Source organism: Arachis stenosperma, chromosome 9 (genome assembly GCF_014773155.1).
Source record: "Arachis stenosperma cultivar V10309 chromosome 9, arast.V10309.gnm1.PFL2, whole genome shotgun sequence".
NCBI classification, from domain to species: Eukaryota; Viridiplantae; Streptophyta; class Magnoliopsida; order Fabales; family Fabaceae; genus Arachis; species Arachis stenosperma.
Genome location: NC_080385.1, coordinates 90812399 through 90956577, shown reverse-complemented (window position 1 = coordinate 90956577; position 144179 = coordinate 90812399). Strand labels below are relative to the sequence as shown.

At 34.3% G+C, this 144179-nt stretch overlaps 2 protein-coding genes, 1 long non-coding RNA gene, 2 other non-coding genes and 1 pseudogene across 5 annotated transcripts; 3 read left to right on the top strand and 3 right to left on the bottom strand.

Annotated features, from left to right (window-relative positions):
• Nucleotides 1-46054: 46054 nt before the first annotated feature.
• LOC130949715 (ABC transporter B family member 15-like) lies at nucleotides 46055-58787 on the bottom strand. The gene is made up of 12 exons (XM_057878362.1): nucleotides 58736-58787; nucleotides 57101-57333; nucleotides 56437-56491; nucleotides 55978-56156; nucleotides 54438-54898; nucleotides 53050-53421; nucleotides 51746-51914; nucleotides 50357-50783; nucleotides 50172-50186; nucleotides 48933-49384; nucleotides 47997-48179; nucleotides 46055-47254 (listed from the first exon to the last, which is right to left on the bottom strand). The coding sequence occupies exons 1-12, from the start codon at nucleotides 58785-58787 to the stop codon at nucleotides 46055-46057; spliced, it is 3798 nt and encodes a 1265-aa protein (XP_057734345.1).
• Nucleotides 58788-61384: 2597 nt separating this feature from the next.
• On the top strand, nucleotides 61385-90336 carry LOC130949714 (ATP-dependent DNA helicase PIF1-like). Its single transcript, XM_057878361.1, has 3 exons — nucleotides 61385-61542; nucleotides 61889-61985; nucleotides 89518-90336. Exons 1-3 carry the CDS (start codon nucleotides 61385-61387, stop codon nucleotides 90334-90336), a joined length of 1074 nt encoding a protein of 357 aa, XP_057734344.1.
• Nucleotides 90337-97934: 7598 nt separating this feature from the next.
• On the top strand, nucleotides 97935-98995 carry LOC130951292 (ran-binding protein 1 homolog a-like; annotated as a pseudogene).
• A 3164-nt stretch (nucleotides 98996-102159) lies between these two features.
• LOC130948305 (uncharacterized) lies at nucleotides 102160-104355 on the top strand. The gene is made up of 3 exons (XR_009073004.1): nucleotides 102160-102313; nucleotides 102597-102773; nucleotides 103988-104355. It is a non-coding gene; the product is annotated as an uncharacterized LOC130948305 (long non-coding RNA).
• An 11858-nt stretch (nucleotides 104356-116213) lies between these two features.
• On the bottom strand, nucleotides 116214-116317 carry LOC130952218 (small nucleolar RNA R71). The gene has a single exon (XR_009074399.1). It is a non-coding gene; the product is annotated as a small nucleolar RNA R71 (small nucleolar RNA).
• Nucleotides 116318-133496: 17179 nt separating this feature from the next.
• Nucleotides 133497-133604, bottom strand: LOC130952886 (small nucleolar RNA R71). Its single transcript, XR_009075061.1, has one exon. It is a non-coding gene; the product is annotated as a small nucleolar RNA R71 (small nucleolar RNA).
• Nucleotides 133605-144179: the final 10575 nt, after the last annotated feature.

Genomic DNA, 144179 nt, shown 5'->3' with positions numbered 1-144179 from the left:
AATGTCTTGTGTGTGCACTGTCTGGCTGATTACAAGGTAAGGGTCTTCTTGAAAATGCTTACATTTTAATGGACATTGCTGTTTATCAATTTCTATAATCTGCCAGTGTGTTGTTGGGAGGTTATGCTTATGTTATCTGCTAATACAGTAGCTAGCAATGTAACCTGTTTTGTTATGAACGATTATCCTTCCTTAACATGTGGACTATGTTTTGATTGTGTTTCTACTTTTGTGTGTGGAAAAATCTGAATTTAATCCGGTAAATTGAGATAATTAGAATACATGCTTGTTCATACCTGTAACGTATAAGTTAAAAATGATTTATAAAAAAATGTTTAGACAACAAAAATATTGTTGACCTTTTTTCTTTCTTTCAAAAAACGCATATTGATACTTTTTTCTTACTTTTACTTTTTAGTATCGACATAAAAATATATCATTAATTTTTTGTTGACAAAATGTTAAATGCAGGTGAATATGTAATTTCCATTAACTTAGAAAATATTTTTTTTTAAATATGGCTGTTACTGAGATAAATTAGTAGCTGATTAATATGAATCATGCATTAGTCGTTGGAAAAGCACCAACTATTTTAGTTAATTTAGTGAACTTTTGACGTTAAACTTGTTTTTGTTTTTTTAGTTTAATCATACAGAAAATATTGCAAAAAAAACATACAATGGTTCATTTTGTGTTTTGAATAGTTCATAAAAAAAAGTTAACGTTAGATTTTTTATGGTTAATTGAAATAAATCTTTTATAATTTAGTTTTAATTAGTAACCACCCATAAACTTACTATTGAACTAATTAATATAATTTACATATACTAACTTAGTAACTTATAATTTGAAATTCTACACTATTTAATTTAGACTAATTAATAGAGTTATAAATATTTATGCCATAATTTAAAATTTCTTTATTCAAAGTATATCAAATTTTGATAATAGCATAGTGCAAGCAATAAATTCCTATCCTAAGCCTAATTATACCTTCATGTGGGATGCGTGCCTGTAGGGTGGGATTTGATATTCATTTTTTCATTACCGATGTGATTATGATTGTTGGTTGAATAGACCATAGAGTATTGATTTAATGTTAACAGGTCTTTTTATGCTTCATATTGTGGGAATTGTGTAATAATTTAGGATGTTACAATAATAGTAGATAGAACTGGTAACTTGGTAAGGTAATGGGCAGTGACGAAAAAGGATAATTTAACCAGTTGGAACAAAAATTTATTTTATAAAAAAAGATTTAATAAGAAATAAAAAAACACATGAATTATGATAAAAAAAATATGTTAATATTAACAACTATCATCTGTATGCTTACTATTGATATATTAACATTTTTATTACACGATGCACAAAATGTTTTTCAAACGAAAATTATGTTCTACTCAAAATATGTGTTTTATGTATGTTTAGAAATATATAATATTTTATGCAAATAAAAATACTGTACCATAATTTATGTTTATCTAGTAGTGTTCAAATGAAAAAAGTAGCAAACATTGTATGCATGGCTTACATAATGTTTGGACGAAGAAAAATAGCAAACATTGCATGCATGACTTTCGTCAACCTTTTAAATTCAGTCGTTGGTCAACTTTTTTAGAAATTTATTATTATTTAATGAATTTGAATAGCCACTTCGGTTGATATTAAATATACTGAAACTTAATAATTCATTTCATTTGACTATTAAACAACATAACAATCATTTAATAAAAACTAAAAAGAGAAAAATAGTCAATTGGCATAAAACTTGTCTGATGATATATAAAATTATAGAATATATATATTGAAAATATATAAGTTATCTTGCTTAACTGAAATGAAAGGTGGACCTAACCTTAAAGGAGATTGACAAATAGTATCAACTCAAAGTTGGCACGACAATGGATGCATGGAACGTGACTAGCACCTCCAGCACCGTCATCTTTGCGCCACCCTCTTACACGGCATGTAGATAGCACCCATATTGCCAAGGCTTGTGCATGTATTCGAAACACAAACTTGATTCTCTCCATTTAGTATAGGCACATTATGTTCAATTAGCCACGAACATGTGATAACTTGTCTGAATTCCACTTTGCAGATTGTTAGTGCACTAGATGCCTAAAGCGCACGAAATGTTTCGATTCCCAAGTTTTTTGCCTTGTCGTCGTCGTTACGAAGCATCAGCATCATTGACAGTGGGTACTAGGTGGCCACATGATGGTCATGGATTGTGGTAGTGTGCAGCATTTCCATCCCCACATCATGGTGTTGTCAAATGAAGAGCTCTCACATATCGACCCAAAATAGAAGGTTTCGGTGTTCCTTCTTCATGCATCGTTCAAAGAATCTTTCTGCCTCCCGGTCCCGACGATCCTAAGCCAACCAAATTTGCTGTATATATGGAATCGAGGCATGTTGATACACAATATCCTCCTCCCCTACATTGCGCGGAGCAGTACACAATATTCTGAGACTACATAAGTCCTAGATGGAGTTTGCTACGGCTTTCACGACAATTAGCACCTAAACATCATAGGGAAGGTAGATGGTGTCTGTTGAACGCTCCATTATCACTTTCCAGATGATGAATGCCTGGAAGGGAAAAATGGGTATAATGAGATGAATACATAAGGGACCAATTAGTACCGCCAAGTGTTGTTGTTTATGGTATCTTTATAAGCACTCGGTGCCGTATCGAAAGGTGTCCCATCGGTTCTGCACCATCATGCCCTTACTCCCCCTCATACGTGGCTTCTTTAGCAACCATGCTTCGCTGTAGTCTTTTTGTTTTTTTAATGTGAATTCTTATTAATATTATATATATATATATATATATATATATATATATATATATATATATTACTGTAGTTAGTATCGCTAAAAACAAAAATATGTGTGTGTGTATGTGTACAAAATATATGCCTCATTTATGTTTCTGTAATAGGACCCAGCTAAAAGCATTTTTTATACCTACAGGATCAAGAGCCCCAAGATCAAATCATATGCGACCAAAAATAATAAATTAGAGAACATAGTATTAATTTACTATAAATAACATAACATTCAAGTTTTTTTTGTTACCCACGGTATCCCTCAACCCGACAGGCCAAGGACTAATTCCTTGCGGATTTGAGCTCCATTTAAGGGTCTGTCGCTGGCCAATGAGTTGCTGCATGCACAAAGTGGGATTCGAACCCCTGACACTTGCTTAAGTGAACAAGTGAGTTGACCACTCGACCAACCCAAGTTGGTTACATAACATTCATGTTACTAAATTTAAAAAAGGTAAAAAAATTCTAGCAGCAAAAAACTTGTCTGTTCATATATCAGTTCAAAATATACATTAAAAATATAGCCTGACTCATATCAACTCAAGGGAAGTTGGCAAATAGTATCAACTCGTAGTCAGTGCGACTGTGAATGCAGGGGATATGACTAGCACCTCTGTAATCATAGTTGCAGTCCCACTCAGCCCGTCGGTAATGGTTATAGAGAAGGTCCATGTGGCCCCGAGTCAGGCAGGTCGTCGAATCACACACCAAATGCTCTCCTATTTCAGGCAGTTGGATTTGAAAGTGCGATAAAATTGAGATAACTTGATAGCACATCACTTTACACATGGTGAGTATACCAGACTAATGAGGGAATTTATGCCGGTCTAGAATTTTTCTTAGTAAAAAGTATCACTTAGTTGCAAGTATAGTCTAGACCAACAATGAAATTTCCATCAAAGTTTAGTCTGGTTGTCACAAATGCAAACCCAATAAAAAGAGCCGAGAGTATTACTTCCGAATAGTTCTCCCTAGGAATTACAATCGAATACTCAAGTATTGGTTATGAGGCTCAATGGGGTTTGCCGATAAAGAAGTAATAAATTAAATGACAAGAAATTTAAATCAAACAACTAAGGATAACAATTACTAAAGAGGCATTCATGGCAAGGATTGAGAATCAAGGTTTTCTATCCTAGTCATTAATCATAACACAATAATTACCAAGGGCTAATTCTATTTTATTATCTCCAACATCGAGAGAAAGTTAAATAGGCCTAATTATCTCAATCCATAAGTCCTAATCAACTTACTAATTGAATTACCAAGAGATTAGCGTCAATGGAAACAATATTAATTAACAACTCTAGATCACCAACATAAGTTGGATATTAATGACTCAAAATTACCTAGTTTCTCTTCCAGGCCAAAAATGCTCAAAACTACTCTAAAACTAAGCTAAGCATTTTATCAAACACTTAGTGTGCATAAAAAGAAATCATAATAAAATAGCAAGAAATAATAAAATCTAAAGCTACCAACTGCAAGAAAATAATAATAATAATCTAAACAAATATCAAGAAACATGAAAACATCAAATTGCATTAAATGATATTGAAATTAATAAGAATTCATCAACATAAAAAGTGGCACAAATGAGAAATTAACAAGAGAAACTAAGAGAATTAAGGCAATTAAACAAGGAAATATAAATGGATCTACACTAAAACAAGAATTAAAGAGTAAAATTAAACTAAAAACCTAATTCTAGAGAGAATAGGGAGTTTCTCTCTCTAGAAAATTACGTAAAACATGGTTCCTAAGCTACCCTAATTGCTCCCCCCTTCATCCTTCTTGAATTTGGCTTCAAATAGCTTTAGAAATGAGTTGGATTGGGTTTCGACAGGTCCAGAAATTGCCCCTAGCGTCTTCTCATTAATGAGTCAAGTACGTGCATTCATGCGTACGGAACATGACCATGCGTACACATGGTCGTAAGAAAGTGCAATCGTATGTACGCATGCATTCTTGTACGTACGCATGCATTCTTGTGCGTATGCATGGCTGTGAAAATATTCCAAACTTCATTTCTTCATTAATTCTTCACTTTTACATGCTTTTTTCTCACTCCTTCAATCCATACTCACCTTGTAAACCTGAAATCACTTTATCAAACATATCAAGGCATCGAATGGAATTAAAGTGAATTAAAATGAGCAAATTATTGGCCTAAAAAGCATGTTTTCACTCTTAAGCACAATTTAGGAAGAATTCACAAAACTATACTATTTTAGTGAATAAGTGTAGAAAAAGTTGATAAAACCTACTCATTTAAACACAAGATAAACCCTAAAATTGGGATTTATCAACCTCCCCACACTTAAATATTAACATGTCCTCATGCTAAACTCAAGAAAGATAAAAAGGGATATCAATTATTCAAAACAAAATATCTAAAAGCAAACTATCTACCTAAATACAACTATTCTAGTTAACACTAACTATCCATCTATATATAAGCTTAGTCAAAGTAAATCCAATTCCGAGAAAGCATGTATGCACATTCAAGGGCCAAAATAATTATAACAAAACTAAGTTCACAATTGAATTGAGTTATCCAAGAGAGTTTATAAACTTGCAAGAGAATAATAATAATCATAGATGGAAATATGAAATTGAGCAATTGAACCCTCACCGGATATGTATATACACTCTAGTCGCTCAAGTGTTTAGGGTCAATTCACTCAATTCTCCTCTAACCATGCTTTCTAAAGTTTGCTCTTCATCTAATCAATCAATAATTATTTAATGTATAAATACAATTATCATAAGGACTTTTCATACGATTGTAATGGGGTTAGGGTCAAGGTAAGGATATATATATATATATATATAAGTGAGCTAGAATTTGAACCTTTGATCAACTTAAGCTCTCACCTAACATATAACAACCTATGCAATGCTAATACACCACCTAACTACTCATAATCTCACTTTTATATAAACACTCACTCATGTATCAAATTTATTTCAACCACATATGCATTGATTCTTATTGAATTTCACATTGGGATAATTTTGTCTCCTTTTTTTCTCTCTTTTTTTTTAACAATAACATAATACATACAAAAGGTGAATGTATATCGTTTACATAATCAATACATGAGTGTGTAACCAAATTTCTAAAATTTTTCATTAAAGATACAACACACACTTTTATCCACCAATATTTTTCAACTATTTCCACACTTAGATAATACACACACTCACTATCATAAGCTAACCAAAGATTCAAATAGGACAATTAATTATTTTTGCTTAAGGCTAGTGATGTGGTAATATAAAGAACAAGAGGGAACTAAAAATGCTCAAAGTGGCAAACAAAGGTGACTAAAATGGTAAGCTATTTGGGTTAAGTGAGCTATAATGAAGTGACGGCCTCAATCATATAAATGCATAAATATACACTAAATAATGGACATATAGAATTAAACAAACCAAAGATTGCAATCATAGAGAAGAAAACACACAAGAATCAAAATCATGGTTAAATGATGTAACCATACAATTAGGCTCAGTAACTCACAGGTTGTGTGTTCTTAGCTCAAAAATCATATTCCATAATGTATAATTCATGCAAGTTTCAATGAAAAACTTTTCAACTCAATTCAATTTGAATTTCAATGCCCTATATAAAAACTAGGTTTCATATATATATGATATGACCGTTATACATCGGTTACAAAGTTATAACTCGGCCATTATGATCATAAACTCGTCCACAAACGTTACCCCTTTTTTATTGAATGCCGACCAATAACGACAGGTACGACGCTACTCCTTAATCCGAATATAATTGCTTGGAATTGTAACTCCCGATCCGAACCTCTTAATAAAAGGGGAATGGTAAGAAATTCAGACCCAGATTACATTCTGAAAAAGAACTTATTATACAATATACTTACTTGAGCGTCGGAGTGCCTTTTGTAGGTATCAACCTCTTCGTTTCCTCGGGCAGCCGACGTGTTTCCCTTTTTGTTGGAAAGGCTCTCTTATACTCGGCAAAAGATAAGCTATACCTCGGCTAAAAGTCAAGCAAGAACAATTGGTGCCCACCATGGGGCCGAAAATATAAAACGCTTCTCATCTTTCTTCTCGGCCTCAGAAAACCCCTTTTCTTTAATCCATGGCTGATCATGCTCCACCCACACCTTCCGAGCTCCTGCGGATGGTAACTGAGCTGCAACAGGCAAACGAAAGAATGGCGGAGGAAAATCAGAGGATGGCAAACCAAATAGCCGAGTTGACCAATGCTCGGATTGAAAATAATGGCGATCGCAATGAACAGGTGGAAGATGAAGAGCATGAATCTGGACCGACGCACATCTCTGAAACTCCTCGGCAAGAAGGGGCTCAGCCTGAAAATGAAAATCTAGAGACCGATAATGCTGTGGGACCCTTCACTGCTGATATTATGAATTTTCAAATGCCCTGAAGATTTGCTTTACCTGCAACTTTAACTCCTTATGATGGGTTGGGAGATCCAAAGAGGCACGTCAAGAAATTCCGATCAATAATGATAGTAAACGGTGCTTCTGACCCTGTTTTATGTCGTTGTTTTGCTACTTATTTAGACGGTCCTGCACTTGATTGGTTTTGTTCTTTGCCTGCAGATTCTATCTCGCGTTTCCAGGAACTCACCAAACAATTTGAAGAACACTTTGCTGCTTCCTCAATCTACCTTCACAATTCCGACTATTTGAACACCATCAAACAAGGACAGAATGAAAGTCTGAAGGACTACATTACTCGTTTCACTAAGGTGGTGATGACCATTCCCGATCTTCACCCGGAAGTGCACTTACATGCCATCAAAAGTGGTCTACGCCCCGGAAAATTCCAGGAGACGATCACAGAAGCTAAGCCAAAAACTTTAGCCGAATTTCGAGAAAAAGCTAAAGGCCAAATGGAAATCGAAGAATTAAGACAAGCTAGGAAGTCAGAAAAAAGCTCGGCAAGCAAAGAAGATGACATGGGACGCGATAACAAGCGACCTCAACGATTAACACCACGATATGACTCATATACACAGTTCAACACCAAGCGGGAGAACATCATCAAAGAAATATTAAACTCGAAATTAATCAAACCTCCCAGGAAGGCCGGAACCTATCCGGAATCAAAGAATGTAGACAAGACTAAGTACTGCACTTTCCATCAAAAACACGGACATACAACAGATGAATGTGTTATTGCTAAGGATCTACTAGAGCGCCTAGCTCGGCAGGGACATCTCGATAAATATATCGGGGGGCATATCCAGAAACAAGGCACACAGAATTCTGATTTAGCAGGTTCTTCATCTCAAGGCAAAGACAAAGCCACATTAGCTCCATCAACTCAACCTCGGGGGGTGATCAACTATATATCTGGAGGATTCGCTAGAGGAGGAGAAACAAGTTTTGCTCGAAAACGAACTTACAGAGCTATGTTGGCAGTGGAAAATACGACCAACACTCGTCAACCAGTATTGAATATACCAAACATGACTTTTCATCCATCCGACCTTATCTCAACCGACCTTAATTTAGACGATCATGTCGTCATTACATTACAGTTAGGAGATCTACTAGTACGGAAGGTCCTGTTAGATCCCGGGAGCAGTGCCGACGTTCTATTTTATTTAACATTCAAAAAGATGAAATTAAGTGACAACTTGCTCCAGTCATCAACCGGCGACCTTATAGGGTTCTCAGGTGAACGAGTTCCTATCCTTGGTACAGTGTGGTTACAAACCACACTCGGTGAGCACCCTCTATCTAAAACCCAAGATATTCAGTATCTTGTGGTCGACTGCTTTAGTCCTTATAATCTCATTCTTGGCAGACCTTTTTTAAATAAATTTGGTGCAATTGTATCTACCGTTCACCTTTGTGTGACGTTCCATGTGCAGGATAACATTGTTGCCACCGTCCATAGTGATCACCGTGAGGCGCGCCACTGTTACAATACTAGTTTAAAACTCCCAAATAGACAGAACAGGGCGCAAGTTAATGCTATCCTTAAGCAACCAGACTCACCTCCTTCGGCCGAGCTTGACCCACGTGCCGAGCTCCAGGACCGACCTATGCCAAATGAGGACCTAATAAAAGTAAGCTTAACTGATGATGAAACAAAATTTACTTTTGTAGGTTCAACAGTTCAAGGTGCCGACAAAGAAAAGCTCATCCAATTCCTCCAACAAAACGCCGATCTCTTTGCTTGGACACCAGAAGATATGCTAGGGATTGATCTAACAGTCATATCTCATAAACTGGCTATAAACCCGGCTGTCCGACCTGTTGCTCAGAAAAAGCGAAACATTGGCGCTGAAAAAAGACGAGCATCAATGGAGGAAACCCAAAAGCTCATCAAAGCAAGCTTCATCCGAGAAATCCGATTTACAACATGGTTAGCTAATGTTGTCATGGTAAAAAAACATAACGATAAATGGCGCATGTGCGTCGACTTTACTGATTTAAATAAAGCATGCCCTAAAGACGCATACCCTTTACCTTCTATTGATGCTTTAGTTGATAACTCTTCTGGCTTTGGCATATTAAGTTTTATGGATGCATACTCTGGTTATAACTAGATTCTTATGCATCCATCAGACCAAGAAAAAACAGCCTTCATAACAGAATTTGGAAATTATTGCTACAAAGTAATGCCTTTTGGCCTTAAGAATGCAGGGGCTACGTACCAAAGACTGATGGACAAGATCTTTGCAAAACAAATCGGCAGAAATGTTGAAGTGTATGTTGACGACATGGTCGCCAAAACAACAACAGGAAAGTCCCATGTAGATGACCTGACCGAAATTTTTAACCAGATCCGGAAGTATAATATGCAACTAAATCCTGACAAATGCGCCTTTGGTGTCCAAGGAGGGAAGTTCCTCGGGTTTCTGCTGACTAGCCGAGGAATTGAGGCAAACCCCGAGAAATGCCGAGCTGTTTTAGACATGCAAATATCGCAAACAGTCAAAGAAGTTCAAAGACTCACAGGAAGGCTCGCAGCTTTATCCTGATTTTTACCTTGTTTAGCTTCTAAATCTATTTACTTCTTTCGATTGCTTAAAAAACAAAACAAATTCAGCTGGGACGACGATTGTGAAAAAAGCTTTTTCAGAGTTGAAAAATACACTTTCAAAACCACCTATTTTACAAAAACCTGATTTGGGAGAACAACTTTTTCTTTATTTATCTGTAACTAACTGGGCTGTAAGTTCCGTCCTTGTCACAGAAAGAAACAGGATTCAACAACCTGTGTACTTTACTAGCAAATCTTTGCAGGATGCCGAGCTTCGCTACCCAACCATTGAAAAGCTCGCACTCGCACTCGTATTCTCGGCTAGACGCCTCCGACCTTATTTCCAAAGCCACACTATCACTGTCTGAACCGATCAACCACTGAGACAAGTGCTTACCAAGCCAGAGCTCGCAGGTCAGCTAATTAAGTGGTCCATCGAACTTTCCGAATTCGACATCAAGTATCAGTCGAGAGGACCAATTAAGTCACAGTACCTGGCAAACTTTATAACGGAATTTACTGGCCCTCAGCCTGTTGAAAACCGAACAGAATGGACTCTGTATGTTGATGGCTCTTCTAACACTCAAGGGTCTGGGGCCGGTATCTTATTGGAAGACCAGAATGGTATCGTCCTAGAGCATTTTTTACGCTTCTCCTTCAAGGCCAGTAACAATCAGGTCGAGTACGAGGCACTTATCGCAGGACTAAGGTTATGCATTGAACTAAATATCACAGTAATCAAGGTACATTGCGACTCTCAACTTGTAGTCCAACAAGTCAATGAAACTTTTCAAGTAAAAGATCCTCTTCTGTCAAAATACCTATGTATTGTCAAAGAATTAGTAGCTCATTTTTCAAAGTTTGAAATACATCACATTCCGAGAGAACAAAATCACCGAGCAGACATCTTGTCCAAGCTCGCTAGCACACAGTCACACAACACCACCTTACTTCAGTCAACTTTATCTACACCAAGCATCAATACTATTTGCTTAAATCTTGATAAGGATGATTGGCGGCAGCCTTACATTCATTATCTGGAAACCAGAAATATTCCCCCGGAGATCACCAATCCGAGGAAATTCCGGAGGCAATCATCCTTCTTTACTTTACTAAACAATAATCTGTATAGGCGAGGGTACACTCGACCTCTTTTGAAATGTCTTAGCACACAGGAAGCCGACCTTGCTCTGGCCGAGGTTCACTAGGGAATTTGTGGAACACACATTGGAGCAAGAATCTTGTCTACCAAAATCCTTCGAGCTGGATTCTTTTGGCCGACTTTAAATACGGACTGCCAACAGAAAGTAAAGACCTGCAAGAATTGCCAGCAGCACGCTCCGATCATATATACACCAGCCGAACTATTACATAATTCAGAGGTATGCTGGCCATTTTATCAATGGGGGATTGATATCCTGGGACCTTTCCCAATGGCACCCGGGCAAGTAAAATTCTTAGTCATAGCAATTGACTACTTTTCAAAATGGATTGAGGCACAACCATTAGCAAAAATCACTTCAAAACACATGATTACATTTATATGGAAGCACATCATATGCCGATTTGGAATTCCTGCACATATTATTACTGACAATGGTCGCCAATTTGCCGACCAAAATTTTAGAACGTTTTTACAGAACCTCAAAATCAAACAACACTTTTCCTCGGTAGAACATCCACAGACGAACGGACTAGCCGAGGCTGCCAATAAAGTCGTTCTACATGCCTTAAGGAAAAAACTGGATGACGCCAAAGGACTCTGGGCCGAGCTAATACCAGAGATACTATGGGGATACAACACTACCGTCCATTCTACAACAAAAGAAACTCCTTTCCACCTAATTTATGGTTCCGAAGCCATGATTCCGTTGGAGGTGTCTCAAAGCTCACTCAGAACACAGGCAACCCAGCCAGACGCAATGCGGCGAGTAGAGCTTGACCTAATTGAAGAAATCAGGGATATTACATCTATCCAGCAACGGGCAATGCAACAGAAAATTGCTCGGCAGTATAACCAGAAAGTTCACCCACGCTCCTTACAGATCGGGGACCTAGTGCTCAGAAAAACCGAACAAGCAAGACAACCTCCATCACACGGAAAGCTTGCAGCCAAGTGGGAAGGACCATTCAAAATTGCAGAAGTCATCGGCCAGGGGGCTTATAAGCTCAAAACTATAAATGGTACTACATTACCCAACTCTTGGAATATTACATCCTTAAAGCGTTATTACAGTTAAAAGACAGGGACAGGCTTGTACTCTTTTTCCTACTCACAAGATTTTTCCCATTTTGGGTTTTGCTTGGAGAGGTTTTAACGAGGCTAGCCTACTTGCACCTTTATAAATGAAAGTTTGACTAAGTCATATTTTTACCGACTTTTTTTTACATTCATTAATTTATTATTATTATTGGAATCATTTCTAATAATGGGCATAACATAGTACTGAAAAACCCGACTATATCAATCATCTTCCACAATTAACTATAAGTCGTATTATCATCAAATACGCAACAAAACTAATAATCAAAACGCCTACAATGGTGACCTACCGAGTTAAACTCGATACTACTGACCCCAAGACTCGACAATGGGGACTTATTGCAAGCAAGTCGATACAATTGCCCACCACAAACCTTAAAAAAAATAAGGCAAATACATCTCGTTATGCATTTTAAGTGCAAAATAACTTCGTCCGAAATACAAATCGGCAAACCATCTTTATACAAAAACTACAAACCAGTTTTTTATCAAAAAAGGCATAGAAATAAAGTAAGACTATGCGACAATATTGTCTAATACACAAATTAAAACTTTCAAGCTACCATCATTTCAGATTATCACCCTCCTCTTCCGCGACTTCATCGTCATCCACTAATGCCCCATCTCGAACCACCTTACCATGCTCCATTGGCGAAAAATCAACCTCTGGAGCAATAAACTTGGCCTGTGTCACAGCCCACTCGAAACCTTCAGCAAAGGCGTCAAGGATCTCACTTTCTTTGTTGTTTTCCAGCTCCTTGATTTTGACAGTCACCTCTATAACTTGTTTTTTCACCAACAAAATTTCCTCATCCTTCTTCTGAAGAGACTCCAGCACTTTACTATGCTCATCCTTCTCCGCTTTCAAAATCTTTTCCTTAGCAGCCAAATTAGTTTTCAAATTCTCTATTGCAATTTCCTTTAAGTTAACCTGCTCTTCCAGTTTTAGCAACTCCTCACTTTGATTCAATGCCATTTTGTGAGAAATTTCCCGGCTACGCCCTATGCTAGCAAGCCGTAAGCCCAGAACCTGATAAAGTATAATATGTTAATAAAACATCCAAACTTTCTAAATAAAACAAATATGACATTATACCTGTAAATATTGATCAACAGCCACATCCCCAACCTCCTCCACAAGAGCTCGGTCAGAAGCAGACTGAAGCACCTCATCGGCCACTACAATAAATGGAAACTTCTTATCCCAAAGAGAAGAACTGTTATCATCCATAAGAAATCCATGCAATTTTTCTTGATTCTTCACAAAATTCGAGAGTTCATCCAGAGGAATTCCCTCATTCTTTTCCACAACATCACTATCAAGATTAACAACATCAGTTTTTCTTTTCTTGAAAACAAAATTCTTCTTCACTGGCACAGGTTGATCAACTACTCCATCACCGTCAACCTTTGTTGGATTTGAAGACGATCCCTCCTTATCTAAATTTTTTGTTTTCAGTCGAGCCCTTAGGTTTGAGGCCGAAACTCCATGATATTTACCGCCTGCAAACAAACAACACACATCAATAAAAAAATAACAATTAGCTGATAACATAGTAAAACAAACCCTCACCAAGATAATTAGTCACAGATGTCCTATCCTGCTCCCATGGAAGCAATTTGTATACAGATATCAATTCTCCTCTGTTAACCAATTCAACCAGAAACGCAATTATACACTCATCCCGAGGAGATATGTATTCGGGACCTAAAATTTGTTGTGGCTGACAACACCAATACATGAGAAATTTCTCACCAAAATTCTCATCAATATAGAAGGGAAAATCTTCCTCAAAAGCCTTTACCTTGAGAAACAACTCTTTAAAATCCTTAAAGGAAGATTTATAAAGTTTAAAAATACCAAATCTAGGAGAACTATTTAGATTTACCCACACTCCCTTCCAAACTGCCTTCGCTTGAAACAGAGAAAAGAACAACTCAAATGTTGGTTCAATCTCCAAATATTCCATTAATATTTTAAAACTCCTTAAGAATGCCCACCCATTCGGATGAAGCTGAGAAGGAGCACAGTTAAGCTGTTTCAGAACATTACATTCAAAGCCTGTAAAAGGCAACTTCACATGCAACTCTTCAAGGAGACAGCTATATACAAAAAATACTCAAAATCTTTCTTTCTGTGAAACACCCGTTCAGACTTCGTGCATGGCAGCTACTCCACACGACAACCAACCCTCACTATATTAGATAAACTAATCTCACCAACACTGGCCTGGTCAATGAACAAGGAGCCACGAAGCTTGACATCCTCATTAACCCATTCATATGAATCATCATCTGGGACCTTTGAAATACCCTTTCCTTTCTTGTCTCCCATTGTTACAAAGAGACAATTCAAAACCGAAACAGAAAGTTACACAGAGATAAAATGAAGACTAACCTTTTTTATTCATCCCTGTCTCTTTGGTTCTACAACTCCAATTGACCACTAGAAGTTTAATTCAAGACTCCCAAATTTCTAAAATATTTAATAGTTCTATTATTTCACAATTTCAAACCAATGCTTCTGGACCGTTACCTTAAAATATTAATCCACGGTCACTAACTCACTTAGGAAATAACACTTGACCGTAGCATTAATGAAGTGCCACTTCATTTATTTCATTTTTTAAAAAAAAATAATATCACATTTATTTCCTTTTCAATTTTATTTTTTGATAAAACAAGTTGACTTGGGGGCTCCTGGTCTTCGACAAAAGCCCGAGTTATAACTCAGTAAAAAAAAAAACTCAACCTGTTTCATCAAAAAGCCACCAGGTCAAATTTGGGGGCTGTGATATGACCGTTATACATCGATTACAAGGTTATAACTCGGCCATTATGATCATAAACTCGTCACAAATGTTACCCCTTTTTTATTGAATGCCGACCAATAACGACAGGTACGACGCTACTCCTTAATCCGAATATAATTGCTCGGAATTGTAACTCCCGATTCGAACCTCTTAATAAAAGGGGAATGGTAAGAAATTCAGACCCAGATTACATTCTGAAAAAGAACTTATTATACAATATACTTACTTGAGCGTCGGAGTGCCTTTTGCAGGTATCGACCTCTTCGTTTCCTCGGGCAGCCGACATTTTTCCCTTTTTGCTGGAAAGGCTCTCTTATACTCGGCAAAAGATAAGCTATACCTCGGCTAAAAGTCAAGCAAGAACAATATATATATATATGTATGTAATGTGATTGGAGGGAAATAATCAAAATTCCTAAATTCAATTCCCAATTTCAATTAAACCAGATAATCAAGTAAATAGAAAATCGAACTAGGTGCAATCATCGCATCATCCAAATCACAATCAAGACTAAAAGCTAAAAAGTATATGTACACACCAAAATTGAAAGAAAATGTAAAGACATGCCTCACTATGATATAATACTGGGTTATGTACAAGCAAGGTCAAAAGATGCAGTAAACAAAGAAAATGCAATAAGCTAAGTAAAAAGTTTTTCAAAATGATACAATATGTACAAAGTGACTAAGAAGCATAATAATAAAAACTAAACTACAAGTGTTCGGAGATGAAAATTTCACCTAAAACATGTTGCTGAAGTCGAAAGACCTCCCCACACTTAAAATCAGCACCCTCCTTGGTGCTCCAAAACATGCAGAGTGAAAGGAGTCATCACTAGCATTACCTCCACCGTCAGCTGGTGGGTCTCAAGCCTCCTCCGACTCATCACACTGGGCCTCCTCCTCTTCAGAATGCTCGGATGGAGTGTCTAGCTCAGGTGGAATATCAGTACCGCTAGAGAGAATCATGTTCCTCAAGTGCTCATAGCGCCGCTTGGAGCAGCGCTCTGAACGGGCTATGTCGGCCGTCAACTGGCGAATCAAGTAGTAGAGCGGCTGTAAAAATGTTGGTGGTGCTGCTAGGTCTGAAGGTGCTGAAATTGTGGGTGCTCTGTAGAGGGTGCTCACTGCTGCCTGCCTCGTCGGCTAGGCATCGACTCAAGCCCATCCCAGTCACCATACATAATCATTTTTTGGCGGCCGGTGATAGTCGGTCCCTCATCTGCGGTCATTCAAATAACCCCAGCCTCTGTGGCTAGCTGAGTGATCAAGCACGGGAAGGCGAGGTTGCCAATAAAGTGAGCCTGCCCCATATATCGCCTGATATGCCTCAGAAGGTACAACTCTCTGCCATCCAAGAAATGCCAGACCATGAGCGCCATATCAGCAGTAATCTTGGTCTCATGGGTGCTCGACATCACGTAGTTGGATAGAAGTTGCTGCCAAATATGGGCCTCGTAGGTCAGAGATCAAACAGGAATCCCCTGAGGAGTTGTCTTGTTATAACCATATAACCACTGACTCTTAGGTTTGGCAATCAGTGCCAGTACTATGTCCCAGTCAAATGTCTTCATCTTCTTCTCACCTTCCACCTCTTCAAATGCATCTTTACTACTCGGGCCAGGCGGATAGTGAAGGGTATGCTCAACAGCCTCCTTAGTCACTAAAATCTGCTTGCCTCTCAAGTGAACTATGTCGAGGACCCCAGTGTAGTAGTTTGCATAGAATTCACAAACCCAAGACGTATTCACTTTTGGGAGTTCCCTTCCTAGGAATCTCCAAGGCTGCTGAGTGATCCTGTCATCTGTGTAAATACTGAGATCATATGGAATCTCAAGTTTTCGCTCAACGTGCAAGTTTTTTTTTCATAAGTTTTCAAATTTCTGCTCTGAATACCGGTTGCAAAACTTGTACGTATCAGTGGAAGGAGTACTTTGAGCAACTCTATCACTCTCACTGATCCGTCTCACATAAAATGCAGCATTTGAGGTATCTACAGACTGTGAAGTCCGTTTCTTCTTTCCAGAACTAGTGGCCTTACCCTTTCCTTTTCTGTCAGCCATCTGAAAAATAAAAAGGAAATGGGGATACGAACATAATTTAAAGGCACATAAAACATGCAGACATAGCAACAAGCAAGAGGCATAAACTGAGGGGTGAAAAGCATATACACATGAAGTAAGTTAATAAAATTGCAATTACTTGGAATAAAACAAAAAATAGGAGTCAAAATCAATTAGAATATACATTCCAAGTAATTGGATTCAAAGGAAACCACATTGCTTGTCCATTAAGAAACATAAATTGCTATGCATCAAAAGAATAGTTAAGAGTTAGTTTAAAAAGAAAGTCAGAAAGAAAAGTTAGAAAGTTAGTTAAAAATCCAAAGTTAGAAAAAGAAAGAAAGTCAAATGTTAAGTGCATAGGAAATATGAATCTCAAATAAAGAAAATGTTCAAAAAGTACAATGACAAGCAAACTCACGTTCATGTTACAATAATCCAATATGTTTGCATAGGACATATAAGAACTCATAGAAATAAAACACATCAATCAAGTATATGCATAAAGTATTGATGATGAAATAAATGAAACAGGATGAACACAAGAAGAAAGAATCCATCATCAATGTGTTTGATTATTAATTTTGTAAAAATTGATGTGAAAAGATTAAAAATTGGCACTTAATGTAACCCGAAATTTATTGAAACAAAAATGTATTTAGATGGTTACAAAAGTGCAAAATCCACCAATTGTTACAAATTACAAGAACCTGATTAATCAAATAACAAAATTAGGCCAATTAGAAGATTAAAAGTGTGCACTTCAATGGTCTCATGGAAATTAGTTAAATTCAAACCATGAAGTGTAAGAATTGACCTAAAGTGAAATTCAAATCATAAGAGAGGCTCAAAGACAATTGGCCAACAAAGGTCTATTTGACACAGAAATCTGTCAAATAGCACTTTGTTGCCATCAATTATACAATGCAATATAAAGGAACCAAAAGAAAACAGAAATGCTGGCCGACCAATTCATGACTTGAGTTTGATAATAAAATAAAACCGAAGTAACAATTTACCAATATAATTCATAAATCGGAATTCAATCAACACAAAAATTTTGAAAAAATTTTGGCAGCATTCCGGTGGTAAATTAGACGTTCCCAAATTCAAATAAACAGGAAAAGTAATCCATATGAACTTAACAACCAGTTTCACAAACCTAAATCATGACAGTTGATATGAATCAGGCCAAGCAACAAGTAGAGCAACACTCAGCAGCAACAAACCAAGAAAAATTAATGAAATAGCAACATTTTCACAACATCATCAATCCAAACAAGCCTAAATTCACTATCCAGCTTAGATTATCTAACCACCTAATCAACTAACATGCATTTCTAACTAACCGAATTTAACAGAAATTAAACTAATTAATCAATCTAAACTAACAGAAAAGTTAACTAAAGAAACCAAAAGAAAAATGGAAATAGGGGTTGAACCTGGAAGAGACAAAGACAGTACTAGAACTGGAAAGGGAAGGGGAGTGGAGTAAAGAAATGCTGGTGCAGAAGAGGCGGCTCCGACAGTGGTGTGGCGGTGGTAGGCAGAAGAAGCAATAACAGGGCAGAGACAAGGTTGTGCTCCTGGGTTTTGGCAATGGTGAATGAAAGGGAAATGATGGTTGAAAAAGAAAAAAGAGGGGAAAGAAGATGGATGGCGTAATCACTAGCGGCAACAGAGGTGGCCGCGGTGGTTGGTTGGCAAGGGTGGCAGAAATTGGATAGTGAAGAGAGGGTGGAGAAAAAGGGAAGAAAGAAAGAAGAGACGAAGGAGAGGACGGTGATCGGCGGCGAATGGTGGTCGACGATGATTGTGAATGGAAAATTTTGAAATAGGATGGGAAAGAAAGAAGACAAAGAGAGACGTTGGAGTGAGAGTGAAGGGACGCGAGTGAGGGAAGACTCGCACCAAATGAGGGTTGGTCTTTACATTCGTGCTTACGCACCTTAGATCGTGCGTACGCATTGGTGCAAAGAATGAACTTGTGCGTACGCATGATGAAGAGAGGTTGGGGGTTGTTTGCGTATGCAAATGGCTCGCACGAGAAGGATACTCTCTGTTCGAAGGGGTTGCATACGCAACCAGTGTCTGCATACGCGTCTTGGGAAATTTCAGTATCATGTGTATGCATTATGAAGCATGCGTACGCATGGTTGTGCTCTTTTCTTTTTTTTTTTCTTAAAACATAATATAGACAGAAAACTATCCTACCCCCTATGTACATTGCTAAACTAACCAAATATTCAAAACTAATGAAATCTTTAACTTTTTGAAAAATTTGTTTAAAAAACTACACTAAGTAATTCAAACAAGCAATTCAAACAAGGATAAAATTCAAGATAACTAACCTATCTCAAAGCACAAATCTAACGAACTAATTAGCAACCAAATCAATATATACAAGGGTGCTATCAAAGCAAAATTTTAAAGAGTTTATCATGGTGGGATGTCTCCCACCTAGCACTTTTATTTATTATCCTTAAGTTGGACAATTGATGGGGTTCTTGTCAAGGTAGCTTGTGCTTGAATTCTTCTTTGAATCCTCACCAATGCTTGTATATCCAATGTCCACCGGGATCCCAAACCAGGCACACAAAGGCTTCAAGCAAATTTAAACAAGTGACAAGGCCCCAAAGTTGTTGATTGTTGAAGTGAATTTCGGGGTCCCAAACCTTATTTTTGCACCCGTCTTTAAGTTGATTCTTATGATTCCATCCGGTGGTATGCTCACTTCAGAATTCTCATACAAGCATCCAAACATCTTTTTAGATCCTATCAATTGAATAGCACACCAATCCTTGCAACTAACCTTTGAACATTCAACCTTAATGAACCGAGAGTTATGCTTCAAACCACTAATCAACTCCATTTTACTCTTCAAACCATAAAGCATCATAAGTTGACCATCTGTTTCTAACAAGTCATATTCAAGCGGAATAAGAAAGTTAAGGGACATGAATTTTATCCACTTGAATGATACAACAGTTGATGGTAACTTAGGAGGAGATGTCTTTAATGGCCTTGTCAAAGTAATTTCCATTCCCGTCCGTCCTCTTTGAGGGGTTTCCACCACTTGACTAGATTCTTCAATCTTCACCTCTTGCCAAGCTTCCTCAAATTCAAATGCTTCCTCACCAACGTATTCTAGCTCTTTCCCATCACTTAAGTCATATCTTGGAGGTCGCATAAGGTTTATGTCAACATCTATTTCAAATTCAACGGGGGAAGGCTCAACAAGATCATCAAGGGGATTGATCAGTGTGGAAAAAAAAATCACTAATGATGGAATCCACTTTCTCAGTACCAATGATCTCGGCTTCCTCCTCTTGTTGCAATTCTTGCCTCAACTCCTTTTCTTCTCCTTGAAGTTCCAAGTTCTCCTTCTCATTATGCTCTTCAGTTAATTTTCCACATTCAACAATGGGGGTGTCTTGGATACTTGCACACAATGATTCCAAATGGCTTACCACTTCGGTTAAGCTAGCCATGAATTCTCCTTGCTTTTGGCAACGAGCTAAAAGTTCTTATTGTTCTTGCATTAGGGGTTGGAGAACTTTGTCCAATGAAAGGGGTGGTAGAAAAGAGAGCTCATTATTTGGGAAAAAGTTTTATAACTGGAAGATGGTTCACATTGATGAATATTTTGAGGTGGTGTATATGGTATTGGTGGTTCTTGGGAGTATTGATATTGGAATGGTGGTGGTTCTAAGTATGGTTCATATGGTTGTTGGTATGGTGGGTATGGGTTAGAATCATATGGAGGTGAATGGTAGTATGGGTCTTGTGAGTGAGGTTGACAACAATGTTGAGGGGTTGGCTCATAATTGTGTACATTATGGGGTGGATTGTAACCATAGGAGATCGGAGGAGGTTCTTGCCATGAAGATTGACTATAAACATGTGGCTCCTCCCTAACTTGATTTCCATTCCCAAATTCTGCGATTCCTCATTGAAGCTTCCATTTCCTACAACATAATTTTAACTAAACTCATAGCCAAAGGGATGAGAATTCATAGTGAAAAAGGAGAAAAAAAACAAAAAAATAAAGAAACAAAATCCTAACTACCGACTCAAACAAGCAAACCAACAAAAAGCAAACTATTCACAATATTCACATATATACAATAACCAATAACAAGTACACATTGCAGTTCCCCGGCAATGGCGGCAAAAACTTGCTGAGAGAATTTATGCCGGTCTAGAATTTTTGTTAGTAGAAAGAATCACTTCGTTGCAAGCATAGTCTAGACCAACAATGAATTCTCCATCAAAGTTTAGTTTGGTTGTCACGAATGCAAACCCAATAAAAATAACCGAGAGTATTACTCCCGAGTCATTCTCCCTAGAAATTGCAATTGAATGCTCAAGTATTGGTTATGAGGTTCAAGGGGGTTTACGGATAAAGAAGCAAGAAATTAAATGACAAGAAATTTAAATCAAACAACTAAGGATAACAATTACTAAAGAGGCATTCATGGCAAGGATTGAGAATCAATATTTTCTATCCTATAGTCATTAATCATAACACAATAATTACCAAGAGCTAATCCTATTTTGTTATCTCCAACATCGGGAGAAAGTTAAATAGGCTTAATTAATCTCAATCCATAAGTCCTAATCAACTTACTAATTGAATTAGTAAGAGATTAGCGTTAATGGAAATAATATTAATTAACAACTCTAGATTACAACATAAGTAGGATATTAACGACTCAAAATTACCTAGTTTCTCTTTCCAAGCCAAGAATGCTCAAAACTACTCTAAAACTAAGCTAAGCATTTTATCAAACACTTGGTGTGCATAAAAAGAAAGCATATTAAAATAGCAAGAAATAATAAAATCTAAAGCTACCAATTGCAAGAAAATAATAATAACAATATAAACAAATATCAAAAAACATGAAAACATCAAATTGTATTAAATGAAATGGAAATTAACAAGAGTTCATCAACATAAAAAGTAGCACAAATAAGAAATTAACAAGAGAAACTAAGAGAATTAAGGCAATTAAACAAGGAAATATAAATGGATCTACACTAAAACAAGAATTAAAGAGTATAATTAAACTAAAAACCCTAATTCTAGAGAGAATAGGGAGATTCTCTCTCTAGAAAACTACCTCAAACATGGTTTCTAAGATACCCTAATTGCTTCTCCCTTGATCCTTCTTGAATTTGGCTTCAAATAGCTTCAGAAATGAGTTGGATTGGGTTTGGCAGGTCCAAAAATTGCCCCCAGCGTCTTTTCATTAATGAGTCACGTGCGTGCATTCGTGCGTACACATGACTGTGAAGATTGTAATTGTGCGTACGCATATTTTTTGGTGCGTATGCATGGCTGTGAAAATATTCCAAACTTCATTTCTTCTAATATTCTTCACTTTTGCATGCTTTCTCCTCACTCCTTCAATCCATACTTGCCTTGTAAACTTGAAATCACTTCATCAAACACATCAAGGCATCGAATAGATTTAAAGTGAATTGAAATTAGTAAATTAATGGCCTAAAAACCATATTTTCACTCTTAAGCACAATTTAGGAAGAATTCATAAAACTATAATATTTTAGTGAATAAGTGTAGGAGAAGTTTATAAAACCTACTCATTTAAACACAAGATAAATCCTAAAATTAGAGTTTATCATAGACACCTCAAGCGCATGAAATATTTCGATCGCATTCTTTTTTGCCTTATTGTCATCCTTACGAAGGAGCAGCATCATTGACAGTGCGTACTTGGCAGCGTCATGACCCTTAATTGCGGCATTGTGCAGCATTTGCATCCCAATGTCATGGTGACATCGAATGAAGAGCTCATGTATCCCATCCCAAAATAGAAGCTCCAGGTGGACACTCTCCCTACACCTGTGAAAGAATCTCGTTGCGCCCAGGTCGCGGTACCAACTCCACCCAATGGCATGCGGCTCTGGTATAGAAGCACCGGTATGCACAGTATCCTCACCTCCTACCTCACGTGTAGTGATAAACCACAACCTTATGGTTTATCTTTTATTGAATTCGGTGGATTTTATCAACTTTTTCCATATTTATTCACTAAAATAGCATAGTTTTATAAATTCTCCCTAAATTGTGCTTAAGAGTAAAAACATGCTTTTTAGCCCCTTAAATTGCTAAATCTAATCTACTTTAATTTCATTCGATGCCTTGATATGTTTGTTGAGTGATTTCACATTTAGAAGGTAAAGATTGTATTGAAAGAATGAAGAAAAAGCATGCAAAAGTGGAGAAAGCATGAAGAAATGAAATTTTGGAAATCTGTCATGCGAGGCATACGCGTGACCCACGCGTACGCGTGACAAGCAGCACGTGACCTCATTAATGAAACACACTGGTGGCGATTTCTGAGGCTGCAGAAGCCCAATCTAACTCATTTCTGAAGCTATTTGATGCAGAATTCAAGAGGAAACAAGGGAGAGCAATTGGGATAGATTAGTATCATGCTTTAGGTCATATTCTAGAGAGAGAAGCTCTCTCTTCTCTCTAGAATTGGGGTAGAATTAGGTTAAATTACTGTTAGGTTTAGTTTAATTCTTGCTTTGATTTAGTTTCCTTACAATTTATTGTTCTTACATCTTTGCTCTTTTAGTTTTTCTTACTATTTTTTTTATTTTGTTGCTTTTGTGCTTATGAACTTTTTGTAGTTTTGATTTCTATTAATGCAATTTTGATGTTTCTTTGTTTATTAATGTTTGATTGAGTTATTTGTTATTAATTTCTTGCAATTGATAGTTATTAGATTTTATATTTCTTGTTATTTTACCAGTTTCGTTTACTATAGGTTTACTTATTCGTTTTCAAAGTTACTGCATTAACTCGTAACGAAATTTAGATTCAAGGAATTGGTTTAATAATCATACTTCAATATTAACTTACCAAGTTTAATTACATGATCCAAATCAAAGGAACCAATATAACCAGAAATTTCCAGCAACCAGTCATTTTTAAACAATTAAATAATTATCAACAGTCACAGTCACAAGCACAATTAAACTATATGAGTTATTCACATAAGATAACAATAAATCATTTGCAATTATTCTTTAACCTTTATTAGAAATTATAGTCTAAGACTTTTAATTTTAAAAACATATCTCATACCTCAATGTGTCAAAATTAGAAGAAATTCAAGATGAAATTTTGGCGGCAGTGGCTGGCTGTATGATGCGTGAGTATTATTAGTGTCTTTTCTATATGATTTATATAGTGATTCGTTGAATTCTTGAGAGATTTAGGTGATTTATTCCCTATTAGATGCTACTTTGAGTTGTTGTATTTTGTTAATTATAGGTAGTATTCGGGTGAAATTTGGTAGAGTTCAAAAGGAAGAAAACAAGAGAAGTTTGTTGCTGCCTCTTGGTGCTAAACACCACCTCACCGGCATTTGATGCCAGCACCTTAAAGTTCATTATGGCATTTGGGCATGGCGGCGTTAAACACCACCTCACCGGCGTTTAGCGTTGGAGACGTTGAATTGCGTGCAAGGCATTCTGTAAGGGTCGCACTAACCGTCCAGTCACTGGCGTTTAGTGCTGAGGACGTGAATCAAGGTGGTCCCCATGCGTGCAACAAGATTTAACGGAAGGCTTTGGAGATTTAATTTTAAATCAAAACACAATTAGAAAAGATATATTTAGGTTTTTATTTAAGTTTTAAATCAATTACAATTAGGACTAAAAATAGGCTAGAGATTCGCATCTGTGGGACCTCTCTTCTTCGAATTTCTCATTCCGCAATTTTACACTTTTCTCTCCTAGGGTTTTCTCTACACCATGAGACACTAAACCTCCATTGTTAAGGTTAGGAGATCTGTTTACTTTTATGGATTATTTGTTCTTCTACTATTGATTAATGCATTGATTTATGTTTAAGAAGTGGTTTCGTCTTCATCCTACGGATTAGTGTGTATTGGAAAATAACTCTAATCTAAATTTAATTCTTTTAAATCTTGAAAAAGCTACATCACTAGAATTACATCTTGAAACCATCTTCTCACAAATCCTTAATTATTTGGATTTAATGTGGTATGTGATATTGATAAATTCCAATTTTGTGGTTTATCTTGTGCTTATTTTGGGAGATTTTATCACCTTTTCTCACATCTATTCAATGAAATAGCATGGTTTTGTAATTCTCCCTTAATTTGTGCTTAAGTGCAAAAATATGCTTTTTAGGCCTTTAATTTGCTAATTTTAATTCACCTTTGATTCCACTAGATGCATTGATGTGTTTGTTAGTGAATTCAGGTTGAAAATGCTAGGAATGGATCAAAGGAGTGAAGAGAAAAGCATGCAAAGTGAAGAACTCATGGAAAAATAAGGATTTGGAGTGCATACATCGACGCACACGTGTGGAAAGTAAAATGCCAATCGACGCGTACACATGACCCATGCGTACGCGTCGCAGCTCGCACGTGACCCATTAAAGTGAAAATGCTGGGGGCAATTTCTAAGCTTCCCAGGCCCAAATCCAACTGATTCCAAGGACTATTTCATGAAGAATTGAAGATTGGACAAGGGGGGAGCACTTAGTTGTAGGATAGCATCATTGGGGTTTGTACTTGTGACAACCAAACAATTTAAATTTGATGTGTGAGTTATTTGTTGGTTTGGAGCTATGCTTACAACGAAGTTCTTATTTCTATAAGAGAAATTCTAGACCAACAATAATTTTTGCTATCACATGTATGGCGCCGTTGCCGAGGAATTATAATGGTGTTATATTATTGGCTATTGTGAATATGTGAATATGTTTTACCTTTTGCTTGTTTGTTAGTTTTTGTTAGGTTGAGAACTTGGTTGCTTATTTTTTTGTTAATTTTGTTTTTTTTTTATTTGCTACTATGAATTCTCACCCCTTTGGCTATGAGTTTGGTTCAAACTATGTTGAAGAAAATAGAAACTACAATGACAACATGCATCAAGGGTGGAATAATCAAAGATGGAAGAAGCCTCAAAGGATTAATCAACCTTCTTGGCAACAACCCCCTCCGGTTCCTTATAGATATAATTCCATTTCAAATGCATATCAATCTAATGGATGTGGTGACCCTCATTGTGGTTGTCAACAATCCCCACTATATGCCTATGAACCACCCCCTTAACCTAATTTTCAACCACCGTACTCACAAGCCCCTTACCTCCAAACACCTCCATATGAACCTAATTCTTATCCACCATACCAACCACCTTATGAGCCATATGAACCATACATAGAATCACAACAATTCCAAAATAACTACTCCCAAGAACCACCTCCATATAAACCTTCTCCATACCCTTACCACGAAGAACCACCTTCCAATTATGAGCCTTTTTCCCCAAACAATGGACCCTCTCTTACACCACCTCCAATGGATGATTCTCTCCAACCCCTAATGCGAGAGCAACAAGAACTTCTAGCTAGGTGTCTGAAGCACGATGAAGAGTTCAATAAGATAGAAGTCGTACTTGCCACCGTAGCAGAAGCCGTTCGCAACATGGTCTCCTCCCGCCTAAGCCTATGTGATCAAGGCACTCTCATTGTCGAATGTGGAGAAGCAATCAAGGAGCATAGTGAGGGGGTGAGTTTGGAGCTTCAAGGTGGAGAAGAGGAGTTGAAGCAAGAATTGTCACAAGGGGAGGAAGTTGAGACAATTGAGCCAGAAGAAGTGGTTGAAGACCTAGGAGATGTTGGAAGTCTATGGGAATGTAGAATTAGAAAGCCCTCTTCCAAGAAGCTTGATATTGATGTTGAGGAGGGTATACAACCTTCAATACATATCATGGTTGAAGACTTTGAAGAGGTTGATCAAGAGATGGATTTAATCACTGATGAGTTCCTATCTACAACTGAATCCTCTTCCATTAGGCTTGACATAGAGATTAAAGAAGAAGATATCTCACCTTCCATACCCACGGTAAGCAATGAAGAAGAGATTGAATTAGAAGGAAGCTACTAAGAGGAAGAGGTTAAGCGAGAAGCAAGCTCCATTATTGAAGATGATTCCATACCAACCAATGTGCCTTTTGGAATTGATGAACCTCCCTCATTGTGTTATGAGATTGATGACAAGGAGGACCGTGCACAACTTCCGACACATGGTTTGAGCAATGAGGGGGTGTATAGAAGAAGTTGGTGAGTAAGAAATTGAAATTGAAGAAGCTTGCAAAGAGGTGGAGATAGTCAAGGAAGAGCACAAGGGAGTGGAACTTGCAAAATCATTGGAGATATCCCTTCCTAAGTCACCATCATACATAACATTTAAGTGGGTAAAACTCTTATCCCTAAGCTTCACTTTCTCACTTGAATATGGTTTGATTGAAAATGATGGTCAACTTAGAACTCTTTGTGGAGTTAAGAGTAGGAGAGAGTTGTGTAGTGGTTGGAAGAACAATGTTAGCCTCATAAAGGTTGAACCCTCAAGACATAGGTCCCATGGTTAGAAGAGTGCTAAATTGTTTGGGTCTAGGAGAATGTTTGAGTGCTCAATTGAAAATTCAGCTTGCCTACCACCCAATTAGAATCATGATGATCAATTAGAAGATGGGTGTGAAAATAAGATATGGGATCCCGGATCACAACATGAAGACCAATTTTGGGAGCTCATATCTTGGAAAGAACCTCACCCAAGCTTGGTGAAGTCGGTTGGAGATTCTGACAACCGTTTAAAAAGCAAGCATTCTTGGAGGTTCAAGGATGAATACAAGCATAAACCACCTTGACAAGGAGCCTCCCAAATGTCCAACTTAAGGACTTAAATAAAAAGTGCTAGGTGGGAGACACCCCACCATGGTAACCTCTTTCAATTCTCTTGTATATATAATCAATAAATGAATTGAGTTGCCATTATAGGTAGTTTTCTTATTTCCTATACTCTTATATATTGCTTTGATTGATAAGTTGTTTGTTAAATTCATGTTTTGATTAGAATAGTTGTTGTATTTTGCTTGAAGTGTAAGTTTTGTGTGTTTTGTATTTGAAAATTTTTCAAAAAACCAAAAGATTTGTTGTTAAATTTGAATTTTGATTGTTTTAGAATGCCTATAGATTAGGAGAATGCCTGGTGCACGAAATTGTGATCAATACTTTTCAAAACATAAACAATCCCTAGTAATGGCTCCAAAGACTTGGTGCTCAATACCATGGCATAAACACAACTTCGCACAACTAACCAGCAAGTGCACTGGGTCGTCCAAGTAATAAACCTTACGCAAGTAAGGGTCGATCCCACGGAGATTGGTGGTATGAAGCAAGCTATGGTCACCTTGTAAATCTCAGTCAGGCAGACTCAAATGGGTATAGTGGTAAACGAATAAAGTAATAAGATAAAGATAGAGATACTTATGTATATCATTGGTGAGAGCTTCAGATAAGCGTATGAAGATGCCTTCCCTTCCGTCTCTCTGCTTTCCTGCTGTCTTCATCCAATCCTTCTTACTCCTTTCCATGGCAAGCTCATGTAGGGTTTCACCGTTGTCAGTGGCTACCTCCCATCCTCTCATTGAAAATACGTCCCTGATGCTCTGTCACAGCATAGGCTAATCATCTGTCGGTTCTCAATCAGGCCAGAATAGAATCCAGTGATTCTTTTGCGTCTGTCACTAACGCCCCGCCCTTAGGAGTTTGAAGCACGTCACAGTCATTCAATCATTGAATCCTACTCAGAATACCACAGACAAGGTTAGACCTTCCGGATTCTCTTGAATGCCGCCATCAGTTCTTGCCTATACCACGAAGACTCTGATCTCACGGAATGGCTGGCTCGTTTGTCAGGCGAGCACGCGGTTGTCAGGCGATCAACCATGCATCATGCAATCAGAAATCCAAGAGATATTCACTAAGCCTCAAAGCTTGTAGAACAAGAGTGGTTGTCAGTCACTTTGTTCATGAGTGAGAATGGTGATGATCCGTGACAATCATCACCTTCATCAAGTTGAAGAACAGGTGATATCTTGGACAAAGAATAAGCGGAATTGAATGGAAGAACAATAGTAATTGCATTAATACTCGAGGTACAGCAGAGCTCCACACCTTAATCTATGGTGTGTAGAAACTCCACCGTTGAGAATACATAAGAACAAGGTCTAGGCATGGCCGTGAGGCCAGCCTCCCAAATGATCTAAGATAGCATAAAATTAGAAGATAGCTACCAAGATGTCAAATACAATAGTAAAAGGTCCTACTTATAGAAAACTAGTAGCCTAAGGTGTACAAAGATGAGTAAATGACATAAAAATCCACTTCCGGGCCCACTTGGTGTGTGCTTGGGCTGAGCATGAATTTTCGTGTAGAGACTCTTCTTGGAGTTAAACGCCAGCTTTTATGCCAGTTGGGCGTTTAACTCCCATTTAGGTGCCGTTCCGGCGTTTAACACTGGAATTTCTTGAGGTGACTTTGAACGCCGGTTTGGGCCATCAATCTTGGGCAAAGTATGGACTATCATATATTGCTGGAAAGCCCAGGATGTCTACTTTCCTAAAGCCGTTGAGAGCGCGCCAATTGGGCTTCTGTAGCTCCAGAAAATCCTTCGAGTGCAGGGAGGTCAGAATCAACAGCATCTGCAGTCCTTTTCAGTCTCTGAATCAGATTTTTGCTCAGATCCCTCAATTTCAGCCAGAAAATACCTGAAATCACAGAAAAACACACAAACTCATAGTAAAGTCCAGAAAAGTGAATTTTAATTAAAAACTAATAAAAATATAATAAAAACTAACTAGATCATACTAAAAACATACTAAAAACAATGCCAAAAAGCGTACAAATTATCCGCTCATCAATGCCCTGTTTCTGTTTTTATATGTAAAATAAAAAAGTGGCGAGCCACGCGTAAGCGTCGTATGCCATATTGGGACTCCGGTACACAAACCCGAGAGTTGTGCTGGAGTGGTGCATGATTTGTGCGAATAGCACAATCTAGACCCACGCGTACACGTGGGTAACGCTTACGCGTCACCTGGACTTTCTGTGTTCCACGCGTACGCATGGGCGACGCTTACGCATCGTTTGTCTGTCCTGCCTTCCACACGCACGCGTGGGCAACGCTTGCGCGTCGCCCTCGCACCCTGTTTTCCCTATTTTTCTTCTCCCTTATTCTCTTCTTTTCTTTCTTCTTTCTTTTTTCTCCTTTCTTCTTCTTTCCTCTTTCTTCTTCTCTCCTTCTTCTTTCTTACTTTTCTCTTTTTAAAATTCCACTTCTCATTTTTCTTAATTTTTCATTTCCTTTTATATGTTGCATTTGCATATTATCATTCATTGCATTTTAATTTTGTTTTTATTTTCCTTTCTAAGTTTCTTGCTTTAACATTGGTGTTAGATTACTCTTACTCAATTGTTGAGAATTCCTTGGATTATTTTGGTGCTTCGTTACTTGTTTAGCATTAATTGTAATATTTTTTCTACACACAAGATGAGTACTTTAGTCCTTTCTAACTCGTTATTCTTTGCTTTTGTGCCTCATTATTATTGAGTTAGGATGGAATCGAATGCTCTCATGCTTATCACTAATCTTGTTTGTGTCAATTCTTGTTTGAACTTGATACTTCTGAGTGTTTTTCATGCGTTAACTTTGTTCTTGCATCAAGTAGTGGTTGATATGCCTTAGCTTATATTGTTTTTCCACTTATATGTTGTAGCTACCATGTAGTTGAGAACCTTACCCTTATTTGACATTAGCCCCCGCCTATGTTCTATTTGCTCTGATATTTTTGTTGTAGGCTTAATTCTCTTTCTTTTTCTCTCCTTTTAGGTTAGCCACCAAAAAGGGAAAGGAAAAGCTTCAAATGGGGCAACAAACAAGTTCACTCGCATAATCTTTTGAAGGAGCTCATCAGTTGCAGCAACCTATCCACCTTGCTCTTCTTTGCATACATCGAGGACAGTGCAAATTTCTAAATGTGGGGAGATCGTCCGACCGACCTCCGTGGGTAACCATTTTCTTTTTCAACACCAATTTTTCATTTTTTGCCTTTGTTAGCTAGTTGTTACATTGCATGATAGGTTGCATGATAGTTAGAATTTGTACATATTTTACCATTTCTTTTTATTTTAGGACTACTTGGTTAGGGTGATGATTTCTTTTCCAAGAAACTATTTTTAGGGCACCCTGCCAATTTAAAAAATTTTTTGTTGAACTTGCTTGAAGAATTTATTTTGGAACATGGTTTTTGAGCTAAGAACACAAGGATGTGAGTTTTGAGCCTAATTATGTGGTTACATCTTATAACTACTATTTTCATTCTTGTGTGCATTGTTCTCTTTCTATGATTGAAATCTTTGATTTGTTTGATTCTATATGTCCATTATTTTGTGTATACATATATGATTGAGGTCATTGTTTCATTAGCTCACTTACCACAAATAGTCTATGGTGCCTTCATCCAATCCTTCATACTCCTTTTTATGGCAAGCTGTATGTTGGGTGTCACCGTTGTCAATGGCTACTTCCCGTCCTCTCAGTGAAAAAGGTCCTCTACGGTTTCCCGCATGGCTAATCAGTTGTTGGTTCTCGATCGTGTAGGAATAGAATTTACTATCCTTTTGCATCTGTCAACACGCCCTACAGTCGCGAGTTTGAAACTCGTCACAGTTATCCCATCCCAGATCCTACTAGGAATACCACAGACAAGGTTTAGACTTTCCGGATCTCAAGAATGTTGCCAATTAATTCTAGTTTATACCACGAAGACTCTGATCTCACGGAATGAAAGGCTCTGTTGTCAGGAGAGGCAACCATGCGTCGTGGACCAAGAATCCAAGAGATACACACTCTAGCTTTCACAGGTAGAACGGACGTGTTTGTCAGGCACGCTTTTATAAGTGAGAATGGTGATGAGTGTCACGGATCATCACATTCATCAGGTTGAAGTACGAATGAATATCTTAGAATAAGAATAAGCATGAATTGAATAGAAAACAGTAGTAATTGCATTAATACTCGAGGAACAGCAGAGCTCCACACCCTTAATCTATGGTGTGTAGAAACTCCACCGTTGAAAATACATAAGAGCAAGGTCTAGGCATGGCCGAATGGCCAGCCTCCCCAAATGGCATATGAATTCGAAAATAGGGAAAAAGACCCCTAGTAAAATAGTAAAAAGTTCTATTTATACTAAACTAGTTACTAGTGTTACAGAATTAAGTAAATGATGCAGAAATCCACTTCCGGGCCCACTTGGTGTGTGCTTGGACTGAGCATTGAAGCTTTCACGTATAGAGGTCTTCCTTGGAGTTAAACGCCAGTTTGTAACTTGTTTCTGGCGTTTAACTCTGCTTTGCAACTTGTTTTTGGCGTTTAACGCCAGAATAGGGCAGAAAGCTGGCGTTAAACGCCAGTTTGCGTCATATAAACTCGGGCAAAGTATGGACTATTATATATTTCTGGAAAGCCCTGGATGTCTACCTACTTTCCAACGCAATTAAGAGCGTGCCATTTAGACTTTTTTAGCTCCAAAAATTCTATTTCGAGTGCAAGGAGGTCAGAATCCAACAGCATCAGCAGTCCTTTGTCAGCCTCTAAATTAGATTTTTGCTCAGGTCCCTCAATTTCAGCCAGAAAATACCTGAAATAATAGAAAAACACACAAATTCATAGTAAAGTCCAGAAATGTAAATTTTGCTTAAAAACTAATAGAAATATAATAAAAAAGTAACTAAATCATACTAAAAACTATGTAAAAACAATGCCAAAAAGCGTATAAATTATCCGCTCATCACAACACCAAACTTAAATTGTTGCTTGTCCCCAAGCAACTGAAAACAAAATAGGATAAAAAGAAGATAATATACAATGAATCCCACAGTATCAATGAAACTTAGTTCTAATTAGATGAGTGGGGCTTGTAACTTTTTGCTTCTGAACAGTTTTGGCATCTCACTTTATCCTTTGAAATTCAGAATGATTGGCATCTATAGGAACTCAGAATTTTAGATAGTGTTATTGATTCTCCTAGTTAAGTATGTTGATTCTTGAACACAGCTACTTTATGAGTCTAGGCCGTGACCCTAAGCACTTTGTTCTCCAGTATTACCACCGGATATATAAATGCCACAGACACATAACTGGGTGAACCTTTTCAGATTGTGACTCAGCTTTGCTAAAGTCCCCAGTTAGAGATGTCCAGAGCTCTTAAGCACACTCTTTTTGCTTTGAATCACGACTTTAACCACTCAGTCTCAAGCTTTTCACTTGGGCCTTCATGCCACAAGCACATGGTTAGGGACAGCTTGATTTAGCCGCTTAGGCCTGGATTTTATTTCCTTGGGCCCTCCTATCCATTAATGCTCAAAGCCTTGGATCCTTTTTTTACCCTTGCCTTTTGGTTTTAAGAGCTATTGGCTTTTTCTACTTGCTTTTTCTTTTTCTTTCTTTTTCTCTTTTTTTTCGCTACTTTTTTTTTGCTATTTTTTATTTCTTCTTCACTGCTTTTTCTTGCTTCAAGAATCAATTTCATGATTTTTCAGATTATCAATAACATTTTTCTTTGTTCGTTATTCTTTCAAGAGCCAACAATTTTAACATTCATAAATAACAAGATAAAAAATATGCACTGTTCAAGCATTCGTTCAGAAAACAAAAATATTACCACCACATCAAAATAATTAAACTAATTTCAAGATAAACTTTGAAATCCAAGTACTTCTTGTTCTTTTGTATTTAAGCACATTTTTCATTTAAGAGAGGTGAAGGGTTCATGGAATTATTCATAGCTTTAAGACATAGACACTAGACACTAATGATCATGTAATGAAGACACAAACATAGATGGCACAATAAGCATAAAAACCGAAAACAGAAAAATAAATAGACAAGGAGATTAAGGAATGAGTCCACCGTAGTGAGGGTGGCGTCTTCCTCTTGAAGATCCAATGGTGCTCTTGAGCTTCTCTATGTCTCTTCCTTGCCTTTGTTGCTCCATCCCTAGTGCTTTTGGTGCTCCTATCCTTAGTTGCTCCCAATAGTTGTGTGGAGGAAAATATATCCCTTGAGGTATCTCAGGGATTTCTTGATGAGGGAATTCCTCATGCTCTTGTTGAGGTCCATGAGTGGGCTCTCTTGTTGTGTAGTCAAATGCTCTACCACTAAGCTATGGACCCTTGAGATGAATCTCTCCATCTCCCGTGACTCGGAGGTGGAAGCTTTTGTCTTCCCTTTCCTCTTTCTAGAGATTTTTCTGGTCTTAGGTGCCATAAATGGTTATGGAAAAACAAAAAGCAATGCTTTTACCACACCAAACTTAAAAGGTTTTCTCGTCCTCGAGCAAAAGAAGAAAGAAAGAAGGGGAAGAAGAAGAAAATATAGGAGATAGAGGGAGATAGAGAGAGGTGGGGTAGGTGGGGATCCTGTGGGGTCCACAGATCCTGAGGGGTCAAGGATTTCATCCCTGCTCCTTTTAGGCGTGTAAACGCCCTTAGTGTGCAATCCTGGCATTTAACGCCAGACTGCTGGTTGTTTCTGGCGTTAAACGCCAGCTTTTATTTCTTTCCTTGCGTTAAACGCCAGACTGCAGCCTATTTCTGGCATTTAACGCCAGATTGTAGCCTGTTTCTAGCATTTAATGTCAGTCTGGTGTTTATTTCTGGCGTTTAACGCCTAGAATGGTGTCAGACTGGGCGTTAAACGCCCATTCTGCTACCTTTATTGGTGTTTAAACGCCAGTAAGTTGCTCCTCCAGGGTGTGCTATTTTTAATGCTGTTTTTTATTTTTCTTTGATTTTTTTGCAGTTATTTTTGTGACTCCACATGATCATCAACCTAAAAATTGAAATAACATAGATAAATAAAATTGGGTTGCCTCCCAATAAGCGCTTCTTTAATGTCAATAGCTTGACAGTGAGCTCTCATGGAACTTCTGATGAGCGGATAATTTATACGCTTTTTGCCAATTAAAATTTTTTTAAGAATTTGAAAATTACACTTTATTGTATTTTCTTGAATTGGCATTCATCTTGTAAACCAAATGTTGGAGTTTTATATTACCTTCGGTGCTGTTAGTGTTTTTAATTTTAAATTGTGTAATACAGGTACTTAAGAACGTCTTGGAAAGGATAGTGGCAGTGAAGGAAAGTTAGACTTTTTAGGTCAATGGATTGATGGATGGAGTAGTGATTCCGATGAGGAAGAGTTCTCTACAGGGTTAGAGTCACCGTCAGGAGTGGGCAGGGAGAGTGAGGCGGCAAAGAGAGTGGATATATCTAGTGCAAGGGAAGAAGGGTGGCATGGTGCTTTCATCAAAGCCACCGGTTGGTTCAAGAATCCAATAAGTGATGATGTGGACGGTTCCATGTTGTCAACCACGACTGCAGTGACTGATGCTGAATTTGATGGGGTTGAAGAGACTTATGCAAGATACGTGGAGTATGTAAAGGCGACTGGATTTGTTGTTCAAAAAGGAGGTTCCATTAAAGATTATGAAGGCAATGTTATGAAACAATTTTTCTACTGCAATTTACAAGGTTTATGAGAGAAGAAGCATTATGAGAAAGCGAATAGAAAGAGGGAACATAAGACAAAAACTAAGACTAACTGCAATGCAAAGTTTGTGGTGTTCTTAGACAAACAAAATGGCAAGTGAAGGATAAAGATATTTATTCAATATCACAATCATGATTTGGCTTTGCTTGCTTTCACTAATCTCATGGTAGCCTACCGCAACATCAACGAAAAAATATATGTAAGATATAGTCCTTTATATTTGATATAGGAGACAGGAGCTCAAACTTAAGAAATTTTAGAGTTTTTGTTAACAAATAATCATTTCAAAATATTGCTATATCATATTTATTTTAAAAGTTATATAATAATAATTTACTAATGTTATGGCCTAATATTTCTAAAATTATACCGTATAAATTTGGTTAGTCTTTTCAAGCTCTTTTATTATAATTATTTGTTATTTCAAAATCTAGATGTATAAAATTTACGTTGCTCATGTGCTATTTTGGAAGGTTATATTTAGGTCTTTTTTCAAAAACAGAATTCATGATTTAAATTTATAGATTTGTAGAAACACAATTTTCTTGAGTTTGAATTAAATACAAAACTTGGATTTCAGTTTTTATTAAATTTTAAATTTTTTATCTTTTATTGTAATATAAATACAAATATCATGATTATGATAAAAATATTTTTTAACATAATTTTGTATGAATATCCTGAAAAAACAAGAGCGATTCTTTTTGTTTTATATTTTTGCATTTTATGTTTATGAATATTCATTTCTTCTTTAATTTTAAAACTTTTGTTATAGAATTAACAAATAATATATATACACATGGATATACAAATTAAAAAACAAAGAATTTTTAATTAAATAAAAAAAATTAATATCTTAAAAAAGCATAAAAATTAATAAAAATAAACGATTATTCATGTATGTATATCTACTTTATGAGTCCGTAGCGGTTTTGCAAATTTTATATTTGTTTTTTCAAAAACTTGTACAAAGACCACGATTTATATAATTTTTATGACCACAAAAAAAAATTGTTAATATCACCAAACTGATTACATCAGCCATGTTGGTAACAACAGCCTCTAGTGAGTCTTCATCAGCACCTTTTAATATGGTGAATATTTCTAAATGCTCCCTCACTTATATAAAGTCAATGACCCACGAATTTAGTATAATATGAGTGTAAAAATATAAATAAATTAAAAAAAAAGTAAGCAATGCAACAATAATAAAAAATCAACTTTGGATATATAACTATGTTTAGATGAGAACAAGTACAAGAGGAGAATTTTACTACGTACCTTTGAGTGTTTTCATCTTCACTAAGACCTCTTAATCTTTCTTGCTTCTCATTACAATAAAGATGAAGGATTATTTAAAAAATAGCAGACAAGTATAACAACTATTTAGGGTTTAGAGACAGAAACCTTATTTGTTCATCTAACTGGTGCTCCTCATTGGTAAGATTTTCTACTTCAGCCTACAGATTTAAAAGAAAAAAAATAAAAATAAAAAAAGCAAGCCAATGATAATAAAAAGTTCTTGGAGGAGAAGAATTTATGGGTGGCAGCTGGCCGGGTGATCGCAAGACACAACGCCAAACAACGACGCAATGGGGAGTCTGTCGGTAAGCAAACGCAACAACGAAGTGACTGCAAGATGCGGCGCCGAATAGTAACGTGATGTGGAAACCGCTGACAAGGAATTCGTAGGACGCGGTGACGCTACTGCTGGAGGAGAAGATTCTGCTGGTGGCAGCAACGTGCAAAATGCGACGATGAACAAGAACGCGATGGGGAGACCAGCGACAACAGAAACGACGACGAAGGGGAACAGGAGCGCATGTAGAACGGCGGTGAGAGTGAGTGAAGGAGGCAGTGACCGTTGGTGAGGCTTAAGAGAGAAAGTGTTTAAATGTATGTTGAGAGTGATAGGGAGAGCTTTGGTGAGGAAGGGAGGCACAGAGGAGAGTGAGAAAAATTAGGGTTTTCTTTTATGTATGAGGGGTAATAAAGTTCTTTTGGCCATGTTTAATTTTTGAAGCGTGGCCAAATCTTTAATCAACCGCCACCCTTGTAAAAGCATGGCCATTGACCTATTTTGGTCACGCTTGTGAAGCATGGCAAGAAAAAGCATAGCCAAATTTCTAATTAACTACCATCCTCATAAAAGTGTGGCAATTGACCCATTTGGGCTACGCTTTTAATGCGTGGCAAGAAAAATCATGGCCAAATCTCTAATCAATTGTCACCCTCATAAAAGTGTGGCCATTGACTCCTTTGGGCCACGCTTTTAAAGCATACTAAGAAAAAGCATGACCAAAACTCTAATCAATCGCCACCCTCATAAAAACGTGGCCATTGACCCCTTTTGGTCGTGCTTTAAGAAAAAGAATGGCAAAATCTCTAATCAATCGCTACTAGGGGTGACAAACGGGTCCTAACCCGCTAGGCCGGCTCGCGTAACCCGTCAAAAAAGGCGGGCCGGACTAGAAAATTGAGACTCTCACACATCAAAAGTCCACCTAATCCACACCGCTTAAACCATGGACTTTGGCGGGGCGGGGCGGGACGGGCTTCCCCGCTGGGCTTAGAATTTTTTTGAAGATGTTCTAATTTAGTATTTTGGATTATGTTTTACATCTGATTTATTATGTTCTAAACTTGTAGATGTTTAATTATATATTTTGGACAATATTTATTTTACTTTAGACAATGTTAGTTTTATTATTTTGTTTCAAAAATTTTGATTTATGATTATGTTTATTACGTATTTATAATTATAAAGACTTTAATATTTGTGAATTTAGATATTATAATCTTTTATATCTTTAGAAATTATAAATTTATTAAAATAATTGTGAAATTATATGTTATTTAATAATTTTTTTGGTAATTTATATTATTTAATATTTAATAGTAAAAAAATTAAAAAAAAGATATTTGGCGAGCTTGACAAGCCCGCCCACCAGCCCATTGTTAGGCGGGGCAGGGTGAGATTTCAGGACCGCCTCATTAGGTGGGGTGGGACGGGGCGGGCTTCTCCGCTTGAAACAGTCTTTTTCTCTTGTAGTGTAAATATTGAGAGGATAAAATTATAGTGCATTCAATTTTAAGACCATTTAGTATTATTGATTTTCAACTAGTTTATTTAAGTAAATTATCCTATGTATAACTATGAATTTAAGATTTACGGATACCAACTTTAATGTATATCCAAAGTGAAAAAATAAATATTATTAATAAAACATATTATGAAGAATTTTAATAAGAGCAATGCTACATGGCCGGCAATTATTATTATTATTGGCTAACACTTTGTCAGTAATAATTTGCACCCATATTATATAGATTTTGCACACAATAAGCATATAATTTGCACTTATGTTTATCAGAATGTTACACATATGAATTATTATCGTTTACATCCAAATTTTTCAGAATTTTTACACATGAATGAATAAAATTTATCTGTTAAAGATAATTTAATATTTATGCTGGTCAAAAATGGCTAAAAATACTAAAAATTGTTAATTTTCCAAAAAAAATTTAATAATAATAATAATAATATCAATAATAACAAAAAATAATAACAATGATAATATCAACAATAATGTTTAATAGCTATTTTTATTAGAAATAATAATATTTTGTTATAAAATTTAAACACTTTATAAATTTATACTCTCATATAATTCATGACAAAAATACATTAATAGTAGGAATTTACATAAATGTCACATGATAAATTTTGTTCTTTTTTTTCTCGAATTACTGTCATTCATTAACAATTCTGGAGCTCTTATTGATGCAACATTATAATGGATTTTCACACACGTGCTTAATTATTGGAGTTTTGGGTGTTATCCATTCAAAAAAGACGACTAATAAAATTTTTTTTCTTCACATAGAAAGCCCACACAATATACACATAGTTTTGATTAATTCATTTCCTTCTTTGTCATGTGGTAATCACTAATATTTACCGAACATTAATATCACTAAAAACATGTAACCGGCTCTCCACATATTATGTACTTATAGGTCAATCAAATCTTAACCACTCTTAGCCACTATAAGCTTGGTCACTGGAAATCTTTTCTTATAATTCAATTCAATTATGATTTGATTACGATTGAACTACTAAACTTTTAAATCAGTCGTTTGACCAAATTCATTTACTGATTTAATTTTCAAAACCTTGATAATAATTGGTTCATATAGAGCTCTTGATAGGAATAAAACACACAATTCCCTACTTGCAAGAATTAGAGGAGCAACAATACCCACTCATAACAAGTATTAACAGTAGCACAATAATACCCAATAGCAGTAGAAAAATCACATAAACCAAAAATTAGAGACAAGCTAACACACCAAGATTTTTAATGTGAAAAACCTCCTCAATGAGAGAAGAAAAAACCACGAGTCACAAAGATTAGGAAATAGCTTCACTATGATGAAAAATAGGATACAAGAGAGTGCATATTACTGCACAAAATGTGCATACAATAGGCCAAACAACCCAAGCTTCAAAGCTTACAAAATAAGAACAAGAAGATGAAAATACCACAAAAACAAAGCTTCTATGCGTGGCCAATATCTCCAGCTATAGATATCGAATCAAATATCCGAACAGTGAAAACAAAGAACCAGGTGTGTGAAATACACTATTCAAATTTGAGCTCAATCCAACGGTTAATAAATCTATAGCAACTAATTTACAGAGACGGCTTTGTATATGTGCGAAAATGACTTTCTCTCTTCTCTTCTCTCTAGTGTTCTCTTGCAAACGAGACATCTCTCACTCAACCCTAACTAACCTAAGCCACTTCAACTATTCATGGGTTTGGATACTAACATTTGGGCTTTTTCTCTACATAGGAAGGGAGCCCAAAAAACCTAACAAATCTCTCCCTCATGACTATGTGGAGGTAATCGCCAATCCGGCGATTAAGTAACAAACTTCAAACTTCCATCTTGGTAATGCCTTGTTCATCATATTAGAACCATTCTCATCAGTATGAACCTTTTCAAGTTCCAATAACTCGGTATCCAAAATATCACGTATCCAATAATACCTCACATCAATATGTTTGGATCGAGAATGAAAAGTAAAGTTTTTACCAAGATGTATAGCACTTTGACTATCATAAAACAACACAGTACTTCTCTTGAGTAAACCCGAGTTCCTTTAAGAATTTCTTCATCCAAAGTATCTCCTTGCATGCTTTGGTAATGGCAATAAACTCAGCCTCGATAGTAGACAAAGCAACATATTTTTACAATCTAAATTGCCAAGACACAGCTCCACCTGCAAAGTTGATCAAGAAGCCTGAAATGGACATTTTAGAGTCAATATCTCCTGCCATGTCTAAGTCAGAGTAACCAACTAAAATAGGCTTATCACTTTCATAACACAACTTTTTGCTAGAAGTACCATGAAGATATCTCATTATTCATTTTACAGTATTCCAATGCTCTCTTCCTGGGTTTGAAACAAAACAGCTAACACAACCAACAATATGAGCTATATCTGGTCTTGTGCACACCATATCATACATTAAACTACCCACAACTGATGCATATGGAACTTTTTCCATGTCTTTCTTCTCTTCATCACTTGATGGGCTTTGCTTGCAACTTAATTTGAAGTGTGTAGCAAGAGGAGTACTAACGGCCTTTGCTTTCTTCATTTGAAACCTGTGCAACATTGTCTCTATGTATTTCTCCCGTGACAACCAAAGTTTCTTCTCTTTTCTATCATGATCAATTCTTATACCAAGAATCTCCTTTACCAGCCCAAAGTCCTTCATTGTAAATGACATTGCAAGTTGCTTCTTCAGCATATCAATCCTAGAAGCATTCTGATCAACAATAAGCATGTCATCAACATATATCAAAAGGATAATAAAATCATTACTAGCAAACTGTTTAACAAATACACAATGATCAGAAGTAGTCTTCTTGTAGCCTTGTTCTGCCATAATAGACTCGAATTTCTTGTACCGTTGTCATGGAGCTTGCTTCAAGCCATACAAGCTCTTCTTCAGTTTGCAAACATGATCCTTTTTGCCTTTTACCATGAAACCTTTAAGTTGTTCCATGTAAATTTTATTCTTAAGATCAACATGAAGGAAAGCAGTTTTTACATCTATCTGCTCTATCTCTAAATCAAGAGTTGCAGCCAAACTCAAAACATTCCTAATAGAAGATCTTCTCACAACTGGTGAAAAGATTTCATTATAGTCAACTCCCTTTTTCTGCCTGTAGCCCTTGACCACTGATTTAGCCTTGTACATTAGACACTGAGAATTTTCTTCATGCTTCAACCTATAAACCCACCTGTTCTGTAAAGCTTTCTTCCCTTTTGGCAACTTCACAAGCTCAAATGTTTTATTATCATGCAAGAATTTCATTTCATCTTACATTGCATCAAATAATTTCTTATTGTCATCACCTTCCATAGCTTCCGCATAACATTCAGATTCTCCCCCATTAGTCAAGGTCACATATCCATCAGTAAATATCACATACTCATTAGACGAATACCTCGTTGAAGGTCGTCGCTCTCTACTAGACCTCCTATGATGAAAACCTGGTGGATCTTTAGGTAGCTCAGGTTGATTATCAGCATCATCATTAACTAGAGCATCAATCAAATCTCCCATCTCCTGGTCATCAGGAACCAAAGGCTCATTTTGTTTCATATGCTCCTGATCTTGATTCTCTACTAGTTCTGACGAAGGAGGCGACTAAACTGGATCTACATCAGTAAAGTCACTGCTCTCTTGTGATTGAATCTTCTCTGTCTTATCAATATCTTCAATGGTCTAGTCTTCAATAAACTCTACATCACGGCTTCTTACAAGCTTCTTTTCAACTGGATCATAAAGCCTATAACCAAACTCATCTTGACCATACCCAATAAAAATGCATTGTCTTGTCTTCACATTCAACTTTGACCTCTCATGCTTTGGAACATGAATAAATGATTTACATCCAAAGACTCTCAAGTGACCATACGAGACATCTTTGGCCAACCAAACATGATCCGGAACATTATTGTCCAAAATAATTCTAGGACTCAAATTAATCACATGAGTCGCTGTAAGTAACACTTCACCCCAAAAGATTTTAGATAGCTTAGCTTCTGTAAGCATACACCTAACTCTTTCAATCAATGTTCTATTCATCCTTTCTGCCAAACCATTCAACTGAGATGTTTTAGAAGGTGTCTTTTCATGCCTAATGCCTTGCTGCTTGCAATACTCATCAAATGGTCTACAATACTCACCACCATTATAAGTGCGAATACATTTAAGGTTTTTATCTGTTTGCCTCCTAACTAAAGCTTGGAATTGTTTGAACTTTTTCAAAGCTTGGTTCTTTGTTATCAAAGAATAAGTCCAAAGCTTTCTTGAATGATCATCAATAAAAGTAATGAAGTAAATAGCTCCACTAAAAGACCGTACCTTCAAAGGACCACAAATATCGGAGTGCACTAATTCTAAGAAGTCAGATTTTCTTGAAGGTTAATGCTTTTTGAAGGATAATCTTCTTTGTTTGTCAGCCATGTAATGAGAATATTTCTTCAACTCTGCATTTTTCAAACCTAAAAGAGCATCCTTTCAAGCCAAACAATTAAGTCCTTTTTCACTAATATGACTAAGTCGTTTGTGCCACAAGCTACAAACTTCATTACTTTCAATCATATTTACACTACCTTTTGCAATCATGGCATGCATCACATATACTTGAAGTACCTTTTTCTCGAGCCACCACTAACTTCCTTTAGTGAACTTCCATTGTCCAAAGCTGAAAGTGTGTACAAAGCCTTCGTTATCAAGCCTTTTAACTGAAATCAAATTCAAGCGAAAATATGGAGCGTGTCTAACATCTTTGAATAGCAGCTTCATTCCCACATTAGTCTCAAGACAAATATCTCCTACACCAATAACCTTGGCCAAGCCATCATTACCCATCTTAAGCACTCCAAAATTACCTGGAGTATAAGAAGTGAAGAACTCCTTCTTCGGTGTAACATGTATTGAAGCGTCACTATCAATTACCCAGCTGAACTGATCATCAGAAACAAGATTGACCTTGTACTCATAATCAACAGTAAGAAGATCATCTGAAATAGAAGATACACGATCATTACCACCATCATCCTTCTTTTCTTTCTTACCTTTGTTTTCCTTTTTTCAAAGAAAGCAATATTTTTTAACGTGACTCATTTTGTGACAGTAGTGACACTCAATATTCTTGTATCTTGACTTGGATTTGCTCCTGCTTTTATCTCTACCCTTTTGACCTCTATTCTGATTTCTCCCCTGATTTTAGAGACTAATATTTTAGAGTGTGGCAAAGAATTCTGCGTTTTCCTTCTCATATTTTCATTTAAAATGCCACATTTAACAAGTTGCATGCTCACTTTACCATTCAGAGCAGAATTAGTAAGAGAGATACAAAATGTCTCCCAAGAATCTAGTAGAGTATTTAGCAACCACAATCCTTGAACCTCATCTTCAAACTTGATTTCCATGCTTGACAACTGATCTAGAACCCCTTAAAATTTATTCAATTGATTTAATACTTGTGACCCCTCCTTGTATCTTAAATTCATCAACATATTCAACAAGTACAATTTATTATTGTCAGATTTAAAACCATACAAGGATTCAATTTGATTCCATAAAGTCCTGAATGAGTCTCATTAGCAATGTGATTGTAAACATTATCATCCACTCATTGCCTAATAAAATCATTTACAAGAATCTGCAGCGACAAATTTACAGAAACAGTTTTATATATATGCAAAAATGACTTTCTCTCTTCTCTTCTCTCTAGTATTTGGTGTTCTTCTTGTAAATGAGATTCCTCTCACTCAATTCTAACTCACCTCAACCACTTCAACTATTTATGGATTTAGATACTAATATTTAAGCTTTTTCTGCACGTAAGAAAGGAGATCAAAAAACCCAACAGCTCTTATGTTTGTCATAGACACATGTTAATTAGTTCCCTGAACTAATCCTTAGCGTTGCTTTAAGCCTTTAGATACTAATCTTGTTGACTTTGCATTGGATATTGTTATTGCATTTTTGGTAAGTTAACCTTATTAAAGATTCTCACATAATCATTGAAGTTATGTGGTTTTTTTGCCATTCATAATTTCTAAAATAGACAAATAAATAATGCAAAAATAAGAACGTGCTGCGTTGTTGTTTTGGGCTACTGTAGTGAGCTTATTCTATTTTAATCATTCTTGTCTGACCAAAGTAAAACATAAATAAATATCAAAGGGTATGTGCTCTCTTGTTTTTAGTTTAAGTCAAACATACATTACTAATGACTTGGGAAGGGAGAATTTGATAATGAGAACGAATGAGGGATTGAGACAAAGAGAGGGGAAGGAAGAGGGAGAGGGATCTGAGAGAGGAAGAATGAAAGCTCCATGAAGACTTGCCACCACCGTGGTTCATTCATATAGAACTTTTGGTGACACACCAAGGACACGGAAGACAGCAACATCATGTGCAGTGACTTCTCCCATGAAATAGACAAAATCAGAGATAATTTTTTATGCATACCCAATAGCCAATATATGCTGTGACTATGTGAATAATAATCAAGTGTTTGTGTGTGATAATGGTAATGTTGGAGTAAATGAAAAATATGTGATACAGACAAAATAGATAATACGAAAGAAGAGATGAATTGGGCTAGTTCTTTTGCTAAAAAAAATGTTGGTACCTTTCTGTTGAAAAATTACTTCTTTTTATAGGTAAAATTTACATCAACAATGCATGTAGCGGAATAAATTTTCAATAACAGATTGGTCAAATTCTAAACACATTTGTTTGGTACTTTGAATTTATATTTATTATCTTTTGAACTAAAAAGTATTTTAACTTTTGAAGTTTTCATATTTGACCAACACTTGGTAGAATTTTTGAGATTTGTAGGTTTCATCCCATCTGATGATTTTTCAATGTTAATATATAGAAGAAAACCAATAAAATGATCAGAAAGAATATTATAACACCTGGAATTATACGTCCAAATTTTAAAATATTAAGTAAGGATATTATTTTAAGATAACTTAAAAGTTACTAGACGTTTTTAAATACAAGTAACGAAGTTGAAAGTTGTGGAAAGTGGCGAAACTTAATTAAGACAATAAAACTATAGTTTTCCTAATTTTTTTATAAAAAAATTAATAATAATTTTTAAAAAAATAAATAATAATTCAGTTGAGTCAAATATTTTATTATAATTTAAAAGTATTTTTTTAAAAAGTATGTTACTTTGCTTTTCTATTTGCAGCTCTTTATTCAACAAACAATACTCTTTATTTAAATCACTAAAGATTCAAAGAATATTATTATAAATTATTTTATTTTTTATTTATAAAATTATTTATTTATTATCTTATTAGTAACAAATTTAAAAAATAATTATATTTATAAATTTTATTTTGATATAAATATCATTATTAAATTTTTATGTTAAATATATCTCTCCAAAATTTTCTTTCAAGTGTGGATCTCACATAATGTAAACTAAACTTGTCCAACAACTTATAACATTTCTGATTGATTAATTTGACGCACTAATTAGTTCCAGTCTGAAGCCTAACAAAGTTGCAATAAGCTACAGCAGTTCCTTTTGCCAACAAAGAAGAGTGGGTCCCACTTTCCACAACCATGCCCTTCTCCAACACAGCAATAAGATCACATTTCTTTATGGTACACATCCTATGTGCGACGATCACGCTAGTCCTCTCCACCATAGCCCTCTCTAGTGCTTCCTGAACAACTTTCTCCGATTGAATATCAAGGGCACTAGTTGCCTCATCCAATAACAACACTCTTGGATTTTTCAATATAGCCCTTGCAATCGCTATCCTTTGCTTTTGACCCCCTGAAAGCTGTAACCCCTTCTCGCCACACCACGTGTCATAACCGTCCTTCAATCCGGTAATAAAATCATGTGCCATGGTTAATTTTGACGCCTCTATGATCTCTGACTCATCAACTTCATTATCATCATCACCGTTATTAGATCCATAAGCAATGTTCTCTCTTATGCTCCCATTGAACAACGTAGGTTCTTGGCTCACAAGTGCAATGTGCCTCCTTAATTGTTTCAAATTATAGGACTTTACATCTCTATTATCAATTGTCACGTACCCTCTTAGCGGATCATAGAACCTTGCAATTAGCCCTATAATCGTTGACTTTCCGGATCCACTTTGACCTATCAATGCCGTTGACTTTCCAGCTTCTATTTTCATTGAAAAGGATTTGAAGATAGTCACGTTTGGCCTAGTGGGGTAAGCAAAATGCACATCATGGAGTTGTATTTGTCCTGTTACATGTTCCGGGTTGTGACCATTTTCGTCGTCGGCCGCTATCTTCGTGGTCCGGTCTAAGACGGCGAAAATGGAGCACACGGCGTCAGCGCCTTTTGCGAGGTCCGAGGTCATGCTTCCGGCGTCGGCAATGACTCTTGCTGTACTCACAATAATCATGAAGCTTTGAAACAATGCCTTTGTGGTGATGTAACCGTCGGCGACGAGCTTGCCACCGTACCAATAGTTTAGAGCCCAAACACATGATGTTATGCCTTGGGAACATGCAAGGCCGATTCCGGCGTAAAATGATTGCCGGATATTCTCGCGTCTTGGTCCTTCTTGTGCATTTTCGAGCATTTTGAGGATTCGGTTTTGAGAAGAGAAGGCTGTGATAGTTCTTAGGTTTGAAACGGCTTCAGCGGCAACCTTGCTACTTTCTTCTTGCGCCTTTGCAACCTAAATGTTGCTCACGGAACAAATACTAATTAATACAATATCATAAGAGAAATTTTAGCAACCTTAATATATTTTTTTTGTCATAAATTTAAAAAGAATCAATATTACATGATTTTCATAAACTGAAAATTAAATATACAAATTTTTTTATTTATATAAATTATTTTAAGATATTTTGTTCTAGATTAGAGCATAAATCGTCCCAGTATGCGATGATTTATGAATTAAAATTCTCATTTATGCACATAAACTATCCTAGTATAATGTGTTTTAGAAATACATGTAAATCTTCTTAGACGGTAAAGATTTATGAACAAATTCTGGGTGATGATTTATTTTGGATAAACTTAAGAAAGTATTAAATATAAAGAATAAAGTATGCTTTTTATTTTTAAGATTTATAATTTTTTTAAAAATATTTTTAACATTTAATTTTATTCTTAATATTTTTAATTTATTCAATTTTATACTTAACATTTTCGATTTATTTTAAAATTATCTCCAAATATTTTTAAATGTGTTCCCAATATTTCAGATGAAATTAATATAATAAGGGTAATTTTGATGTACAAACTAAAAATATTAAAAATAAAATAAAATATAATTAAATATTAAGACATTTTAAAAAAAATCATAAATATTAAAGATAAAAAATATATTTTATTTTAAATATAAATAATCTTAAATTTACATTTTCGTCCAAAGAAAAACATACTTTAATTTTGATATAATATTAATTTACCTTTTTTGACATAGTCTTGATAAGGACACGTTTCGTATAGAAGCATGCAATCATAAGGGGTTGAACACATATCATAACAATAGCCAGTCTCCATGCAATGACCAAACCCAAAGTCCAAGCTGTTACTACCGCTGACGCTGTCTGCACCACTAAACCAATCCTATCTCCCACTAAAGACCTCACCTAAATAAATGCCACAATAATAACCAACGATAAATACGGATTTAACCACAAAACGAACATTAAAAGGAGAAGTTCAATTATTATAACCACAAATGCTGAAAGTAGCAACTAGTATTATAGCTAGCATGTATATATAGAGTTTCATTATTTAAACATTTTAAAATTTTCTATAATTTAAACATTTCAAATTAAATTTATACATATTTCCATTAGGTCTTTTATTTACTAAATTGATATATATATATATATATATAACATATATGATAAAAGAGAAAATTACACTCCTTTTGTTTAATACAATTATATTATGTCTCTACTAAAAAAATTATTTTTAGTTGTAATTTATTTTATTTTTAATTGACAATAAAAAATTCGTTAATATATACAATCATCGATAAAGACTTTTCTAATAATTATAATTCACAAAAAATATATAATTATCATTATAATACGCAATAATAACAATAAATATATAATTATCGTAAAAATATAAATTAAATAAAATATATACAATGACTATTATGTTATTATTATTAAAAATTTATCAATCAAAATATTTTTATTAGTATGTATATGTAAAAATTAATTATTAAATTAATAATTAATATAAAATATATATTAAATAAAATATGTATTTATTATATAAATATATAATAACTGATTTGATATTTAATTTTTTATAAATAGGTATTATTTTTTTATTTAATAATGATACCATCCAAGAGGAAGTTAAAACAAAAACAAAAAACGTACCACATTTGCATCGTTGGCAAGCCTAGAGCAAATAGCACCGGTAGAATTTTCAGAAAGATCAAACCAGGAAACTTCAAAGGTGAGTATCTTTTTAAACATAGTCTCTCTAATTCTTTTGGTCAAGCACTCTCCCATATATGCAAAGCTATAATGCTGCCCGATGTTCACAATCAAAGACAATACAAACAGTCCCACAAAGCAAACCGAGTACTCCTTCGTCTTCCTCTTTATCTCTTCATCATCGCTGTCGAAATACACAAACATCATCGACCCCATAATCAAAGTGTACACCGGTTGAACTGCACCGAACACCATCGCATTCAAGCAACCCGTAACTGCTTGCTTCCACTCCGGAAGGTTCAGTGCCAGCAGCCTCCAGAACGATGCCGTCGCCTGAGCGTTCTTATTCTCCTCTTTCTCTTCTTCCACCTTTTCAATGTTGTCATCATCATCTATATAATAGATGGATACTTCAAAAATTAGTATATATATGAAAATAATAAAAAGTCACGCGTCTTCATTTAAAGTTATAATTAAAAATCATTAAATAATAATTTAATTAAATTTATTGAATTATTTAACGATTCTTAAATATCGACTTCACATAAAACAATTACATATATAAGGTTCCATCTACCAGAATATTCTTTTCATTGAATATTTACTACAAGAGTTTTTCTTTTTATTTGAAAAATTTAATTTGAATACCTAAATTTTGTTCAGACTTATCAAGTTCATTTTTTAATATATCGCCTTTTAAAAATATTTCATGATAATATTCTGAGTTTAACTTTGAATTTATTATGAACTAATAGTGTTTTACACAATTATATATAATTATATTTTCTAATAAGTTATAACTCAAATGGTATAATCTTTCTATACTCATCTAACAAGTTGCGAGTTCAAATTTTCCTATTTTTGATATATATATATACGTTCTTTTAAATGATTATCTATGTGATTAATGTAAAAAAGTTATTTTTACTAATATGATATTATATAATTAGATATATATGTAAATCAAAAATAAATTTATATTTTAAAATAATCATAAAATTTTATTTAATATATATTATTGTATTTATAATATTTTATATATGTCATTTAAATAAATTTTGTATTTTATAAAATATTTAGGTTTTTTTTAGTTCTCATAGAAAATATCTTTTATTTTTTATTAAGTACTAAAACAATTGATTACATGATAAAATGACACTAGAAGAATAAATTACCAACAAGAATTAAAGTAGACTATTTCAAATTTTATTAGACCAAAATTTATTCAAGTCTATGTCGTCTTAGAGTATTTCAATAAAGAAAAGCATTTACATAAATAAGATTCAATTAATTTGTTTTAAAATTTAAATATTTTACTAGAGAAAAAACTTCCTTTCAAATATTGATACCTGTATGAATTAAACATAGGTGGTGAATATCAGCGGTGTCACTAGCCGACATAGAAGAAGGAACATGAATAGTAGTTGTTGGGGCAGTTACAGATTCATCTATTTCTGATTTCTCAGTTTGTTGGAGACGAACCATGGAGGAGTAGAGTCCATCATGATTCAAGAGGAGGTCGTCGTGAGTGCCCAATTCCACCACCTTTCCGGCTCGCATGGCAACGATGACGTCGGCATTGCGAATCGTGGACAGGCGGTGGGCGACGACGATGGTGGTGCAGCCAACAGACACTTGTTCGAGGGCTTTTTGGACAATTCGCTCTGAGTGGGAGTCTAGTGCACTGGTTGCTTCGTCCAGAAGAAGCATTCTTGGCTTCTTAATTATGGCCCTAGCAATTGCAATCCTCTGCTTTTGTCCACCTGACATTTGAGTTCCTCTCTCACCCACCTGCACGCATGTAATCAATAAGACAAAATATTGGAATTCAACCCTTTTTTCAACCAACAAATCAACTAATAGTCAAACATTAAAAAAAGAGTAGTGCTAGGGAGCCAATGGCCTAAGTGTACAACGGGCTAAATCTTTGATCCATGAATAGAATGAACATCACCCATACTATTCAGAATAACGAATACCAGGATAAATAAACATCTCATGTCATAAAATCACTCATGAACCCATGACCTTTCGGATCTAGAATTCTAATATCATATTATGAAACCACTCATCTCAAAAGTACAACTTGATAGGACAATGTAACACTAATGATTATATCTTTAATACTTCCTAAACCTTCATTGTAGGCATTGTACGCTTAAACCATTGGCTCCTATACTTTTCCTTAAAAAAAAATTCAAAACTAAAAGTAATAAAAAATCTGAAATTAAAAAAAAAATATATATATATATATATATATATATATATATATATATATTTGAAAGTGAAATAAAGTAAAACTAATTTAAGGTATAAAATTTGATAACTGAAGTGGTGGCCAATGGTTAAAACTTAAAAGTGGGTGAATGAAATTGTAGTGTAGAGAAGAAAGAGAACAAGTGAAAAGGGATAAAAAGGTAACTTAAAAATGTGATTTTTTATTTTATTGAACTTTTTTTTGCTACCCCCCCCCCCCCCCCCCCCATTTGTTGTTTTCTAGAATTGTGGTTGTAATATTGATTTTCTGGCATAGTTGAATTAATTAATAAGAATTTTATATACATTATTTTTATGTATAATTTTTGTTTTTTATTTTTAATACTAATATAATTAATAAATTTTTTAAAAAATATATAAAAATATAAATAAAATAGTATAAATATTTTTTTATTATTAAATAATAATAATAATAACAATAATTGAATTGTTGTAATGGTTGATTTTCTAAAAGAAGTGAGCATTTGTCACACTACCTGGGTTTGATAACCCTGAGGCAGCATGGAAATAAAATGATGAGCATTGGAAGCTTTTGCAGCCTCAATGACCTCAGCCTCTGTTGCATCTTCCTTCCCAAACAGGATGTTCTCTTTGATGCTGGTGGCAAATAATGCGGGCTCTTGACTCACTAACCCCATCTGTGATCTGAATAAGTAACAAATTCAGAATTTTTTTTTCTTACATTGATCAAATTTTGTCAATAACAATACAGCCAAATAATAAAGTTTAAAAATCGTGACTCTTCCATTCTTGTTTTGTAGTAGTTCGGCAAACAAATTGAGCAAATTTTGTTAAAAATAGTAAAAAAAAATTTATTTATTTTTATTTGCCTTATCTTTATATATATATATATATATATATATATATATATATATATATATATATATATATATATATATATATATATATATATATATATCATATGCGTCTTTTACGTTAAGTTTATTGGATATTGTACTTAACACAAAAAATAATAGTATTTATATATTAAGACTTGTTTGAATAAGGTTATAAGTAATTTTTTTTTAACTTTTAATTTATAAAAATGTATAGTATTAATGTTTTAGTGTAATTTTTAAAATTAAATTATAGTTTTTTAAGAAGTTATTTAAGTGTTTATGGAAAAGTTAAAAAAATGACTTATCTCTAATAAATATTTTTAGAATTAAAAAACTAAATATAAAATAATTTATTTATAATCTACTTTTAATATAAATATTTATTATTTAAGCTATTTTTAAAAAAAATTAATTAAATTGTTTATCCAAATTAGATCTAAATACTTTTGGCATTCATATAAAAATATATTTGTTATAAATTAATTACGTATTTAAATTATTTTTTAAAAATAAAAAATCTGTATATAATTATTAAAAAAATATTAATATTAAAATAATATTTATTGTAAAAGATATACATGTAATATAATTATTAAAATTAAAAAATTATTTAGTTAACAAAGAAGAAAATGCATACAAAATTTATATACTTTCTGTGCAAAAAATATAGAAAATTAATTTTTAAATAGTTAATATGGATCTATTTTTATTGTAATATTATTTTTTAATTATTTTTTGAAGAGTATAGGTTTAAAGTTAAATTTAAAATTTAAAAATTAGTATTTATATTAGATGGTAGCTTAAAAAAAAATTGACTATCTAAATAAAATTCATCTCTATCTCTCAAAGCTTTTGTCGATATTGTTCAGAAAATATCCAAACACAGGCATAACTAACGATTCTATATTCCTATCCTCTCACCAAATGAAACCTGTCCTTACCTGAACCACTTGAGCTGCAACTTATCAATGGCAACACCATCAAACCTTATTTCGCCACCAAGAGGGTCGTAAAACCGCTGCAAAAGCGCAATGATGGTGGATTTTCCAGAACCGCTCTCTCCCACCAATGCCACCGTCTTCCCTGCCGGAATCTTGAGCCACAAACCCTTCAAAATAACGGTCTCTGGTCTCGACGGGTACGCGAACTCTACGTTTCGGAATTCTACTTCCCCTCGAACGCTTCCCAGGATTTCGCCGTCACTGTCGTCGGAATCGATCATCGGAACTCTCTCATTGACTTCCCTTATGCGTTCCGCTGCTGAACTTGCTTCGCTCAGGTATTTCATGTTGGTTAAACCAGCACCTAGTGCCCTGTGTTCATGCAAATTATATGAATACATAAAATTATGTAATTTCTATATTAGAAATTACACTAATGTTATACTTATTAGCATATTAATTAATCTATTTTTTATAAGATAAAAGCTCAATATACATTATTTGTCTTGATATAAAGTTGATATTTGAAAATAATTAAATAATTTAATAAATTTGATTAAATTATTTTTTTATAATTTTTTATTAAATAAAAATAACTGTACAAAATTTTTTTTATAATAATAATAATAATAATAATAATAATAAATTAGATATTAACTTATGCATGCATAAGATAATAAATATATTATATTAGAATTACGAGATTATGGGTTTAGATCTAACAATTTTATTTTTTATATATAAATTATTTATGATAAATGATATTTAGAAAAGAAGTTATACATTCAAATCTTTTTCAGTCTCCATTATATGTTGTATGAATTTTATATTTTAAAACTAAATATGTATAATTATTAGTACAATTATGGCTCTCTTCTAAATTTACTACTAATAAATTATATAAACTATTTAAAAATGATAAAGAACCTTTTCATAATTGAGTCATAATTTACAATGTTTTTGAAAACTAATAGAATAATTAAATACATATATAAATTATATATATGCGATAATACTTAATCAATATAAATGGGGAAAAAAATAAAAGGCTATATATTTAGATATTATAAATAAATTTATAAATATTTTGAAATTTATAATAGTGTAGACAAATTTTTTTCTCCAACGGTTAGAAACCATTGCTAAAACTGAAAAAATAAACATTGCATATTTTGTTGTAGTGGGTGTTTGTGATTTCAGGTTCTGAACAAAAAAAAAAATTGAAACAGAAGGAATTTCAAGCCTTATTATTAACAAAAATCACTTTAATTTATTAGCACAAATAATATGAAAATAAAAAATCTTGATGAGGTGAAGAAATTGGATATATAATATTAATTAATATATAAAATAAACGGGATAAAAGGGTAGAGAGATATGATAATTACAATCCACCAACAGTGATAGCTGCTCCAGCTGAAAAAACTGTGCCTCCTTTAGCACCATGGTCCATGACCAATCTGCTACCATAATAACACAAAAAAGACCATATACCAAAAACAATACCATTATTGCTTCCAATGGCTAAACCTTTAGCCAACCCTTGTTTGATTCCCAAACTCAGTGACCCTTGAAGAGCATTAGAGAATGCATTTGTGGTCTTATTTTCTCCCACATATGAATACACTGTTCTTATTGAACATATTGCTTGTTCAGCTATTGCACCTGCTTTATTATACTCTTCTCTCATTTTCTTTGCTAATCCCATTAATGTCTTGCCATAAATGAAGCCAGGGATTACAAGAAGAACTGTGAATGGGATCCCTACTATGGCCAATCTCCATAGCATTGCAAAACCAGCTATGTAGCTCCCAATGAACAATGAAAAGTTCATCAACAAATTTGGTACCTAATTTTTTTATGGAAAAAAAAAAGAAAAAGACAAAAGAGAGGAAAAAGTTATTCATGTCAAAATATGTGCTTTTATTTTTCGAATTTCGTCCGCCTATTTTTTTATTTGGGTTTAGCTACCATGTGTTATAAAAACATAAGTTTAAGTTATTAATTAATTTTTTTAAAAAAATACAGAATTTAATTTTTAATATATTTGTTGTATAATTATTAAAATAATAAAGTTAAAAAAATTATTAAAATAATAAATTTAAAAAATTTTATTAATAATAATCTTAACATATGTCCTAAAACATACGATAGCTAAACCTTTTCTTTAAAGGCAAACAAAAATCAAGTATTAATTAATAGCTTTCAAAATGAAAAAAATACTTCTCTTTATTTATAAATGAATTTTTAGAGATATTATAATAAAAAAAGACTTTCATTTATTTTTTACTTTTCTGTTTTCATAGTTTCTGTCTCTTTTAAATAAAGAGTTTATCTATCTTGTATTTTAAAGATACATGTTAACATTATAAATTAAAAATATTTTTATTAAGAATATAAAAAATTTAAATTTTTAATATATTTATTTTATATTTATTTAAAAATTTTAAATTTTTTTACTATTGATAAACTTATGATGTGTCCTATAAATATGTTAGCTAAATCCTTAAATAAAGATATATGCAATGAAGCTAATAAATAATAAATAAACATACCAGTACATGCATTTTAAAGAAGGCAAAAATAAGCATGTTGTATAAGTATATCTACCATCATATTATCATTTTCCAATTTTTACCGTATGAGTTAGCTAGGGTACGGTAATATGAGTATTAAAAATAGGAATTATTATTATTAGGATGATATTATTTCCTTAAAAGAGAAATAGAGATAGTATGTATGGGATGCATTTTAAATATGTCATAAACTAAGGTGTTTCAATACTTTTAGTCGCTAATTTTAATTATGTATATATTTTATGATTAAAGTCAATTACTAAAATTACTGAAAACACCTTAATTCTAATTCCTGGACTACCTAAAATGCTTTTGTATGAATTAATTTTTGGTGGCATAGTAGTGTTAAAACCTTCTCACTAATAACATCCTGAATGAGGAGGCTATCATTGGAAACGCCAGTGATAATGTCTGAGGTACTTGTCACATTCAAATCAAAATATGCAACTTCTTGTCTCATCACTGCTTTCAGGTACTTTGCTCTCATTCTTGCTGCTTGTCTCTCACTTGTTCTTGTCCAACAATAACCCTCTGACCAAAACAACAATGTTTCAAAGATTATTAATGATCATAACTAACAGAGAGAGAGAGAGAGAGATTTTATATATTATTAATTAATAAAAAAATACAATTCTTATAAGATAATGCTAAAAAAATAAAAAAATCAGTTTAAATAATTTAAATTTGTCTTATTTAATATTTATTTATTATAAAATACATCGAATAAAATTAAAAACAATAAATTTTGACAATTTTTTATTAATATTTTTTAATTATTAAACATTTCTGCTCTTGTAAATACTAAACTCACCGAGGAAGCATACAAGGAATGTTCCAGCAGCCAAATATAACCAAGCCACTGCATTCTGCATCATCAATATACAATAATAAATTAATCCCCAAACTTAATTAATTAAGAAGAAATATCTACTAATTTTTCATGCATGGACGTTCTCTCCAGGTATAAGCTCTAGTTATAGACACATTACATAACATAAAAAAATTGTGTTAAAAAAGTTTAATTTATTTGCTATATTCTCATTGATTTTATGTTAACATATCAAATATATAATTTTTTTTAATTTAAAGTATAATTGGTATATGCTTTCTTTTAGTTTATCTTCTCCTAAATTTTTTTACGGGTAATAAGCGAAAATATTTTAATCATAAAAATTAATACTATATATCATAAAGTTATTTATCCAAATAATTTAAATTAATAAAATAAAACACATGAATAAGTATATCTATAACATAAATATTATCAAATGTTAGCGCATGGAATGAGTTTGACATGCTGTAAATATTGCAATTCAACAAAGTATTTGTATTTTTCCAAAATATCAATATACACTATCTATAAATAAATTGGATTTTGGATGCAATAACTTTTTAAAAGAAATCAACGTTATATATCAAAATAATATTGAGATTTTCAAAGCAATAATTTAAATGGTTTATGATAGTAGAAAAACCTTGTTGATGCAATGGACAAAAGTGGTTGATGAGATGGTAGAAGAAGTCCCAATATTGTTCATAATGAGGCTACTGAGATAGAGCACAAGAGGAGTGGTGGAACCTTCACCAATGGACCCTAACACACCAAAACCCATTAGAAGCCAGTCTTGGGTATCCGCATGCATGAAAATAGACCACACAGATCCATTACTACTCTTCTTCCTTCTCTCAATTCCCATTGTTACACTACCTTTTTTCTCAAAAATAAAAAACAACAATAATATGATTGTGATGTGAAATTAGGTTTTATTTTCTTGGCCTAATTAGATGATCATAGTGCATTTGTTTCTATGAATTTATATAGGACTTGTATTGTATGGTGTATGGAGGGGACAGAACTTATTGCAACATTGAAAAATATCTATAGCATCATGTGAAGAAAACGAGGATGATGATGGAGAAGGCCAGGAGCACTATCATGAATATATTTATTTATATAATACCACTTATGAATATTTATGTTATATATATTTGGAGGAAAACGTATTTACAACATATTTGAAAAAGCTAAGTGACACTATTTATTAACCATTTTATATTTTACAACTTTGCTAGGTGATCAACACTCAACCAGCTAATTTGTCGGTAATCCTGATTTTTTAAATTATCATTAATTAATAATTATTTATTTTTTTAAAAAATATAAAATTATTCTATATTTAAATTTAGTTGATTAAAAGTTATTTATTTATATTTTTTTATATTTTATGAATATTAAAAAGTTTAATTATTCTATTTCTTCTTATAATTTTATCAAAATTTTAATTAAATTATTTTTTTTCAATTGGGTTATATTAATGTCAAAATGTTTGTTCGTTTGTCATGTTAGTAAAAAAATTTACTATTTGCTAATCACTTTGTTAAAAAGTTAGTAGAATAATATAGAAAGATATTAAAAAATTATTAAAATTTATTATTTTTGGTCATTATTTTTAGTTATTAATTCAATTTTTTTAGTTTAATAATTCAACTAACATATTTTAACTTATATGTTTAAATATTAATGACTAATTGATGACAAAAAATAATAAATTTTGATGGTCATATATATACAAAATAGTGGTTGAATTCTATTATCTATATTTTTTATTTATAAATCTTACTATTTAAGTTATTCATGTTTGATATTGGTTGTTTTTTTTTAATAAAAAACTCAACATAATAAGGTGGAACAACAAAGCAAATAGAACAATACAAGAAAACTACGAGTAAATCCTGGACATCTCCGACAGTGCTATCAATAACCGAAAAAAAAGTCCAAAATCAATCCACTCTTGTAGCTACTAAAGTCCTAATTGACTTGATAATTATTCCCGCAATACTTACTTCTTGATTTTTTAAGATTCTATCATTTTTTTGATCAAGAACTCCAAAAAATAACAAAAAAATCAAACAATCACCTATTACGTTCTTCTTTTTCGACAAGTGTACTTATTCAACTCCCAAAAAGTTGTTTAATAGTTCTTAGAATAGACCATAATTTATTATAGGCCAACAACCAAGCACACCACAAATTCTCTAATTCCACCCTCCAGTTATATCCTAAATTCAATATCATCAAACTTCTCCTTATGTCATCTACTCAAAGGTACCGTCAAATCCGCTAACATTCCAGTAAAATGAATCTCTCCTAAATTCCGCCATTCCTCCTTTGCCATTCTAAAAAAATCCTAAAGTGTGAATAAATTCAATTCTTTTTATACAGTACATTTTTTCTCTCTTGTACACAACTCTCTCTCCTTTTAGTAGCAATTACTCAACTTGAACATCATACCATCCTATATAAATAATACACCTCTAAAAACACTCTCTCACTACACTATTTTTCCAAACTTGCATTAAATCAAATTTAGTAATTACCTCTTTTTTTTATTTCTATCAATCCTAACATGTTTACAACATCTTCTCGCTTGAATTGTTTATTATTACCTTAGGAGTCAAAAATTATTTATGATGATCTCATTTGATTTTTATGAGAGAATAACACTTCTTTCTTTTATTGTTAGATAAATATCTAAACAACACTATTTTTTATTTATAAAATATATATTTTAATTATTTATAAATTTAAAATAATATACACTTTAATTTATATAATGAAAATATCATTTAATAATCAATTATATGGTAATAGAGTAATAATTATATGATTGACATGAATTTCAAACAAATAACAAAAAAATTATCATGAGTGTGTAGATAAAGTGGGCGGTTGCACTCTTCATTGAGTTTTAGTGTAGACTTGTCTTACAATTGCTGCATCGTTGGCAATGGCTGGTTTTTATAGCTTATTATTCACTCACGTTGTTCAAATTTTTTATTATTTATTTAACAAAGCAGTTGTATTAATTGTATTTTATATGTTGTCGGTCTCATTTACTTACGTTGATATTTGTGGTATTTGTGTTGTGTTTTCTTGATATTTTAGTTTTAATAGTATTTTGTGTTGTGTCTTTTGTGATGTGTGTGGTCTTATACTTGAGTCTCTTTAATTCATTTTTTATTTGATCTTTGTGAGGGTTTAAACTATTGAAAAGAAAAAAAATAGCAAAATAAAAATGAAACAAATAACATTGTCGGTCTTTGACTATTTATCTTAAGAACAAAGCATCCCTCCATAATTTAAAATTCTTTATCGGTCATCAATCATTCAAGTAACTAGTTTTTATATCGAAATACTTTCGTCATATTTTAAAATTTTTAAAAATATTATTGTTGTATCTATCTTTTCGTTATATTTTTGTTAATGGCTAAACTTTTTTATGACATTTTTATTTGTTCACTGTTATGATAATGATAAAAATTTACAATGAAGTGATTGATCGAAGCATGAAAATGAAGGTTGGTTGGGCAAAGATGCGGTGCCTCTGGTCTTCTGGAGACGCATATATCCCAAATGTGGAGAGTGCTATCATTGTTCTTGATAACACAATTTGCAGCTCAGTCGCCTCACTTCACTTCTTTATTTATTTATTTGTTATTATTGAGCATTAATTCAGAGTCTTGGAATTGTCAACATTCAAAGAAAAAAAAATGATAAAATATGTTCTTTTAGAAAATTTTTTATCTATATTGGAATACAATGTTTAAATGTTTCATTTGTTTTTTTTTTTTATCAGAAAAGGAGAAGTTATGCTTATGCCATGATAATTGATCGATGAGGACAATTTTGTAAACATGTCTAAGTTAATCTGACTTTTTATGCTTTTTTTAGTTTTTTAAGTTAATTAACAGACTATTATTGCCCATGTATATGTATGTATGGAAAGACTACCTACATAATATATATGAATATAAATTGTATATTAAGGAAAAAACTAGGACTAAAATAAGTTGAAAATTCAACTCTATTATTATCAAGTTAAAATCTTCTCTATTTTTTTCCAAGGGCATTTCACTGTTTATCATTAGGGAAGAAAATTTTTTTTTATCTCTGTTTTAAAGGTTACTTGAAATTCAAAAGAATTAAGTCTAGACATGAGGTCCAGATTTTTTCTGATGAAAGTTTTAACGTCTTTTTTAGTGAGGCAAAGCTGTTTAACGTCTTTGAAGTGACCTACAAAAAATTTCGATGCTTAAGTTAACAAAGATTTTAGACATATTTTTATGAATTAGAATTCAAAAATACATATGTGTAATGGAGTATTTACATAGCTTGTCAAAGGTAATTTAAATAAGATGTCACCATGGTTTTGAAAATTGGACGGACTGACTGATAAGACTGATTCAACTGAGAATTAGAAACAATTATAGTTCGGTTCAACAAATAAAACCATAAAATAAAAAATTGCTAAAAAACCGTTGAAGTTGGTTGAACCGAATCAAAACCCGGCCAATTTTTCAAAAATGACGTCGTTTAGTTGATTTAAAAAAAAAAGAAAACTTTGAAGCGTAGTTGGTCTTCACTCTTCTCTTCTCATCATTCTCAATTTCTCAAAATAAAGAACATTTCCCTCAAAAGAAAACCCTAGCCTCCTCTACTGCCACCATCGTTGACATTTTCTCACTGCTGTCATCTGTCGCACTCAAGATCTTCATCTATTCGTCGAAATCCAGCCCCTCTCCTCATTCTCCAGTCGCCAACTTCTTCATCATGCTCGTCTAGTCGTCGTGCTCCAACCCCTAATTTGGCTCAGTCGTGCTTTGCCCACCGTCCATCATCGTTCTCTGTCAAGTCATCTGTCGTGCTTGTCCCTTGAAGCCTTGAACCCTTCACCGTTCATCTCATCGTTCTTGAAGCCATGAACCCCTCTCTATATTCTCCAATTGCCAGCATTCGCATCCACAGGCCCTGTTCTGTCGCTTTTCGCCCGTCGTCCATCGTCGTAGTTGTTGCCAGGTCGCCGTCGCCCGTCGCATTCAACTGCGCTTCCTCAAATTCTACTCACCGCCTCACTCAGTGAAGGTAATGGTTGCTCTACTCAGTGCTCAGACTCGTTCTTTGTAATCTATTGTATTTTCTGAGATTTGTTGTTGCTGCTATAGAACTCAATGGTGCACTTTATGCTACTGGTGGATAGAGTGGAGTTGATTATTTGAATTAAGATTTTGATTTATTTCTACTTCTTTCATCATATTAATAATAGATATTATATTTTTCTTCTGTATTAGTTATGAGTTCAACTTTTTTATTACCTTTAATTTTAATTTTGTTGATCTATTAAAGACTAGTTTTATTTTCTTTCCTAGTAATAATCTATATGATTGATTTTGCACTGTTATAAACTTATCCATTTACCTTGTAGAGGCATGCTCTCGATGACTGCTTTTGATGTTATTGTTGTTAAAGAGTCTATATGTGTAATTGGAGGAGTCAAGATTGGAAAGAATATTATAGAAAATGTACATTTGTCTACTAACATTAATATTAATTGTAATTCATTGGCACTTGTTCTATATTGTGCTAATTGAATGTGTTTGTGTATAATCATTGACACTTGTTATGTACTTATCTATTCATTTAGTGTATTTGTTTATATTTTATTATTATTTTATTTATAAAATGGTTATTCCGGTTAGATCATGGTTAAAATAGTTGAACCAGTAAATTAGTAGTTAGAGCAATTCGATAATTGGTTTGGTTTTTAGAATCTTGATGTCCACTGAACTTTCCTGATCTACCAATGCCTTGTGAAGATTAGCATTGGCTAGAATCATTGTTATCGCCATTAGATCATCATGACCAGGGATTACTTCTCAGACATCTTCTTTGGTGAAGGTTATTGTAGGTAGGTCGAAAACCTCTTCATTTTTTCCAACCTGATAGACCACCTTCAAATGCCTTTTGCGAGAGGACTTAGTTATTCCTCTTCCTGCAAATCCTCCAGCAATCATGTAAATGTGTTTCTCAAGTGTTTTTGGTGGTCGTTCTCGCTTTTCTTCCTCGTATCTTTTCTTTTGTTGGTTTTGTCCGACCTTCCAACAAGGTATTTATCCAATCACACTTCTCTATCTATTTTTTCTATCACATTCTTCAAATCAGAACAATCATTGGTGGAGTGGCCATAGATTTTGTGGTACTCATAATATTCGGACCGATTTTTGCCTTTTTTGTCCCGAATTTGCATTGGAGGTGGTATCTTTTCAGTATGATATATTTTCTTGTAGACATCAACCAGGAAAACTCATTAGTAGAGCGTAGGAATGGTACTTCTAAGGTCTTTCCAAATTACATTCTTCCTTTTTCTTTTGCTCCTTTTCCTTAATTATCTCGGAACTGATACTGATTGCTTTGTCCTAGTGCTAACTTTCTTATTTGAGTGGTCTCTTCCATATTAATATACTTCTTAGCTCGTTCTTAAACCTCATATAAAGAAATCAAGTGCCTTTTCAATATAGCCTGCGAGAAGAGACTTTTAGTAAGGTCATTAACAAGCCCCATGATAGATACTTCAGTAGGTAAATTTTGAATTTCTAAATATACTTTGTTAAACTTCTTAATTTAAGCTTCAAAGACTTTCTGATATCCTGTTTGACACCAAAAATATTTGGAGTATGCTTGACTTTGTCTTTTTAAATAATAGAGAATTGTATGAAAAAATTTTTGACCAAGTCGTCGAAACAGGTGACCGATCTTAATAGGAGCCTTTTCAAACCCCTTTATTGCTGCCTTAATTAATGCAATTGAGATTTGCATCATGTCGCATCTAACGCGTCAGACAAGTACATGCAACTTTTGAAATTGTTTAAGTTGTGTCAAAGACCAGTCGTGCATGCCATCATAGAAATTCATATTTAAACTTTTAAAGTTTTTACGAATTTTAATTCATATAATTTTTTTTGAGAATGGATCTTCACTACCTAAAGGATCGGAGTTGTAGCTCTCCCACCCATAATGGAAGGTGATTATTTCCTTTATTTAGGAATTATTAAAATTTCATATTTTAAAATAGTGGATGAATTTGTAGATACAATTAAAGATTATGCATACAAGTTACAGGTCGAGCAAATTGCCAAAATGGATCTAAATTCTCAAATCTTTGTCAATTAGATATTGTTCATTTTAGGCATTGCTTTGAACCGTGGGTTAGTGTATAAGCAGCCTCCTTAATTCAATTTTCGTACAAGTTTCAAGTGAGTCAAACACGGGACACTAGATTCAAGGGAGATATGTAGAAATCTTAATCATTAAGATGTAGGCTTAATTATCTATATTTAATAGATATTTACTACACATGAATAATAGATTGAACTAACTAAGATAAACATATAGCAATGCAATTTGTGCGTTAAATAAAGTAGAGACTAGTATATACCAAAATATAATCATATAAATTTCAATAAAAATAATACTTCCAGTTAGATGTTGAAAAATATATTTTTTAAACCACCTTATATTAAGAAATTATTGTGGAAATTCTTGTAAAAAAGAATAATTCCAATGGAATTTTGTTGTTAAGGTTCGATTAACAAGTATACTATGAATATTTGTTAATAAATAACATCACTTAAAAAATTTATATCTTTATAAAGATTTCAATATATCTTCTTAGTATATATAATGAACACTTGGTTTGAGTCCAAATAAAATATTTGAACATTATTTAAGTGTTTTAATTTTATATACTAACAATTTAATATATATAATTTTTATATGGTCATTTAACCAAATTTATGCGTTTAATTAGATGATATTTAAGTAGTAAACTGAAAATAAATTATTTTTGCCGGTGTGATAATATACTACTGATTGTCCATGTAAAACTCTTTACATTTACGATTTATGAAAATTAAATTCTAAAACTAATTACAAAACAAAGAAACAATCCAAAACATACAAAAAGTTACCTCCATTTATTAACAAAAATAATTAAAAATTTAATTTATATTTTATAATTATATTAGGTGTATATTAAAATTAATCACAAATTAATTATCAGTATAAAATATACATTAAAAATAAATTAAATTTCATATATATTTATACATAAATACATAATGAACTGATTTTAGTCTGTAAAAAGTATTTTTATATTTTAATGTCAATAAAATATTAAAATATCACCATATTTTATCTAAACAATATTTTATATTTTACATAAATATCATATCTCCTTGTTTTATAAAAACTAAAATTTATATATATCTGTGTGTTCAATATTCTATTGTATTCTGTATCTATATCACATTTGTTTAAATTTTTACGATAAAAATTAGTAGTTTAATCTTAAATAAACCTAAAAATTGACCCTTATCTTTTAATAGATGTAGCATTAATCTTCCATTTAGTTTAATACACAAAGAAAGAGAAGAAACCTAAAGAGAGAAAATAAAAAGGAAAGGATACTTTTCACTATTTTGTTATGCAAAGAAAACAAGGAATAAAAAAATAAAATAAAAGAACACCTTGCAAGGCCTGCCTAAAATTTTTTCGCCTACCTTATTAAAAAAATTAAACAATAAATATTTTTTATTAATATTAGTCAATATTTTATATCAATAATTTATTTAAAAATTAAATAAATAAAAAATAACACTAATAATACAAAATTTGAATTATTTTTTTTTCTTATATGTTAGTGTTATTTATTTATTTATTTATTTTTTTATTTTTCACTAATGATAATATAAAATTAATTTTTTATGATAAATTATAATATTTTTCTGTCACAGAAACACAGTTAATAAAATACTTATAAAGTGTCACTTTAAAAAATCTACAATAATTAAACTGATTTAAAAGTTCAAAAACTTGCATTATATACCATGTTTAAAATGAGAATGGTGTCAATAAAAAAATTTCGTATCATTTTAAAGAAAACTAATTAAATATATTTGTGTAGCACATTAAATGAACATTTAAATATTGTAATATTATGACAAAAGTTCAATTAAAATAAATAAGATGTACTTAATTGTGCTAAGTTGTACTCTTGCATTTTATTATTCTATTTTTTTATGATTTTTTTTATCAATTTGATAAAAAAAAAATAGACCCAAACAATTATGTAAGTTCTTTTCTTAGTTATTTACAAAATTTTAATTTCTCTCCTCATTCAAATACACAAAATTCTCAATCTTCAAATCTATAAAATTCTAATTTTTTTATTGAATTTTTTTTCAAATTCAATGAGCCAAAATATGTAATATCTCAACATGTACTATATTTATTTTAATAGTGTTATGCTTAATTAAATAATATTTTAAAATCAATTTTCATTAATTTATAATATCTTTTAAATATGGTATATAATTATTAATTGTATAATTCTATAATTAAGAATAATATAAAGTTTCAATTGAGTTGAGAACAAATATTAAAATAAAAAATTTTACATTAAGTCTCAAATCAATTTTTATTATATTTAATTTTATAAATATTTATTTAGTATTTGTAAGATCCAAAATAAAATAACTAAAATTAAATATTAAAAATATTCTTAAATAGAACATTTAAACTATTATAAACCATTTTAAAATTTGATCCAAATATTAAACATAAAAATCATACTCGATTTTTTTTTCTCAACCAACAAAAGCGTAAATGCATTTATAACTTTTATTAAAATTTAAAATTTTATGTCCTTAGTACGTCACTCAAACATTTGTCGGATAAGCCTGACATACGTTGGCATTAATTAATGACTATGTAAATAGATATGAAGAACTGTTGAGATTTACAACGCTACAGTAAATTAATAACCGACTATTTTCTTTCTTTAAGAAAACAAACCCCTCACAAGCAATTTGATGTGATACCGGATGGGAATGCATGCAACATATGTCTTCTCCATTGAATTACAGGTTGCATTATTAGGCTATATATGTCTATGCCTAAATATGTCAAAAATGCATTCAAAGCATGTATCCGCCGGGCAGGAGTTTCTTGAAGGAGAAATAATGTTCAAATTTGTACTCTATCTACATTTTTTGAAGAAATTGCTTGATGCATGCCACTGTTATCATAAAAAATTACATTGTTCATCGCCTTTTTGTAATGTTTGATACCGTTTACTCCTTTTTTTTTGGTTAAGTTTGATATATAAACCAACAATTTGAGCAGAAATTATATTATGTTCCTACGAGTTAACCTTATTTTTTAAATTGGATACTTTTAATAAGCACATATAATATCATAACTACTTATCTGCATCACTTTCTAATATTAACAATCCTAACTGACTAGCAATAGAGTTATGAACTAGACATCTTACCTTAAGGATGCATTGAGGTTTAACTGCGATTAGTCATTAGCTGCGTATTATCCAAATGGTTTGCGTATAAATTATAAAATATAGACACTTTTTTTTATTTTTAGCAAACACATTTTGGACATAATACTCATTAATATTTTTTCAGAGATGCATACATTTAAATATTATTACGTGTCAGCATATGCAATCTATTTTTAAGATGTATTTTTTAAATAAGTTTAAAAATAGTATATATTATTAATTATTATAATAAAAATATTTTTAAATACTTTAAATAATTAAAAAATTAATTTATATTTTAATATCAATAAAATGTCAGAATATATTATAATTTATCTAAAAATTACTTTATAATATATATATATACACGTTATTGTGCCTGTCTCTTATAAAAATTTTAAATTCTTGTGTCCGCATATTTTATGTGGTATTGTGTCCTGTTTTTATGTTAATGGTTATGCATCATAATATATAAATTATGAATTCAAATAAAAGTTAATTTTTTAATATTTTTTAATTTTAAATTTTAAATATTAAATTTGAAGTCTTAAATTCTAAATTCTTTGTACAATAAAAATTGTTTAATATTATCTAATTAAAAATTAATTTCTAAATTTGTTCATAAATTAGCAACACAGAATTCTTTTATCTACAAAAATAAAATATTTTCATCTTTCTCTAATTTGAACAAATAAAAATAAACAGAATAAGCAATTGAATTCTTTAAATATTTAGCAAAAATTTTAATTTTTGATGATAAAAATACATATAAATAGAAAAAATATTATTATTTATATGTCTTTGTTATTGCGGTTTAAATTTATACAAAAAATTATTTCATAATATAATATTAAAATTTATTTAACCTAATATTATTTGATGATTTATCTATAAATATTCACGTTCCAAACGATCATCTTTAAATACGAAGCGTGTGTATTTTATAAGTTCTACATTTCTCAAAAAAAATATTTTAATAATTTATAATATAAAATGTCTTTTACTTTATAAGAGCTTTTGAAATTAATTGTCCACTAAATTTCGAACTTAATATAATAATATCATGAAAATATAAAATAGATTACAGCACACTAATATATATAATCCAGTTAAGAAAAACATAAAATTTTCATGTCTCTCTAATTTAATTTGTCACTCAACAAAGATGCCCTTCATAATCAACACCTGTGTTTCTATTCAATGAAGCTTGCATGTCAGAAATTAAATTCACCTACACAATGTAATTAAAGTGATTTAGGTACATTGTCAAAGCCAAAAATGGGACCAGTTATTAAATTAGTAAATCTTGACACATTCATAAAGAGGAGATCCTAAAGGATCCTTTCATAAAATCTCAAACTCCTATTTGTTTAGAAATTCAAGATGACTTAAATGTATAGATAATGTGATTAATTTTGATTTTTTTGGACAGGTAAATAAATCAACACGTACTCTGCTGTACATAATTAGGAGCAGAAAGACACTACTCTCTTGCTAGTCTCTACATTACTTATTATCACATTTATTATGCCTTTTCTTTTAAAAGTTTAGAAAAGTTATAAGTCATTTGAAAAATATAATAAATTATTCTTTAAAAAATTTTATAATGAATATATATTTATGAAAAACATAAGAAATAAATTTTTTGTAAATTATAATACTAAATTTTTAGAGTCACTACGAATTGAGATAAAAATTTAAAAGAATAAACTGTATTTATTATTTTAATTTTTGAAGAGCCTATTATTTTTGTCTGATGAACTTTATTAATGAAATATAATTCATTCTATTTAAGGGTAAACTCGTCTTAATTAGACGAATAAAATATACTTCGACTCTTAAAAAATAAATAAATTGTAGATATATCCAAACAAATACTATACTCTGACATTCAAATATATATATATATATATATATATATATATATAAAGCAAAAGATGAGTACTATGTATTTAAAGTGAATCACGTACTTTTTCTATTTAGGGTTATGTGATATATTTTCGCGTTGAACATAGTATAATGGATATATTCGTTTTACCTTATCTTTTCATGAGTCAGCATAATGTTAAGATTGATATTTTCTTTATTTATGTATTTACTTATAACGATAGTCATGCATAATAAAATTTATTATGTTACCAATTTATAAGGCAGTTAATATTGAGTTATTATGGATAGATTATTTATTTATTTAATATATTAAAATTGAATATTTTTTAGTTAATGAAAGTGAGATGTCAATTTTTTATGAATCTATTTTTTTATCAAAATAAATACACTATTTTTTTCTAAGTTTATTTTAAAATAAATATTTAATTTATTATAATTATATTATAATTATAATTATAATTTAAGTAATAATATATAATTATACTAATTTAAAAAATATCTTTGTTTTAATTATATAAAATTAATATTTAATACATTATTAAACTACTTATCAATTATCAATCAAAAATATTTTTAATTATTTTAATAATAATAATAATAATAATAATAATAATAATAATAATAATAATAATAATAATAATAATAATATGATAATTATATGATAATGACACCGGTTATTAATAACCAATTTATATTTCTGTAAATAAATTTATTTTAGACAAATATCTTTATTATAATATTATAATTAGTATTTAATGAACAATGTATAATTATACTAATTTAAGAAAAATATCTTTATTATAATTATATAAAATCAATTTTTAATGCATTATTAAACTGATTCTCACTCAAAAATATTTTTAATCATTTTAATTATATTAACTTAAATTATATTGATACAATTCTAGTTCTTATTCATTATCCAATGATTTTATTAACAGTAAGTTATTACCTTAATGGTGATTCATTTATAATAATAATAATAATAATAATAATGATAATAATAATAATAATGATATAAAGTTGGTCTGGTTACTTTATTCATGATAAAAAACAATGATTCTAATCATGATATGATATGATAAAATCATATAATTTTAACAAAACAAATATATACATGGTATAACTAACGTAAATAATAAAAAATTATCTTAATAATACTTAATTTACATATTTATTTATTTTTTAATAAAGCTTATATATAGAGTTTTTTGTGGTACATGAGTTTAGATCTAAGAGTCAACTCATTTTTTTTAATTTATTATTCTTCTTTTACTACTTCATAGAATGTATTCCTTATTTTTCATCGAAGTTGATCATTTTAATGTACAATTTATAATTTTGTATAGTATTTTTTATATACTCATTTTATTATATTATTCTTTTGATAATTTAATGATTGTTCTTACTCCAACTTATTCTTTTCGTCTAATGCTCCAGTGCAATTATCTTTTGCCGCAATCGTTTATAATACCTCACATCCATGAAATACCTCATCGAGTTGTATTCACTAATTTGGGTTCTAACTACATGGATGTAGGCGTACAAAGAAGAGGCAGTAAACTCTATTTTACTGAAGAATAGTTGGATCTACTCACATATTATGACCATCTGGAATACGGGTAAAATTAATTTTATTAAGAGGAGTTCCATTTTTTATTGAGGAATTATTTCCACGGAGTTTTGTAGGATAAGTTCAAGTTCCATCCCCTCCATGCTTTCTACGTCTTCCTGAAGATCTTCGAAGTGGAGCACATAATGAGATTGAATTCCCTCAATTTAAGTTCAGTTTTGCTAAATTCGTGTCAAATTTGAACATGCATTTTCAATGATTGGTAATATTTTTAAATTTTCTTATTTTAAGTTTTTGGTTATTAAAATAATTTTATAACATATTGTGATTTTTTTCATAAATTACTGGCCTTCTTTTGCATCAATGCAATGCCATTGAGGGGAATAAAGGTTAGTTTAGTTTCTCAGTGTGACAATTCTATATCTTACCGTATTTTAATGGATAGCAGATGATGAAGCTTATTTAACAAGGGGATGGTCTGAATTTGCACGAATTCTAAAAGTTCAAACTTATGATGTTGTTTCAGTTGGTTGCCGTTACGAAAATAACTCTAATCTATATGTGTCTAAGAACTGGAATAGATTAAATATTATTTAAATAATTTAGTTCTAATATTAGTATTTGATTAAATTCATTTTACATTAATTTAAATTTAAATTGTTGCCTCAATTTATATATTACGACTATTTATTTTTTTGATATGTTATTTTTAAACGTTTTAATATAAGATTTCTTTTTTCTGATATTTAAGTTTATTTTTTTTTCTTGTATTTATGTATCACTTTTTTTTTTGTATTTTAGATTAGTAATGCAATTCTTAATAAAAATGTACCTAAAACCAAAAAGAAAAAACAATTAAAATATCACTATTTAAAGGAAAAAGAAAATGTGCATGAAAGAAAATAAAATAAAAAAATTAAAATTGCTCTATTAAAGAAAAATTGTATATAGTTTACGTATGAATAGAGCTGATTGTACGTATTGTGGAATAATATATATATATATATATATATATATGAAAATAATTATAACAAAAAAATATTTAATATATGTGTTTTAAATATTTTTATGTATAATTAATATATATGTATGTATAAATAAGAAAGTATTTAGAATTATTTAACAAAATTAATATATACGTATTACGATAGTTTACGAAGATTACACATAAATTTTTTATTTCTTTCAAATAAATTTATTCTAATTATATTACAATTAGCTCATGAATAATATATAGTTATATTATTTTAATAAATATTTTTATTATAATTATATCAAATTAATATTCAATACATTATTAAACTAATTATCAGTCATCGATATTTTTATTCATTCTAATTATATTAATTGATATAGTTCTAATTTTCATTCATGTACAATAATTTTATTAATAGATAGTTGTATTCACAATAATTCATGTTATAATTCTCACCCATCCTAATAATGGTTCGTTAATTATATGGTTTTTTATCTTCTACTTTAATTAGTGAACAACAACAACAACAACAATAATAATATATGGTACACAAAATTAATTAGTTAACAAATTGAATTTTAATTGTTATGTTTTATTTTCTACTCATATTTTTATTCATTAGTTATTTTACTTTTTATATTTACAGTAAATATTAAATATAAAAAAGAAAAAATAATATTGATTGTTATTTATTTTATTTATTTAGATTTATAATTAAATTTGATATAATTGTAGCAAGTATCTATAATTAATAGTAACATGATACTATAACTTTAAGTTGTATAATATAATAAGAAATAACATAGCAATTTATATCTGCTTCCTATATAGCAATAATATTATATATATTTATATATCTCTTCTTTTAGCTCTTTTCTAGAAATATTGGCACATAATTTGTAACACCCTAATATTTATATCCTTATACTTGAGTTATAAGTCAATGATAATACGGTGGTATGACTCTGAAGGTGGATTATAATACATAATTATAAATATAATTGAAAGGAAATATTAATCAAGAAGCCTGAAAAGAGTGAAGATAAAAATCGCGAAGTCATAACAATCACGTATCAGCAAAAGTAGAAGGCAAGGCGTGCATCGAAAATAATATAAAGGCAAAGCCATAAGGAAGAGCAAGAATAAGACAAAGTATAGATATACATAACTTAAGTAAATAGCCACTAGTCGCGACCCACGAAGTTTAGGCCGACTAGCGTACAGAATAAAAGTAGTTGACAATAGAAAATTCCTATCTTTCCCAAAATACATCAAAGCCTCTATAGGAAAGTTTTAAAAGAATACATGCATACATCATAATTGATTTTACAAAATAAGGGGAGAGATCTAAAAGCACAAAACGGAATCAGATAAACTTCGCCGTCATTCAGACAAATCCAATTCACTGCTGAGCGCTAGGACCTGCATCTGAAATAGAGAAAATATATACGGAATGAGAACCCCCCGACCCATGGATTTCCAGTATGGTAAAAGTGCCAAATAAATACAATGCACTATAACATAAACTCACTAAGCATCTTAAACTCCTTACCTCCTCATATCCATCCTAAGTTCTCACTAATCCATAACTTGGCAACTATCATATGGGATTTTAATTCTAACCTAATGTCCTTCATACATCCACTATCTTCCAACCAAATAAACAAGAACCGCACCATCCCTCAGGTAACTCAACTTTTACACAAACACGAAAACAATACAGACAAGTAATACACAAGGACGGCAAGTAAGTCAATTAGCAAAGAATCATGAAAACATGTATAACTAGGCAAACCAAGGTAATTAAATAAACCCAAACAATTCAAACATATACATATAATGTATGTTTGTCCTATGGTTGATGATATCATTTGTTGGTTATATAGCCAATCCAACATGTCCTGGTAGATAACCATGGACAGAAACACCCATTGCAGAGTAAGTGAGTTTGAGCTACAACTCCCTTGCTACTATCCGCTTAATCCAAAGCGAGTGGAAGAATCACTACTACCGCTACTACCAGGCGGGTGTTTAAAAGCTAAACTTGGAGCAAATAGAATACTCAACTACTGCTGCTACTACCCGGCGTCACAATCTCTGACCTGGAGTAAGTGGGACGAACCACCAACCTTTCTACTACCCAGGTATCTCAAACATACATTCATTTATTCCAAATCAATCATCATTATTATCAAATCTCAAACACTGACTTAGAGCAAGTGACACGAACCACAACCCTTGCTACTACCCAGGTATTTCAAACATACATTCATTTAAATCTCCATAATTAAACTCATTTTTCATAATTCTTCTTTCCTATCTCATACCCGGAGCAAGTGGACATTGCCACTGCCTACTTTCCGGGGCCACAATCACATTTATTTACAAACCAGCATTCTCGTAACATTTTTCAACTTACATCACCCTTTCATAATCTTCCTTCACTCGCAAGTTATTATCCTCTTAATACAATCACATCATAGAATCAATCTTATCATTCGCAACTCTATTATTAATCATACATCATCATCAATTTTACACTTCTTTAACCACAATTTATCACCCAAACCTTTCTTCACTTTCAAGCTACCTCACCTTCCCTAATTTTACCTCATCACTAAGCATACAACTAAGGGTTAGGCACTAAATGAGTAAAAATAAAGGTTTAGAGGTTTGAAATTAAGCTTTAAAACACAAAATCCATGTTTACTGAAACAGGAGCCACGCGCACGCATGGGACATGCGTATGCGTGGGAGTACAGTTTCGCTCATTACGCTAGACAAAAATGGCCATACACGTATGGAGGGATACACGTAGGCATACATTGCAGATTAGTCAAAAATGACTAAGTCTGCAGAAATACAGTTTTACATACCGAACTTCCAACGTGCATAACTTTCTCATTTTAAAACATTTTTCATCCGTTCTTCGAATGGCGTAAACTTCACGGACTCAATTTTTATATAAAATAGGTTTGAAACAATTTGGGAATTCGAAAGCTAAATTATGGCTCACCAAAATTTGACCAAAAATCAATTTTCAACAAAATACTGTAATATCTATTTTCACCAATCTCCTATCTCAATACCAAAATTCTAAGTCTTTTTGACAATATCTAATCATACCAATTCACATTTGAATGTCCAATTCATGTCTCAAAATATACCTAATCAATTCTCATTATCAAGTCTCTTAACACTCTTCAATTCAAGCCACACATAAATCATCATTCATGCAAGCAACATCATTATAAATTCAATATCATCATTAGCATCACTTATACAAGCATCATTCACCTTTCTTACCTTTTTCCGGCCTCCGGCCCCAATTCACAGCTTCCAACCAAATATTTATCAATTCAATATATATACATATTACTCACAAATGCACAATCATAATCCAAATCTCAATATCATCTATACCAACTTCAATTCACACATCAACTATGAAAAAATTCAACAATTCTTATCCAATATCAATATCATCCATTACATATATCATACCAATCAATCATACCATTCAACCTTAATCCTAGGGACACCTAACTTAGGAATTCACATCATATCACACGGTACTTAAATGAAACTTAAATCATACCTCTTGGATCCAAAACAATTGAGCTTTTTCTTGAAAGTCTCCACCAACCCTTAGTTCCAAGCCTCACTAAAGCCCCACATGCAATACCGATCTCCCAATTGTGCACCAAAATCACCCAATACTCTAACATAACTAATTTTCACACTTATAATCAACCTATTATTCATGAAATTGATAAATCACAAGGATTGGAGGATTCCTTATCTTAACCTATAAAATTTGTTGATGAAACTCATTAATGGCTCATACTAGAGCATCCCTAAACAACCAAAACCACAAAATTTTCTCAAAACCCAAACCAAATTTAAAATACAAGAGAAAAAACTAAACTAGGCATAGGTCATTGAGAAACTCACCATAATACCTAAATAAAATTGAAGAGGAGAAGAAGAGCGACGCGTGGCTACAAACGGCTTGTCGATTGGAGCTCCGTAGCCCAAGTATGGTGGTTTGAAGTTGGTGATGAATAGTAAAAAGGGTTTCTCACCTCTCTTCTCTCCCAATCCGTGTCTCACTCTCAGGGTCAGAAAGAAGGGTTTGTTACGTGCTGAAGTGGAGTTTATATAGAGTGGGCTTGGGCCCACTTGGGCTTGGTTCACTCGATTTAGTCTGTTGGCCCAATTTTGGGCCAAAACTTTTAAGATTAGAATTTTAAATCGTATTTTAAATATTTCTATCTTCCCTTATTATAAATTATAATTTCTTAACCTTATTTACTTATAATCAATTTTCACAATTGCAGTATCGAATAGATCTCAGCCGGTACTGTCGGTCAAATTTTCAATGCGCGTTTTTACGCAAAAAATCATATTTTTCAACTCAGAAAAATTCACTGAGTCCAAATATCATATTTAAATTATGAAATGTCAAGTGCTAAATCTTCTAACTATGTTTGCTCATATTTATTTTATTATTTAATTGATTACGGTTTGACTAGATTTTACATAATTAATGTAGATAACATATATACTGAGCAAGTATCTCCATTGAATTAATCATAAAGGTTAATAAAATATAATGGCATAATTTTTACCTAATTATAGCAAGTATCTCTGTTAAAAATTAAAATTGCTCAATTAAAAAAATTGTATATAGTTTGCGTATGAATGGGACTGAGATTGGAGACTGTATATCGATATCAAACATAAAAGCTTATTGTACGCATTGTGGAATAAAAGAAAATAATTATAACAAAAAATATTTAATATACGTGATTTAAATATTTTTATGTATAATTAATATATATGTATGTATTAGAATTATTTAACAAAATTAATATATACGTATACATAAATAAGGAAATTACTATAATTTATGAAGATTACAGATAAATTTTTTTTTCAAATGAATTTATTTTAATTATATTATAATTAGCACGAGAATAATATATAATTATATTATTTTACGAAACTATCTTTATTATAATTATATCAAATCAATGCATTATTAAACTAATTATCAATCATCAATATTTTTATTCATTCTAATTATATTAATTGATATAGTTCTAATTCTCATTCATGTGCAATAATTTTATTAGTAGATAGTTGTATCTACAATAATTAGTTGTATCCACAATTTTATTAATAGATAGGTATATTCACAATAATTCATGCTATAATTCTCGCTCATTCTAATAATGTTTCGTTAATTATATAGTTCTTTATCTTCTGTTTTAATTAGTGGATAATAATAATAATAATAATAATAATAATAATAATAATAATAATATTGTATGGACACAAGATTAATTAGTTAACAAATTAAATTTTAATCATTATGTTTTATTTTCTACTCATATTTTTATTCATTAGTTATTTTATTTTTTATATTTACAGTAAATATTGAATGTAAAAAAGAAAAAAAATATTGATTGTTATCTATTTTATTTATTTAGAGTCATAATTAAATTTGATATAATTGTATGCAAGTATCTATAATTAATAGTAACATGATATTATAACTTTAAGTTGTATAATATAATAAAAAAGAACGTAGCAATTTATATCTGCTTCCTATAGAGCAATAATATTATATATATTTATATATCTCTTCTTTTAGTTCTTTCCTAAAAATATTGGCACATAATTAATATAGATAACATATATACTGAGCATGCAAGTATCTCCATTGAATTAATCATAAAGATTAATAAAATATAATGGCATAATTTTTACCTATTAGTAAGTATCTCTATTAAAAATATTGGCTAATTATTACCGTGTACAATGAGTGTGTGTGTGTGTGTATATATATATATATATATATAAAGAGTAATAGTGAATTGTAACAATTATTTATCATCTAGAAAATTCGTATCTCAGACATAGTTCTTTTTTTGTTCTTCTATTTATTATTTTTCATACCTAATGGCTACTAGTTACGATTCTATCAACAATATTACCTATGGTAGATTATGTAATGAAAAAGTTTGAAAAATAAAGACAAGAGTTATAAGGTTATGGAAAGTTCCATCCAAATTTGATAAGAGTAAGACGACTTTCATAGAAATTGTTCTCATGGATGATAAGGTAAGTTAATTATTTTCCATGACAATACTGGTCTTTTTCTAAAATTTTAATATCACATCAATGTTGAGTATACTTGCCAAACTTCAGCAATTAAATATCTGTTCAAGTATCTTCACAAGGATAATGACAAGGTGACAATTGCATTTTATCAAAACAATGGATCTCAAATAGATGAAATACGTAATTATTATGATTGTAGATATATATCAGCATGTGAAGCTTCATGGAAATTGTTTGGTTATCCTATTCAAATGAATGAACCAGCAATAATAAGATTGTCATTCCATCTTCCTGATGATATGCCAATTGTCTACAAAGATACTAATACAATTCAGTCGGTTGTTGAGACTTCTTTTTTCAAGAAATCTATGTTGATTGGATGGTTCAAAGTAAATGAAGACCATAATGATGCAAGAAATTTGACTTATCCTGAGTTTCCAACAAAATATGTTTGGAATAGAGAGCATCATATGTGGACTTATAGAAAGCAAAACTAGCCGTAGGAAGGATATCTCATATACCACCAATAAATAAAAAAGATTACTATCTAAGACTATTTTTGAACATTCAAAAAGGATGCACGAGTTTTAGTGATCTAAGAATAGTTGATGTGGTTTATAACTCCTTCAAAAATGCATGTTATGCACTATGATTATTGTAGGATGACAGAGAATTCATTGATGCAATCTCTGAAGCAGGAACATGGCACTCTACGACTTTTTTAAGGAGACTTTTTATTGTTTAATCAACATCAAATAACATGAGTAGACCAGAATTTGTTTAGCAAAAAACTTGGAACTTTCTCTCTGATGACGTACTATATGAACAAAGAAGATTACTGCAAATAGAAGGTAACTATAGTCTATCATAAAAAAAATTTTTCTTGGTAGAATTCAATTTACCCTATAATTATAACAAAAACATTGGATAAGGAATTTTAAGAGTGATTTTCTAGAACAAAATACCTTTCTTGGGAGTAAAATTATCATACATATAGCAAAATTGTTTATTGGTGTTCACTTTAACTTTTTCTCTTTCTCTGATAATATTTAAAAAATATAATAAAACAAAATATATTCAAAATTATTACTCAAAAATTGGAATATATATATATATATATATATTAGTTTCGATGATTAACAAACAAGGAGTGTTACTTATCATTCAACAATGCATTTCAGATTTTTTTTGCCAGAAACTTATTTAATAATTTTTTAAATAATTATGTTATTTTAAATTAAAAAATACAGATTTAATGATGTCAAAAGTCCAAATAAAAGATATTGCACTTGCAAAAGATTTGCTCTGGTCAAATGACAAGTCACTGAATGAATATTGTGGAATGCCATATCTTTTACAAAATTTGGTGTCCAGCTTAGAAGAATTCTAATGGAGGTATAGTTTTAAATGTTGTTTCGAGTGGGATTGCTGCACTTCTGTTGCCTAATGGAAGAACTGCACATTCAAGGTTTAAAATTCCTTTGACCATAAATGAAGATTCTTTGTGTAACATTAAATAGGAAAGTCCTCTTGCAAGATTAATAACTATGGCCAAATTAATCATATGGGATGAAACTCCAATTATAAGTAAGTATTGTTACGAAGCTTTAAACAAAGGTGATGAGCGGATAATTTGTACGCTTTTTGGCATTGTTTTTAGTATGTTTTTGGTATGATCTAGTTAGTTTTTAGTATATTTTTATTAGTTTTTAGTTAAAATTCACTTTTCTGGACTTTACTATGAGTTTGTGTTTTTTTCTGTGATTTCAGGTATTTTCTGGCTGAAATTGAGGGACCTGAGCAAAAATCTGATCCAGAGACTCAAAAGGACTGCAGATGCTGTTGGATTCTGACCTCCCTGCACTCGAAGGGATTTTCTGGAGCTACAGAAGCCCATTGGCGCGCTCAACGGCGTTGGAAAGTAGACATCCTGGGCTTTCCAGCAATATATGATAGTCCATACTTTGCCCAAGATTTGATGGCCCAAACCGGCGTTCAAGTCACCTCAAGAAATCCCAGCGTTAAACGCTGGAACTGGCACCCAAATGGGAGTTAACGCCCAAACTGGCATAAAAGCTGGCGTTTAACTCCAAGAAGAGTCTCTACACGAATTGCTTCATTGCTCAGCCCAAACACACACCAAGTGGGCCCGGAAGTGGATTTTTATGTCATTTACTCATCTCTGTACACCTTAGGTTACTAGTTTTTCTATAAGTAGGACCTTGTACTATTGTATTTGACATATTGGTAGCCATCTTTGAGTTTTATGCTATCTTAGATCATTTGGGAGGCTGGCCTCACGGCCATGCCTAGCCCTGTTCTTATGTTACTAGTTTTTCTATAAGTAGGACCTTGTACTATTGTATTTGACATCTTGGTAGCCATCTTTGAGTTTTATGCTATCTTAGATCATTTGGGAGGCTGGCCTCACGGCCATGCCTAGACCCTGTTCTTATGTATTTTCAACGGTGGAGTTTCTACACACCATAGATTAAGGTGTGGAGCTCTGCTGTACCTCGAGTATTAATGCAACTATGTTCAATTCTATTCCTCCTTGGTCCAAGATATCACTTGTTCTTCAACTTGATGAATGTGATGATCGTGACACTCATCATCATTCTCACTCAGAACAAGGTGACTGACAACCATTCTTGTTCTACAAGCAACCAAGGCTCTAGTGAATATCTCTTGGATTCTTTAATCGGAATCTTCGTGGTATAGGCGAGAACTGATGGCGGCATTCAAGAGAATCCGGAAGGTCTAACCTTGTCTGTGGTATTCTGAGTAGGATTCAATGATTGAATGACTGTGACGTGCTTCAAACTCCTAGCAGGCGGGGCGTTAGTGACAGACGCAAAAGTATCAATGGATATTATTCCGGCCTGACCGAGAACCGACAGCTGAATTCCGCTATGCCGTGACAGGACATATGCCAATCGCTTTCACTGAGAGGATGGGAGGTAGCCAATGACAATGGTGAAACCCTACACGAGCTTGCCATGGAAAGGAGTAAGAAGGATTGGATGAAGACTGTAGGAAAGCAGAGAGACGGAAGGGAAGGCATCTTCATGCGCTTATCTGAAGCTCTCACCAATGATATACATAAGTATCTCTATCTTTACCTTTCATGCTATTTTCGTTCATCACCATATCCATTTGAGTCTGCCTGACTAAGATTTACAAGATGACCATAGCTTGCTTCATACTAACAATCTCCGTGGGATCGACCCTTACTCACGTAAGGTATTACTTGGACGACCCAGTGCACTTGCTGGTTAGTTGTGCGAAGTTGTGTAATGCCATGGAATTGAACTACCAAGTTTTTGGAGTTCATGACCGGGGATTATGAGAGTTGTGAAAAGTATTGTTCACAATTTCGCGCACCAAGTTTTTGGCGCCGTTGCCGGGGATTGTTTTGTGTATGGACAACTGAAGGTTCATCTTGTTGCTTAGATTAGGTATTTTTTTTTCGAAATTCTTGAAGATGAATTCTAGAGTTTCATGATGATTTGTTGAAGTCTGGCTGGCTGAGAAGCCATGTCTAATCTCATTGGACCGAGGTTTCAACTTATCATCACAAGAGCTTGTTGATTTTTATCAATCTTGCTTTTGAAGCAGTGATCTGCTAAGGCTTGGCTGGCCTTTGGCCATGTCTAGTGTTTTGGACCGAAGCTTTCTTTGAAAGCTTGGCTGGCTGTGAAGCCATGTCTAATTCCTGGACCGGAGTCTTAGACTAGCATTGCACTGATTCCTGGAATTCTCATTAAGAATTTTGATATCTTTTTCCACTTAATTTTCGAAAAACACAAAAAAAAATCAAAAAACTCATAAAATCCAAAAATTTTTTTGTTTGAGTCTAGTATCTCATCTTAAGTTTGGTATCAATTGCATACATTCATTCATGTGTCTTAGGGATCTTCAAGTAATTCTTGATGATTTTTCGTGTTCTAATCTTTGAATTCAATTGACTTGAGTGTTTATGTGTCTCATATAGTGTCAGTAGTATACAAACTGCTAAGTTTGGTGTCTTGCATGCATTGTTATTTGACTTTAGTTGCATTTTGATTATTCTTGATTATTAAAAATCCAAAAATATTTTTAATTTGTGTCTTTTCAAGTCAATAATACCAAGAATTGAAGATTCAGAACATACTACAGAGGAATTACACAGAAAAAGCTGGGCGTTCAAAACGCCTAGTGAAGAAGGACAGACTGGCGTTTAAATGCCAGCCAGGGTACCTGGTTGGGCGTTTAACGCCCAAAAAGGGTGCATTTTGGGCGTTAAACGCCAGAATGGATACCATTCTGGGCGTTTAACGCCAGGATGGCAAAGGGGGAAGATTTTGTTTTTCAAATCAGTTTTTTTTCAAGTTTTCTAAGTTTTTCAAAATCAAATCTTTTTCAAATCATATCTTTTCAATCAAATGTTTTCAAAATCAATTTCTTTCCTTTTTCAAAGATACTTACTAACAATTAATGATTTGATTGAACATCTCAAATTTGTTACCTTTTCTGTTGAGGAAGGCTTAATGTTTGAATCATATCTTTTCTTGTTAGGCAAGTCACTAATTTTCAAAATCAAATCTTTTTTTTTTAAAAAAAAATATTGTTTTCAAAACATATCTTTTAAAATTGTTTTCAAATCAAATCTTTTCAATCATATCTTTCTAATCACATCTTTTTCAAAATAAGTTTTCAATCAAATCTTTTTAACTTCTAATTTCAAAATCTTTTTCAAAAATCACTTGATTTCTTTTCCACTTTCAATTTTCGAAAATTATCAATCAATTTTTAAAATGTTTTTGACATCTTTCTAATTAATTTTCGAAAATTCTCTTCCCTCCTTCCCACATTCTTTTATTTATGGAGTACTACTCCTTCTTAATGCACAATTCGAACTCTATCTAATCAAGTTCGAATTCTTCTACCTTCTTTCTTCTATTTTTCTTTTCCTCTGACACCTCAAGGAATCTCTATACTGTGACATAGAGTATTCCACATTTTCTTGTTCTCTTCTCTTTCATATGAGCAGGAGCAGAGACAAAGGCATTCTTGTTGAAGCTGACCCTGAACCTGAAAGGACCTTGAAGCGAAAGCTAAGAGAAGCTAAGGCACAACTCTCTGTTGAGGACCTGACCGAATTCTTCAAGGAAGAGAACCCATGGCAGCCAAACAACAACAATGCCAACAATGCAAGGAAGGTGCTGGGTGACTTACTGCACCTACTCCCAATTTCTATGGGAGAAGCACTCTATCCCTGCCATTGGAGCAAATAACTTTGAGCTTAAGCCTCAGTTAGTTTCTCTAATGCAACAGAATTGCAAGTTCCATGGACTTCCAATGGAGATCCTCATCAGTTTTTAGCTAAGTTCTTGCAAATCTGTGACACAGTCAAGACTAATGGGTTGACCCTGAGGTCTACAGACTGATGCTATTCCCTTTTGCTGTACGAGACAGAGCTAGAATCTTGGCAAAGTTCTTTCCACCTCAAAAATGGAGTAAGCTTAGAGTGGAAGTCCAAACTTCAGAGAAGGATGGAGAATCCCTCTATGAAGCTTGGGAAAGATACAAACAATTAATCAGAAAATGTCCCTCAGACATGCTTTCTGAATGGAGCATCATAGGTATTTTCTATGATGGTCTCTCTGAACTATCCAAGATGTCCTTGGATAGCTCTGCTGGAGGATCTCTTCATCTGAAGAAGACGCCTACAGAAGCTCAGGAACTAATTGAAATGGTTGCAAATAACCAATTCATGTACACTTCTGAAAGAAATCCTGTGAACAATGGGACTAGTCAGAAGAAAGGAGTTCTTGAGATTGACACTCTGAATGCCATATTGGCTCAGAACAAAATATTGACCCAACAAGTCAATATGATTTCTCAAAGTCTGTCTGGAATGCAAAATGCACCTGGCAGTACTAAGGATGCTTCATCTGAGGAAGAAGCTTATGATCCTGAGAACCCTTCAATGGAAGAGGTGAATTACCTAGGAGAACCCTATGGAAACACCTATAATTCTTCATGGAGAAATCACCCAAATTTCTCATGGAAGAATCAAGAGAGACCTCAACAAGGTTTCAACAACAATAATGGTGGAAGAAACAGGTTTAGCAAAATCAAGCCTTTTCCATCATCTTCTCAGCAACAGACAGAGAGTTCTAAGCAGAGCCACTCTGACTTAGCAACCATGGTCTCTGATCTAATCAAAACCACTCAAAGTTTCATGACTGAAACAAGGTCCTCCATTAGGAATTTGGAGGCACAAGTGGGACAGCTGAGCAAGAAAGTTACTGAACTCCCTCCTAGTACTCTCCCAAGTAATACAGAAGAAAATCCAAAAGGAGAGTGCAAAGCCATAAACATGGCCGAATATGGAGAGGAAAGAGAGGAGGTGGACGCCACTGAGGAAGACCTCAATGGGCGTGCACCAATCTCCTCTGAGTTCCCCAATGAGGAGCCATGGGAATCTGAGGCTCAAAATGAGACCATAGAGATTCCATTGGACTTACTTCTGCCTTTCATGAGCTCTGATGAGTATTCTTCCTCTGAAGAGGATGAGTATGTCACTGAAGAGCAAGTTGCTAAATACCTTGGAGAAATCATGAAGCTAAATGACAAGTTATTTGGAAATGAGCCTTGGGAAGATGAACCTCCCTTGCTCACCAAAGAACTGGATGACTTGTCTAGGCAGAAATTACCTCAAAAGAGACAAGATCCTGGGAAGTTTTCCATACCTTGTACCATAGGCACCAGGACCTTCAAGAAGGCCCTGTGTGACTTAGGGTCAAGTGTAAACCTCATGCCCCTCTCTGTAATGGAGAAGCTAGGGATCTTTGAGGTGCAAGCTGCAAAAATCTCACTAGAGATGGCAGACAACTCAAGAAAACAAGCCTATGGACTTGTAGAGGATGTTCAGGTTAAAGTTGAGGACCATTATATCCCTACTGATTTCATAGTCCTAGAGACTGGGAAGTGCATGGATGAATCCATCATCCTTGGCAGACCCTTCCTAGCCACAGCAAAGGCTGTGATTGATGTTGATAGAGGAGAATTGATCATTCAAGTGAATGAAGAATCCTTGGTGTTTAAAGCTCAAGGATATCCCTCTGTCATCATGGAGAGGAAGCTTGAAGAGCTTCTCTCAAATCAGAGTCAAACAGAGCCCCCACAGTCAAACTCTAAGTTTGGTGTTGGGAGGCCACAACCAAACTCTAAGTTTGGTGTTGAACCCCCACATTCAAACTCTAAGTTTGGTGTTGGGAGGTTCCAACATGGCTCTGAATATCTGTGAGGCTCCATAAGAGTCCTCTGTCAAGCTAATGACATTAAAGAAGCGCTTGTTGGGAGGCAACCCAATGTTTTATAATTAACTATTTCCTTTTGCTATTTTATCTTTTTTGTAGGTTGATGATCATAAGAAGTCACAAAATCAATGAAAAAAGCAAAAACAGAATGAAAAACAGGAAGAAAAATAGCACACCCTGGAGGAAGAATTCACTGGCGTTTAAACGCCAGTGAGGCTAACAGTTGGGCGTTTAACGCCCAGTCAGGCACCATTCTGGGCGTTTAACGCCAGAAAGGGGCACCAGACTGGCGTTAAACGCCAGAAAAGGGCAAGAACCTGGCGTTAAACGCCAGGAATGGGCACCAGTCCGGCGTTTAACGCCAGAAATGACTCAAAACGTGATTTTGAGCAACATTTGGTGCAGGAATGACTTTTCCTTGACACCACAGGATCTGTGGACCCCACAGGACCCCCACCACCACCCTCTCTCTTCTTCCCCCATTCACCAATCACCTCAATACCTCTTCCCCAAAAACCCTTCACCTATCAAATCCCATCTTTCTCTTCACCACTCACATCCATCCTTCACAAAACCCCACCAACCTCACCCTTCAAATTCAAACCACTTTCCCTCCCAAACCCACCCATAATGGCCGAACTCCATCCCCCCTCTCTCCTATAAATACCCTTCTTCACTCCTTCATTTTCACACAACCTAAACACCACTTCTCCCCTTCTTTGGCCGAATACAAAGCCATCCCCTTCTCCCTCATTTCTTCTTCTTCTACTCTCTTCTTTCTTCTTTTGCTCGAGGACGAGCAAACATTTTAAGTTTGGTGTGGTAAAAGCGTTGCTTTTTCGTTTTCCATAACCATTTATGGCAACCAAGGCCGGAGAAACCTCTAGAAAGAGGAAAGGGAAGGCAAAAGCTTCCACCTCCGAGTCATGGGAGATGGATAGATTCATCTCAAGGGTGCATCAAGACCACTTCTATGAAGTTGTGGCCTTGAAGAAGGTGATCCCCGAGGTCCCCTTTTCACTCAAAAAGGGTGAATATCCGGAGATCCGCCATGAGATTCGAAGAAGAGGTTGGGAAGTACTTACCAACCCCATTCAACAAGTCGGAATCTTGATGGTTCAAGAGTTCTATGCCAATGCATGGATCACCAAGAACCATGATCAAAGTGTGAACCCGGATCCAAAGAATTATCTTACTATGGTTCGGGGGAAATACTTGGATTTTAGTCCGGAAAATGTAAGGTTAGCATTCAACTTGCCCATGATGCAAGGAGATGAGCATCCTTACACTAGAAGGGTCAACTTTGATCAAAGGTTGGACCAAGTCCTCACAGTCATATGTGAAGAGGGCGCACAATGGAAGAGAGATTCAAGAGGGAAGCCGGTTCAATTGAGAAGGCATGACCTCAAACCCGTGGCTAGAGGATGGTTAGAGTTCATTCAACGATCAATCATTCCCACTAGCAACCGGTCCGAAGTTACTCTAGACCGAGCCATCATGATTCATAGCATCATGATTGGAGAAGAAGTGGAAGTTCATGAGGTCATAGCTCAAGAACTCTACAAGGTGGCGGACAAGTCTTCCACCTTGGCAAGGCTAGCCTTTCCTCATCTTATTTGTCACCTCTGTTATTCAGTTGGAGTTGACATAAGAGGAGATACCCCCATTGATGAGGACAAGCCCATCACCAAGAAAAGGATGGAGCAAACAAGAGACCCCTCTCATCATGAGATCCCTGAGATACCTCAAGGGATGCACTTTCCTCCACAAGACTATTGGGAGCAAGTAAACGCCTCCCTAGGAGAATTGAATTCCCACATGGGACAACTAAGGGTGGAGCACCAAGAACATTCCATCCTCTTCCATGAAATTAGAGAAGATCAAAGAATCATGAGAGAGGAGCAACAAAGACAAGGAAGAGACATTAAGGAGCTCAAGCACTCCATAAGACCTTCAAGAGGAAGAACAAGCCGCCATCACTAAGGTGGACCCGTTCTTTAATCTCCTTGTTCTTTATTTTCTTGTTTTTTCGAAAATTTATGCTTTATGTTTATCTATATTTGTGTCTTATGATCATTAGTGTCTTAGTGTCTATGCCTTAAAGTTATGAATGTCCTATGAATCCATCACCTTTCTTGAATAAAAACGTGCTTAATTGAAAAAGAAAAAGAATTGCATGAATTTTGAATTTTATAGCAGTTTAATTAGTTTGATGTGGTGGCATTACTTTTGTTCCCTTAATGTATGCTTAAACAGTGCATATGTCTTTTGAATTTGTGGTTCATGGATGTTGGCTCTTGAAAGAATGATGAAAAAGGAGACATGTTACTGAGGATCTGAAAAATCATAAAAATGATTCTTGAAGCAAGAAAAAGCAATGAATTCAAAAAAAAAAAAAAGAAGCAAGCGAAAAAAAAAGAAAAACCGAAAAAAAAAAGAGAAAGAAAAGAAAAAAAAAGAAAGAAAAAGAAAGAAATAAAGTTGTGATCCAAGGCAAAAAGAGTGTGCTTAAGAACCCTGGACACCTCTAATTGGGGACTTTAGCAAAGCTGAGTCACAATCTGAAAAGGTTCACCCAATTATGTGTCTGTGGCATGTATGTATCCGGTGGTAATACTGGAAGACAGAGTGCTTTGGGCCACAGCCAAGACTCAATAAAGTAGCTGTGTTCAAGAATCATCATACTTAAATAGGAGAATCAATAACACTATCTGGATTCTGAGTTCCTAAAGAAGCCAATCATTTTGAATTCCAAAGGATAGAGTGAGATGCCAAAACTATTCAGAGGCAAAAAGCTAAAAGCCCCGCTCATCTAATTAATATTGATCTTCATAGATGTTTTTGGAGTTCATTGCATATTCTCTTCTTTTTATCCTATTCGATCTTCAGTTGCTTGGGGACAAGCAACAATTTAAGTTTGGTGTTGTTGTGAGCGGATAATTTGTACGCTTTTTGGCATTGTTTTTAGTATGTTTTTGGTATGATCTAGTTAGTTTTTAGTATATTTTTATTAGTTTTTAGTTAAAATTCACTTTTCTGGATTTTACTATGAGTTTGTGTGTTTTTCTGTGATTTCAGGTATTTTCTGGCTGAAATTGAGGGACCTGAGCAAAAATCTGATCCAGAGACTCAAAAGGACTGCAGATGCTGTTGGATTCTGACCTCCCTGCACTCGAAGTGGATTTTCTGGAGCTACATAAGCCCAATTGGCGCGCTCTCAACGGCGTTGGAAAGTAGACATCCTGGGCTTTCCAGCAATATATGATAGTCCATACTTTGCCCAAGATTTGATGGCCCAAACCGGCGTTCAAAGTCACCTCAAGAAATCCCAGCGTTAAACGCTGGAACTGGCACCCAAATGGGAGTTAAACGCCCAAACTGGCATAAAAGCTGGCGTTTAACTCCAAGAAGAGTCTCTACACGAAATTGCTTCATTGCTCAGCCCAAACACACACCAAGTGGGCCCGGAAGTGGATTTTTATGTCATTTACTCATCTCTGTACACCTTAGGTTACTAGTTTTTCTATAAGTAGGACCTTGTACTATTGTATTTGACATCTTGGTAGCCATCTTTGAGTTTTATGCTATCTTAGATCATTTGGGAGGCTGGCCTCACGGCCATGCCTAGACCCTGTTCTTATGTATTTTCAACGGTGGAGTTTCTACACACCATAGATTAAGGTGTGGAGCTCTGCTGTACCTCGAGTATTAATGCAATTACTATTGTTCTTCTATTCAATTCCGCTTGTTCTTTGTCCAAGATATCACTTGTTCTTCAACTTGATGAATGTGATGATCCGTGACACTCATCATCATTCTCACTCATGAACAAGGTGACTGACAACCATTCTTGTTCTACAAGCAACCAAGGCTCTAGTGAATATCTCTTGGATTCTTTAATCGGAATCTTCGTGGTATAGGCGAGAACTAATGGCGGCATTCAACAGAATCCGGAAGGTCTAACCTTGTCTGTGGTATTCTGAGTAGGATTCAATGATTGAATGACTGTGACGTGCTTCAAACTCCTAGTAGGCGGGGCGTTAGTGACAGACGCAAAAGTATCAATGGATATTATTCCGGCCTGACCGAGAACCGACAGCTGAATTCCGCTATGCCGTGACAGGGCATATGCCAATCGCTTTCACTGAGAGGATGGGAGGTAGCCACTGACAATGGTGAAACCCTACACGAGCTTGCCATGGAAAGGAGTAAGAAGGATTTGATGAAGACTGTAGGAAAGCAGAGAGACGGAAGGGAAGGCATCTTCATGCGCTTATCTGAAGCTCTCACCAATGATATACATAAGTATCTCTATCTTTACCTTTCATGCTATTTTCGTTCATCACCATATCCATTTGAGTCTGCCTGACTAAGATTTACAAGATGACCATAGCTTGCTTCATACTAACAATCTCCGTGGGATCGACCCTTACTCACGTAAGGTATTACTTGGACGACCCAGTGCACTTGCTGGTTAGTTGTGCGAAGTTGTGTAATGTCATGGAATTGAACTACCAAGTTTTTGGAGTTCATGACCGGGGATTATGAGAGTTGTGAAAAGTATTGTTCACAATTTCGCGCACCAAAAGGCCTCAGAGACATCATGAGGTGCTCAGAGTCGTATAATGCTCATTTACCATTTAGAGATAAAGTTGTTGTTCTCGAAGGAGATTTTAGACAAATTTTACCTGTGATTCTCAGAGGTTCAAGGCAAGATATAATTCAGTCTTCTATTAATTCTTCATATTTGTGGCATAACTGTAAGGTTTTGAAGCTTACAAAAAATATGAGATTGTCACTAGGTGAAAAGAACAACATATAAGAATTTAGAAATTTTGCAGAATAGCTACTCAAAATTGGTGATAGTTTGGCTGGTGATACAACAGATGGTGAATCGATCATTCATATACCATCTGACATTTTGGTTAAGAACTCTGAGACAGCTTTGGATGACTTCATTGATTTTGTGTATCCAGATATGTTATCCAATTTATCCATTGAAAATTATTTCAAGGATAGAGCAATTCTTGCACTAACTCTGGATTGTGTTACTGATGTCAACAACAAGATGACTGCAGGGTTACTCGGACAAGAAAGAGTCCACTTAAATTCTGACTCCATGTGTGCCGAGGAGGGAAATATGGAATTTGAGTTAGATTCTTTCTTACCAGAGATTCTAAATGGAATTAATTGTTCAGGTCTACCACCACACAAGTTGGTTGTGAAGGTTAGCGCTCCTGTTATGTTGCTGCGGAATATAGACCAAACTAATGGTTTGTGCAATGGAACGAGAATGCAAGTTAGAAGAACCGAAAACTATGTCATAGAATACAAGACTTTAACTGGTAACAAAATTGAAAGTATTGTTCTTATCCCAAGATTGAATCTAATTCCAAATAACGAAACATTACTGGTCAGATTTCAAAGAAGACAATTCCCAATTATTATGTCATTTGCAATGACAATAAATAAGTCTCAGGGACAAACTCTATCAAAAGTTAGAGTATACATTCCAAGGCCAGTTTTCACCCATGGTCAATTGTATGTTGCATTATCAAGAGTAACGAGTAAAGATGGTTTGCGAGTGCTGTTGCAAGATCACGGACACTTGGAAGATAACTGCACGATGAATGTGGTATGTAGAGAAGTTTTTGAGAGCTTATAATGAAAAGGTAATAACGAAATTTCTTAATTAAATTTATTAATTTATTAAAATTTATTACTATCAATTTAAAAAATTGACAAATTCTATGTGCTAATGGGTAATGCATTCTTATTGTACATTTATAGCTTGAGAATATTAGAATTATCATAAAAATTCATATTATTTTATTCTCCTGATAAATAATTTTATAATTACGTTAATCATATAATTTTGTTTACTAATAATGATATAGTATTATTTCAGGTATATATTTTGCAGGCATCAAAGGATAGTGTTGAGTTGTTATTTAGTGGGTCTAAATTATTTATTGTTTATTAGAGAACTTTCTGCATTAGAATTCTCTAATAATTTGTTGTTCATTTTCAGCTGATTTTGATATGTTCTTACACATATAATAATTTGTTGGTAGATTTAGGTATTACTAGATTATTTATGGTCACATTCAGTATATATGTTTGATTTATATTAAAGAAAGTAAATTACTAAAACCGGTTAATAATTATTTCAGAGTTAATACAATTAACACTAAATTAAAAAAATAAATAATGCATAACTCATTACTTTTTTATTAGTCAAATTATTATAATTCAAATTAATCTTAACAAAATAATTTAAAATTATAATTTCAATTTTATCATGTGTATGACACAGATAATTACACTTGTATATATTCTATCACAAGAACTTATTTGATATTTTTTAAAACACTTATTTAATATAATGTCAATTATATTTAGATTTAACTTGAATTGCATTAATTATTATAAAACATATTAAAACTTTAAAATTACATATTAAAAAAATCAAGAAAGTATCAATTTTGAAGGATGGCATCCATGGCAATTAATTAACATTTCCATTCCAACCCTTTTCTAAGAAGCCATGACAATGGACGACCCTGGGGGTAGAGTTAAAAATAAGTCAAATTAGCTCACGAGCTAGTTTGAGTTCGACTCATTAATAGTTTGATAAGCTAAATTTGTGAGATGATGAGCTAAGCTTACACCTAAAATTGAGCTCATAAATTAATACTAAATGAGTCGAGTTTGAGCTTGGATAAGCTCATCTTATTAGCTCATGAGCTAACTCGATTATATATATATAATATTAAAAATATAGATTAAATGCATATAGGATATGCGTATTAATAATTTAATATATATATATATATAATTTTACATATATATTAATATTTTTAATTATTTAAAATTTTATAGTCATTTTTTATATATAATTTTGATATAGGACATAAATAAAAAATTTATAATTGATAGATAAACAATATAAAATTTATATTTTTTAAATATTTTTTAATATATAAGTTATAATTTATTGATATAGAGTTATGAATTATGTTCCTATTATTTGAGATAGCTCGTGAGCTCTCGTTGAGCTGAACTTATGCTTACAAAATAGGTTTGATTGTTAATGAGTCGAGACGTAAATCAAACTTAATTTTTGTGAGACGAGCTTGAATTTGGTCTAGCTCAATTCAGTTCGACTCACTTTTAACCCTAACTAAGGTTGATAAAAAAGTTTGTATCATAATCTTTAAGCATAGCGGAAACTTTGCAATCATATAATACAATATACACAAAAGTATTGAAGTTATGGCCGATCGACTTTTGAAATCTATTTTGGTTTTATACTAAAGCAAGGTACTACATAAAAGATTAAGACACATGCATGATTAAGGAAAAAAATTGTGTATACAAATGATCTTTAATCAAGTTTCTAACTTAAAACTAATAATAACTCCATTGCTAATAGGGGTGGCCAAGGCAGAACGGGCCGATCCCCCTCCCATCCTCCAATCCGTTCTGCCTAGATTCGTGTCATAAAATGGGATGAATCGACCTATCTTACCAATTAAAATGGATTTAAAATACTAATTCGTCTTATTTTTATGGTGGATTAACAGGACAACGAGCTAGTCTATTTAATTTTTTTTAAAAATAAAATTTATTAAAATTAATAAAAAAATAATAATTAAAAAATTAAGCATAAATAAAAAATAGACAAATTACAATATAATTTTTTATTTTTTTTAATTTTTAATTTCAATAAAATTGTTTAAAATAATATTTATCAATAGAATCATCTTTATTTTAAAAAATAAGTCATATAATTTAAGTATATATATGGAATTATAAAATAAAATAAATAAAGTTAATAACTAATAAAAATAATTGTTGAGTTAGTGAATAATGATAATATTTTTGGTGATGACAAATACAACTTTAATTGGACTGATAACTTAAATGTGTTTTTGATGAATGGTTTAAGTGTAGCCTAATATAAAGAGCAAGCAACTCATTGTATGAAAATTTGGACAAAAGCATCAAATGCAAGCATCGGTCCAATACCTTTATGGATAGAATAGCTTCTAGCTAATGGTAGTGTTATGAAAATGACAGTAGAGGATCAATATTTTTAGTAGAAAATATTTTTTACAAAACTAAGAATAAAAATAGTATAATAGTCTCTTTTATTTTGAAGTCAATTTTTTGTTTTTAATGGAAGTGATGAAATAACTTCTAAAAAAGAAGTTATATTTTTCGACTGTTTCAAAAGTTTTCAATTAACTTTTCAAGAAGTTAAGAGCATTTCTCAAAATAGTACCAAACACGCGTAATATAATTTTTTTATAATTGAAAAAAAAATTAAAGTTACTTTACAAACGGACTCTAAATCGATACAAACTTTTACAAGTCAATCGTCCATATTAGATTGTGGGAAGGTCTCACTAATTACTTCCCAAGTTACTAAATTGTTGGACCTGCAACAATCTAGTAATGTTCTTCCGTACTATGGTAATTTACTGCCTATAAGATGTACAATTTTACTACATATTTAAGTTTTTTTTTTACAACCAAAAGTCCACTTGAAAGTTCATACGCTGGATACGATTACACTTCAATTATTTAATAAGTCATGAGTGCACACTATTTATACACTCCGGCAGACACAGTATTTTTCGTGTTTATTTTCTTAAGGAAGAAGGGACAAAAATACACCTGAAAGTTCACACGCTGGATACAATTACACTTCATTCATTTAACGACGCCACACACCGATGGCCAAAAGGGTAAATGTGTTCGTCGGAGTGTATAAATGGTGTGCACGCGTGACTCATTAAATGATTGAAGTGTAATCGTGTCCAGCGTGTGAACTTTCAGGTGTACTTTTGTCCCTTCTTCCTTTAATTATATTGGATCAAACTTAACAAAAATCAATTTTATTAGTAAGAGCGTGTAAATCGTTCCAACTCCCAGCAACATCGCGCGCTTCTTCTTTTTCTTCGCACTCCTTTTTTTTGCGTTCTTTATCCTCTACATACAGTTGCTGCATTTTTCTTTTCTTTTTCTCTTCGTCTTCCTGGTGATTTTTTGCAATATTATGTATTCTTTTTTTTGTTTAATTTTTTTCTCTTTTTCTTGTTTTTATTCTTGTTAAAAAGGTAAAACAAGAAGAATTATAAGAATGTAAGACAAGAAAAAAAGATTGTAATACCCTCACTATCAGAATGACATGCTTCCGACTGTGCCACTCTGATAGCAAGAAGTATTATGATGACTTCATATACTTAATAATATAATAGGAGCCCTTGACTCGAAACCGTACTGCTGTTTCCTTTGAAAAAAACGGAAAAATTACTTTATCTTGAAAACAAACAAGCATATACCAATATACATAACTTATTACTCAAGTAACTTATACATATTATATACATACAACTCCTATCCCTCTTACAAAATTATAATACTAATGGCGAGGGAAGAATAATAATAACTAAATTAATACATCCATATCGCATAAACTAAACTCAACAACTCTTCATAAGCTTCTTCGTCCATTTTCTGAAAAGAAAAGTCTGTAAGGGGTGAGAACCTAACCACATGATCTCACCACAGATTTTCAAAATTTGTTATAAGAAGATATTTAATAAGAAAACTATTTTCAAACTCAGTGATTATCGTTATCTTATGAATATTTTGAAAAGAAAACCCGACATTTACTTATCCAAATTTAAAAGTTCTTTTCTTTAAATTATAAGAAAAAAACTCCAAAAATCAATAATACGCCATAATATAATCAAACGCAATCCCCTGACCCAGAACAGAATCAAGTCACGACGTCCTACCCAATATAATAATCAAACCTCGGCCCCGGTCCAAACATAATTAACCTCAACCTCAGGCCCAAACATAATCAACCTTGGGCTCTGGCCCAAACATAATCAACTAAACTATCATCAAAGGTATCAATTCATTTACCATTACTCAATCACAAAACAGAACCAAACACAGACACAAATAATACAATATAAACACTTTTAATGAGCGTTACAACAAGTATTACAATTACCAGTTAATAACAGATAAACAATTAGGAAAACTAAAACAAATTCAAACCCAAACAAAACATATAAATGCATATGATGCATGCCTGTCCTATGGCTGATGAGTCTCATCTGACGGTTATATAGCCAACTCGACAGGTCTTGGTAGCTAACCATGGACAGAAACACCCATTGCGGAGCATGTGGACCTGAGCCACAACCCCCTTGTTACTACCCGCTTAACCCATAGGAAGTGGAATAAACCACTACTGCTGCTACTACCCAGGTGGGTGTTTAAAGACTCAACCTGAAGCAAGTAGAATAATCCACTACTACTGCTACTACCCAGGCGTCACATTCATTGACCTGGAGCAAGTGAGACGAACCACAATCCTTGCTACTGCCTAGGTATCTCAATCAAATTCAATTTTATTTTCACATTCATTCTCATCATACATCTTAATACTTTCTTCAATAATTCAGATTTAAAACATAATTCATTCTTTTCTAAATAAATCAAACTCCACAACGTAACCCTTTTCTTAATAACTCCAAAAATCAAATTTTAAAATCCTTAAAAATCTAAATCTTTCTAAATAACCATTTTAAACGAAGTCTCCATTTTTATAAAAATTTGGGTAGCATCTCCTCTAAAATTCAGACTATGCCACCCTTACAGATCCCAACAAAACCACATTTTCCAACACATTCCCAACTAGCTTCAAATATCAAATCCTTTCCAAAATCACACAAAATTCCAGTTTTCAATCTTTTCTAAAGTCAAACATTTTCAAAATTAAACTATATTCCAACATTATACCTCTTCCAGTAATTCAAGGAAAATCAATTCAACAATGACCAATTTAACAATCCAGAACAGTAAATCAGAATAACCAGCTTCTTCAATAATTCAATAAATCAATCAAATAAATAATCACATCCATCCAAACAGTTCAATTCAATTCATAAGACTCACTTAATTATAAAAAATATATTTTTATACTATTATCGACTTATAACAACTCTTGAAAATAAAATGAATTTAAGAAAATGCCCCTATCTCAACTCGTCGAAACTCGAAAGCTATACAGCGCATCAAAGACCCCTTTTCCTGGCCCGCAACAGCGGTAGCCATCTAACACCACATACAGTCACAGTAACTTCGACCCGAGAAAGAACCAAGAACTAAGCAACAGTAGTTCCATCAGTTGATTCCGGCGACAACCGTGCCATACCCGGTGACCAGAATTGCGGCGGAGCAACTCCAAAAACAGCATACAGCTGAGCGGAAACCTTCAACCACAACAACAGAAACCTCAACAACAAAATCCCTCCCCACTGTCACCTTCTCTCTCTCCTCGGCGCTTCCTTTGCCTCAGCCCAAATCAACAACAGCGACGGCGGCAGTTTCTCGCGGTAGCAGAGGAGCGTGGCGATGGTAGCACGAGACCTCCTCTGCTCCATCGTGTTCTGCTCCTCGCGTCTGGCTCTCTCTTCCGTGTTTAGCGGTGACAGATCTGGCGACAACGGGAGTCATGGCGACGCAAAATGGAAGCACGAACGGTGGCTCGACAGTGGCGAGGAACGACGACGCTACTTCCTCTTCTTCATCGCGAACTCGTCTCTCTCCTTCTCCTTTATTCGCGGTTCATGGTGGCTACGCAGGTGACGGGTTCGACGGCAGTGCTTCGGCGGCTAGGCGTGGTGGCAGTATCTCCTCCTCCTCTCTTCTCTCTTTCCCGTCGCAGCCTCACTCTCGGATCTTTCTCTTTCTCTCTTTTCATCTCTGTGTGTATGTGTGTGTGTGTGTGTTGGTGTGAAGTGTGTGTTAGGTGAGGAATGGGGTAAGAGACGTGAGTGGCGGTAAGGCGGTGGCTAGATTAGGGTTAGTGTCAATTAGGGTTTTGATTTGGGAGTTAGGGTTTAGGTAGAGTAATAATTAAAAATAAAATTTAATTCAATAGTAATATCTATAAAAATACAATTTTATTATAACCTAAAATTTATTTTCAAAAATAATACTTTAATTCAATAATCAAAGAAAATAAAAAAAAATCAACTTCCTTTATAATCATAAAATAAAGTTAAGAATCTAATTATTCAACTTAAAGTATATAAAATTCTTATTATTATTATTCAATTACTAAAGTTTTAAATCATTAATAAGAAATTATTTAATTTATATATAAAATCTCTTAAAATATCATCTTAATTAAATATAATAAATCACAAATAAATTTATTATTAAATTTAAAAATTCCGAGTCTTATAACGATGATGTTAACGAAGAAGATGATGAGAAATTTTGAATTATACAGAATTTATTAGAAAATAATACTAATTTTTTTTTACAATAACACCGAAACTTCTTAATTTTGACACCAAAATTTAATTACGAAAATACAGCTTCTTTAATGCTGTATTTTGGTTTTTGCTTCTTATGATGATGATGATAATGATGATGATGATGATGTTGCTATTTTTTTTACTTCTTATGATGATGATGATGATACTGGAGGAAGAATAATGTTGTTGTTTTGAATTATTCTTTTTTTTTTAGTATTGCTTCTCATATTAGACTTGAATAGACATGAATTATAATCTTTTTTAGTTGAATGAATGTAAAAAATAAATTGCATAGTAAAAGATCATAAGATAGCATCGAAATTACTTGAATGAATATGTTTATAATATATTGCAATCTTATTTAGTTGAATGGATGTAGGTTCACATTTATTGGATTAAATTCTTGTCAGAAAAAAAAATACTAAAATTTCTTAATTTTTAACACCAAAATATTACTACAAAAATACAGAAACTTCTTAATGTTGACACCAAAATTTTATCACAAACACATAAATGTCTTCTTATGATTCAATGAGAGTTTCTTTTCTTCCTCTACTTACTAACTAAAGATAATGAGAAGGAATATTCTAATTTGATGTTCTAATCTTGTTAGATAATCATGATGATCAAGATAATGAAAAATAAGAGAAGGAGGAGGAGGATGAGTTGTTTTGAATTGTTATTCTTTGGGTTAAATACTGATTTCGTTCCTAAAGTTTGGGGCGAAAATCAAATTCGTCTCCAACCTTTTTTTGTTATTAAAATCATCCTCAACGTTATAAAATCATCCTTTTTTTATCTCAATTTTATTTTTTGACCAAATTACCCTTAACTATTAATAAAAAAATAAAAAATAAAAATAAAAACAAAAACAAAAAACACAGCTTCTTCCTTTTCTTCTTCAACTTCAACACTGCCACCCTCCTCCGCCCTCCCTTCGCACTCTCTCTCCTCTACTCCGCCACCAGCAACTCCATTCTTGACCCTTTAATGCCTTTCAATTCTTCCACTCTTTCCTTCACACTCCAACACCGCATCCAATTCCCCAACTATTACCTCCTCCTTCTACTCACCAACCACCATATCAACCCCCACCAAGTTGAATGTGTCTATTATTAGTTTATTACTACACAAACGCTTCTTGATTCTCAAGGGTTTAATGTTACTAGACAGGTATGGCCTTGGATCAAGATTCAAGAAGCTGGGTTTTCTCACTGGCCTTGGATCTTGATATCCCCTTCCTTCTGCTCTTTGCAAACTTTCCCTTCCTCCCCCTCTCCCACCCAAAAAATTCCAATTCTTCTTCTCCCCTTCAGCAACAGCAACAACTAAATCTAGCAACAACAATTCTTTTTCTCTTCTTCACCAACAACAACAACAAATCCAGCAAATTCAACAACAACAAATTCAGCAAAATAAATCACTAAAAATTTAAATTTGAAAAACAGTTCAACAATCCAAAATCAGCAACTATAGAAATTAAAAAGAATTAAAAATGATGTTTATGTTCTTAAATCTCAGCATGTCGAACACCGAAGCCGGGCACCACGAAGAGGAGGAGGCTCCCACCGGCGAGGACGAGGACACCGAAGCTCAGGTAGCTCCGATCTTCAGACTCGAAGAGGTCGCCATCTCCAATGGCGAAGAAAATAAAGATGCTATTGTCGATCTTAAATCCAAGCTATATCAATTCGATAAAGACGGGAATCAATGGAAGGAGTGAGGCGTTGGAACAGTGAAGTTCCTGAAGCACAAGGAAACTGGAAAGGTTCGCCTTCTCATGAGGCAATCTAAGACGCTCAAGATCTACGCCAATCATTTGATTCTACCTTTGATGAGTGTACAAGAGCACTCTGGGAACGAGAAATTATGTGTTTGGCATGCCAGAGACTTCGCCGATGGTGAATTGAAAGATGAGAGGGAAGGGTAAGAAGAAGGGGATGAGAGGGACGAGAGGGAAGAAACTGAAGAGATGCAGGATTTGGGTTCGAGTGGGGGGAAGGGGGGAGGGGGTTGTTTTGTTTTTTTTTTTATATATTATTTTTATTAATTATAAAGGATAATTTGGTCAAAATAATAAAATTGAAGTAGTAAAAGACAGTTTTGTAACGTTGAGGATGATTTTAATAACAAAAAAAGGTCGGTGACAAATTTGATTTTCGCCCCGAACCTTAGGAACGAAAACAGTACTTAACCCTTATTCTTTCTTTTTTTAGGAGTATTGCTTCTTATGTTAGACTTGAATGAACATGTATTACAATCTTATTTAATTGAATGAATATAAAAAGTAAATTGCATACTAAAAAATCATAAGATAACACCGAAATTACTTGAATGAACATGTTTATATTATATTAAAATCTTATTTAGTTAAATAAATGTAGGTTCATATTTATTATAGTGTTTTTTTTTCAAAAAAAAAACACTGAAATTTTTTAATTTTGATATTAAAATATTGTTACAAAAATACAGAAATTTCTTTTTTAATCCTACATTTTTTACTTCTTATTCTTCTTTTTTTTTTTTATTGCTCTTACTTCTTTTAAGATTATTGCTTTTCAATTAGATTTGAATACACACTTATTGGATTGAAATCTTACATATGCAAAAATTAAAAAAAAAAAAGAAAAAAAGGAAATATTATAATTTACATATAAAAAGAAAACGATAATAACAACTATAACGATAATGATAATGTTGGAAGAAAAGAAAAAAGAAAGAGAAGAATAAATTCAAATAAAAAAAAAGAAAAAAATGATGATGGTAATGACAATGACAATAATGAAAATAAAAAAAAATAAAAAAAAATATTAGAAAAAAATAAAAAAATGATAACAGCAGCGCGATATAAAAAAAAAGAAAAAGAAAAAAAAAGTGCATAAACGAAAAGCACATTATAACACATCTCTAATTCATTGTTGGGTGCTATACATTAGTACTCTCCATCCTAAATTCATTGTGGGATATAACAAACTACATAAAATTTTAAAATTTATTTTAGAGTGTCACGATCTAAATATAAATAAAAATAAACATTAATGCTATCTTTAGAACATATATTACATATATCTTTGTAAATGATTTATTTTAATAATTTGTCCTAAATTTTATTTGAATCACAAGTTTAATTGAGTAACTCAAACTTTATTTTTATTTAAATAATACAAGTTTCTTTTTCTTTTTTTGGGTTTGTGACAATGTTGATGATGAAAAACGGGTGCCTATATTTTAGTAGAATTCTATATTGATTGCACACAATATAAGAGCAAGATATAGAAATAGAGAAAACAAAACAAAAAACAAGGAATCTTATGTTTTTGGGACTTGGACTTGATTTGGCTCTAAAGTATTGCTAAACCTGTGCGCTGTTTAATTTTGATATTAAATTTATAGTAGTATTTTTTAATAATATAAAAAATTTAATGTACTTTTTTATTTGAAGATCACAAATTTAATTATTTGATTTATGAATTTTAATTTTTTTAAAATTTTAAAATATAAAATTGACTCCTAATTTATGAACTTACGTATACTACAAGAAAAATTGTAATTATCGACGCCAAAAATCGACGACTAGATTTAATGTCGATATTTTTCGACGGTCTTTCGTCGATACAATAAAAAATTAATTCAAAAATAAAAATATTAAAATCGACAACAAAATCGTCTATTTTTTTATGCGACTTTAATATTATCGTCGTAACGTCGACCGTAAATAAGGTGAAAATGCTTTTTCTTTAAAATCGACAAATACTTCGTCTATTTTAATATTTATAATATCGACAATCAGCTTAAACGATAGAAATTCTTTGCAAAAATTAAATGAATAATGTTAGATCTGTTAAATCTACGGTCAAGATGTTGATTTATTTTTTTAGGAAAAACAACCATTTGTACTCATGAACATTACGAATGCCGACAAAAGTACCCATTAAAGAAGGAAACTAATGTTGTATCCATCAAAGATGGATTCCATACGACAAAAGTACCCAAATCCTAAATTTGTGTTGACTTTTTAATAAAATTCTAGAATTATCCCCACCGTTATCTTCAACCCCTCATCTCTTCTTTCTCAAATCTCAAACACTTCCATTACCTAAAAACCCTAATCTCAATACCGAAAAACCCCAAATTACCATCTTCCTAACCCTAATCTCAATACCCCTTTCAACAAATTTCAACCCTCTCTTTATTCTTTTAATCAATTTTACTACCTCCTTCACCAACACCATCATCACTGCCACCGTCACCAACTGTCAGCCTCATCTTCCTCCTTCTCCACTGTCACAGCCATAAACAACAACTTCACTTTAACTTTTAATTTTACTTCTCATCATCACTTTTTCAATCTTAAATTCTATCAACACTCTATTACTGTCATTACCATCACCGCCCTTTCTCCATCACTTTCAATACAATGTCAGAATGAGAAGTACCTTTGGATGCTAAAAATTGAAACTTTGGCAAAATCGCTTTGGTGGGATCGCATGTGAGTAACACAGGAATCTTGCACATGATGGTGGTGATTCAGGAGAGTGAGAAAGTTCAATTTCTTTAATTATATAATAAATTTGTAATTTGTATTGTTGTAAATATAGAACCTTTTTCCATGGAGTCCATGAGATTGAAGTGGACCTAGGAGGAGTTGAATCGCACCACAGGACTTTGCGCGCTGGATCTCAGTTAAGTCTCACTTCCGGAGCTTCTCCATCTAGCATTGCGTGGGAACAGATGGATTGCCTGGTTACCTTGTTATTGTCTTTGTCATCGTCAGCGTGAAAAGATGGCGGCAGTGGTGGTTCGTAGAGTAGTAGAGAATAGAAGGTGGTTAAGGTAGCGGCAATGGAGGTGTTTGAGATTTGGAAAAGAAGAGAGGAGGGGTTGAAGATAAAGGATGGGGTAATTCTAGAATTTTATTAAAAAGTCAATATAAATTTAGGATTTGGGTACTTTTGTCGTACGGAATCCATCTTTCATGGATACAACGTTAGTTTTCTTCTTTAATGGATATTTTTACCAGCGTTCATAAAGTTCATGGGTACAAATGGTTGTTTTTCTATTTTTTAACTAAAACTTGACTACTTTCCCGTCAATTTTTATAAACAACAAATTACCCCCGCTCTTATTCCCCGCCTCACTCGTTTCCCCCCAATTCACAGGTTACATTTTACCCAATTTCTGCTTTCTCCATTTCACCTGAGAAACCAACCTTTCCTCTCTGCTGCCGCCGCACCGTCTTCGTGTCGCCGTCGCACTGTCACGCTCGCGTCGCCGTCGCACTATCGTTCAGTTACTCTCTCTCTGTCTTTTTCTTCTTTGATTCGGTTCTATGAATGAAGATTTTGCATAGAGAAATAGTTAGTTCATAAACCCTAGAAAGCAGAGTGAATTGACATTTCTGTTGCTTCTGCGCTGCTGCATTTCACTTCCTTCCCCTAAGCGCCCTGGTTTTTCCTTTCTTCATATGCATATGTTTCTTCAGATTAGATATACGTTCAGATTTTGTTTATATATTGAATTGTTTTTGTTCTTATACAACTTGGAATGAGTGTGAACACTTTAATGGATGCAGGCATAAGAGAATAAGCTTGCGAACCCTATGAGGGAAATCAAAGTGCAGAAGCTTGTCCTCAACATCTCCGTTGGCGAGAGTGGCAATCGTCTCACCAAAATGATGAGAGGTGTTTGATGGATAAATCAAAGTGCAGAAGCTCCATCCCTCGATAGATAAATCGTCTTGCTCGAATTGGTAAGTAAACTTGTTGCTGTTTCTTGCATGTCAATCTAGAATTTGCTATGTGCAATTTTATTGTTATGAATCCTAAATGTTAAGATCAATTTAATTACATTGGGAATAATATAGACATAGACATACATAATTAATTGCGTTGAAGAAACATGAAACATTTATCTAACATTCCAGCGAGTTAAGATCGATCACAAAAGATAGATGTTGTTTTGACATTGATGACCATGCTATTACTGTGTTTTCAGTCTAGTATTATGCATATGCTAGATCTTGCTTCCTGTGCTTTTAGGGCTCTTTCATTCCCAAGTATAACCACTTCTTTGGATTGATTTTATTGAGATGAACTGTTTGATCCTTGTTTTTGTTGAAGATGCTTCAATATTCAGTTTCTGATTTTTGCTCATTGCAATCACATTTCTTTTTGCAAAGGTGAAGTATATGCAGGGTCGGTATGTGTGTTGTTTTTTCTAGCCTAGTGCTTGCTCTTTTTCTAATGAACCAAAGTAAAATGCAACCATGCTCTGCTGCATTTCTTTGGAGGAAAAAAATCTGACTTCCATTTTAGTATTTTAATAACAATTATTTTTATTAGTATTGTTACTTTGTGTTATCCTTGTCACATTAATTTAATTAAAGTACATTCCTTGCAACTAATTTTATTGTAGGCTGAATGAGAAATTGACAATGCAGAATCAACTGTCTTTATATTGTGACATGATTTTGTTGGCAAATTGTTTTACCAGTAACCAAGTGATTTGAACTTGAGAATTGAGATAACAGTGCACATTCCATTTCTATCAAGAGTCCCAATACCCCTTTTTTTCTCATAGAGTCCCAAACTCCCAATATTCAAGTTTAGAGGTTGTGGTTTATTGCAGAGTAGCTGAAGAGGGTGTATCATCATTCTGGAAGTTGAAATGTTTCTAAGGACTAATTAGAGTTAAGTGAAATGGAAGGTTAATAACAACTATTTTCTTTTCCATTTTTAGGTCTCTACAAATCAAAGGATTCTAGATTTGGAGATGGCAACCAAATTAGGATGGTGTGCTGTTATTTTAGTGATCGTGCAATCAGTTATTTTGTTGAGTTATATGTGTACTATTTTTTGCTGTGTTATTTGCAGATTAATCTAGTGGGATATTGTTCCTACCTATCTTTAGTGTTTTATGCTTGTACTGAAGTGTTGACTTTTAACAAATACTTTGTGAATTCAGTCAGGAAACATCAAGCAAACTCTCATGCAAAAAAGGGATGGGAACAATTTACTGATGCTGTTATCAAAACAATGTCACAGAAAAGGGAAGGTGTTGTCTTTCTGTTGTGGGGCAACTCTGCTTGGGAGAAATCTAGGTACTACCTCTATTATATAACACACTAAAAGCTTTCAAGCTTTAGAAACTAAATGTAGAGTCGACATCCTGGGTTTATGTAGTCAGCTTGATAAAAAAAGATTAAGCTTCAAGTATTTATTGTCTCTTTTTCAGAAATAGATGACAAGCATGTTTTTTGTGCAAATGTACATCTATAATGTATAAAACTATAATCTGCTCCCAGAAGAGTTTCTATAAACTAATTTGGACTATTTTCTTTCCTTGCCTGGAAGATAATTTCTACAAAACTTGTTGATGAGCTTGTATTGAGTGCATACTTAGGTTAATTGATGCAACAAAACATCATATACTTCAAGCTGCACATCCTTCTGGTTTGTCTGTAGATAGAGGCTTCTTTGGCTGCAGGTAAGGTTGTTTTGCAGTATAATTTAATTGTGTTAATATGGTAAATAATGAGCGCAAGAAGAACTTCTGAATTGGTAAATAATGTACACAATACTACTGCTCTATAATAGGACCTGCAGAGTTCTAAAGTGGAAGTTGTAAGTGTTAGCATCGTGCTTGGTTGATTAAGTGGAGAGTGCAAATATATTTAGTCATCACAGTCTAAAATACAAACCTTCTTTTAATCTCTTTCATCAACTTGGCATTATTGTATTAAAATACATTTTTCACTTTTTTCCTACTCCACCAGTGGTTTTCATTATTCATCTTCATGGCGGGTGATCTGAAACAGTTGTTTCATATTCTGTTCCATTGACACATTGAGCCATATTTTGGTTTTCACTTAAATGAACAGAGACGTAGATCTCATATAATACTAAAAAAATATTTTAAAAACCACCTTAATCAGTTATCTATTTATCATCCCCGTAAACCAGTTTTCATGCTTACTTTCTATCTTGTGTATTCTGAATCCATCTAAGCAGGCACTTCTCTCGCACAAACCAGCTTCTGGAGAAAAGGGGAATAGATCTCATAGATTGGCAACTATAATATGTAGTGTTTGAACTTTGAAGCCCAAAACTTTGTTCCTTTTCATCAAAACCTTTTTAAAGTTTGGTTCAAGTTCTTGGGTCTTGTAAGCTAGTGCCTAGTAGTTCTCTTCATCTTATTTCAATATTTTTATATGTATAGTTTCATAATTACCACACATAATGAAAAAAAATTTGGAAGTTGTTTTGTTATTTAATTTTACATGTATTTCAGTATTTTTATATGTATAATTTTCTTCTTGTGAATCAATATTATTAGGCATCATATTGATACATAATAATAGAATATTCTTTAAAAATTTATTTGCCTCATTTTTTAATCTTTAGTATAAATTTTATTTTTATATTTAAAAATTTATTGGTATTAATTGTCTACTATTTTCAAATAAAAAAATAAATAAAAAATATAGCTATTAAAATCGATGATAATGTTGTCATTTTTTTAATTTAAAATAGATAAAAAATCGACGAAATTCTTGTCACTTTTAAATTTAAATAGATAAAAGAAAACAAAAATAGACGATGTCTTTATTGATACTTTAATAATTAAATTGATGGCTAATTTGTCAATTTTAATAAATTAAATATCGACAGATATTTTGTCGATTTTATATAATATTATCGACACATTAGTTATCGATTTTATTAAAATTTTATCGATGGCTTGACAAGCCGTCGATTTTATTAGGTTTTTAAAAAAATTACTCATTTAAAAGGAATAACTTTTGCCGTCGATTTTTAATATTATCGACGGCTTTGCTGTCGATTTGACTGTCAATTTTAATGGTGTTTTTTATAATACCTTTTAATTTATAAACTTATATCACAAATCTAATCATTCGATTTATGAACTTTAATTTTTAAATTTTTAAAATACAAATCGAATTCTTCAATTTATAATTATCTTTATATTAAATTAAAACACAATATACTTCTTTATAATAAAAAATAATACGACAATAACTTTTATATAAAAAAAACAGCCACGCCTGTAACCTTTAGCACTTATCCATTTTTTGTACTATTAATTAAGAAAAAAAATTTTGAGATCACTAATTTTTAATAATTTTTATTATTATTTAATTAATATAAATATTAATTTATATATGCACAAAATTTTTATAAATATAAATATAAATATAAATTATTATTAATTAAATATTAATAAAAACTAATAATATTTATTAATTATGTAACATTATTTATTAATTAATATATAATATACTATTCTACGTGTTGTTTCATGAAATAGTAATTGCTATAACACAATGCAATAGGAAGATAAAGTAACAGGAAAGAAAACATAAAGTTTATTCGTTTTCCTAATATAAGCTGCCTCTAATCACTATTATATCGGTCATATTATATGAATATGTTATTTTAGTAAATTGATTTAATAATTTATTAATATAATAAAAAACAATTAAAAAAATACATAAAAAATTTAGTTGATTTTAATTATAAAAATTAGTTATTCCTTCAGAATTTTTCCCATTATATATGGCGCTCTGATCTTTAACCTAAACTGCAACAAAATTATTCTGACAAAAAATTTAGCAAATGAGTTGTTCTTTTTATGTATTATATTATATTATATTGTTATTCGGTGCGCCGGGTGAATGGATAAAGAACCACTATGAGTATATTGAGTGCGTGGCATTGTTGTTGTTCCTTCCTTCTTCAACTTTAGATTCAGATTCTTCATCGGCACCGCCACACAGATGCTGATTGCATTCGACTCAAACACATGCAACTCATTACTGCTCCCTCGTGGCAATGTCTCTCCCACCATCACTTATCCTAATCTCGTGTTTTGAGATACAATGTAATATTAAAAGAAAAAGTATAAAGAGAGAATGTAAATATTAAATAACATGAACAACGATTAAAAAAATTAAATTAATTATTAAAATTAGATTTATAATTTATTAGAATAATTAATTTTTAAATTTAAATTATTAAAGTTAAACAATATAATCTCTTCTATTACATGACACTTTTATTTCATCTCAATTCTTTTTCTCTTTCAATTCACGTTTTTTCCTTTTACTACGTCATGATGAAATTAATGCTGTAGCTTCAACCACTGCAAGGTGTAGTGCCACCGTCCACCATCATGACTTTTTTCTCGTGCACCATAGTTACCGTTGAACGCTGTCTATCATCGCGGTGCCCTCCTCGCACGCCGTAGCCCTATAACCCACTATTATGATTGCAAACATTATTATGTGTGCTATCTTTAAGATCACATAAAAGATAAGTCAAGTATATAGAATTGTAGTTATTGGGCATATGCTGATCACAATGTGGCTGATTTCATTCGTAGTTATATGAAAGAAGAGCATATGGCAAGCTACTATCTTCTTATTGATATTCGACTACATAGCGGCTATTTATTTCTCGTCTTGGATAACAAAGTTTATGGAGAGAGGCTATATTCCAATTATGTCTTCTTTGTTCTTGACAATGATTATGGGAATGACATGCACAAAGAAAGGTACATGTTCGAGTTTAGAAATAAGATTTTCAGTGAGTACACACTACAGCAAAAGTGCCATTTAGCGGCAGTTCAACATTTCGCGGCGGTTTCATGAAATGCCGGAAGATAGGACGCGGCAAAATGGATACCGGCGGTTTCAGTCAACCGCTGGGATAATCGCCGCAAAATCCAATTTGGGTTTGGCGGTAGTTATTAACCGCCACAGTATGTGAAGGAAAATTGCTATTACCCAATTTGCGGCGGTTAAACGCCGCCACTAAATGTCAAACAGGAAGAAAAAGTTTTGCGGCACTTTCAAAACCGCCGCTAAATTCAAATTTCCCATTAAAATTTTAGATTTTCTATTATTTTGCCTATTTTGACCAAGAATGTTTATTAGACTTTAATTTTTTTACTTTTTAACTAATTTAAACAAATTTAAACCAAGTAAAACAGCTCAATTAACATAATTAACAAACCAAATTAAACATATGCAAACATAACATATATAACGAAATTGTCATAACATCATCCAAAATAAAGTAAGAATGTTCAAGTTGAATAAAATAAGCCTAACGTACTAAACCAACTTAAATGTAAAAGGTATCCAAGACCATTAATTGAAATTCAAAATTTTTATTGCGGGTCGTGATTTCCAGATGAAGATAGCCCTGCACATGACGAGTCCGGTATACCGCCCACAAAAGCCAGCTCTTCAGCAATCTCAACTGACAAATTACCTCCTAACTGTTGGACTACATATCCCAAGACCTTATGTATTGACTGTCTCTTCGTCCGCTTTTCTTCTAGCTTAGCCGTCAATTCTGCAATCATCCTCTTATCCTCTGCATTGAACTCTGCAGAAACCGACGGTTGTCCAGCAGCGTTACCAAAGACTTGGGTGGGACATGGTCCAGCACCTAGGGCACGAACTCGTCCTGGGTGCTCCTTTCTGAGAACTTGTGCTAACGAGTCATTTTGTGAAAGGTGCTTAGAGGATCCATCCTGCCTCTCAACATTCGCAATTGCTTCCTACAAATATACAACATTGGAAAGGAAGAAGTTAACTGTAGCACGATATATATAGTAAGCTATATATTGCTTCAAATTTTCAAACATGACTTACACTAACAACACGCGCATCGGAATAGATATACGAGCCATCTTTTTTCTTATGAGTCATGATAAACAACTCTCCTCTACCAACAGGCTTTCCTTGCTGTCTCTCTCACAATTTAGTAAACGACAACAATATTTTTCAAGAAGCTTAATCAAAATCTTAATGCAAATGTAGACTTATTACCACTTCATCTTTTTTCCTTGCCAATATTTTGGAGCCCCTAGTATGTGTGTAAAGTTGCTTGCTCCGATTTAAAGTGTTCTTTTTACACTTTTTCTATGAACAAATAACAAAACAAATGTAAATGAGAAAGATATGTTGAATATAAAATGTTGAAAAAAACCGCCGCTAAATGTCGGCCTGCTAGCAACCCTAACACCTAACCGCCGCAAAATTTCTGCCACTATCTGCCGGATTTGTTGTAGTGACATGTTCATGATTGCATGCATTATTTTTTATGCTGTTGTGCAGCACCTTCCTCCTCTCTTGTTTTCACTTTGTTGTGGTCAACCCATAATATACTGGATGATCATTTTTAGTATGTAATGATTATTTTAATTCTTATGTGGATAGTTATTTGATTGGAATGAGTTTAATTAGAAACAATTAAAATATGTTAGACATTTAATTCACTAGGTATATACAGATTATTATGGATCTCGGTGACGACGATGAGAGTTGGTTGGCGATCAAGCTACGGCAGAGAGTTGGAAGAAAAGCTGGTATTTTGGTAAATTAAGGTATATGGATGGTTAAAATTTTTGAATTATTGAATGAGATTTTTTGGTTAAGTAATTTGGATAGAGTATTTTTTTTAAGTTTTATTGTGCCAAATTTTCAACCTATTGTTCACGTTGTTTGGATTTTCTATTATCTATCTAGTGTAACCAATACTAAAAACTTTTAAATTTTTACGGTATTTTTGGTTCGAACTAAAAATGAGCCAATTATAAATTGAAATTTTATTTAAAAATTTATTGTTAAATAAAAATTGTTACTTGTTTTAATATAATAGTAAATTAACTAGTAAATCAGTTTGAATTGATTAATTAATTAACATAATAGTAACACTAATACCAACTTAATCAAGGTTGGAAATCAGTCATAATAGTCATTGTAAATATATAGATTCTAGAATCTGCCATATTATCATCGTTATGATAAAATCTTCTTTCCTTTTAAATTTAAACACACTAAATAGTTATATTTTTAATAATTATTTTTATAATTATTATTTTTAGTTATTATTGTAATTATTATTATTATTATTATATTTGTTATTGTAGCTATACTATTATTATTATTTTATTGGATTTATTTTTATCTTATATTTGAAGAGCACATGTTAAAATTATATATTAATATTTTTTATTAAAATATAAAAAATTTAAATTTTTAATGTATTTATTTAAATTTATTAAATAAAAAAATTTAAAATTTTTATTAATAATAAATTTATGATGTGTTCTTAAAATATATGTTAACTAAATTTATTATTATTATTATTATTATTATTATTATTATTATTATTATTATTATCAAATTGCATAAATAATCTTTAAATAGTTAAATATTTAGTAACACACTAATACATTGTAATTTTAACGTGTTTCGAATAAAATATATTTATTCTTTATATTACTAAAATAATTTTAAATAGGTTATAGTAGTTCCGATAAAAAAAAATGTGATCTTTTAGTTTGGTATAAAAAAAATTATTCTAATCTAATAAAATTTAAAAGTAACTTATATTAGTATTTATTGTTAGGCTAAATAAAAACGAACAAATATTCTAATATGTATTATTATCAATAAATTATCCAATAAACTCATATTAATTGTTATTATTTTCTAATAAATATAATTAATAAATTTATAAAATAAATCTAAATTTATTATGCAAAGATTAACTCTACTCTACACTCAAATATTATTATTTTTAATATAAACTAATTATACTACACATATATATATATATATATATATATATATATATAATTAAACTAATTTTTATATTTACACAAAATATTTTAATATTATCATTTAATTTATAAATAACATTATATCTACTGTTACGTTGGGTAACCGGAGGTTAATGGGCTGGACTCGTTGGGTTGGCCCAATCGTATGAGGGAGGAAGCCTTTTGAGCGGGTTTGCGCCTTTAGAGACTCCTTCCGACTTGTGAGTGTGAGAGAATGGGGGGTGGTACCTGCAAAGACACTCCGATGCCTAAGTTAGCAAGGGGCGAGCAGGTTTAGAGAGTATTGGGACTTAGAGATACCTGAGGGGTGTCAGTGTATTTATAGTGGTGAACCAATAACCACCATTGGAGTAGTTCCACTTTTTAGGGTGGATAACCGTCCCTTTATCTTAGGGAGGTTACGATATGACTACTGGAAGTGGGTTGAGAGATTTTAGGGGCAGTTATTATCTGCCAACTAATCTTTGCTCCTGACTTCTTTAGAGCAAGTCGTGGGGAGAACCGACTTCTAAAGAGAAGGTCGGTGTTCTGAGGAGCCCAACCTTGTGGTTGGATCTATAGTTTGGACCTGGGCCTTAGCGTTGGGCCAGGGTATGAACAGTGCCCCTACTCGAGCCCAATTCCTTTTAAGGATTGGGGTCGAGTATTATAACTCGGGTCCATAATCGACCTGATAAGGATCCGACGTGATTTTTCGGAATCGACGTGTTTCAAAAGTTTTCAACAGTTGCGTCAAATCAAACGTCGCGTCGCTTAGGGGTTTGAGCATTTATACGCGGGGGCGGTTACATTGGTAATTGTGCAACTTTTGAATGGCCTGCATCGTTTTACCTTTATGCCCCTAACGTGTGTATAAATACTTTCCCTTCTCCTTGCTTGTTTCGTTTCTGAAAACTTTTCCATCTGCACCCTTTGATCGAAAGAAGAAAGCTCCTTCCTTTTCGAGTGCTGTTGCTTCCATTTTCTCGCAAGAAAAAGGTCAGTTTCTTTTCTTGTTCTTTCTTTGTAGAGTTGCATGTTTTTTATTTGAGAGGAGAGTCGGTCATAGACTTTGTTTTGTCAGGGATCTGACTTCAGGCCCTTTTAGAGACCCTATTTTTGATCCCTTTTTTCCTTTTTCTTTGTAGGTTTTTCTAGAAAAACAAAAATGTCTTCTGTTGAAATTCTTGCTCAATGGGTGGATGTCACGGTTTTGGGGGAAGAACCCCTTGTTGACACGGACTTCATCACCAACCTCCGCACTCATCATAGGCTTTGTACCTCCGATGAGGATGAGCCGAAATATGAACTGATTGCCCCGGGTCCGGACGACTGGGTTTGCTTTGGGAGGGTTTCTGAGGCAGCCCCTTATTTTTCTATATGTATGAGAGTATGATTACCCGCCTGGGCGTTTTTCTCCCTTTTTCCGACTTTGAGATGGATGTTTTAGGCCACTACCGAGTTGCTCCTACACAGCTCCACCCTAACTCTTGGGGTTTTTTGAAAATTTATCAATTCATTAGCCATGCCCTAAATTTTCCGACTTCTTTGAGGATTTTCTTTTTTCTTTTTCACATGACTAAGCCCTTTAGTGGGCAAAATACAAACAACAATAGGTTTTTTCCGGGCCATACAGGGCCGGAGAGTTTTTACCCTTTTTGATGAATCCTTTCATGACTTTAAAAATTTCTTTTTTAAGGTGCAAGCTGTAGAGGGTCACCACCCTTTTTTCCTGGATGAAAATTCTTTCCCTCGCTTCCCTCTGTACTGGTTAGAGGCTTCTCCTTGCGAGAAGTATAGTTTAGATGATTTGGATGAGGTGGAGGCGGCTGATGAGCGGATAATTTGTATGCTTTTTGGCATTGTTTTTAGTATGTTTTTAGTATCTTTTAGTTAGTTTTTAGTATATTTTTATTAGTTTTTAATTAAAAATCACTTTTCTGGACTTTACTATGAGTTTGTGTGTTTTTCTGTGATTTCAGGTATTTTCTGACTGAAATTGAGGGTCCTGAGCAAAAATCTGATCCAGAGACTGAAAAGGACTGCAGATGCTGTTGGATTCTGACCTCCCTGCACTCGAAGTGGATTTTCTGGAGCTACAGAAGCCCAATTGGCGCGCTCTTAACGGCGTTGGAAAGTAGACATCCTGGGCTTTCCAGCAATATATAATAGTCCATACTTTGCCCAAGATTTGATGGCCCAAACCGGCGCTCAAAGTCACCTAGAGAAATTCCAGCGTTAAACGCCGGAACTGGCATAAAATTTGGAGTTAAACGCCCAAACTGGCATGAAAGCTGGCGTTTAACTCCAGAAAAGGTCTCTACACGAAATTCCTTCATTGCTCAGCCCAAGCACACACCAAGTGGGCCCGGAAGTGGATTTTTATGTCATTTACTCATCTCTGTAAACCTTAGGCTACTAGTTTCTTATAAATAGTACCTTTCACTATATATTTTCATCTTTGGATTGTTTTTGATCCTTTGATCATCTTTGGACATCTAGTTCTTAGATCATTTGGGAGGCTGGCCTCACGGCCATGCCTAGACCTTGTTCTTATGTATTTTCAACGGTGGAGTTTCTACACACCATAGATTAAGGTGTGGAGCTCTGCTGTACCTCGAGTATTAATGCAATTACTATTGTTCTTCTATTCAATTCCGCTTGTTCTTTGTCCAAGATATCACTTGTTCTTCAACTTGATGAAGGTGATGATTGACGCCCATCACCATTCTCACCCATGAACAAAGTGACTGACAACCACTCTTGTTCTACAAGCAACTAAGGCCATAGTGAATATCTCTTGGATTCTTTAATCGGAATCTTCGTGGTATAGGCAGGACCTGATGGCGGCATTCAAGAGAATCCGGAAGGTCTAAACCTTGTCTGTGGTATTCTGAGTAGGATTCAATGATTGAATGACTGTGACGTGCTTCAAACTCCTAGCAGGCTAGGGCGTTAGTGACAGACGCAAAAGTATCAATGGATATTATTCCGGCCTGACCGAGAACCGACAGCTGAATTCCGCTATGCCGTGACAGGACATATGCAATCGCTTTCACTGAGAGGATGGGAGGTAGCTGCTGACAACAGTGAAACCCTACACGAGCTTGCCATGGAAAGGAGTAAGAAGGATTGGATGAAGACAGTAGGAAAGCAGAGAGACGGAAGGGAAGGCATCTTCATATGCTTGTCTGAAGCTCTTACACCACTGATATACATAAGTATCTCTATCTTTATCTTCATGCTTTATTCGTTTATCACTATACCCATTTGAGTCTGCCTGACTGAGATTTACAAGATGACCATAGCTTGCTTCATACCACCAATCTCCGTGGGATCGACCCTTACTCACGTAAGGTATTACTTGGACGACCCAGTGCACTTGCTGGTTAGTTGTGCGAAGTTGTAGTGATCACAATTTCGTGCACCAAGTTTTTGGCGCCGTTGCCGGGGATTGTTTGTGTATGGACAACTGACGGTTCATCTTGTTGCTTAGATTAGGTATTTTTCTTCAGAGTTCTTAAGAATGAATTCTAGTGTTTCAAGGTGATGTTCTTATCATCACCAAAGCTGATTGATCATCATCAATTTAGCTCTTGAATGCAATGTCTTGCTGAAGCTTAGCTAGCTATGTCTAATTCCTTTAGACTAAAGCTTTAGACTAACATTGCATGATTCCTGGAATTCTTATTAAGAATTTTGATACCTTTATTTTCCTTTTCACTTAATTTTCGAAAAAAGCACAAAAAAATTTACAAAATCATAAAATCCAAAAATATGTCTTGTTTGAGTCTAGAGTCTCATCTTAAGTTTAGTATCAATTGCATGTTTCTGTTCTTATTGCATTCATGCATGTGTCCTCATTGATCTTCAAGTTGTTCTTGATGATTTTCTTGTTTTGATCTTTGAATTCTATTGACTTGAGTGTTTTGTGTTTCTCATATGCATTCTCATGTAGTTAGTGTCAATAGTATACAAACTGCTAAGTTTGGTGTCTTGCATGCATTGTTATTTGATTCTTGTTGCATTTTAATTATTAAAAATCCAAAAATATTTTTAATTTGTGTCTTTTCAAGTCAATGATACAAAGAATTGAAGATTCAGAACATACTGCAGAGGAATTATACAGAAAAAGCTGAGCATTCAAAAATGCCCAGTGAAGAAGGCAGACTGGCGTTTAAACGCCAGCCAGGGCACCTGGTTGGGCGTTTAACGCCCAAAAGGGTACTAGTTTGGGCGTTAAACGCCAGAATGTATACCATTCTGGGCGTTTAACGCCAGGATGGTGCTAGGGGGAAGATTTTGTTTTCAAAATCAATTTTTTTCAAGTTTTCAAAGTTTTTCAAAATCAAATCTTTTTCAAATCATATCTTTTCAATTAAAGGTTTTCAAAATCAATTTCTTTCTTTTTTTAAAGATACTTACTAACAATCAATGATTTGATTGAACATTTTTTGCCTTTTCTGTTGAGGAAGGTTTTATGTTTGAATCATATCTTTTCTTGTTAGGCAAGTCATTACTTTTTAAAATCATATCTTTTCAAATTGTTTTCAAATCATATCTTCTTAAAATTGTTTTAAAATCAAATCTTTTTAAATTTGTTTTCAAATCATATCTTTTCAATCACATCTTTTTAAAACCAATCATATCTTCTTAACCACATCTTTTTCAAAATAGTTTTCAATCAAATCTTTTTAATTTCTAATTTCAAAATCTTTTTCAAAAATCACTTGATTTCTTTCCCACTCTTATTTTCGAAAATCAATTAGTGTTTTTCAAAAAAATTTTTCAAAATCTTTTACTTAATTTTCGAAAATTACTTCCCTTCTTCTCACATCCTTCTGTTTATGGACTAACACTATCCCTTAATACAAAATTCGAACTCCATCTTCTTTGATAAGTTCGAATTTTCTACTTCTGTCTTCTATTTCTCTTCTTCCTCTGACACCTCAAGGAATCTCTATACTGTGACATAGAGGATTCCATATTTTCTTGTTCTCTTCTCTTTCATATGAGCAGGAACAAAGACAAAGGCATTCTTGTTGAAGCTGACCCTGAACCTGAAAGGACCTTGAAGCGAAAGCTAAGAGAAGCTAAGACTCAACTCTCTGTTGAGGACCTGACCGAATTCTTCAAGGAAGAAGAACCCATGGCAGCCGAAAACAACAACAATGCCAACAATGCAAGGAAGGTGCTGGGTGACTTTACTGCACCTACTCCTAATTTCTATGGGAGAAGCATCTCTATCCCTGCCATTGGAGCAAACAACTTTGAGCTTAAGCCTCAATTAGTTTCTCTAATGCAACAGAATTGCAAGTTCCATGGACTTCCAATGGAAGATCCTCATCAGTTCTTAGCTGAATTCTTGCAAATCTGTGACACAGTCAAGACTAATGGGGTAGACCCTGAGGTCTATAGACTGATGCTATTCCCTTTTGCTGTAAGAGACAGAGCTAGAATATGGTTGGACTCTCAACCTAAAGAAAGCCTGGACTCTTGGGAAAAGCTAGTCAATGCCTTCTTGGCAAAGTTCTTCCCACCACAAAGATGGAGTAAGCTTAGAGTGGAAGTCCAAACCTTCAGACAGAAGGATGGAGAATCCCTCTATGAAGCTTGGGAAAGATACAAACAATTAATCAGAAAATGTCCATCTGACATGCTTTCTGAATGGAGCATCATAGGTATTCTCTATGATGGTCTCTCTGAACTATCCAAGATGTCTTTGGATAGCTCTGCTGGAGGATCTCTTCATCTGAAGAAGATGCCTGCAGAAGCTCAAGAATTGATTGAAATGGTTGCAAATAACCAATTCATGTACACTTCTGAAAAGAATCCTGTGAACAATGGGACTAGTCAGAAGAAAGGAGTTCTTGAGATTGACACTCTGAATGCCATACTGGCTCAGAACAAGATATTGACTCAACAAGTCAACTTGATTTCTCAAAGTCTGTCTGGAATGCAAAATGCACCAAACAGTACTAAGGATGCTTCATCTGAGGAAGAAGCTTATGATCCTGAGAACCCTTCAATGGAAGAGGTGAATTACCTAGGAGAACCCTATGGAAACACCTATAATTCTTCATGGAGGAATCACCCAAATTTCTCATGGAAGAATCAAGAGAGACCTCAACAAGGTTTCAATAATAATGGTGGAAGAAACCGGCTTGGCAATAACAAGCCTTTTCCATCATCTTCTCAGCAACAGACAGAGAGTTCTAAGCAGAATACTTCTGACTTAGCAACAATGGTCTCTGATCTAATAAAGACCACTCAAAGTTTCATGAATGAAACAAGGTCCTCCATCAGAAATTTGGAAGGACAAGTGGGTCAGCTGAGCAAGAAAGTTACTGAACTCCCTCCTAGTACTCTCCCAAGTAATACAGAAGAAAATCCAAAAGGAGAGTGCAAAGCCATAGACATGGCCGAATGTGGAGAGGAAAGAGAGGAGGAGGACGCCACTGAGGAAGAACTCAGTGGGCGTGTACCAATCTCCTCTGAGTTCCAATGGGAATCTGAGGCTCAAAATGAGACCATAGAGATTCCATTGGACTTACTTCTGCCATTCATGAGCTCTGATGAGTATTCTTCCTCTGAAGAGGATGAGTATGTCACTGAAGAGCAAGTTGCTAAATACCTTGGAGCAATCATGAAGCTAAATGACAAGTTATTTGGAAATGAGACTTGGGAGGATGAACCACCTTTGCTCACCAAAGAATGGATGACTTGTCTAGGCAGAAAACTGCCTCAAAAGAGGCAGGATCCTGGGAAGTTTTCTATACCTTGTACCATAGGCACCATGACCTTCAAGAAGGCCTTGTGTGACTTAGGGTCAAGTGTAAACCTCATGCCCCTCTCTGTAATGGAGAAATTAGGGATCTTTGAGGTGCAAGCTGCAAGAATCTCATTAGAGATGGCAGACAATTCAAGAAAACAAGCTCATGGACTTGTAGAGAATGTTTTGGTGAAGATTGAACACCATTACATCCCTACTGATTTCATAGTCCTAGAGACTGGGAAGTGCATGGATGAATCCATCATCCTTGGCAGACCCTTCCTAGCCACAGCAAAGGCTGTGATTGATGTTGATAGAGGAGAGTTGATCATTCAAGTGAATGAAGAATCCTTGGTGTTTAAGGCCCAAGGACATCCCTCTATCATCATGGAGAGGAAGCATGAAGAGCTTCTCTCAAAACAGAGCCAAGCAGAGCCCCCACAGTCAAACTCTAAGTTTGGTGTTGGGAGGCCACAACCAAACTCCAAGTTTGGTGTTGAACCCCCACATTCAAACTCTAAGTTTGGTGTTGGGAGGTTCCAACACGGTTCTGAGCATTTCTGAGGCTCCATGAGAGTCCTCTGTCAAGCTAAAGACATTAAAGAAGCGCTTGTTGGGAGGCAACCCAATGTTTTATAGTTAACTATTTTCTTTTGTTATTTTATGTTTTTTTGTAGGTTGATGATCATAAGAAGTCACAAAAACAATGAAAAAAGCAAAAACAGAATGAAAAACAGGAAGAAAAATAGCACACCCTGGAGGAAGATGCTGCTGGCGTTTAAACGCCAGTAAGCCTAGCAGTTGGGCGTTTAACGCCCAGTCTGGCACCCATTCTGGGCGTTTAACGCCAGAAAGGGGCACCAGACTGGCGTTAAACGCCAGGAAAGGGCTAGAACCTGGCGTTAAACGCCAGAAATGGGCACCAGCCCGGCGTTTAACGCCAGAATTGGCTCAAAACGTGGATTTTGATGCCATTTGGTGCAGGGATGACTTTTCCTTGACACCTAAGGATCTGTGGATCCCACAGGATCCCCACCAACCCCACCATTCTCTCTTCTTCTTCACCCATTCACCATTCACCTCAATACCTCTTCACCACCTCCATCTCCTCCATCTCTTCTTCTTCTACTCTCTTCTTTCTTCTTTTGCTCGAGGACGAGCAAACCTTTTAAGTTTGGTGTGGTAAAAGCATTGCTTTTTGTTTTTCCATAACCATTTATGGCATCCAAAGCCGGCTCAACTGAGAAGGCATGACCTCAAGCCCATCACTAAGAAAAAGATGGAGCAAACAAGAGACCCCTCTCATCATGAGATCCCTGAGATACCTCAAGGGATGCACTTTCCTCCACAAGACTATTTGGGAGCAACTAAACATCTCCCTAGGAGAATTGAGTTCCAACATGGGACAACTAAGGGTGGAGCACCAAGAACACTCCATCATCCTCCATGAAATTAGAGAAGACCAAAGAATCATGAGAGAGGAGCAACAAAGACAAGGAAGAGACATTAAGGAGCTCAAGCACTCCATAGGACCTTCAAGAGGAAGGAAGAGCTGCCATCACTAAGGTGGACCCGTTCCTTGATTTCCTTGTTCTTTATTCTTCTGTTTTTCGAATTTTTATGCTTATGTTTATCCATGTTTGTGTCTTATGATCATTAGTGTCTTAGTGTCTATGCCTTAAAGCTATGAATATGAATCCATCACCTTTCTTAAATGAAAACTGTTTTTATCACAAAAGAACAAGAAGTACAGGATTTCAAATTCATCTTTAAAACTAGCTTATTTAGTTTGATGTGGTGGCAATACTTTTGTTTTCTGAATGTATGCTTGAACAGTGCATATGTCTTTTGAATTTGTTGTTCATGAATGTTAAAATTGTTGGCTCTTGAAAGAATGATGAAAAAGGAGACATGTCACTGAGGATCTGAAAAATCATAAAAATGATTCTTGAAGCAAGAAAAAGCAGTGAATACAAAAAAAAAAAAAGAGAGAAGCAGAAAAACGAAAAAAAAGGGAGAAAGAAAAAGAAAAGAAAAAGAAAGAAATAAAGTTGTGATCCAAGGCAAAAAGAGTGTGCTTAAGAACCCTGGACACCTCTAATTGGGGACTCTAGCAAAGCTGAGTCACAATCTGAAAAGGTTCACCCAATTATGTGTTTGTGGCATGTATGTATCCGGTGGTAATACTAGAAGACAGAGTGCTTTGGGCCACAGCCAAGACTCAATGTGTTCAAGAATCATCATACTTAACTAGGAGAATCAATAACACTATCTGGATTCTGAGTTCCTAAAGAAGCCAATCATTCTGAATTTCAAAGGATAAAGTGAGATGCCAAAACTGTTTGGAGGCAAAAAGCTACTAGTCCCGCTCATCTAATTTGGAGCTATGTTTCATTGATAATTTGGAGTCTATAGTATATTCTCTTCTTTTTATCTTATTTGATTTTCAGTTGCTTGGGGACAAGCAACAATTTAAGTTTGGTGTTGTGATGAGCGGATAATTTGTATGCTTTTTGGCATTGTTTTTAGTATGTTTTTAGTATCTTTTAGTTAGTTTTTAGTATATTTTTATTATTTTTTAATTAAAAATCACTTTTCTGGACTTTACTATGAGTTTGTGTGTTTTTCTGTGATTTCAGGTATTTTCTGACTGAAATTGAGGGTCCTGAGCAAAAATCTGATCCAGAGACTGAAAAGGACTGCAGATGCTGTTGGATTCTGACCTCCCTGCACTCGAAGTGGATTTTCTGGAGCTACAGAAGCCCAATTGGCGCGCTCTTAACGGCGTTGGAAAGTAGACATCCTGGGCTTTCCAGCAATATATAATAGTCCATACTTTGCCCAAGATTTGATGGCCCAAACCGGCGCTCAAAGTCACCTAGAGAAATTCCAGCGTTAAACGCCGGAACTGGCATAAAATTTGGAGTTAAACGCCCAACTGGCATGAAAGCTGGCGTTTAACTCCAGAAAAGGTCTCTACACGAAATTCCTTCATTGCTCAGCCCAAGCACACACCAAGTGGGCCCGGAAGTGGATTTTTATGTCATTTACTCATCTCTGTAAACCTTAGGCTACTAGTTTCTTATAAATAGTACCTTTCACTATTGTATTTTCATCTTTGGATTGTTTTTGATCCTTTGATCATCTTTGGACATCTAGTTCTTAGATCATTTGGGAGGCTGGCTCACGGCCATGCCTAGACCTTGTTCTTATGTATTTTCAACGGTGGAGTTTTACACACCATAGATTAAGGTGTGGAGCTCTGCTGTACCTCGAGTATTAATGCAATTACTATTGTTCTTCTATTCAATTCCGCCTGTTCTTTGTCCAAGATATCACTTGTTCTTAACTTGATGAAGGTGATGATTGACGCCCATCACCATTCTCACCCATGAACAAAGTGACTGACAACCACTCTTGTTCTACAAGCAACTAAGGCATAGTGAATATCTCTTGGATTCTTTAATCGGAATCTTCGTGGTATAGGCAGGACCTGATGGCGGCATTCAAGAGAATCCGGAAGGTCTAAACCTTGTCTGTGGTATTCTGAGTAGGATTCAATGATGAATGACTGTGACGTGCTTCAAACTCCTAGCAGGTAGGGCGTTAGTGACAGACGCAAAAGTATCAATGGATATTATTCCGGCCTGACCGAGAACCGACAGCTGAATTCCGCTATGCCGTGACAGGACATATGCAATCGCTTTCACTGAGAGGATGGGAGGTAGCTGCTGACAACAGTGAAACCCTACACGAGCTTGCCATGGAAAGGAGTAAGAAGGATTGGATGAAGACAGTAGGAAAGCAGAGAGACGGAAGGGAAGGCATCTTCATATGCTTGTCTGAAGCTCTTACACCACTGATATACATAAGTATCTCTATCTTTATCTTCATGCTTTATTCGTTTATCACTATACCCATTTGAGTCTGCCTGACTGAGATTTACAAGATGACCATAGCTTGCTTCATACCACCAATCTCCGTGGGATCGACCCTTACTCACGTAAGGTATTACTTGGATGACCCAGTGCACTTGCTGGTTAGTTGTGCGAAGTTGTAGTGATCACAATTTCGTGCACCAGCGGCCATCGTTGGGTTCCTCCGAGAAGTTTGGGGGTTGACAACGGTGATGCCCTACATACAGCTTGCCATGAAAAGGAATAAGAAGGATTGAAGGAAGGCAGTAGGAAAGCAGAGATCCAACAAGGACAAGCATCTCCATACACTTATCTGAAATTCCCACCATTGAATTACATGAGTAACTCTATCTTTATTTTCTACTTTATTTACTATTCGAAAACTCCATAACATTTATTATCCACCTAACTGAGATTTACAAGATGACCATAGCTTGCTTCATACCAACAATCTCCGTGGGATCGACCTTTACTCACGTAAGGTATTACTTGGACGACCCAGTGCACTTGCTGGTTAGTTGTGCGGAGTTGTGACTAAGTGTGATTCACATTGAGAGCACTACCAAGTTTTTGGCGTCATTGTTGATGATCACAATTTCGTGCACCAAGTTTTTGGCGCCGTTGCCGGGGATTGTTCGAGTATGGACAACTGACGGTTCATCTTGTTGCTCAGATTAGGTAATTTTCTTTTTTATTTTCTTTTCAAAAAGTTTTCAAAAATATTTTTCAAAATTTCTCACCTGTTTTCGAAAATTTTCAGAGTTTTCAAGAATGAATCCTAGAGTTTCATATAACATGTTTTAGCTTGGCTGGCTATTAAGCCATGGCTAATTCACAGGATTTTGATTGAGGACTTTGGATTCATTACTTTCTTTTTCCTATATGTTTTTCAAAAAATATAAAAGAAAATCCAAAAAAAAATCATAAAATCATAAAAACCAAAAATATTTTGTGTTTCTTGTTTGAGTCTTGAGTCAATTTATAAGTTTGGTGTCAATTGCATGCTTTAAAAATTTTTCTTGCATTTTTCGAAAATTCATGCATTCATAGTGTTCTTCATGATCTTCAAGTTGTTCTTGGTAAGTCTTCTTGTTTGATCTTGATGTTTTCTTGTTTTGTGTCTTTTATTATTTTTCATGTGCATTCTTGCATTCATATTGTCCAAGCATTAAAGATTTCTAAGTTTGGTGTCTTGCATGTTTTCTTTGCATAAAAAATTTTTCAAAAATATATTGACATTCATAGTGTTCTTGGTGTTCATCTTGACATTCATAGTGTTCTTGCATGCATCATTGGTTTTGATCCAAAATTTTCATGGTTTGGGTAATATTTGTGTTTTTCTCTCTCTTCATTAAAAATTTAAAAATAAAAATATCTTTTCCTTAATTTTCTCATAAATTTCGAAAATTTGAGTTGACTTAGTCAAAAAAATTTTAAAACTTAGCTATTTCTTATAAGTCAAGTCAAAATTTCAATTTTAAAAATCTTATCTTTTAAAAACATTTTCAAAAAAATCAATTTTTTTATTTTTCTTATTAATTTTCGAAATTTATTTTTTTAATATATTTTTCAAAAATTTTTTTCTTAATTTTATCTTTTTTTTCAAAAATTATGCTAACAATTAATGTGATTGATTCAAAAATTTGAAGTTTGTTACTTTTTTGTTAAGAAAGGTTCAATCTTTAAATTCTAGAATCATATCTTTTAGTTTCTTGTTAGTCAAGTAATTAATTTTAAAAATTAAATCTTTTTCAACCATATCTTTTTAATCATATCTTTTATATCATATATTTTTCAAAATTTTATCTTTTTCAAAAATTTGATTTCAAAATATCTTATCTAACTTCTTATCTTCTTATCTTTTCAAAATTGATTTTAATATCTTTTTCAACTAACTATTTGACTTTTTGTTTGTTTCTTATCCTTTTCAAAACCACCTAACTACTCTTCCCTCTCCAATTTTCGAAAATACCTTTCCATTTTTTCGAAAATTCTTTTTAATTAATTAATTGTTTTAAATTTTAATTCTAATTTTATCTTCCCTTTTCAATTTAACTCCTTTTCAAAATTTATTTTCGAAAATTTCTCCCTCTCTCCTCTTCTTCTATTCATTTATCTATTTACTAACACCTCTCTTTACCTCTCTTCATCTCAAATCACTGCCTCTATCCTCACCCTTGTGTTTGGATTCTCCTTTCTTTATTCCCTTCTTCTTCTACTAACATAAAGGAATCTTTATACTGTGACATAGAGGATTCCTCTTCCTTTTTTGTTCTCTTCTTTCTCATATGAGCAGGAACAAGGAAAAAGGCATTCTTGTTGAAACTGACCCTGAACCTGAAAGGACTTTGAAGACGAAACTAAGAGAAGCTAAATTACAACAATCCAGAGACAACCTTACTGAAATTTTCGAACAAGAAAATGAGATGGCAGCCGAACCTAACAACAATGATGCAAGGAGGATGCTTGGTGATTATACTAAACCCACGTCCAAATTTGATGGAAGAAGCATCTCAATTCCTACCATTGGAGCAAACAATTTTGAGCTGAAACCTCAACTAGTTGCTCTAATGCAACAGAACTGCAAGTTTCATGGACTTCCATCAGAAGATCCCTACCAGTTTTTAACTGAGTTCTTGCAGATCTGTGAGACTGTTAAGACTAATGGAGTAGATCCTGAAGTCTACAGGCTCATGCTTTTCCCTTTTGCTGTAAGAGACTAAGCTAGAACATGGTTGGACTCACAACCTAAAGATAGCCTGGAATCCTGGGATAAGCTGGTCACGGCCTTTTTGGGTAAATTCTTTCCTCCTCGAAAGCTGAGCAAGCTTAGAGTGGATGTTCAGACCTTCAAGCAAAAAGATGGTAAATCCCTCTATGAAGCTTGGGAAAGATACAAGTAGATGACCAAAAAGTGTCCTTCTGACATGTTTTCAGAATGGACCATAATAGATATATTCTATTATGGTCTATCTGAGTTTTCTAAGATGTCATTGGACCATTTTGCAGGTGGATCCATTCACCTAAAGAAAATGCCTGCAGAAGCTCGGAAACTCTTTGACATGGTTGCAAATAACCAATTCATGTACACTTTTGAGAGGAATTCCGTGAATAATGGGACCCCTCAGAGGAAGGGAGTTCTTGAAATTAATGCTCTGAATGCCATATTGGCTTAGAACAAAATGTTGACTCAGCAAGTCAACATGATTTCTCAAAGTCTGAATGGATGGCAAAATGCATCCAACAGTACTAAAGAGGCATCAACTGAAGAAGAAGCTTATGATCCTGAGAACCCTGCAATAGCAGAGGTAAATTACATGGGTGAACCTTATGGAAACATCTATAATTCATCATGGAGAAATCACCCAAACTTCTCATGGAAGGATCAACAAAAGCCTCAACAAGGCTTTAATAATGGTGGAAGAAATAGGTTTAGCAATAGCAAGCCTTTTCCATCATCTTCTCAGCAACAGACAGAGAATTCTGAGCAGAGCACCTCTAATTTAGCAAATATAGTCTCTGATCTGTCTAAGGCCACTTTAAGTTTCATGAGTGAGACAAGGTCTTCCATTAGAAATTTGGAGGCACAAGTGGGCCAGCTGAGTAAGAAAGTAACTGAAACTCCTCCTAGTACTCTCCCAAGCAATACTGAAGAGAATCCAAAGAGAGAGTGCAAGGCCATTGATATAGTCAATATGGCCAAATGCAAGGAGGAGGGGGAGGACGTGAATCCCATTGAGGAAGACCTCATAGGACGTCTCTCAAGCAAGAAGGAGTTCCCTATTGAGGACCTAAAGGAATCTGAGGCTCATATAGAGACCATAGAGATTCCATTAAGCCTCCTTCTACCATTCATGAGCTCTGAAGATTATTCTTCCTCTGAAGAGGATGAAGATGTAACTGGAGAGCAAGTTGCTCAATATCTAGGAGCCATCATGAAGCTGAATACCAAGTTGTTTGGTAATGAGACTTGGGAAGGTGAACCTCCCTTGCTCATTAGTGAACTAGATACATGGATTCAGAAAACTTTACCTCAAAAGAGACAAGATCCTGGTAAATTCTTAATACCCTGTACCATAGGCACCATGACCTTTAACAAGGCTCTGTGTGACCTGGGGTCAAGTATAAATCTTATGCCACTCTCTGTAATGGAGAAGCTAGGGATCATTGAGGTACAGCCTGCCATATTCTCATTATAAATGGCAGACAAGTCAGTAAGACAAGCTTATGGATTGGTAGAGGACGTGTTATTAAAGGTCGAAGGCCTTTACATCCCTGCTGATTTCATAATCTTAGACACTAGGAAGGAGGAGGATGAATGCATCATCCTTGGAAGACCTTTCATAGCCACAGCAGGAGCTGTGATAGATGTTAACAGAGGAGAATTAGTCCTTCAATTGAATGGGGACTACCTTGTGTTTAAGACCCAAGGGTGTACTTCTATATACATGGAGAGGAAGCATGAAAAGCTTCTCTCAATACAGAGTCAAACAAAGCCCCCACAATCAAACTCTAAGTTTGGTGTTGGGAGGCCACAACCAAACTCTAAGTTTGGTGTTGAGAAGCCTCCACATTCAAACTCTAAGTTTGGTGTTGGGAGGCCCTCATCATGCTCTGAACATCTGTGAGGCTCCATGAGAGCCCACTGTCAAGCTAGTGACATTAAAAGAGCGCTTATTGGGAGGCAACCCAATTTTTATTTACCTAATTTTATTTTTATTTTATTGTTATTTTATGTTTTATTAGGTTCATGATCATGTGGAGTCACGAAAAAAATACTAAAATTAAAAACAGAATCAAAAATAGCAGAAGAAAAATCACACCCTGGAGGAATGACTTACTGGCATTTAAACGCCAGTAAGGAGCATCTGGCTGGCGTTCAATGCCAGAACAGAGCATGGATCTGGCGTTGAACGCCAGAAACAAGTAGCATCCTGGCGTTTGAATGCCAAGAATATACCCTGAGGAGAGCTGGCGCTGAACGCCAGAAACAAGCATGGAACTGGCGTTCAACGCCAGAAACATGCTGCACATGGGCGTTGAACGCCCAAAACAAGCATCAATATGGCGTCTAAACGCCAGAATTGTATGCAAAGGCATTCTACATGCCTAATTGATGCAGGGATGTAAATCCTTGACATCTCAGGATCTATGGATCCCACAGGATGATTTCAGGATCTGTGAACCCCACAGGATCCCCACCTACCTCCACTCACCTTCCCTCCTCATAATCCTATAAAACCCTTTCCCAAGAACCCTTCACCAATCACTTCAATCTCTCTTCCCCATTACCTCTTCACCACTCACATCCATCCACTCTTTCCCATAAACCCCACCTACATTCAAAATTCAAAATTCTTTCCCACCCAATCCCACCCATATAGCCGAATACAAACATCCCTCTATCTCCTCCATATCTTCTTCTTCTTCTTCTATTCTTTCTTCTTTTGCTCGAGGGCGAGCAACATTCTAAATTTGGTGTGGTAAAAGCATAGCTTTTTTGTTTTTCCATAACCATTGATGGCACCTAAGGCCAGAGAAACCTCTAGAAAGAGGAAAGGAAAGACAAAAGCTTCCACCTCCGAGTCATAGGAGATTGAGAGATTCATCTCAAGGGTCTATAGCTCAGTGGTAGAACATTTGACTGTAAATCAAGAGATTCCTGAGATACCTCAAGGGATACATTCTCCTCCACACAATTATTGGGAGCAACTAAGGACAGGAGCACCAAAATTACTAGGGATCAAGCAACAGAGGCAAGGAAGAGACATAGAGGAGCTCAAAAAGCACCATTGCCCCTTCAAGAAGAAGGCGCCACCATCACTAAGGTGGACTCTCTCCTTGCTCTTATTTTTTTCTATTTTTCGATTTTTATGCTTCATGTTTATCTATGTTTTGTGTCTCTACTTCATGATCATTAGTATTTAGTAACTATGTCTTAAGGCTATGAATAATTCCATGAATCCTTCACCTCTCTTAAATTAAAAATGTTTCTAATTCAAAAGAACAAGAAGTACATGAATTTCGAAATTATCCTTAAATTTAGTTTAATTATATTGATGTGGTGACAATACTTTTTATTTTCTGAATGAATGCTTGAACAGTGCATAATTTTGATCTTGTTGTTTATGAATGTTAAAATTATTGGCTCTTGAAAGAATGATGAACAAAGAGAATGTTATTGACAATCTGAAAAATCATGAAAATTGATTCTTGAAGCAAGAAAAAGCAGTGAAAAAGCAAAAGCTTGCGAAAAAAAAGCAAGCAGAAAAAGCCAATAGCCCCTTAAAACCAAAAGGCAAGGGTAAAAAAGGTCCAAGGCTTTGAGCATCAATGGATAGGAGGGCCCAAGGAAATAAAATCCAGGCCTAAGCGGCTAAATCAAGCTGTCCCTAACCATATGCTTGTGGCATGCAGGTCCAAGTGAAAAGCTTGAGACTGAGTGGTTAAAGTCGTGATCCAAAGCAAAAAGAGTGTGCTTAAGAGCTCTGGATACCTCTAACTGGGGACTTTAGCAAAGTTGAGTCACAATCTGAAAAGGTTCACCCAGTCATGTGTCTGTGGCATTTATGTATCCGGTGGTAATACTGGAAAACAAAATGCTTAGGGCCACGGCCAAGACTCATAAAAGTAGTTGTGTTCAAGAATCAACAAACTTAACTAGGAGAATCAATAACACTATCTGAAATTCTAAAGTTCCTATAGATGCCAATCATTCTAAACTTCAAAGGAGAAAGTGAGATGCCAAAACTGTTCAGAAGCAAAAAGCTACAAGTCCCGCTCATCTAATTAGAATTAATATTCATTGATATTTTTGGATTTATAGTATATTCTCTTATTTTTATCCTAATTTATTTTCAGTTGCTTGGGGACAAGCAACAATTTAAGTTTGGTGTTGTGATGAGTGGATAATTTATACGCTTTTTGGCATTGTTTTTAGGTAGTTTTTAGTAGGATCTAGCTACTTTTAGGGGTGTTTTCATTAGTTTTTGTGCTAAATTCACATTTCTGGACTTTATTATGAGTTTGTGTGTTTTTTTGTAATTTCAGGTAATTTCTAGTTGAAATTGAGGGACCTGAGCAAAACTCTGATAAGGAGGCTGACAAAGGACTGCTGATGCTGTTGGAATCTGACCTCCCTACACTCGAAATGGATTTTCTAGAGCTAGAGAACTCCAAATGGCGCGCTCTTAATGGCGTTGGAAAGTAGACATCCAGAGCTCTCCAGCAATATATAATAGTCCATACTTTATTCGTGATTAGACAATGTAAACTGGCGTTCAACGCCAGTTCCATGCTGCATTCTAGAGTCAAACGCCAAAAACACGTCACGAACCAGAGTTGAACGCCAAAAACACGTTACAACTTGGCGTTCAACTCCAAAAGAAGCCTCAGCTCGTGTAAAGTTCAAGCTCAGTCCAAGCACACACCAAGTGGGCCCCGAAAGTGGATTTCTGCATCAATCACTTACTTTTGTAAACCCTAGTAGCTAGTCTAGTATAAATAGGACTTTTTACTATTGTATTAAGTGTCTTTGATTGTAAGGTCTTTTGACCATTCGGTCTTCTGATCAAGTTTGGGGGCTGGCCATTCGGCCATGCCTGAACCTTCATCACTTATGTATTTTCAACGGTGGAGTTTCTACACACCATAGATTAAGGGTGTGGAGCTCTGCTGTACCTCAAATTTTAATGTAATTACTACTATTTTCTATTCAATTCAGCTATTCCTGTTCTAAGATATTCGTTGCACTTCAACATGATGAATGTGATGATCCGTGACACTCATTATCATTCTCACCTATGAACGCGTGACTGACAACCACTTCCGTTCTACCTCAGACCGAGCGCATATCTCTTAGATTCCTTAATCAGAATCTTCGTGGTATAAGCTAGATTGATGGCGGCATTCATGAGAATCCGGAAAGTCTAAACCTTGTCTGTGGTATTCCGAGTAGGATTCAGGGATTGAATGACTGTGACGAGCTTCAAACTCGCGATTGTTGGGCGTGATGACAAACGCAAAAGAATCAAGGGATTCTATTCTAACATGATCGAGAACCGACAGATGATTAGCCGTGCCGTGACAGAGCATATGGACCTTTTTCACTGAGAGGATGGGATGTAGCCATTGACAAAAGTGATGCCCTACATACAGCTTTCCATGGAAATGAATAAGAAGGATTGAAGGAAGGCAGTAGGAAAGCAGAGATCTGATGAGCGGATAATTTATACACTTTTTGGCATTGTTTTTAGTATGTTTTTAGTAGTTTTAGTTGAGTTCTTAGTATATTTTTTATTAGTTTTTAGTTAAAATTCACTTTTCTGGACTTTACTATGAGTTTGTGTGTTTTTCTGTGATTTCAGGTATTTTCTGGCTGAAATTGAGGGACCTGAGCAAAAATCTGATTCAGAGACTGAAAAGGACTGCAGATGCTGTTGGATTCTGACCTCTCTGCACTCGAAGTGGATTTTCTGGAGCTACAGAAGCCCAATTGGCGCGCTCTCAACGACGTTGGAAGGTAGACATCCTGAGCTTTCCAGCAATATATGATAGTCCATACTTTGCCCAAGATTTGATGGCCCAAACCGGCGTTCAAAGTCACCTACAGAAATTCCAGCGTTAAACGCCGGAACTGGCACCTAATTGGGAGTTAAACGCCCAAACTGGCATAAAAGCTGGCGTTTAACTCCAAGACAAGTCTCTACACGAAAATGCTTCATTGCTCAGCCCAAGCACACACCAAGTGGGCCCGGAAGTGGATTTTTATGTCATTTACTCATCTTTGTACACCTTAGGCTACTAGTTTTCTATAAGTAGGACCTTTTACTATTGTATTAGACATCTTGGTAGCTATCTTCTAATTTTATGCTATCTTAGATCATTGGGAGGCTGGCCTCACGGCCATGCCTAGACCTTGTTCTTATGTATTTTCAACGGTGGAGTTTCTACACACCATAGATTAAGGTGTGGAGCTCTGCTGTACCTCGAGTATTAATGCAATTACTATTGTTCTTCTATTCAATTCCGCTTGTTCTTTGTCCAAGATATCACTTGTTCTTCAACATGATGAAGGTGATGATCCGTGACACTCATCATCATTCTCACTCATGAACAAGGTGACTGACAACCACTCTTGTTCTACAAGCATCTGAGGCTTAGTGAATATCTCTTGGATTCCTGATACACGATGCATGGTTGATCGCCTGACAACCGAGTGCTCGCCTGACAAACGAGCCAGCCATTCCGTGAGATCAGAGTCTTCGTGGTATAGGCAAGAACTGATGGCGGCATTCAAGAGAATCCGGAAGGTCTAACCTTGTCTGTGGTATTCTGAGTAGGATTCAATGATTGAATGACTGTGACGTGCTTCAAACTCTTGAGGGCGGGGCGTTAGTGACAGACGCAAAAGAATCACTGGATTCTATTTCGGCCTGATTGAGAACCGACAGATGAATTCCGCTATGACCGTGACAGGGCATATGCAATCGCTTTCAATGAGAGGATGGGAGGTAGCCATTGACAACGGTGAAACCCTACATGAGCTTGCCATGGAAAGGAGTAAGAAGGATTGGATGAAGGCAGTAGGAAAGCAGAGAGACGGAAGGGAAGGCATCTTCATTCGCTTATCTGACGCTCTCACCAATGATATACATAAGTATCTCTATCTTTATCTTTTATGTTATTTTCGTTCATCACCATATCCATTTGAGTCTGCCTGACTAAGATTTACAAGATGACCATAGCTTGCTTCATACCACCAATCTCCGTGGGATCGACCCTTACTCGCGTAAGGTTTATTACTTGGACGACCCAGTGCACTTGCTGGTTAGTTGTGCGAAGTTGTGTTTATGCCATGGTATTGAGCACCAAGTCTTTGGAGCCATTACTAGGGATTGTTTGTGTTTTGAAAAGTAGTGATCACAATTTCGTGCACCAAGTTTTTGGCGCCGTTGCCGGGGATTGTTCTTGTGTATGGACAACTGACGGTTCATCTTGTTGCTTAGATTAGGCATTTATTTTTTTTTCGAAATTCTTGAAGATGAATTCTAGAGTTTCATGCTGATTTGTTGAAATCTGGCTGGCTGTGAAGCCATGTCTAATTTCATTGGACCGAGGTTTCAACTTATCATCACAAGAGCTTGTTGATTTTTTTTATTTATCAATCTTGCTTTTGGAGCAGTGATCTGCTAAGGCTTGGCTGGCCTTTGGCCATGTCTAGTGTTTTGGACCGAAGCTTTCTTTGAAAGCTTGGCTGGCTGTGAAGCCATGTCTAATTCCTGGACCGGAGTCTTAGACTAGCATTGCACTGATTCCTGGAATTCTCACTAAGAATTTTGATATTTCCACTTAATTTTCGAAAAAAAACAAAAAAAAATTTTTAAAGCATAAAATCCAAAAATATTTCCTGTTTGGGTCTAGAGTCTCATCTTAAGTTTGGTGTCAATTGCATGTTTTTGTTGCATGCATGTATCTCAAGTGATCTTCAAGATGTTCTTGATGATTTCCTTGTTTTGATCTTTGAATTTTATTGACTTGAGTATCTTTGTGTTTCATATGCATTCTCATTAGTGTCAGTAGTATACAAACTGCTAAGTTTGGTGTCTTGCATGCATTGTTATTTGATTTTAGTTACATTTTGATTATTCCTTATTATTAAAAATCCAAAAATATTTTCAATTTGTGTCTTTTCAAGTCAATAATATAGAGAATTGAAGATTCAGAACATACTGCAGAGGAATTATACAGAAAAAGCTGGGCATTCAAAAATGCCCAGTGAAGAAGACAGACTGGCGTTTAAATGCCAGCCAGGGTACCTGGTTGGGCGTTTAACGCCCAAAAAGGGTGCATTTTGGGCGTTAAACGCCAGAATGTGCACCATTCTGGGCGTTTAACGCCAGGATGGCAAAGGGGGAAGATTTTGTTTTCAAATCAATTTTTTTAGTTTTTCAAAATCAAATCTTTTTCAAATCAAATCTTTTCAATCAAATGTTTTCAAAATCAATTTCTTTCCTTTTTAAAAGATACTTACTAACAATTAATGATTTGATTGAACATCTCAAGTATATTGCCTTTTCTGTTGAGAAAGGTTTAATGTTTGAATCATATCTTTTCTTGTTAGGAAAGTCATTAATTTTTAAAATCAAATCTTTTCAAAATTGTTTTCAAATCATATCTTTTAAAATTGTTTTCAAATCATATCTTATCAATCACATCTTTTTAAAACCATAACTTTTCAATCATATCTTTTTAATCACATCTTTTTCAAAATAGTTTTCAATCAAATCTTTTTAATTTCTAATTTCAAAATCTTTTTCAAAAATCACTTGATTTCTTTTCCACTTTTATTTTCGAAAATCAATTAGTGTTTTTCAAAAATGTTTTCAAAATCTTTTACTTAATTTTCGAAAATTCTTCTTTCCCTCTTCTCACATCCTTCTATTTATGGAGTATCACTCCTTCTTAATGCACAATTCGAACTCTATCTGATCAAGTTCGAATTTTTCTACTTCTGTCTTCTACTTTTCTTTTCCTCTGACACCTCAAGGAATCTCTATACTGTGACATAGAGGATTCCATATTTTCTTGTTCTCTTCTCTTTCATATGAGCAGGAGCAGAGACAAAGGCATTCTTGTTGAAGCTGACCCCGAACCCGAGAGGACCTTGAAGAGAAAGCTAAGAGAAGCCAAAGCACAACTCTCTTTAGAGGATCTGACCGAATTCTTCAAAGAAGAAGAAGACATGGCAGCCGAAAACAACAATAATGCAAACAATGCAAGGAAGGTGCTGGGTGACTTTACTGCACCTACTCCTGATTTTTATGGGAGAAGCATCTCTATCCCTGCCATTGGAGCAAACAACTTTGAGCTTAAGCCTCAATTAGTTTCTCTAATGCAACAGAATTGCAAGTTCCATGGACTTCCAATGGAAGATCCTCATCAGTTTTTAGCTGAATTCTTGCAAATCTGTGACACAGTCAAGACTAATGGGGTTGACCCTGAGGTCTATAGACTGATGCTATTCCCTTTTCCTGTAAGAGACAGAGCTAGGATATGGTTGGACTCTCAACCTAAAGAAAGCCTGGACTCTTGGGAAAAGCTAGTCAATGCCTTCTTGGCAAAATTCTTTCCACCTCAAAGATGGAGCAAGCTTAGAGTGGAAGTCCAAACTTTCAGACAGAAGGATGGAGAATCCCTCTATGAAGCTTGGGAAAGATACAAACAATTAATCAGAAAATGTCCTTCTGACATGCTTTCTGAATGGAGCATCATAGGTATTTTCTATGATGGTCTCTCTGAACTGTCCAAGATGTCTTTGGATAGCTCTGCTGGAGGATCTCTTCATCTGAAGAAAACGCCTACAGAGGCTCAAGAGCTAATTGAAATGGTTGCAAATAACCAATTCATGTACACTTCTGAAAGGAATCCTGTGAACAATGGGACTAGTCAAAAGAAAGGAGTTCTTGAGATTGACACTCTGAACGCCATTTTGGCTCAGAATAAAATATTGACTCAACAAGTCAATTTGATTTCTCAAAGTCTGTCTGGAATGCAAAATGCACCAAGCAGTACTAAGGATGCTTCATCTGAGGAAGAAGCTTATGATCCTGAGAACCCTTCAATGGAAGAGGTGAATTACCTAGGAGAACCGTATGGAAACACCTATAATTCTTCATGGAGAAATCACCCAAATTTCTCATGGAAGAATCAAGAGAGACCTCAACAAGGTTTCAACAACAATAATGGTGGAAGAAACAGGTTTAGCAATGGCAAACCTTTTCCATCATCTTCTCAGCAACAGACAGAGAATCCTAAGCAGAATCCCTCTGACTTGGCAACCATGGTCTCTGATCTAATCAAAACCACTCAAAGTTTCATGAATGAAACAAGATCCTCCATTAGAAATTTGGAGGCACAAGTGGGACAGCTGAGCAAGAAAGTTACTGAACTCCCTCCAAGTACTCTCCCAAGCAATACAGAAGAAAATCCAAAAGGAGAGTGCAAAGCCATAAACATGGCCGAATTTGGAGAGAAAGGAGAGGAAGTGAACGCCACTAAGGAAGACCTCAATGGGCGTGCACTGACCTCCTCTGAGTTCTCCAATGAAGAACCATGGGAATCTGAGGCTCAAAATGAGACCATAGAGATTCCATTGGACTTACTTCTGCCTTTCATGAGCTCTGATGAGTATTCTTCCTCTGAAGAGGATGAGTATGTCACTAAAGAGCAAGTTGCTAAATACCTTGGAGCAATCATGAAGCTAAATGACAAGTTATTTGGAAATGAGACTTGGGAGGATGAACCTCCTTTGCTCACCAAAGAGCTGGATGACTTGTCTAGGCAGAAATTACCTCAAAAGAGACAAGATCCTGGGAAGTTTTCCATACCTTGTACCATAGGCACCATGACCTTCAAGAAGGCTCTGTGTGACTTAGGGTCAAGTGTAAACCTCATGCCTCTCTCAGTAATGGAGAAGCTAGGGATCTTTGAGGTACAAGCTGCAAGAATCTCACTAGAGATGGCAGACAACTCAAGAAAACAAGCTTATGGACTTGTAGAGAATGTTTTGGTTAAGATTGAAGACCATTACATCCCTACTGATTTCATAGTCCTAGAGATTGGGAAGTGCATGGATGAAACCATCATCCTTGGCAGACCCTTCCTAGCCACAACAAAGGTTGTGATTGATGTTGATGGAGGTGAACTGATCATTCAAGTGAATGGAGAATCCTTTGTGTTTAAGGCTCAAGGATATCCCTCTGTCACCATAGAGATGAAGCATGAAGAGCTTCTCTCAAATCAGAGTCAAGAAGAGCCCCCACAGTCAAACTCTAAGTTTGGTGTTGGGAGGCCACAACCAAACTCTAAGTTTGGTGTTGAACCCCCACATTCAAACTCTAAGTTTGGTGTTGGGAGGTTCCAACATTGCTCTGAGTATCTGTGAGGCTCCATGAGAGCCCTCTGTCAAGCTACTGACATTAAAGAAGCGCTTGTTGGGAGGCAACCCAATGATTATAATTTATATAGTTTCTTTTGTTATTTTATGTTTTTTGTAGGTTGATGATCATAAGAAGTCACAAAATCCATTGAAAAAGCAAAAACAAAATGAAAAACAGGAAGAAAAACAGCACACCCTGGAGGAAGATGTTACTGGCGTTCAAACGCCAGTAAACCTAGCAGTTGGGCGTTTAACGCCCAGTCTGGCACCATTCTGGGCGTTTAACGCCAGAAAGGGGCACCAGACTGGCGTTAAACGCCAGAAAAGGGTAAGAACCTGGCGTTAAATGCCAGGAATGGGCATCAGCCCGGCGTTTAACGCCAGAAATGGCTCAAAACGTGATTTTGAGCAACATTTGGTGCAGGGATGACTTTTCCTTGACACCACAGGATCTGTGGACCCCACAGGATCCCCACCAACCCCACCACCACTCTCTCTCTTCTTCCCCATTCACCAATCACCTCAATACCTCTTCCCCAAAACCCCTTCACCTATCAAATCCCATCTTTCTCTTCACCACTCACATCCATCCTTCATAAAACCCCACCAACCTCACCCTTCAAATTCAAACCACTTTCCCTCCCAAACCCACCCATAATGGCCGACCCTCATCTCCCCTCTCTCCTATATAAACGCTTCTTAACCCCTTCATTTTCACACAACCTAAACAACACTTCTCCCCCTCTTTGGCCGAATACACCACCATCTCCCTCTTCCTCATTTCTTCTTCTTCTACTCTCTTCTTTCTTCTTTTGCTCGAGGACGAGCAAACATTTTAAGTTTGGTGTGGTAAAAGCGTTGCTTTTTCGTTTTTCCATAACCATTATGGCATCCAAGGCCGGAGAAACCTCTAGAAAGAGGAAAGGGAAGGCAAAAGCTTCCACCTCCGAGTCATGGGAGATGGATAGATTCATCTCAAGGGTGCATCAAGACCACTTCTATGAAGTTGTGGCCTTGAAGAAGGTGATCCCCGAGGTCCCCTTTTCACTCAAAAAGGGTGAATATCCGGAGATCCGACATGAGATTCAAAGAAGAGATTGGGAAGTTCTTACCAACCCCATTCAACAAGTCGGAATCTTGATGGTTCAAGAGTTCTATGCCAATGCATGGATCACCAAGAACCATGATCAAAGTGTGAACCCGGATCCAAAGAATTATCTTTCAATGGTTCGGGGGAAATACTTGGATTTTAGTCCGGAAAGTGTGAGGATGGCGTTCAACTTGCCTATGATGCAAGGAGATGAACATCCTTACACTAGAAGGGTCAACTTTGATCAAAGGTTGGACCAAGTCCTCACAGTCATATGTGAAGAGGGCGCCCAATGGAAGAGAGATTCAAGAGGAAAGCCGGTTCAACTAAGAAGGCATGACCTCAAACCCGTGGCTAGAGGATGGTTGGAGTTTATCCAACGCTCAATCATTCCCACTAGCAACCGGTCCGAAGTTACTTTAGACCGGGCCATCATGATCCATAGCATCATGATTGGAGAAGAAGTGGAAGTTCATGAGGTTATAGCCCAAGAACTCTACAAGGTGGCGGATAAGTCCTCTACCTTAGCAAGGTTAGCCTTTCCTCACCTCATTTGTCACCTCTGTTATTCAGTTGGAGTTGACATAGAAGGAGACACTCCCATTGATGAGGACAAGCCCATCACTAAGAAAAGGATGGAGCAAACAAGAGACCCCTCTCATCATGAGATCCCTGAGATACCTCAAGGGATGCACTTTCCTCCACAAGACTATTGGGAGCAAATTAACACCTCCCTAGGAGAATTGAGTTCCAACATGGGACAACTAAGGGTGGAGCACCAAGAACACTCCATTCTCCTCCATGAAATTAGAGAAGATCAAAGAATCATGAGAGAGGAGCAACAAAGGCAAGGAAGAGACATTGAGGAGCTCAAGCACTCCATAGGACCTTCAAGAGGAAGGAAGAGCCGCCATCACTAAGGTGGACCCGTTCCTTGATTTCCTTGTTCTTTATTCTTCTGTTTTTCGAATTTTTGTGCTTTATGTTTGTCCATGTTTGTGTCTTGTGATCATTAGTGTCTCAGTGTCTTAGTGTCTATGCCTTAAAGTTATGAATGTCCTATGAATCCATCACCTCTCTTGAATAAAAACGTGCTTAAATTGAAAAGAAAAGAATTGCATGAATTTTAAATTTTATAACAGTTTAATTATTTTGATGTGGTGGCAACACTTTTGTTCTCTGAATGTATGCTTGAACAGTGCATATGTCTTTTGAATTTGTGGTTCATGAATGTTGGCTCTTGAAAGAATGATGAAAAAGGAGACATGTTACTGAGGATCTGAAAAATCATAAAAATGATTCTTGAAGCAAGAAAAAGCAGTGAATACAAAAAAGAGAAGAAGGAGAAAGCAAGCGAAAAAAAAAACCGAAAAAAAGAAAAAAAAATAGAGAAAGGAAAAAGAAAAAGAAAAAAAAAGGTTGTGATCCAAGGCAAAAAGAGTGTGCTTAAGAACCCTGGACACCTCTAATTGGGGACTTTAGCAAAGCTGAGTCACAATCTGAAAGGGTTCACCCAATTATGTGTCTGTGGCATGTATGTATCCGGTGGTAATACTGGAAGACAGAGTGCTTTGGGCCACGGCCAAGACTCAATAAGTAGCTGTGTTCAAGAATCATCATACTCAACTAGGAGAATCAATAACACTATCTGGATTCTGAGTTCCTAAAGAAGCCAACCATTCTGAATTTCAAAGGATAGAGTGAGATGCCAAAACTATTCAGAGGCAAAAAGCTAAAAGCCCCGCTCATCTAATTAATTCTGATCTTCATAGATGTTTTTGGAGTTCATTGCATATTCTCTTCTTTTTATCTTATTTGATTTTCAGTTGCTTGAGGACAAGCAACAATTTAAGTTTGGTGTTGTGATGAGCGGATAATTTATACACTTTTTGGCATTGTTTTTAGTATGTTTTTAGTAGTTTTAGTTGAGTTCTTAGTATATTTTTTATTAGTTTTTAGTTAAAATTCACTTTTCTGGACTTTACTATGAGTTTGTGTGTTTTTCTGTGATTTCAGGTATTTTCTGGCTGAAATTGAGGGACCTGAGCAAAAATCTGATTCAGAGACTGAAAAGGACTGCAGATGCTGTTGGATTCTGACCTCCCTGCACTCGAAGTGGATTTTCTGGAGCTACAGAAGCCCAATTGGCGCGCTCTCAACGGCGTTGGAAAGTAGACATCCTGGGCTTTCCAGAAATATATGATAGTCCATACTTTGCCCAAGATTTGATGGCCCAAACCGGCGTTCAAAGTCACCTACAGAAATTCCAGCGTTAAACGCCGGAACTGGCACCTAATTGGGAGTTAAACGCCCAAACTGGCATAAAAGCTGGCGTTTAACTCCAAGACAAGTCTCTACACGAAAATGCTTCATTGCTCAGCCCAAGCACACACCAAGTGGGCCCGGAAGTGGATTTTTATGTCATTTACTCATCTTTGTACACCTTAGGCTACTAGTTTTCTATAAGTAGGACCTTTTACTATTGTATTAGACATCTTGGTAGCTATCTTCTAATTTTATGCTATCTTAGATCATTGGGAGGCTGGCCTCACGGCCATGCCTAGACCTTGTTCTTATGTATTTTCAACGGTGGAGTTTCTACACACCATAGATTAAGGTGTGGAGCTCTGCTGTACCTCGAGTATTAATGCAATTACTATTGTTCTTCTATTCAATTCCACTTGTTCTTTGTCCAAGATATCACTTGTTCTTCAACATGATGAAGGTGATGATCCATGACACTCATCATCATTCTCACTCATGAACAAGGTGACTGACAACCACTCTTGTTCTACAAGCATCTGAGGCTTAGTGAATATCTCTTGGATTCCTGATACACGATGCATGGTTGATCGCCTGACAACCGAGTGCTCGCCTGACAAACGAGCCAGCCATTCCGTGAGATCAGAGTCTTCGTGGTATATGCAAGAACTGATGGCGGCATTCAAGAGAATCCGGAAGGTCTAACCTTGTCTGTGGTATTCTGAGTAGGATTCAATGATTGAATGACTGTGACGTGCTTCAAACTCCTGAGGGCGGGGCGTTAGTGACAGACGCAAAAGAATCACTGGATTCTATTCCGGCCTGATTGAGAACCGACAGATGAATTCCGCTATGACCGTGACAGGGCATATGCAATCGCTTTCAATGAGAGGATGGGAGGTAGCCATTGACAACGGTGAAACCCTACATGAGCTTGCCATGGAAAGGAGTAAGAAGGATTGGATGAAGGCAGTAGGAAAGCAGAGAGACGGAAGGGAAGGCATCTTCATTCGCTTATCTGACGCTCTCACCAATGATATACATAAGTATCTCTATCTTTATCTTTTATGTTATTTTCGTTCATCACCATATCCATTTGAGTCTGCCTGACTAAGATTTACAAGATGACCATAGCTTGCTTCATACCACCAATCTCCGTGGGATCGACCCTTACTCGCGTAAGGTTTATTACTTGGACGACCCAGTGCACTTGCTGGTTAGTTGTGCGAAGTTGTGTTTATGCCATGGTATTGAGCACCAAGTCTTTGGAGCCATTACTAGGGATTGTTTGTGTTTTGAAAAGTAGTGATCACAATTTCGTGCACCAAGATCCAACAGGGACAAGCATCTCCATACACTTATCTGAAATTCCCACCATTGAATTATATGAGTAACTCTATCTTTATTTTCTGCTTTATTTACTATTTAAAAACTCCATAACATTTATTATCCACCTAACTGAGATTTACAAGATGACCATAGCTTGCTTCATACCAACAATCTCCGTGGGATCGACCCTTACTCACGTAAGGTATTACTTGGACGACCCAGTGCACTTGCTGGTTAGTTGTGCAGAGTTGTGACTAAGTGTGATTCACGTTGAGAGCGCTACCAAAGTTTTTGGTGCCATTGTTGATGATCACAATTTCGTGCACCATATATCAAGAGGTCTTTTAAGGGTTGTAATGGGGTTAGGGTCAAGGTAGGATTGTATTTGGTCAAGTGGACTAAAATCTGAATTCTTAATTAACCTAAACTTTCCACCTAACTTAAGACAATCCATGTAATCACAATACAAAATGTAACTACCAATTAACTATGTTTTCCTCATATTCATGCATCCCAATTTTGAGTATAGTACATATGTATTGCTATCACCTTTTACCTTGGGACATTTTGTACCCTTTTATTATTTGCTCTTTTTTTTTCTTTTTTTTCTCTTTTTTTTTTCTTTTGTTTTATTTTTCTCAATGCATATGATTAAGGTATTGAATGCATAAACATGTCCTCAACATTCTTTGCACATTTTTTACAAAAAGTATACAACACCCAATTCTCAAAACAAACGTTTTCAAACCCAATTTTCCCACACTTAATTCATAAGCACTCTCACTAGTCTAAGCTAACCAAGGATTCAAATTAAGGACATTATTATTTTCTGCTTAGAGTTAGTGATGAGCTAAAGTAAAGAACAAAGGGGTAAAATAGGTTCAACTTTGGTTTGCAAAGGATAATGAAAAGGTTAAGGCCATATAGGTATGTAAGCTTAGTGAAAGAAGGTCTCAATCACATAAGTGCATGTATACATCAAACAATGGAAATATAAAATTAAGCAAGACAAAGATCACAATTTTAGAGAGAACAACATACACCATAATAAAACATTGGTTGATAAGATGCAACCAATCAAATAGGTTCAAAAAGCTCACTGGTTTTGTATGTTCGAGCTCTAAAACCATGTTCCCAAAATAAAATTCTTCAAACAAGTTCAACAAAATTTTTTGTTCAAATTAGTGAAATGCTTTAAAATAGTTTCTTAGAAAAGAAATTATTACTTTAAGCAAGCAGTACATAAATGCAAACAATTAACTACACATGCAATTTATCATGCAATGCAACAACAAAGTAACCAAGAGAATTAAACATTGGTGTTGAGAAGAAAGTAACTAACCCACGGAAGTCGGTATCGACCTCCCCACACTTAAAGATTGCACCGTCCTCGGTGTATGCAAAGATGTGCAAGTGGATGGGTTGCTACAACTGATGAAGTTTCTTCAAAAGATTGTGCGGAAGAACTTGTTTGTCACCCTAATTAGAATTTTTTATTTCTCCTCTTGGTGGCCATCCTGAAAGAAGAGAAAAAGGAAGAAGAATATCCCACAAACAAAAATATGCAAACAAATGAAATATAGGTGGTATAATGCCAAATAATAATGAGGATCTCAACTACATGGTAGCTACAACATGCAAGTGAGTAAATAGTATAGGCAAATGACATATCAATAGTGCAAGAATTGCAACAATGGGGGAAAGAGATTGGGTCATGAAGGGCAATATAAGTTCATATCAATGTAAAAAGAATACAGGTGTCATAGAAGATTAGGATTGACTTAAATAATATCACCCAATCAGAATAAAATAAGTCACGAAGCACCAGAATAATACAAGAGATATTCAATAGTTGAGCAAGAAAATTCAACACCAAAGAAAAGGTACCAAATTTAGAAAAAAAATAAAAACATGCACAAAATTAAAATGCAATGAGTGAAAGTATGCAAATGCAATAAGGAAAATAGAATGAAAGAGAATAAGGATGAGAGGTTAAAGAAATGAACAAGAAGAAAATAAGAAAGAAAGAAGAAAGAATAAGAAAGGAAAGAGGAAAGAATAAGATAGGAGAGAATAAAGAAGTAAAATGGAAAATGGGACGCGACGCGCGCACGTAGGTCACTGATAAACCCCATTTTTAGGGTTTATCTTGTATTGAATTTTTTAGGGTATTTTGATAACCTTTTCTCGCATTTAGCCTACGAATTGGCATGGTTTTGTAATCTCTCCCGTATTTGTGCTTAAGTGTAAAAACATGCTTTTTAAGCCTTATTTTGATGAATTCTAATTCCTCTTTGATTCCATAAGATGCCTTGATATGTTTGCTAGTAATTCCATGATTGAAATAGGCTAGGCATGGATCAAAGAGAGCAAGGAAGGAAGCATACAAGTGGAGAGAAGCATGAAAAGTCAAAGAAGTGAAATCAGCCGAGCACGCGCACGCGCACAGGGCGCTCGCGCGCACATCACAGAACTAGCCGGGGACGTGCACGCATACCGTGCGCGCACGCGTCGCAGTCCGCACATGACTTCATTAAAGCAACACGTGCCTGGCGATTTGGAAGGGTTTCTGAACCCATTTTGGTGCCAATTACTGATAGAAAGGAATAAAAGGATCAAGGATTGAAGGGGGAAGACATTAGAAGTTAGTCACAATCAGTGATAGCTTTAGTTTAGAGTAGTTTTAGAGAGAGAAGCTCTCACTTCTCTCTAGGTTTAATTCATGCTTTAATTCACTTCTCCTTTATCAAGTCTTAATCTTCTCTTCTTCCTCCTTCTAGTTATGTGCTTTAATAATTGTAATTCTTCATTTTGTTTTGGATAGATTGTTGCTCATTTGTTTTCTTTCAATAATGCAATTTGAGGTAATTCATGATAATTGTGATTTCTTTGATTTGTTGTTGTTAATTCTTTGCAATAATTATTGTTAGATTTCATTCTCGTTGTTGATTTACTATGCTTTCCTTTTGTGCCTTCCAAGTGTTTGATGAAATGCTTGGTGGGATTTTAGTGTAGGTTTTGTTCCTCTTGGCCTAGGTAGAGTAATTAGTGACTCTTGAGTTGTCTAATTCCTTTGTTGATCGATAATTAGAAGTTGCTAATTGATTTGGATGCCTCTAAAGCTAGTCTTTCCTTTAGGAGTTGATTAGGACTTGAGGAATCAAATTAATTCATCCACTTGACTTTCCTCCATGGTTAGAGGTTAACTAAGTGGGAGCAATGGATAATTTGTCATCACAATTGAGGAGGATAACTAGGATAGGACTTCTCGTTCTCATATCTTGCCAAGAGTTTTGTTAGTTGTTAGTTTATTCTCTTTGCCATTTATATTTCTTGTCCAAAATCTTAAAAACCCCAAATATAACTCACAACCAATAACAAGACACTTTATTGTAATTCCTAGGGAGAACGATCTGAGGTCCAATACTTCAGTTTATAAATTTTAGGGGTTTGTACTAGTGACAAACAACTTTTTGTATGAAAGGATTATTGTTTGGTTTAGAAGCTATACTCTACAACGAGATTTCATTAGTGAAATTCTAAACCGTCAAAAATCTAATCATCAAAAATCTAATCATCACAATTTGTCATCACTTGACTTTCCTCCATGGTTAGAGGTTAACTAAGTGATTTAAGTTGCCATTGTAGGTAGATGTTTCATAAAAATTTGTTTGTACAACTTAATTGTCAGCATAGTCACATGTATGTTGTGTTTAGTAGTAGATGAATAATATCAAATTGCATTTTTGTGAATTGTATGATGGTTGATTGAATAAAGAGTTGTGAGTAGTATAAGGAGCACCTGAGCACAATTTTTCTGCTTAAAGAGCAAAAAAAAAGGGGGGGTTGGACGCGCGCGCACGATATACGCGCACGCGTCCATGAGCGGATGCATCATCACCCAAATCCCAGAAAGTTGGGCCTCTCTTGTGCAAACACTATGCCCCGAGCCCAACACAACCCATGCTGACGCGCACTACGTGCGTGCGCGCCGATCACGAGAACAAGGAAGTGTACGCGGACGCGCACCTACCGCGTCCGCGTCGATCAGCTGCTGCAAATTCTGGGCCAATCTCCAGAGAGTTGCGCTGGATCTGGGCCAACCTTAAGCCCCCAGCCCAACTCAACTCGCGCGGATGCGCACTTGCTGCGTGCGCGCCCATATGCCAAAAGGAGGAAAGGACGCGAGCGCACGCATTGCGCTTGCGCAC

Coding starts and splice junctions, on each gene's coding strand:
- LOC130949715 (XM_057878362.1), bottom strand. CDS start 58,787: ATGGCGGAATTTAGGAGAGATTCATTTTACTGGAATGTTAGCGGATTT. Junction 56,157..56,436: donor ATTCCTTGTATGCTTCCTCG/GTGAGTTTAGTA, acceptor TGTTTTGGTCAG/AGGGTTATTGTTGGACAAGA. Junction 51,915..53,049: donor TTGCAGCTCAAGTGGTTCAG/GTAAGGACAGGT, acceptor TTACTTATTCAG/ATCACAGATGGGGTTAGTGA.
- LOC130949714 (XM_057878361.1), top strand. CDS start 61,385: ATGAACCCCTCTCTATATTCTCCAATTGCCAGCATTCGCATCCACAGG. Junction 61,543..61,888: donor TCTACTCACCGCCTCACTCA/GTGAAGGTAATG, acceptor TTTACCTTGTAG/AGGCATGCTCTCGATGACTG. Junction 61,986..89,517: donor GAAAGAATATTATAGAAAAT/GTACATTTGTCT, acceptor TTTGCAGAATAG/CTACTCAAAATTGGTGATAG.